Source organism: Callionymus lyra, chromosome 1 (genome assembly GCF_982586985.1).
Source record: "Callionymus lyra chromosome 1, fCalLyr1.hap1.1, whole genome shotgun sequence".
Classification (NCBI taxonomy): Eukaryota; Metazoa; Chordata; class Actinopteri; order Syngnathiformes; family Callionymidae; genus Callionymus; species Callionymus lyra.
In genome coordinates, this window is record NC_141818.1 from 24,670,295 (window position 1) to 24,814,473 (window position 144,179).

A 144,179-nucleotide genomic window follows, 5' to 3' on the forward strand; every position below is an offset into this window, starting at 1 on the left:
AATGAAAATAGCTAAAAGCAACAAATCTTGTTAGAGATTTACGGTGACAATAATTGTTAGCATCAGCTGTCATTAGATAAAGGATGAATATTTTTAGTCCATTAGCATTGGTAACAAGTACTAGATATGAAGAATAAAATAATTTCGATTGGGCATATTTAAGCAATGTCCAAGACATGAGACTGTTTCTCCTGTATGTTTGGACATTGCTGGAATTGGAGTGTGCATTGCTGCTGCTAGCTTTGACCACACTTTCGCTTTCCATCTTAGCCCAATCATCCATCAGCAGGTCTGTAATTTTGCAGTGGTGTGTGTGTGTGTGTGTGTGTGTTTGCTTGTGTGTGTGTCAACCCCCCCAACACACACATGTGCACGCACACACACACACACACACACACACACACACACACACACACAGAGCCCATATGTCGGGGGTTCAGATGACAAATCTCAGTGGGTCGTAGCTGCTGCTGTTTCAGGGGTTCACGCAACAGGATTATACCACAGTATTTGTTGGATTTTTTTTAGTTTCTCTGCTTTGTTTTTCTAGTGTGAGTCTTGTGCGTGGGCTCTTGCAAATAAATGGGGGGACATGAAGTCAAGTACCCAGACTTGCTTTTCAAAGAAACCTTCTTCACCAAACCTAAGTTTCAAGGTCAACTGAAGTGACATAATCTCTCCAACATATAATTTCTCCAGCTCTGGCTTCTTCCAAGATACATGGTCCCCAAATTTATCAACAGAGAGTCATAAACGAAGGATCCCAAAAAGACCAGAATTTTTTTTTATGGTTTGAACCTTTACAGGAATGTAAATATTGGAGAGAGCATAGAGCTTTTTGCTCTATAACAATTACAATTTTTTTTAACGGAACTCAGGGGGGATTGTTATTATTATTTTTTAAAACAGGAGCAAGATGTTGCTCACTCAATTTAAATCAGATACTTTGAGTGTCTTCTGGTTTGATGCTGGGTGAGTTTGGAGAGAACAAGCACATACAATGAAGCCACCAGACACAACACAGGATAAACAAAAAGACTGGAATAAATTATTAAATCATAAAATCACAAAAGAAAGTTGTGAAAAAGAAACTAAGCTACTTCAATATATAAGTGAATTTCAATCAGGAGAGACTTACACGTTGGTTCCAACCTTCTTGAGACCAAAAAGGTCGCAGAGACATTGCAACCACTCACTCTTTCACTCACTGAAACAAAGTGAGTAAGTGAGTGAACTTAAACACTCAAACTCAAGCACTAACTCGCACGCTCACCCACTCACTCACTGAATCCCACACATACTCACTAAGCAATGAACTTACTAATTTATTTGTACACTCATTCACTCACTCACACACTCACTGACTGACACACTCACTTATTTACTCACTCACAAACTCACATACTCACTCACTCACTAACAGATACACTCATTTGCACACTCACTCACTTACACACCCATTCACTCACTAAATCACTCAGTCACTGATTCACTCACTCACTCACAAACTCACTCACTCACTCAAACACTTACACACACACTCACACACACATTCAATCATTCATTCGCTCACTCACTCACACACTCAAACACTCATTCACTGACTTACTCACACACTCACTCAAACACTTACTCACACACTCACTCACTCACTCACTCACTCACTCACTCACTCATTCACACACTCACTCCCTCACACACTCACACACTCACTCCCTCACACACTCACATACTCACTCACTCACAAACTCACTCACTCAAACATTCACACATCAACACACAAGTCTTCCTTCACATCATTGTTAGAAATTCAACATTCAGCTGCAGCTCAGGCCTGACGTCAAACTCGTCAATATTCCATGTGAAAAACAACAGAATACTTCTGTTTAAAACACAAACTGATACGTAAGACAGCCATGTATCAATAACTGTTTTCAAGCTTTTGAGGCTCATCACCTAATATGATGAGATGATGAAGAACCAGAACTCTGTTCATTTTGATTACCTGTGGAAACATCACAAGCTGTGCCAGCTGTATATATATTTATTTATCTTTAATTTGAGAAAACATTCATTGTCTTTTCAACGTTAAAGACAAAAATCCTCTCCTACCAACAAGCACAGAACTTGAGACATAAATGAAATATGCAGCAACCACCAATGTACTATCCATGTTCCCTCATCTTCCATACATATCATGTCAGAGCTGCATGGTGCTACTGCCACCACTTGGCCAAAAGAGGAACAGTTGTGGTAGAAAGGTCTAATTGCTGATGAACATAACAGCATGAGCACTAGATTGTGTGTGACTAGACTTTTGTTTCTCTAATGATTAGGTTTATTGCTTCTCTTGCTCTAACACGTCTTGAGCAGTGGGACATATCAACAACTGCAGCAGTAACAAACAAACGGAGTCAGCAGTAGATACTGGGAGCCCAGTGGATGTCCACCTTCATCTGGGGTAGAAAAGTCACACATGGTGTTTCCCTGTTTTGTTTTATCATCATGGTGATAGTTGTTGCTATCATCCTTTTAAGTGCCTACAGTCGATACATAGGATAGCATCTTTATGAGTAAAATCAAATATTCTTATGTATTCTACTGAATTCTTGGTCTGTCCTCAAATGGTTTTAGGTCCTCTACTGAGCAAAGATCAAGTCGACACATCCATGGTCAGGCCTTCACATCTCTCTCATAATAGTGGTGGTCTTCCTGAGTTTAGGCCCTTGTGGTTCGTTTAACAGCGACTGGATGTGGAGAGCTGGTTGTGTGTGACATCAGCATATTATGTCACTCCTTGGGCTTACATCAGCTGCCAGGAAGTTTCCAGTCGGTCTCAGTTCCCCAGGGCGGCTTTCTGATTTCTATTCAGTTTTTTGCTTAGGATCTCCGTCCAGTGTCCCACACCAGGGTGATTTAAAAATGTCTTCCTCAGTCAAGGCATCAAGGAGGCAGGCTAATGCTTTCTGTAGGTCCATAATTCACTTCTAGTTTGGTTAGACAGGAGGCTGGACACACTTTAGTTGGAACGCACTCAGGTGTGTAAAAGGGAGACTACCATCCCGGTATGCCAGTTCCAAGCCACTCCTGATGTTGTTGCAATGCTGCAGAGCTGGCCACCACACCCGACAAAACACCCCAATCTACACCTTAGGCCAGTCACCAAGGAGCTTTTTCACCGCCGCAATCTCAGCACCAATGATAGGGGAGCCCACATAAGAGTCCCTACTGCCTCCTAGGAGGGTGGGTTGTTGGGAAATAGGTGGTCTTTTAAGTGACCCTTCAACCTGTCAAAAGCAAAAACACACTAAGAGAAGGTCATCAGCACACCATACCCCATACACATTGTATACTGTTCTAAGCCTTTGCTGTAGTACAGAAGTTGTTCTCTATGGCCTCCCAACTCCTCCCAAACCCTGGTTTTAACCTCAATAATCTCCAATGCTGATGATAATAGTAATAATATTAAAAACAACAAAAACAACAAAAACAACAGCAACAACAACTGTTATTATTATTATTTATTCATACATATTCAGTAAGTATGACTGAATCAGTGCGTGAGTGAGGGAGCCAGTGAGTGAGTGAGTGAGTGAGTGAGTGAGTGAGTGAGTGAGTGAGTGAGTGAGTGAGTGATACATTTAGTGAGTGAGTGTGATGTAAATATTTCAATGAAAAGAGAGTTTTGTTCAAACAAACATATACTGGTGAGTACTATAGAGGTCCAAGATCCATTTAGATGGACTCATTAGTTGCCATTTAAGAGCTTGATAGGAAGCTGCCACACTTTGTGCCCACTGTTCATGTTACATCTCCAGGAAGCTCCTCTGCATGTTCTACCAGTCTGTGGTGGCCAGTGTCCTGTTCTATGATGTGGTGTGTTGGGGTGGGAATGTGTCCAAGAGGAGTGTCAACAGGTTGGACAAGTTGATCAGGAGGGCTGGCTCTGTGGTTGGCATGAAGCTGGACTCACTGGTGACAGTTGCTGAGAGGAGATCACTGGACAAACTACTGTCCATCATGATGACAGTCATCCTCTGAACACTGTCATCAGTGAGCAGATGGAGTGCACGAATGCTCCTTCCCAGATGCAAAACTAATAGACTCAGGGACTCATTCATTCCTCGGGCTATTAGACTGTACAATTCTGAGTTCGGGGGCAGGAGTGGAGTGAAAGTATCTTGAAATTCTATTCTATATTAATCTTTGTATCCTTTGTCTTTGTTATTTGTCTTAGATTGTGTAATCTCGTTCTTTGTTTTTATTTCTCTTTGTTCTTGTTCTTATTTTTATATTTATGAATAATCGTCTGTATTGCTGTGTCTAATTGGAAAAAGAATTTCCCGAAGGAGACCTCCTGAGGGATCAACAAAGTTCTACCTAACCTACATCTGACTACATTTTTTTCATTATTCAATTGCACTCTGCTATATGAGGAAAGGGTATGTCTGTTTTGTGTGATCACATAACATACTTAAAAAGTACAATAATAAGTTTTCCCAAGGGAGATCTCCAGAGGGATTGATAAAGTTTATCAATCTATGTGACTTCTTTCCACATTAAGACCGTCTCCATGTGTTCATGGTCTAATATATGGATTTTTGTTTATTTTTCTTTAGTTAGCCATATTTAAGTCTTTAATAACTTTTTTCACTAATTTCCTCATTTTAAAAGTTTGAAGAAATCTGTGTGTGGTTAAGGAGAACATATGTCAATGACTAACATTTCATCATTTAAACGACTGGAGATAGTCGTAATTGCTTCAATAAAATGATTCAATCTTTACTTCATCGCAAGTCTTGTTTATGTGAAAGATGCCGAAACATCACTAAACACAGTATCTGTATTGCTTCCATCTGACGTCTGACAAGACGAATCCCCTGACGTGAAGTACAAAATAGTGAAACGTTTGTTGTCACCCGAAGGCTTGTCAACAGTAAGAAGTAAAGTAAGTCCACAGTGTCCTACAAAAAGTGGAAACTGGCCAGCTGGAGCTTACTGTAGCGCAAAATAGCTGCTGTGAGGGCTGGAGGTTAATTCATTGTCCTCTGATCACTGCGGGCAGCAGCAACTCGACTGGAAGCACAAAAAGAGAAAGGGAAGGAGAAGGAGGGGTCTGGACAACAATGTGGTTTCCTCCCAGTTCGAGCAGGCCACTCTGATCTGAACCGCTAGCCAGTGTCAGAGTGTGTTGATTCTCTCAATGCACGTCACTCACTGCTCCACTAATATAGGAAGACACGGAACTTAATGCACCAACTAGATCTCCGGCCAGCCGCAGTAATGGCCCATAAATCCAACAGCCCTGCAGCAGCGATCTGTCACAACTCAGCAGTGCAGTGTGGGCTCATGTTTTTCATACCCCACTGCCAATCAGAGTGTGTGTGTGCGTGTTCTACGTGTATGTGTGTGTGTGTGTCCATGGGTCCCCTGTGCACGCCCTCCCCCACTCTCACTGCCACCTCAGAGTGAGATGCAGCCAGCCATGCTAAAAGCCATTTTCTTTTTAATTAATCACGCCAATACATGGAGCGGCTTTGGTCATCGCCGGCCCGGGCAGCTTAAGTCCGATCAATGTTGCTGGCTCCAAACTCCGCCAACGTCAATATTTTCCAAAGTGCATCAGAAAGAAGTCCTGGAGGCTCAGGCTGTCCCAAATAGAGTGCCTGGGGATGGAGGCAGCCCTAAAAGCCTGCGACTATAGTGTGTGTGTCCACTGTGATTCTTTTGTTGTTGAAAGCAGAGTGGGTGGATATGAGGGTATGGGGGTGTGTTAGGGGGTCTGTGACCCAAAGCTGGGTCACCACTACCTGTTGCATGTTACATTTAGCTCAGAAGCACACGTCAAAAAACACTTTCACTATCAGTCAAAAGAATACGAGATCAAACAGTAACAGTACATGAAATTTGATTTTATTGAATTTTATCTAATCGTAGTAATATTATATAATATGATATCACATGTTTTTGTATATTGTATTGTATTGTGCTATGTTATTTTATATTAAAATATGTTATATTATATTATATTATATTATATTATATTATATTATATTATCCATTTTCTGCAGCTTTTCCCTTATTGGGTTTGCGGGGGCTGGAGACTAGAGGTTAGTCTGTCGCAGGGAACACAAAGACGTACAACAATTCACACACACACTCATACCTACGGACAATTTATCATATCATATCATATCATATCATATCATATCATATCATATCATATCATCATTCAACTCTTTTTTTGCCTGATTGTAATATAATGTATATCAAATGTATGTCTTGTCTCTCGTCTCTGAATAATCCAAAAAGGTAGCACTAGAATAAACACACAAAAATATTTAAAACATTTTTAGATATCTTACATACCAGACTCTGACATAATGGACAACAAAGGTCTTGAAAAAAGGGATAAAACGACATAATTGAGTGTTTAATGTTTCTATAGGTTGGTCAGTATTTACCATTTATCCCTGATGCACTGCTCGTTCAGCCTCATTCCCCAAATCTCCTGTCCATCACGTGTGCTGGGGCCCGAAAACACACATCGTCCACACTGAGTCTCCAGAGTGCCTTTATCTAATTTAGTGCATTTATCTAAAGCTAATGAGGCAAAGGTGAGCATTGGCATTGAAACAGTGCTTAATCCTGCAGGTCAGTGATGAAGACCTGTGATGATAAAGGAGAGCCACTGATGTGATGCTTGACCTGTGATGACCCACGTTTGTCTTGATGATGTCACTCCAGTGCTAGATGGAGGTTTGTTTGCACAAAGTGTTTAGAACCAGGGTAGAGTCCTGTCTGTGGTTACCAGGTAGATGAATGGTGCGTCCCTCAGGAGCACTGAGATACACCAGAGACTAGCCCTAAGGAAGTATTTGCATTTCACTTCAAATGTGTCATTTTTCTTTTCTTTTACTTCACAGTAATGAAATATTCAGTTTCAGTACAGTTTGCCTGACATCGTCCAAAGGTACAAATCCATGTCTTTAATGAATGTCTTTTATTGTCATTTTTACATTAAGGAGTCGGGTGGAGGTGGTAGGTGTGCCAGAAACGATTTTTTTTTTCCAATGAAAAATGATGTAAATAAAATATTTCCTTTATACACATACATTTTAATTTAAGGTGTGTTATAATGTGATTAAATCATTCATTTAAATTCATTTAAATACGATTCAACTCTAAGGTTTCTCCGTTCGATTGTATGTTGTGCTAATTCTGGAATAAAATAAAGAAATTCAAACAATCTATGTATTTATTTATTTATGTTGTTACAAAAACATATATATATCTATATATATATCTATATATAGATATATATATTTAATAAATAGGATTTACGCTCAAATTGATCTAAATTCTGAAACATTCGATTTTTATTACCAGTTTTGCGGCCATTATAACATCAGCAATGTAATAAAGAAATATTTGAGCAGCAGGGGATAAAATTTCGATGTAATAAGCCGCTGGTTTAAAACAACAGTACTGTCTAAGACAGGTTCTCAGTAGCGTCTAAAATGCAACCCGCAGACACACGCGCGGACACGCGTCACTGAGGCTCCTTCAAGCTGAACTACGGCAGAAACCCACCGGCCACCGTGCTCGTTGTTTAGTATCGAAACAAAAGAGCAAATTAGCAAAGGATTTCTAATGAAATTATTTCCTTTGAAAATGTAGTTTATTACTATTGTATATTACTATTTCGCTTCATGTCATATTATGCAGTTTCTGATTTTTGTTCTTGAAGCAAATATCTAATGTTGCTTTTTAACAAAAATATTGGAAAGAGCTTCTAGTGTTTTTCGGTTGTTTTTTTTAGATTTAGCGTTCACTTTGAAAACACACTCGCACAAGATTAACACGCTGCCAAATGCTGAGCACATATGTTGATGGTCATGTATACACAGCTCGCAGTCAGCATATTGTTTTAGCACATTTTAGAAATACACATATGGAAAAATGCAAATATTACCTTATTTAAATGTTTTTCTAATTAAACTATGTGTGGTTGTCTAGAGCTCAGAGAATGGGGTTATGTGGATCTTTACTGCCATCTGCTGGCAAAGACTTGAATTTCAAATGCATGCTTTATACGTATTTTTTGGAAATAAATATTAGGTTAATTTGGATAATTTTATTTAAGTATCTATTTATTTGTCTTTATTTAAAACTAAATTTTTTTAATGAGATAATTGTGCAGATCTCTGCTGCTTCACGTTCATAGTTGAACTTGATGTGTCTGGGACACGAGCAGCTAAGGCATGATGCCTGAGTGTTCTTCTGCCCTAAAGGAGCACCACACTCCAGGCACAAACAAACTTCCATTCCCTCTCGCCTGATTCGTGGCTGAGGTCAAAAGGAGAAAGTGCCCACTGATTTTCAATGGCTGGGTGAGATACAGTTGCCTTAAGTGTAGTACTTTAATTTTAGAATAAAATAAGTACTCTAATAGCACATTGAGATATACTTGTTTTTGCTAAGGGGACAGTGTACTGAATTGAGTATATTGTGAAAACAGAACTCAGTTTATTCTTTTTTACTTTTTGTCACTTTAATGACATATTCCTAATACCGGTAAGTCCTGAATACAACATGAGCAGATACTCAGATAAGTCAATTAGTGTTTGTTTATTTACATTGTGCACAACTGATCGGAAGAGTTTTCAGACATTTTCTAAACAGATTTGTCGTCACTTAATGTTGGCCGCTGTCAAAACAGTCAATTCACGAACAAGCTCGTAAACAAACTTCTGATACATGTACAGGGCAAACCATGTGTTGTTTATAGTGAAGCAGTGTCTGTTGATTCTTGCTCTGGACTTGTCGTGGAGGAGATCTGTCTGTTGTGTGAATTATGAAGGTCCAGGTCCTCACAATGATGATCTTCTGCTGCATCACATGGAGATGTAGACTGTGATATTTTAAAAACATTGAGACTGATGCCGACATTCTCAGGCTCTGTAGATTCAGGTGGATCCTCTGATACAGAAACAAGCTGGAAAGGGTTCTCATTTGGTTCCGGGGCAGGATCATGTGCAGATTTTGGGGAATGACATTGAGTGTGAGAGTGGTTTGGAGTCGTATGCTGGAAATTAGACTCGGTCAGTTCAGATACGTTGTGAAAGTGGTTTATGTTCTCCTGTTGTGCAGGATCATGGGTGACTATAGATTGTGCATCAGCTATAGTGTGCTGAAGGGGTTGGTTCCTGTGGTGGTCTTCTCCCTGCTCAGACTGAACTGTGGACTCTGATGAATCTGACACTTGATGACAGAAGCTCTCTGTGCCAAGCTGGTTCTGTAGAGGTTCAATTGACCCGGAGTCTAGATCCAGTTGCTTCTGCAGCTCCTCAGCACTGTGGGCCAACATGATGCTGACCTTCCTCTGGTGGGCCAGAGCTTCCTCTTTGTCATTAAGCTGCAGCAAACATCATCATCATCACTTCATTCAATTTTTACTTTAAAATAGAACTGCACAGTAGATTAAAACGTCATTGTTATCTGGATGGTTAACCTGCGCTCACAGAGAGGGGAGGGCTGAGTAAAGTCAAGTGAGAGGAGGGGCTTCACAGAGACGCTACAACTTTGAGCTATGAATTAGTTGCTTAATAATTGATAGAACAGACAATAAAAGATTGTTTTTATCCCGCTGTTTACTGTGGTAAACTGGGAAAGAAAAAATAAGCACCTTCAGGACTGCATGTGATTGGCAGAATGTCAGCATGTCCAGTTTGACGCCATCAATGTATGTAAACCAAACATATGATTGTTTGTTTGTTTTGTTGTTTAAAGGCCAAGATCACATTGTAACAAATAATTCTGTCAATACGGCCGTCATTTGTCCAGTTTTTAAAAAATAAAGTCCCCAAAAATATATAATACTTTAATACTTAAAGGGCAACTAATGTGAAAACCCAACTCTCCTGACTTACTCACATGTTTGAAATGTTGAAGTCTTCCTCTCCAACATGGAGTAAGTCTCTCATCATGATGGTGTTCTGGAATAATTACTCCCCCTATAAAGTTCTCCCCTATTTTAAATCTTGGCGAACAAGAGGTTACAAGAGTGGATTCCATTATGACGTAATAATGACTTCACTCCTCCTGCAGTTAGCTGTAATCACACGCAACTTTGTTTATACAATAAGTCCCTTGGAGGTGGAGACTTCTGGGATTGATGACACATGGTAATGTTAATGTTCAATGTTTCATCAATCCAGAAAAACAAGCGTTTCCAGTGGGGGGGGCCTAAGCACATTTTCTAATGTAAATATTTAAACGAAAAGAGAGTTTTGTACAAACAGACACATACTTATGAGTAGAATAGAGAGATCTAAAAAAATACAAGTAATCAAATATGGAATCAAGTTGTGATCAAATCAACTGATTACTTTTGATTCAGACCAAGCCTATAAAATTCTTATTTAACCCAGGCATCAAATTATACTCAATCCATCAGTGGGATATCGAGAGTGACACATACCAAGTCAATGAGCCTGTAAAGAGCTTCCAGAAGGTCACCAGGGTTCTTCATTTCAAGATTGGGGGGTAGCAAACATTTCAACCTCTGGCTTACACCTACTAAGGGTTTTTTGTTGACACCTGTGAGCAGAAGACAAGCAAAGATGAGTGTATATATGCAAAACATGTGCTCATCAATAGAGATGAACAATAACATCCTCAACATTCATTTCCTGCTAAAATGCACCTTCAGTTTTACAGTTCAGTTTATGTAAGTTGGTCTCTGCCAGCAGCATCAGGCGGTCACTTCGCTTCCTCAACTGTTGCTCAAAGGCAATGCGAAAAGCATCAGCCACCATCAGAGCTTCTTCTCTCCGAGAATGCTGGAAGTCCAACTGGGATCAAAAAAACACAGAAGGTGGAATCACGGACGCAACAATTTTGCTAACTCATGTTTATATTTCAAATAGCTGAACTCTTTTCTCCACAATGAGGAAATAACATATTTATTCATATTTTTGCAACTTGTGATCAAAGAAATGCATCTACACGTGTGTGGAAAATGTTCCTCACTTCATGCTGCAGCTGGAGAAGATGCTTCCTGGTGGCAGCAGCTGTTCGACTACATGGACACGATTCATTGACACTAATGCAGCGACACGCCCCCAGTACTGCTAACTGCAACATATACATGCACACACAGATCATTCATTTAAAAACTGTACAAACTGATTTACAATTATAAATATAAATATGTTTTTGCATTGAACTGAAATGAATAAAAAAAGGATGATTAAATTAAACAAATTGGATTCATGAAAAGATTTTTTGTTTAAAAAAAAATGACAATAATGATTGAAATATTAAAATACAGAGGTATAATAGATCCCTGAGCAACACTGCAAAGAGAAGATATTGTTCTTTTATGTGAGTACAAAAACAGGTTCAGCTATGAGTCTGAAGATCAATATTTAAGGTAAATAACATAAATGTCAATAAATAACATAAATGTCAATCTAAAAACAAACAGACTGTAAACGGGTAAGATTGGAACACACGTGCACATTACGGACACAACAAAACTCCAAACTACGGCACCTTAACCCTAACATTTGATAGCACATCCTTTTTCAACCATGTTCGATACAATCCCTGCCTGTAACCATAAATTAATTAAATATTTTTACTTGAATATTGGATCGACATTATTTTGCAAACTGTTTAAGGTCTTTCAGATCTGAATGACGGCTTTTATTCATCTGCTGATTGATGAACTGGATCACTATATATGGACATTACAATCTGGAAGTTTATATGTTTTATAAGCTTAAAACATGACATACTCAATTAATTGATGAGGAGAGAAGCAGTCATTTATTTTTAAAATTGTATGAACTTATGGCAAAATTATAATAATTTTTTTTAGGCAAATTGCTCATTTGAATTCTTCAGGTATAATAAGGATTTCCACTCCTTGTAAAGAGGAGTGTAGTGTAGCTTGTGTTTGAAACCATTTACAATTTTGAGAAAATGTCACATCAAAAGTACCTAACAAACTCAAGGGAGTCATTTTAAAAAAACACATCTAGTCCTGAGTGGGCTCACCTCCAGAACTGTGGCATCTTTCTCTGGAGTGTATTGAGGTTTGGTTGCTAGGTATGTCCTCTGCTCCTTCACCTTCAGCATAGACAAGAGTTCCAGGTGCTGCTGGTTCAGAGCTAAACAGACAAGCAATAGTTTAGATGATTCTTTTGAACCTGTGTTAACCAGAAGAAGAAGGATTAGGGCATTTACCAGAGTTTTCTCCTCGCAGCTGCTGGAGCTCACTCTCTTGCTTCTCCAGTTTCTCACTACAAGTTCTGCTCTCACTAACAATTCTGCACAAGCATAGGGGAGTCAACAAATGAGAACGTAGTTTAGCTGTAAGGGGGGTACCTGTTGTATCTCTGCTCCCATGATTGTTCAGTCTTCTTCAGTTGAACTTGGCTGAAGCTCAACTCCCATTGCAGACAGTTGACTTCCTGTAGAAATCAGTGAGGTATAAATAGGGATATGACACACATTAGTGATCAGATTTGCAGAATCAAGGAGAGTTACCTTCTCCAGAGTTTTGGCCTTTTCCTCACTTTTCTGCAGCAGACTTTTCGTGTGACATGTAGCTCTGTCAAGGATGGCCTGGATAAAGGAGAGTGCAAAAAAAAGAAATCTTAATTATATATAAATCAACATTTTAATATGGATGGAGAAAAATAGCATCAACTGCTAATAAATGCTCTGACCGTTTATTTATATTACATTTATTTTTTATTAGTTATTTATTATTCAACTTCAGTTTTGAAGACGCAAGTCAACTTTTTCTGTAGCAAATGTTCAATGGTTAACTCTACAAACACTTTTTTGATCGAAGGATCGAAGGACTGATCGAGATAAGATAAGATAAGATAGATAAGATAGATAGATAGATAAGATAGATGGATGGATGGATGGATGGATGGATGGATGGATGGATGGATGGATGGATGGATGGATGGATGGATGGATGGATGGATGGATGGATGGATGGATGGATGGATAGATAGAGAACAAGAACAAAGTTGAATAAATGAACAAAAAGACAACAGGAATCTAAGTATAAAGAACATAGATGAAAGAAAAATAATTAATCTGAAGTGTGAATCTTTAAGTAAGCCAAGAAAGCTTTACCTTCCCCTGTAAGATCCTCAGAGCCTCATATTTGCCCTCTAGGTAGCGCTGTGCCACCTCAAGCTCACAAAACAGGATTTCGATGATCTGTCAGAAGGGAAGTCAAGTTCCCCTCAAGTTTTTGTCAAAAACTCACATGTCTGTCTAAGAAGCCTTTTTTCTCACCTCTCCTGCTTCCTGGAGTCTTGTATTCAGCTCATTTTTTGATATGTCCACTAAAGGAGCTGTTGGGTGATGAGAAGTTGAACATTAAAATGATGATCTTCAAAGTGGTTTGAACAGGTGTCAATCTCACATCATTACATCAGAGTATCAGTAGTTCACCTCCATATAACTATAGGTGCTTTAAGTAAAGTGTGAACCTTTGATTTTTTTATTATGAATAACTGTATTCATTTTTTGTCACTCTTAGTGCAGCAAGAAACAGGCTGATCAGACTATCTCTCTATCAAGACGAAAGCGCTTGCAAACAAAAGTAAATACACCACTTGTTGGTTTGTTTTGGAAGTTGACACAAGGACATACCTTCGGTTTTTTGTTTTGCTAGGTGAACAACATGAGATGCAATACAACCTGGAAGTGTCAAGCCTGTGATGTGGCCCTAAGTCTTGCAGTAGACAGGAATAAATAAAAATACAGTAGCATCTGATTGGGTGGTTTTGTACATTGATACAATTTCCTTCAGCAATAGTGTTTTTTAAATGTTAACACAATACTTTTGGTCTGGTCTGATTAAAAAAAATGAACACATGTATGTTAAATGAAGCATTTTGGTTAAAGAAAATTTCTTCAAAGAAAAAGTTGCTGTTGGATCCAGTGTTATTTTGTAGTATGTCCAATTGAGTCATTAAAAAATCTCAATTTACAGCTGGTGTTGTTTCAAAAAGGCAAAGGAAACTGTTAAATTAGGTATGATACGAAGGTTTGCAGCTCTTAGATGAATGGTTATCAATGGAGAGCTATACCCTGAACACCTGCAGTTTAAGTTACTATATTGCTTACAGCGCTCGTCTCCTCACTGAAGATGAGTACTGATTAAATATCCAGAATCTCATGTATTCAGAATCAAACTTTGTTTTCATCACCTGGTAGCTTCCAGCAGGCTCTTTGCTTCCACCCTGCCATCTTCAGTTTGGGTTTCCAAACTCCCTCTCCAGAATGAGTGTTTCTCCTCAGCAGGCCACCATCAGACAACAGGCTTTCTACCATCCCACTAGGGCTTTGGCTCTTGGTCTTGAAGAAGCTGAATGGTGGCCTGGCACCCATCCCATCCCCAAGGTCTCCATCCAGCATGTCATCGTCCAGAGCACTGACCGCAGTCACCTCCTGCATCTGCAACACAAATAATTGTCACTTTCTTTAACCTTTCACTGTCAGGCTTGACACTTTCTCCTCTCAACGCCATCGGCCTTGCCTCCCGGAGTGTTTCATAAATCATACCTATCAGTCATCTTCATTCATTCTTCCCATCCTGCACTCTCTTCTTCACCTCACCTAATCATTGTCCATTACTCTTTGTTGCTTTTTCAGATGTTTCATTAGATTTGAAGAGAAGATATACCACTCAATGAACATGTTCGCAAGAGCAGTTCATTTAACCCTCCATAATGCTAATAGTCTGCCTGCAAGATGACTGTAAGATAAACATAATAAGTATATGGACTTCCTGAACAGAGGTGCTGTCCAGCATCATACTGAGAAACATTAGCTAGTACAGCGACAAACTAAATTTCAACAAATTTCACTGGTTGAGGCTGGAATTTCTGATCCAACAACTTAAAGAAACAGATTTTAGTCGCTATATCTTTGCTCTTTTCAGGTTTTGTCAAAAATATGAAAATGTTAACATCAGAAATTTGTGTTTTAATAAACAACACTGTGGATCCAACTGCAGGTTTGCAAAAAAGTTCAAACATAGGTTAATAAAACAGTCGCCTTTCCTGAATATACGCAAAAATAATATAAGTCTTGAGGCAAAACACAAGTTTTTCTAGTTTTTATTCAAATAAAACTATGACATTTGAAATTAACATTAGGTCCGGAGTCTTCAGCAAATACAGTATACCATTCAACCATTTCAAGCACATAGCAGGCAACATAAAATGACTTGGCTAAGAAAACATTGTGGAAAAAAACGATGACAAACACAACTATTCATTTCACAGCTGTTAACTGGGGGAATACGTATTTAAAATATTGAAAACATTTATTTCTGCTAAACCGGTTATTAAGTTGAGAATTATCGTTAAAATTAGATCATTATTAATTAATTATCATAATAGAAAAACACGATTTGAAAAGAAAGAATAATTTCTTGTTGTAAAGGCTAAATACAGAACGTATACCACAATATGCTCTACTTTATCACGAGATTCTACGCAAGTTAATAAAAAATGTCGCACTAAACAAATGTGTAGGACGAGAACTATCATTGAAGGTTAGCGCAAAATATGATGCATTTGTTTCGACATTTCAAACAAGAACCCTTGTGAGAGAGCAGATTCTATCAAACCCTTCATCTGTCCAAAGCCTTCGCGACGTTCAAAACTTCATGTCAGGGAAGTTAAACGTTTTCTCACCTGTAAGTGGACGTCTGTGGTCTGGTCGGTTTCTTTCAGCGTCAGTAACACACGAGGCAGTGGCAGCTAGAGAGTTGTGATCTTCATATGACACATGGGTTTGTCTGGTACCGTGAGGACGGAGAGCTCTCTCAGCAAAACAGCTGTCTTCCTCGTCCACCTGTCAATTGTGTCAAACCACTGTACTCGAGCAGCGGGCGGACACACACCCCACTTCCGGTTAGACAAAAAATTAAAACACTAAAAGCTATTTTTTTTAATCACTTTTAGTTTATAAAAAAACGTTTAATCTCATCATAGCAATGAAACATTTCGGTTTTTGGTGAGTATCATTTTTATATACGATTGATGCAATGTAATGTAATATTGTTATTTTCAACGATGTACCTATTATCCAAATTGAATATTTATAGAACAACCTCCAGATATTCTATTTTAATCGTATCTATTTTATTTTATCATTTTATTTACCAAAACTAAAAATGTGTAAAAAAAAAAAAAAACTTTTTTATTATGAAAGTTGCTTTACTATCAAGTATCACATTTATGTTACTTACGTCTACGTTTTTATATATGTTAAAAAAGGTTTTGCTTTAGTATTTAATCATTCCCTTTCACATAGAAGAATTTCAGATTTTTTTAATAAAAAAACAGAAATTATTTACGACATTGGGGTATTTACATAGGTTACAGTCAATATCTTTGACTTGTTGAGAAGTGCACATAAGAGAGTACTTTCTCATGAATCTGAGTGTATAAATGTTGAGTGCAACTTTATTTTTTATTGCATTTTCCTTAGTGACTGGTTTCAAATAATAGACATTTTAACATCTAGTGCCTCCTCTGATAGTTGCTGTCATCTATCTCACAGCCCATTCCATGTCTCCTGGTTTTCCTCCATGCTCTCAACATCAATGCAGAAGTGACAACTATTTGCAAGAAAAGACAGTTTCAAGACAATTGGTTGCCCAAACCTGCAGAACATCCTTTTATAGGGTAGTCATGCCAACTTCCTCTGATTTCCACCAGTTGTAAGTTTGACCATTTCTTTCACTGACTGACAATAAGTGTACTTACTTACGGGTTGCCATCCCAGAAGTGAGACCAATGTGTTGAATGAAGCCTGGTCTAAACACAACATACGAATAAGTGGGTCACTAATCTATGTTAGATCGAGACATTTTTAATTGATATCATTTGTATCCCTGGTAATGTCTGGTCTTTTTTATATACAGTACATCCCAAGTTATAAAAAGGTTTGTATTCAACTGACATGATCTACTGAGTTTCCTCGTTCAATTCTAAAAATGAAATGGATCAAAATCCCACCAAACATGTTGAAAGTGCTGCATGAAACGAGCTTCCTTTGTATTTCCGCAGGTTTAACATGAACACATCGTCAGTGTGTGTTCAGTGGAGCGGTGTCTGTGTCAGCAGCACTGGAGGGAAGAACTGTCGAGTCAATATTGTCAGAGGGTGTGAAGCCGAGATAATGAGCTCATAGATGCACACACTTGCCTTTATTCACATTCAACATTAGACTCTCTAAATAATTTCCTTTTTCTTTCCATTGTCAGTACGGAACAGTCATAATGATGAGGACATGGAAAAAATAAATAGACACAAGATCACTGAAATGGTGCTTATGAAGGCTCTTGTATTCAACGACACAGCCTTTAGCGAAATGTACAAAAACCTTCAGAAAACAATTCCTTTTTAAATCTGTTCTATAGCAAAGAACTACTAGTCTGGCACTGTGAGCCGAGCCTCTATCCCGATAACTTCTAAACATTGTCCATCTAGTGGGCGATCAGCACATCAAGAATAAACTCAGATAAGAGAGACTCGGGGAGAGTAACTATTGTGTGACACAAACACCATCCCACATGATCTCAGACTAAACCAAAAATACAACCAGTAGGTCCAGAACCATGCGAGTCAAGAACAAGCATCAGGCCTGAATATAGTGGTTTCAGTCACTGATGTACTCTTCAATCTTTAAGTCTTCCTCCTCCAGGAGAAACTGGTTGACGGTGGGCTGAGGTTGACTTGTTGGTAAACCCTCTTCCTCAACCAGTGTTTCTTCCTCCTCACTTTCTGAGATCTGCTGACCAGGTTCTTTGTCCGTCAATGTCTCCAGTTTTAACCTGTGGACAAACACAGTGGAAGAGTAAGAAAGGCTGACCACTATGAAACCGTTTTCATGATTATTCAAAGTAACCAGGTAAAGATCACACATCAACTAGAGACTCATAACTATTTCACATTTAAACAACACAATATTTTAATATCAGCTAAATTAATGAGAAAAAATCTCACTCAGGTGTAAAATGAGGAAGCTAGGAAGCTTCAAGATAAATCACTAACATCTAAAATATTCAACCTTTGTATTTTTACAGACTATTGTGATCATACGATTCCTTCATTTCTAGATTTACATAAAGTATTTGCTACAGTTGAACATAACCTCACAATATACAGTATATATACATCCATGCTTTATATATTTCCATTTCCCAATCAAGAGTTAAAAGACATCTGTCCTTACTTTTTTTTTCCCTAATAGTTGAACATCCACATTCCATGAAATTAATCTTTTTCGATTAAGAAAATATCTGATTAATATCTGACGAGCATTGGTTGCTTAAAAAAAATATATATTCTTTTGGATTTGCAGAATAAAAAAATACTGTCTCAAAACTTAAAAGGAAAAAAAACCTTGTCTTCAGACAAGTCCCTGCATAAGACAAGAATCCATATAGATGAAGAGGGCTGACAGTAATGAATAATGTCAACAACATTAACCTTTCTTTAAAGAGGTCAAATGTAAACAGTTTTACAGAATTACATAAAAAAAGGAACACACACTCACATAGAATGTGTGTGTTAAATAACAGCTCCCCTACCTGCCTGGGAACCTCCTCAGTGACATGTTGCCTACATCCTGGATGAAAGCGATCTGAGCTGGAAGACAATGTTTTGTACATTTGGTTATTTTTCAAACAGGCAACCCAGGTGTTCAAAGAGGTCATCAGGACTCACATATGCTACAATTGTGTTAAAAGAGAGGTTTGGTTATTGCTTGTGAGGATTTGGTTATTGCTCGTGTGTTCTTGTTCATGCGGTCATTTGCACTGTTGCAAGTCTGTGTTACCTTGATTCCTCATAGGGTTGGTGAGTTTGGCCAAATACGGCACCAGCTGTGTCTGGAGGGCCACTGGGGTCAGACAGAAGCTCCTGAAGAGAGTCTGAGCCACCTGACTGTTTTCCTTATGCTGACAAAATGGGAGCATTAACATGATGAATTCAACAATCATCCTACGGAGGTCAATTCATCTCCATCAGATTCTGATTCTCACCTTCTTGTTTACGAGAAACCAGCTGGGTTTATGAAGTGGCCTAAAGCCAACAGCAACTTGTTGAGTGTTGGAGTGTAGAAGCCCCCGTGTGGCAACCGAAGACCCATAATCAGCCATTACGCTGCGATTCTGCGGACACAACAGTTTGTACAGTAGTGTTTGGTGAAAGTCCTTCCGCTGGGTTTAGTAAATATCTTTAATTAATATTCAACGCAGCAGAGGGTCAGCAACGCTCTGTTGTGGCACTTGTTAATATTAGTGTTTACAGAAGGTGTTGTAACATCTTATTTTAAAGATCAAGACAGCCCATTGTTCGTTTTCTTCACCTTTCCAGCATGTGGTCTTTTAATCCGTAGCACTTTGTTCTTATCCTCTCTTTGTTTTCAAATGAAAATGTGTTCCTGATAATAACCCACATAAAATCACGTAAAATAAAAATAAAAATCTCAATAAACAGTGATTCAAAACCTTCAGCTATATAAAGTCTCAAATAAAAATTGAACATGGATAAAGTTAGATTGGACCATGCAGTATTTTGAATGATGATGACTATTATAATATTTTCTGCCTAATTCTAGACACATGTCACTCAAGGCTTGATGTCTGAATCAGAAATCGTTTATTGCTAGTGTCGTAAACACAACACAGGAATTTGTAGTGGTGCCATAACAGAATATATAAATGAAATAATATAAATAAAATGAAAAGATTTTTTTTTTTTAATTAAACACTAAAATGTAAATAAAATAAGATACATTAGCATAAAGTGGCATATAAATAAATAATAATAATAAAAAAACATTGGTGGCCTAAATAGATGTAAATGTTTAAGATAAGTAACAAAATAATTATACAAAGACTTTTATTAAGAGTTTAAATATACAAATCTTGGTTAAAAATATGATTTGTGTGTTTGTTTTTAAACCTCTTATTTTACCCAATAAAAATACATTTGTTGTTTTTTATGAAGTATACATTTGAATTAAAGACAAACTTTGTTTGTTTTTCTAATCTGGTTCACACACCCTGTGTTTTAATACAATTAAAAGAAGAATTGTATTTTTTCATTGTGAAACAACATGTTCTTACCACCCAGTCAGCCATCAGAAGGTCTGACTCGGAGAGGTACTCGCTAGCTCGCTCCACATCGTCCACCTCTGAGAAGAAGTCCAGGTAGTTCTGGTGCAGGTACAGGTTGAAGAACTCTCCTGACATGTGTGAGTGCTCAACAACAGCCTGCAGGAAGACATGGGCAAGTTTGACTTGAAACATCCATATGCAGTCATCAGTTTGTAAGTACCTCAGGGTCGACCAGCAGCGTGTCTCTGAGGTGCTTACAGAGGTGAGTGGGAGTTCCAGTGTGGTCCTGTGTGGGATCAGGATTCCCCCCTGAAGACAAGAAAGAATTTTGCATTTATAAATTCACAAGGTTTAGATTCAAGACTTTATTATTAAGACACAGTATGAGAAACATTTGTAATAAGCTACCTAATAAGCTAGAAAGGTTGGCTGGGAAGAGTGGGTGCAGACTTTAACTTCATGCTTGATTTCTCTTCTAGCACTGACTGACGGTCCTTGCCGGTCTCTGAAGCTGGGGCCATGCGCCCAGCAGATGGCACTTGTTAAATAATAAAATAATGGCAGGAAGAAAATAACTATGAACATAATTTGTCTCCATCATAGAGCAATAATCTGTAAATTGCAGAGTAATACTTGTATATAAAAACAGATTATATCACTAAGATAATTAAACGCTTGAAAGAAAACTGTCATTTTTACTGGAGCTCAAAATGAAATGTATGCTGCACACATCTCTATACTATTGTTGCAGTAAATATGAATTAGACACAATAAGAGATTTTTGGAGCATGTTTATGTTAAAAGAAGTGTCATTAAAGAGGAATGCTGATATGAAGCATAGTTGCAGTCTGTTGGATGAATATTGAATAAATATGTTATTTCACTTCTTACAATTGTAGATTAAACTCCAGAGGAGTTAGTACCTTGTCACTCTGTGAATCATGGGTTATTTTTGCATAATTGAAAAAATAACGACAGCAAACCCCTCAAAGGACGGACGGTACCATTTCCAACAAACTTTATCTAAAATATAATTCAACCCCAACTTTTTGACGTCACGTAACGTTTAGGCAGGACCTCACCTAAAGTATGGTGTATCAGGTCGATTTTTAAAATAACAGTCTTACTACATTTGCTAGTCAACACAATGGCTGAGGAGAGGTTCATATTGGAGGTCAAGAATCGCCCAATTGTTTATAACACCAGATACAGGTTTTATTAGGACACCAAAGGTAAGGAAGATGAGTGGGCTGAAATAGCCGAAACAATGGGAGTTGAAGGTGGGAATTACACGTTTGACACACTAATGACGTGTTTTACTTCGTAAAGAGCTACTTTAAAATGTTCTCCTAATACAAATGTTGCCTCTTTAATGACATGTTATGATACAGTTATTATACATACAGTACAATACATCCTGGTGATTTAGGTATAAAGAATTGATGTTGAATTAGTGGGCTATTTATGTTTTATTTCATATAGATAAGTACCGTACCCCAACAAATCCCTGTGTTGTTAAAACACTACACAGCAATGTTTGTTTTGTTTTTTTATATTGTGTGAATTGCCACCCTCATAGATTTCAAAAACAGTGACATCCTTTTTTATTCAAACAACATTTACATGAAAATGAGACATGGTGCTAATAACAACAAAAAAATACTAAACAGACATCAACAAATGTGCAATAGTCCACTCTATGCTCACTCAGCACTATCTTTCAGAATACTTGTTCCCACGTTCCTGGTCAGAAAAAAAAAAACTTGTGTAGGGTTCACGATGATGATACAATTATCACCGGCTCGGCAGGGTTGTTTCCCCGGATGTAACCTCATCAAGTATGTTTTCAGTGGGAAAGTTACATCTCCTACGGTAACATGTGAAAAAAGGGTTGATTAGTGCAAACGATGCATTCATGTGTCCCTGCTTTATTTTAGTTGAAGTATGCAAATCCAAATGGAAGAACATGCAGGACGCACAGAAAACAATAGTGGATCACATGGGGCAGTTTCCAAAAAGTGTAACATATGTGCAGCTTTATTGGAGTTTCTTCGAAAAATAAGGTAACCATTTTTTTTAAACACAAATTTAAAAAATAATAAATACACTTGGTATTGGTATATGCAATGTCTTTTCTTAACTTAATTAATAACCTGTATTGATATTGAACTTTTTTTTACCGTGTTCCAAAAACGAAACAACCCATTCACACTCAAGTGAAGTGGAATCAGAAGAGCGGCCCCGACACACCAATTTTGAATAATTCACCACCATCGGATCCACCTGCAGCACCAGACTCCATTGTGCACTGAAGGCCATCATGTTCCCCGAGATTCTACAACAAGAGGCATGTCAGGGTCCTAGAGAAGAAGTCACAGTGTGGATCCAGACGTTGCTGGGTGGATAATGTCCTCTCTAGAGAAGCTAGTTCCCAAACCACATCTCCTGGATAATCGGTTAGATGAATGCCATCATTTTGCTCTTGTCTTTCTTTAGTATCTATGCTCAATGAGCTAGATGTTGTTGGCGGAGGAGGCAAATATTAAAATCATTAAAATAATCTGTGATGTCCACAGACATGAGGAAAGTGGCTTGTCTGAACTTACACAGCAGCCAACCACAAAAACCCTGGGTCCCCAAAATGGGGGTGAAATAAAATAAAAAATAAAATACAGAAACATTTAGCAATAATTCAAATAATTATGAAACATGGTACCATAAATACCAGACTATAGAGCGCACCCGGTTTAAATCCTGTGCATACTGGCAACAGACAATACCGGTACCGGTATCCATAGCCTTGAGAATGTGAAAATAGTTACTCTTGTTGTGAATGAGGCAGAGCGTAAGGTGTTTGCGTAGCGAGTGGTGAAACAAGAGAAAGAGAGTGCGAGTGAATGTATAAACGAGCGATAGAAAGAGCGTCTATGAGAAGAAGCTGGGTTTACAGTTGTGTGCGACAGTAAATGTACAATATGATTACAGTGTCACATTATATATGAGCCGCATCATAGTCAGCCAGCATTTTATATTACAATACATTTCTAAAAGTAAAATCATAAAAGGCTGCTCTGTTCTTTTGTGTTGACGTTAAGCCTGTGTTTGGATAAGACTAGTGCGTATGGTCTCTGCCTCACATTTTATTTTATTTCTTTCAGTCACATCTAGGGATAGTGAGGGTCGTCAGTCTCTGGCACCGTTATTTTGGGGGTCACGGGTTGAAAAGTTTGGGAACCCGTGACCTATCATACCCAACACACACCACAACCTCCTCATACCAAGCCATCCATGGCACACACTTTCAAGGCCTCAGGTACTTTTTAAATAACCTCAAATCTCCCACTCAATAGTCCTGCGCCGTTCACAAATATACACACCTCCAATGTTTCGGAGGGCTGTTTTACAGACATTACAGACAAACATTTTACGTTACTTAACAAAGGCAACGTTTTGTTTGTCATTGTATGATAACAAGGAAAGTTTATTTGTCTCTGTGTATGGTTTGTAGTTCTTGTTTAATTTATTCTTAACCAATATATTTGTTATTTTTGCATTAAAAGTTTCCATGACAATGTGATTGTTTAGTTTCCATTCATGCAATATTATCTATGCTTACCTCACACCAAAAGGCTGCTCCGTAGTTAGTTGAATTTAAGGCCAGAATTTCATCCATTTGTGCTGAAGTCGTCCTAAAATATTGCGGATCTGCGTCAAGCATGAACTTAGCAACAAGATGGTGACCGATAGGCCTTGTTCTTCTCTCATCCCTCCTCTGCAGGCTTGCAATATAAAGACTAATGCAAGAGTCCTCCTACAGCTGTACATGGGAGCTGTATGCAAGATAAAGATAAGAATATAATCTCATTCTCGTTGTTGAGACAAAGTTGTACTTTAATAATTAACCTTATTAATCAAAATACTAAACTCAAGTATATAAGTTAGTTATAAACTGTGTGTTAATTTGATTAAAAAATGAACATAACGCTAAAACAACGTTAAACAGCATTTTGACTCAAATATGATATAATGTGAAATATTTTAAGCACTTACCCATGATGCTCGCCTTAAAAAGGAGGGACAGCTGCATCCGTGTTGGACTGGTCATGTGACCTTACTAGAAATGCGTCAACAATCTCTGTGTTGCCATTCTTGCGAGATTGATCACCAAACGTGGTGTGGGGTTAACTTGGTGCAAGTCCTCTCAAAAAGGGATGATGAATCATGGAACCATGAAACTTAACATATTAATCTCACTTAGCGGCTCAACCTGTCTGAGTTCCTCAGGTAAATCCAAGAATTCATCTAGTAAACATGCAGATTCCACCAAAAGCCCCATGGCCACCGTTACTGAACCACTAACCTTATGCCCAGGAATAAAGGGCATTCATGTTCAATGCTGGAATGGCCTTTCTACCACATTGAATTTTGTTTACTAATAAGTCAACATTGAGCCAGTCATTTTACTTTATTACAATTTGTTTTTATATATTAAATTATAAATCTATACTACAACTAAAATAGCAAAGCATGGTATTTAAAAAGAAAAAACTAAACACTAAATGAGAAATGTTTCAAAAAGCAGTTGAAGGTATATGATACAATAGCACAATATATAATGCACTGTAACTCTGATAAACTGAATATAGAACATGTTGTCCCTGTACTTACAGATTGAATCTCTACTGCCAGAAGCAAATCAGTGGCTAAAAACATCCACAATATAATTTTTAAATTAAAAACAAGTGGTACTGATTAATGTTCATGATTTATGTGGTTTGCTCAGAATTTATTTTAGGAATATGCAGAAAATAATTCCTTTTTCAATAACATGACATAGACTCTAGAAAGAGTTACTCACGTTTACAGTGCAGGATTTTTCCAAGTGCTCTGAACAGAAAGAGACAGGCATCTTTCGCTCCAATGGCCTGCTCCTCCACCTGCCCCTTGGTCTGCTTGGTCTTCTTCTTCCACTGGCCTGGTCTGCTGACAGAACCAGAACCTTTATCCTTTTGCCACAGCCCTCCATCTGACCTGGAGTCTGGCCCTACAAGAGAATGGCTTTAGTGTCAACACAAACACTTGACCAGGAGCTTAGCCTGTCGGTCAGAGCCTACCGGGAAGGCTGGAAAACTGTAGGTTGTTGATGGCACTGCGGATGTCTCCTGAGCTTCCTGAACACACCCTCTCCAAAACGGTCTGGTCTAGCACATTTATGCTCCCACTGCCCTTCTCACAGTGAAGAAAAAGCACATTTCACAGGTATTGGCAAAGTCTCTTCACTGCATATAATCAAGATTTTCAACTATTACCCCTGCACTTTCTAGAGTAGAGATTCGAGTCAAAACCTTCATCATTGTGGTCGGAGCCACGGGATTGAAACTGAAGAAGAAAGAAATCATGAGAATTACGTAACACAACGATGCAAAGACACACCCAATTCAATATGTAATATATATGATGGGCAAATGAAAAAACTAACAGTTTTATCAACTAAACCAAACAAATAATACTTTCTCACAAACCAGAGATGACATTGCTGCATTTGAAAGGGTAACTGTTGTTGTTGAGCAACACCACTAACCACCATGACACTTTTTTATTCCCTTGCAACTCAACGATAAGGCAACAGTTAAATTGAGAATATGAAAGTTACAATACTTAGAAGATAAATGCTGGCAGGGATAGCGCATTATTTGTATTATCATTTATGGTATTAGCTTAAGTTCTAGCAAAATGTCAAAATTCTTGGTTTAAAATAAATATTTCCTAAATATTTCCAGGGAAATATACAATTTAAACATCAAGGGCAACTGAATAAGATGGTGTTTCAGTCCATCTCAGTGACCTGATGGTGCTGATATTCAATTCATCCAGGACCTCCTTAGGAAATAGAATTCTGGAGCTGATGTCTCCACTCATGCTGTCAGACACAATGAAGACCAGAGGACAGCGGCTGCTCTTTTTGAAGATCCTAGTAGAGACACAAAAATAATGATGGGCAGATTGAAGGATGTATATATAGTAAGTAAAGTAAAGGTTATTTGTAAAGAGCCTTTCTAGACCAGGTTCACAAAGTGCTTTAACAAACAAAAAGAAAATATATATACATCTAAAATACATGCTTTAAAAGGCCAAGACAAATAAGACAAACTCAGGAGTCCCAGAAAATCAGGGAAACGCCTGCACAAATAAAAATGTCTTAAGATGTCAGTAGACTCCATCAAACGCAGAGGGAGAGGAAGATCGTTTCAAATTTTGAAGTAAAGAAATATAGTACAATTATAGAATGACTCACCTCAGAATATCATGCATACAGCTTGGTTGCTTGTAGAACACATTTGGGAAATCCTAAAAAAAATTAAACAGCAGGACATTATGAATATTACATATAAAGTAACATGTAAAATTGTTTTTATGACTTTGCAACTTAAAAAGAATGTATTTCAATTTTCCTTTTTACCTCCTTACACTTTTTATTCTCAAGCTGAGCACCAAGTCATTTGGAGAGAAAAAATAATAATAATTGTGACCATGCTTTCTATTCAAATACTATACTTGCTAATATTTTAAATAAATATGTGTATGTACATACATTAAATACGTTATATTAGCTACGCAACTTTTAATTATTACACAATACTTCAGACTTTTATTATCTGCAATATTTTTCATGTCTTCCTGAAACACTTCTTGATTTTATGGGAGGAAAAATCTTGGTCAGATACCTCCACTAGTATTAGCTTCATTTGTGATGTGTCTTGTTCCCCCAACATCTTAAGACAGCTGTACTTGTTGGCACGCAGTAGGAACTGTTTAAACTGGCTCTGTTGGGAGATACTGAAGGAGCTGCCCATTCTCCACTCTGCAACAAATACAAGACAGAAAGAATTACTAAATATTTTACATTCAAGAGTATATCACATGTATACAACAGAATGTGAAACACCACAGATTCACAAAAAAAGCATGAACAATATTAATAAAATATGTTGAAGAACAGTTTTATGTAAAAACATAATACAAATTTATATTTTATTAAAAAGAGCATACATGTATATACTTTTGAAACTTATTGTAAAATGTTCCCAGGTTAAAATAATGACACAGAAAAAAACAGCAGTTGCCACATAGGTGGCTACAATGTATACTGTTAAGATGGCAAGGTGCATACATTTTCTTTAAAACAGGTTTAAATACAAAAGAGTCATTTTCAAAGGAACTTAATATCCAATTTACCTAGTTACTTAAAAATACATCAACAAGTAGAAATGACAAATGTACAAAGACGTGTGATTAGTTTATCTTAGTTAATCTTCAAAAGTGCTCATTATACATTTGCACTTACAGTGAAGTTTTGTGTAATTATAGTATTTAGAAAGCATTGAATTCATTACACAAAAGATGGTCATGGTTATAGGCACTCAATTTAGAGCTAAAAATCCAGTCATTTTTGACAAAGTTGACAAAATGAGCACGATAGTGAATCTTTTACCTTGACTGATGAAGTTTGACTCCATGCTGGTCATGTTGCTCCACTCCTGGAACCTGATGCCCATTTCCTGACACAGAACCTTAATTGAAGCGGTTTTTCCACATCCTGACGGTCCAGTGAGGAGCAATATTCCCCCCTAAGTATCATGGGGTCAAACAATGGCATATCAGAAACCATATTGTAATCTAAATTAAATCAACACATTAGTTAAACATTCCTACCTTTGGTATCTTTGTATGTGCACTGATCCAGTACTCTACTTCTTCCACCTTCTTCTTGTGGACAGCCAACTCGGCCTGCAAATAATGGTAAGATAGACTGAGAACTAAGGAGCAGACAGTGCTGTCAGACAGGCACTAAAATAATGAGTTTAGGTGGGAATGGCAACACTGAGAAGGAGCCCACCTTGATAGTGGGACAATGTCTGTCCACCCACGACTCATCCTGGTCATTCCTTGCACGTTCTTTCTGGGGGACTGTGCTGCAGTTATCCGTTTTCCTTTTCCTTGGCTTCTTGACCACAGCCTTTCTTCTGGCTGCTGCTGCTGGTGGTGCTGGAGGTGGACATAACTTTTCCCCTGAGAAGTCACTAAATGACGGGTCGACCCAACGATTAGCCTGCTTAGGAATAGAATAAGAGTGATACATTTAATGCCTCGCTTCCCTGTGTGAATGATAATAAGAGGTGAAATACTCACCCTACTTGTCGCCCCTCTCTCTGCGAGCAGATGTCTGTTCATCTTCGTACATTGAAGAGAAGAAACTCATAAACAACTAGAGAATAATGACGTCTTATTTAGCTTTATTTGTATGCTAGAATGTTTGTTGAGATACGACTGCAAAAATATAGTATTATCTATACACGTGTAACTAAACTGGCCATTAAAGGTAAATATTATCATGGCTTAGTCAGTTGAATAATCGAGAGGCAGACACTAAGCTAATAAAAAGTTCGTAAAACAACAAACACCACGCTGTCGCTGTTTCCAGAGTGTTTCATTTCATAAAAACATGAACGCATAATATAAGTATCACGTTTACCATTCTTGTCGGAAAGTTGTGTATCCATTTAAACTGTGTGAGCACTAAGAGTCGTAAACTGTAGCTCAATGACGTAAAACTGTTGCAAATGACAAACTTCATTCGAACGCCAAGTCGTAAAGCGAATATGCCTAAGCAGTAGGCGTTGTTCAAGCCCCATAGCAACGCATTTATTTCGAAAACTATTTGGTTTTAATCTATTTATTGTTTCACTTTCGTTAGGTAGATAGTTTTACAAATGCGTATTTCTGATACGTAAAATAAAATATTTGATTAATTAACAGTTTTCATGGAAAAAACCAAGATTGCTTTATTTATTATTGATAATTTTATCATTGATTGCAATTTCATACTTTTATTTAGTTTCCCTTTTTTGGTATTGTATATTATGTGTTTTTTTTTTTATTGCATTGTATCTTGTCTTGTATTGTAACTGTTTCCTTCAACTGAGAAAAATCTCTAAACTTAGGAAAATGTTGTCGGAACATGATCTGGAGCTTGTAATCCATGCGTTTGTTTCTTCTCGTCTGGACTATTGTAACAGTTTGTTTTCATGTCTTAACAAGAAGGAGCTGTCTCGTCTGCAGTTGATTCAGAACTCTGCAGCGAGAATTCTGACCCACTCAAGTAGAAGAGCTCACATCTCTCCGGTCCTTAAAACTCTTCACTGGCTTCCAGTTTCTTTCAGGATCAACTTTAAAATTCTGGTTCTTACTTTCAGAACTATTCATGGTCAGGCTCCTCCTTACATCACTGATCTGATCCAGCCTTACACCCCAGCTCGGGCTCTGAGGTCTGTGGATCAGAATCTACTTATGGTTCCACGCACACGGCTCAGGACCAGAGGAGAGAAATCTTTTCAGGCTGTTGCTCCTAAGCTTTGGAACGATCTTCCTCTCTCTTTGCGCTTGATGGAGTCTACTGACTCCTTTAAGAAACATCTTAAGATGTTTCTATTTGTTAGAATAGAATAGAATAGGGACAAAACGAATAAAGAGTAACTATTTTATTTTCAAACCCACAATAAGGATTGGTTTTGACAATGGTAGTGTCTACTGGTGAGACTGGAAATACCACGGCCTGTGGCATCTGTTCTGGAACAGACTTTGTCACTTGTGGCGGTGGTGCAGGCTTATCCTCTGATGGCGTCTGAAAGGGTATCAGGTGCACACGGTTGCGTCGCACCACCCCCTGAGGTAAATCCACAAGGTACGGTCATGGAGCGGAGTGTTTGTATATCACAGTTCCAGGTGATCTAGTTTCAGGGACCCAAACACGTTCTCCTGATGTCAAGCCCCTGAGACTTTTTGCTCTGTGACGCCTGTTGTAATTTGGAGCATCTGACATCCTTTTCTCCCTTTCTTTCTGAGCCAGCGTGCTACTGTCAGGCAGTATAGGGTCCAGCTGAGAGTGAAGAGTTGGTACTGTAGTGCGAAGACGTCGGCCAATAAGGTAGCGCATAAGCCTCATCCTGAAGGGTTGTATTCTTGGTGGTAGTAGATCCAGTGCTTGTGCTCTAAGTATAGATAGAAGCAGAAGGCGTTTATGTCCCTAGACAGAAGTGCGTCCCTTAGAAAAAGTCTCTAAACCGCTCACATGCCAACGTTGTTCCATTGGTGAGAGTGACCTGGACGTGTAGCACACCGGCGGCCAGTCATCCTCCCTTCTCTGAAGAAGCACAACTCCCAGCCCATAGGACGATGCATCTGCAGATGCTTTTGTGTCTTTGCGTGGATCATTCATGGCCAGTACAGGAGGAGAGACAAGCATGTCTTTCAACTTTTTTTAATTGCCAACTTCTGGTCCACGTCACATATCCAACAGTTCTTTTTGGAGAGGAGATCCCACACTGCTTTGTCCTTTTCTGCCAGCTGAGTTCACACTTTTACACATTGAGAGTGATGCCTGCCTTACCACTCTTTGTAGAATAGAATGGAGACAGGTGTCATGCTCCTCTTGATCTTGGCCCCACAGAAGCAGGTCGTCAATGTCGCAAACAACACCCTCTAGCCCAGGGATTCCAAACCTTTGGTATTGCAAGTTTTTGTGGGAGGGTGGATTTAATTACAATAAAATAAACATATTTTTGAATGTTAAAAATCGTTAAGTTTAAAGGGATATTATACATTTTCAAATATTCTTTTCATTATATTGTTTTTCCTTCGAGTATTTTACATCTGACAAGGAAATGAGAACGCATTATAATGCCTTCGTATTTATGGTGTCGGAGGTGGGCCGCAGAGGTTTTTGAGAGCCCTGAGTTGGGGACCACTGCTCTAGCCCACTGAGGACTTCTGCCATCATTTGCTGAAATAGATCTGTTGCGGGGAGGAGATTAAAGAGGTACCGTCCAAAGGGTGTTATGAACGTGGTGTATTTTGAGGATCATTTTGTGAATGGAATCTCCCAGAATCCCATGTTAGCATGAAAACTTTTGCTCTGAATCCCAAGACTTTGCTCTACAGACGGCAGAATGTACTTTTCACGGCACACATAGTCGTTTATGCAAGTAAAGTCCACACACAGATGCACTTTTTGGCTGTTTTCCTTGGGTAACACCACCATGCCGGCACACCACTCAGTTGGCCCGTCCACACAACTGATGACACGTAGTTTTGCCTTGGAGCTCCTCCTTAACTTTCACCATCAGAAGCTGGTGGTCTGCTTGGTCCCATATTTAAGATGCAGTCTGGTGAGTCCCACAACAACCAGTGGAATCCTACCTGGGCCTACCTAGGTGTCTCTTGTTTCTGGAGAACTGGTTCCTTTGCACTAAGGAATAGACCCTTTAAATCATCCTGCGACACAGCTGTCACATATACTCCAGTGTCTAGTTTGAATGTGAGCATTTTGTCTTACGGTTTGTTGTCAGCTCTTAGAAACTTAGTCCACAGAACTAAAAGGATCAAAACACGGAGTTGCTTCCGTCGCTGAAACACGACGTCATGTCTTATACTTCGCTTCGTGGAGAAAGATGAAAAATCCAGAGTGTGTAACTGGTCATTTATTCGCCGCTTCAAGTCAAAGAAAATACAAGCTTTCAATTACGATCGGATCGGACCCAAATCTCCCAGCGACTTTACAGGTCGATAGCCCCAAGCAGACTTGTCCCGACCTGTAGAAACATCGCTATATGTAAGTCAAATTTCCCGCCCAGGGAGTCGTCCTTTCCGGCCAAATTGTTCTTTCAAGTTCCCTGTGTCACGATCACCCGCGGAGAGACATCCTAATTTGTCTTCCTGTAATCTAATTATTCAAACATTTTGGGGCCGGGGTTATCTTCTCTTCTGTCTTTCGTTCCCCCTTTCCCGGATGTTTCTTGCTTAGATCTTTGAGCTACAATTTCAGGTGTGATTTGCAGATAAACAGATGTTTGAATTTTCCGGTGTCGTATCTCTAATTCTGGTTCAAGCTTGTCTTGTGTGAATCATTCTGGAGTGAAATGTTGTTTGTAAATGTGTAGTCAAACGTTCCCGCTATTAGATCAAGCGAGTAATTTATACTTTATATTTTGATTATCTTTTGGCATTGTTTAAGTATGGCGTATACGTATATAATAATCTTAATCTAACAGAACATTCGAAAAAGTCGAAGGACTCCGGTGGCTGAATGCTAAACGTAGCACTGGGTGCGCTAGCCGTCATGCTGACTCCTACATGACTCTGCCCGTCCTCGCTGTCACTCTCCATTGTAAGTCCTTTCTTTTTCCCCCTGACTGTGGGAGACCCTTTTTTTTTTTCTCTCCAGCTGCACACTATAATAACATTATAATAGTCTTTGATGCAATGATGACTTTACAAACAACCCAGCCCATCTCTGATCATTTTAATTAATTAATTAATCATTAATATAATATTAATTAAATTAAATGTAAATTTAGTTCTAAGGAAGCTTCAGGGGAGGACGTCTTCAGGCCCTAATGGTAACACCAAGGCCCCTTAAGGAGTAAGTAAGTAAGTAAGTAATATTTATTTATATAGCGCTTTACGAGACCAGGGTCACAAAGCGCTTAAACAATCAAAACAATACTCAAAAAAGTACATACTTTAAAGATCAAGATAATACTGAGAACAACACAGGAGTTCGAGAAATTCAAGGAAAAGCCTGAACAAATAGAAACGTCTTAAGATGTTTCTTAAAGGAGTCAGTAGACTCCAAGCGTAAAGAGAGAGGAAGATCGTTCCAAAGCTTAGGAGCAACAGCCTAAAAAGATTTCTCTCCTCTGGTCCTGAGCCGTGTGCGTGGAACCATAAGTAGATTCTGATCCACAGACCTCAGAGCCCGAGCTGGGGTGTAAGGCTGTATCAGATCAGTGATGTAAGGAGGAGCCTGACCATGAATAGCTCTGAAAGTAAGAACCAGAATTTTAAAGTTGATCCTGAAAGAAACTGGAAGCCAGTGAAGAGTTTTAAGGACCGGAGAGATGTGAGTTCTTGAGTACTTGAGCGGGTCAGAATTCTTGCTGCAGGGTTCTGAATCAACTGCAGACGAGACCAAGTTATGCGTTAGCTGAGCCTCTGTATACACTCTTTACCAAAAGTAGGCGGTCTGGATTTGTCCCTGCCTGCAGGAAAACTGATTTGTACCTGTCCCCAAGGTAGAGAGGCCGGCAGGATGCAAAGACTAAAGACCAGATGCTGTCCTTTACATGCTTCATCATCTGTGTAATTCCTGGATGTGACTGGAGGCCACGTGAGGCTGATGTTGTTTGACTTCACCAGTGCTTGTAACACCACCCAGCCACTCCTGCTGAGGGAGAAACTGGTTAAGATCAAAGTGGATCCTATTTTTACGAACTAGATTCACAGCTAGCTCACTGTACAGCTACAGTATATGACTAGGGAAGAGTGTGCAGTGAACAGTGGTGAGTAGGGTTGCAAAGGGGTGGAAAATTTCCGGTAAATTTCCGGAAACTTTCCGGAAACTTTCCATGGGAAGTTAAGCTGGGGAATTTTGGAAATATTCCAAATTGGAAACTTTCCATGGGAATTATGGGAATTATGGGAATTTATGGGAATTATTGGGAATTTATGGGAATTAACTGGAAATTGGGGGTAATTTAAACAAACTGTATCATATCCAAACATAAATGTAAATATTTATTTTGTCATAAGCAGATATCCATGCAAGATAATACAAAAACATGACATTTCAACAGATTTATTTGAGTAGAACTTTAGTTTTTATTCTTGTATGAACAATTATTTTAATGAACAACAAAAACATGAATGTTGAGTAAATACTAACTCACCCCACTCCCCCACCCAATCAAAAAGTAAAATGACCCCAACCCCCCCCCCAAAAAAAAAAAGTCCCATTCAAAATGTTAAATGAAAGGAGCCCCACTCCCTCCAAAAAAGTCCCATTCAACATGTAAAACAAAAGCCTCTTCCCTCGAGCTTCACAAGCCTAGTTTCTGCATGTTCTGCTTTTTTGCCAAAACCTTTCAGGCAATGGCCTCTTCCTGGGCCTCATCAACATCCTCCATGTTCACCTCCTCAACATCCGGCTCTGACGACTCCTCTTCAATGTCACTGTCCAGCCTGGTTGAGGATGGCTCTGTGTCAGGTTCAAAGAGCATTAGGTTTGCCCGAATGGCCAATGTGTGTGTGTTCCCGAAGAGTGACCAGTTACGCTCAGAGGCGGCTGATGATGGTGGGATTTGGAGGATGATGGAGGCTATAGGTGCAAGGGCCTCAGATCCACAAAGTCCCTTCCACCAGGTGGATGCAGATATGTGCTGGCATGACTGCCAGATTCCATCCCCTTCCCAAAGGCCAGTCTTGGTTCGGTACTTAGCCAAACTGCTCAGAACCTTGCCTTTATCAAGGCCCAGGTGGCCAGACATGGCTGTAATAACAGCATAAGCACCGTTAATCTCTTCTCCAGAGAGTATGCCCCTGTCATATTTTGGGTCCAGCATGTATGCTGCTGCATGCACTGGCTTCGTGCAGAACTCCCGGCTCTTCTCCAATGACTTGACCACAGCAGTTTCCTCTGCTTTGAGTAGTAGGGAAGTGGGCAGGACCGTCTGGATTTCTTCTTTGAGGTCAGCAAAGAGACAGTGGACATCTGATAAGATGGCATCATCACCCTCTATCTTGGCAATTGCTGCTGCAATTGGTTTGAGGATTCTCAGGCTGCTAGTCACTCTTTCCCAGAACACATCATCTAACAGGATTCTTTTGATGTCACTTTCAATGCCTGCAGTCTGGGATATGGCCATCTCTTGCAGAGACTCCTTTCCCTCCAGTAGACTGTCATACATGATGACAACACCAAACCCATCGTGTGATGCTGGGGAGCTTCAGTGTGGTACTCTTGTTTTTTTCCTTTTGCTTTGAGAGATAGGTTGCTGAAGCTGCTTGTTTGCCCTTCACATACTTCACAACTTGCTTAGCTCTCTTGTGTAGTGTGTCCATTGTCTTCAGTGCAATGATGTCTTTCAGGAGATGATTAAGAGTATGGGCAGCACAGCCAATGGCTGTTATATGAGGGTAGGTCTCCTCCACGTGTGCCCAGGCAACCTTCATATTTGGTGCATTGTCAGTGACAAGTGCAAAAACCTTCTCTGGTCCAATGTCATTGATGACCGCTTTCAGCTCATCAGCAATGTAGGGGCCTGTGTGTCTGTTGTCCTTTGTGTCTGTGCTCTTGTAGAATACAGGTTGAGGGGTGGCGACAATGTAGTTGATAATTCCTTGTCCCCGAACATTTGACCACCCATCAGAGATGACTGAAATACAGTCTGCTTTGACAATGGTTTGCTTGACCTTTGTTTGCACTCTGTTGAACTCCTCATCCAGCAAATGAGTAGATAGCGCATGCCTGGTTGGGGGGGTGTATGCTGGCCGGAGAACATTCAAAAATCTCTTCCAGTACACACTGGATGGCAGCATCAGTGGTGAGCCAGTTGCGTAGACTGCACGAGCAAAACACTCATCTGCATTTCTCTGGCTACGTTCATCCATTGAATCAAAGAATGCTCTGATACCAGAGGGACCAGGAGCTGATGAGAGGGTATCTGACTCTGATACAGCAGATTCATTTTCCCCTGGAGTGGAACTCTTGTCTGCTGAATGTTTTGAGCCTTGAGGAACTTTTTGGCACTTGGCAATATGTTGCTTCATTTTTGTAGCATTCTTCACGTATGTCTTTGCACAGTATTTACATACATACAAAGACTTTCCTTCAACATTCGCTTGTGTGAAATGCTTCCACACATCAGATTGCAAACGTGGCATTTTTCTGCAGAATAACATAAAAAAAAAAGCTTGTAAAAACACTAAAGCAATGGCATGAACAGAAATATAGTTGGCTAAACAACTGGAATGGTCTTCAAAATATTTGACAATTGATGTATAAATTCTTGAATGGTTACAGAAAACCGTCTTGCTGGAGTCAGAAAAAACAGCATCAAATTTGAGGTAGCTACCACCATAATAAGCTAGCCTCTTAAATGGTCAATGAAATGAAAAATAGCTTTCATTTAGCACCTAACTTACCAGCTAGCTAGCTACTGTGTTAATACATTTTTATTTAATATTTGCAAGTTAAACATTAATACCATTATAGATCAAATATATTTACCCCATAATATTATCAAAACTTACTTGACTTTATATAGTCTGTGGGCTCAAATGTGTGGCTTCAATAGTCTTGTGCTTTGAGCTCAAATGTGTGGCCTCCAGGCTTCAAGAAATCACCTGTGCATGTGATGGAGGAATGCACAGTGCCTGTAGGGGGCGTGGCCTCAATAGCCCTGCAGTAAGCAATGTGCTGTGTGCATGTGATTAAGGAGTGTACTTGCATTAAATCTGGTTGTTTTAGCCAAGACTATGCTACAATATATTTCCCCCAACTATATTTAAGTTCCCTGTTAAGGGCCAACCTTCAATTCTGTAAATTTCTTATTTATTCCCGTTAATTCCCATATATTCCCGTTAATTCCCATGGAAAGTTTCCAACTTTGAAAATTCCCGGAATTTTGCAACCCTAGTGGTGAGCCAGTGTTTTTCAACCTTTTTCGAGCCAAGGTAAACTTTTTCCATTAAAAAAAATCATGAGGAACACGACCACCCAAAATGTAAAAAAAAATGGTACTATGTAGATCTCTTTTTAAGACTACACATCAACCAATCGGTCCAACAACCATTTAAGTGACATACAGCGCAGCCAACCTCAGCTCTCTTCTCTTTTATTTGCAGATAAATTATGTTTTTTGACCTATTATGTAAAATTTTATATTTTCCCATGGCACACCTGACGATCGCTCAAGGCACACTAGTGTGCCACGGCACAGTTGTTGAAAAACACTGTGGTGAGCAATACTGGTGCACCACAGGGTACCGTTCTGTTACACCAGACTTTGCAACATGCCACTTACAAAAGTACTCTGATGATACAGCTGTTATGGCATGCATTAAGGGAGGGGATGAAGCAGAGTACAGGGACTTGGTGGTCGCTTTCTCGGACTGGAGAGAGAAATTCTCTGATCCTTAACGCGTCCAAGACCAAGGAGATGGTCATTGACCTTCGCAAGAGACATCATTCCCATCATTCGGTAAATGGACAGGCCATTGATGTGGTCCAGTGGTGCAAGTACCTGGGAGTCCACCTGGATCACAGACCGGACTAGTTAGCTAGGGCAAATGCAGTGTTTAGGAAGGGTCATTCTGTCTGTCCATCCGTCCGTCCGTCCAGCTGTTCAAGCCCTTGCAAGATCCATCTACACCCTGGCACAGACTCTGTGGTGACTGTGAGGTCATCCATAAATGCTCTAATTGGTGGTTGGCAGATCGCTGACTGGGTGCTGACCTCTTCTTGGTTCTTTCTTTCTGCCGCCTCCTGTGCCACTCTGCTCTACGCAAAGTCATCAGTCGCTTCCTCAAGATGGCCCACAAGGTGGGTGCTGCTCCTCACTGGCCTCCTTGTACTGCTTCTGGCGGGTCATATGGATCTTTACTGTCCTCTGGTTCATATTGTAGGTTCAGCACCAAACCTCTCATGGGCCAGACTGATGATTATAGTCGTCATTGCCAGATTTTTCTGCATCTCCATGTCACGGTAGTAATTGTTTCTCCGTTGCCTAATGTCGTTGCTAAGTCTGTCCGATTGGGGTTCTCATTCTCCCCCCCTCTCGGAAACCCCTGAGGGTATTTTGCCATGGGTTGATCTCTAGCTTTCGGAAGGGTTTCCTACTGTCGGAGGAAGCAGTTTGGGCTGCCAACCCTCCACGCCCCTGTTGCTGTCTTTCCAAGCCGTCAACTGTCTCTCCAGTCGTCTCCAGCCTGTTCCTGATCGTCAGCCAGTCTCTTGCTGGTGGTCACTGGTTTACCCAGAGTAGATTTCCAGCCCTGCTCTCTACCAATGACCAGATGTTCATATTTGGTCCCCTTTCTCTCATGTGCCTCACCAACTGCAGATTTCACATTTGTTGGAATAAAAAACAAAGGTTAATTTAGTTTACAATGACAGAGATATACAGTAGACAGTCATTTGAGTTTATTTGGACTTCTGCCTAAAACATGTTCCGACATTGATCCAATACGCAACAATAGACAAAACATGTCAAATTCTGCAAATAAATTGTTTTCCTCTTCTATTGAACCAGTAGCAGTTCTGCATAATTATTCACAGAAATGACTGCCTCACTAAGAGATTCCCCTTGTGGGACTAATAAAGAAAATCTAATGACAAACAAGTTTAGGTACATTTATTTCAATCACTCCATCTGATTTTCAAGGGTAGTCACACCAGATACTCAGGATTGATTTTTTTGTACATGCACTACATTTTGCCATCTGGTAAAAAAAAAACATAACGCACTTTAAAGCAGCCCTGGTTAACAGCATGTGTTAATGAACAATAAGATTCCAAATAATGATCTTGTTTATATATTGAAGCAAACCCATAGAAACATATGTTAGCTCTGTGGAGGCTCACATAACTTTTTGTGATGGATGCGTTTGTAAGCAAAAGTCTTTTTCCCTCCAACTGTGATATCCTTTTCATTCTCATAGACCTTGAAAAGCAACCTTTGCCCTAGATGAGTGTCCATTTTTAATCTTAACCACACCATCACTGCCATTCAAAGCTTTTTGCGATTCCGCCTATACTTTAAACCTGACTTCATGATGCGCCTGAGAAAACTGATTAAGGAGAAGGATCCGTCCACACAAAATGCATTGAGTCTCTTAGTTGTTGTCCTTCATCCACGTCTTCATCCACTGAGCAATCTGATCAAGGTTGCGTTCCATATCATCAGGGGTATTGCTAGGTAGCCGACAGACTATCTCTTCTCTGTAAGCCTCCATGGCTTCTTCATAAATGGTTTGAAAGATCTCACACTGTATGTTGTCCTGCAGCTTCTTACCACTGTAGCCCCTGTGGGTCACGAAAAAAGAGATGTGGTTTTAGGCAGTTGATATTGTGTACTTTTACTAAATGTTGTTAGACTCAAATGAAAAAGAACATTACCTGCCCTCTAATCGAGAGTACAGCTGGCCGTTGTCTGTACTAAGAACAAAGACGATATGGAACCAGCGTTCAGGAAAGAGGTCACATCCATGGTAGTCAACGATCACACCCCCTTCGCCCATTTTGTCCTCCAACTCATCAACAACCTGCAGGGTCAACAAATATTAATGTTTCCTATTCACAGTAATGGTAAATGTGGTAAATGGTAATGAACAAATGATAGTTATTGAAAGTGCATTATCACTACACTCATCTCTGACAGTACAAGACACCCAACATATTATAGACGAGAAAAGAACGGGCAACCATTACACCACTCATTAATACATCTTTCTTTGAAAACAATGAGTTGACAAGTTTTTTCTAGGATCAGGCTTCTCACATTTGGAAAACATAATTTTTTTATTTCCCTGCTGAAATTATGTAAAAAGGACTTTAAAAATGAAATAGAATTCCATATAACGTTAACTTTCACTGTTTGCCTTTATGCTATATAAAAATAAACTATCAATAAAACGTTAGTTAGTGATCGTTCACTCAAAATTCTAACTTCACTCATTTTCTACTAACCTTATGTCGACTAAGGGCTGGGATTATTTTCAGAGTAATCTGTTCCTTTTTAGAGAAATAGACAAAATGCTTGTTCATTTTAATGTAGTGACTGGAACTCAGTTATCTTCGTCTTCGTCAAAAAACACAAACTTAAAAACATCCAAATACCTCCATACTGCTCGTCTGTAACATCCTTCTTGTATTGAAGCCTCGACATGAGAAGAATCGATTAGAAAAATACTTATACAAGACTATATTTTAGGCTTGTTTTGAGTGGATGATACCAGCCATTCAGCCTAAATATCTTAAATCAAGGCTTCAATACAAGAGGGAGGTAACAGACGAGCATTATGGAGGTATTTGGATGTTTTTGTGTGTCTTTTTGGACTAAGATGAAGAGTTTAAGCGCTTTGTTACCCTGGTCTGGAAAAGCGCTATATAAATACAAATTACTTACTTACCATTCCAGTCGCTACATTAAAATGAACAAAGAACAGATTACTCTGAAAATAATCCCAACTCACAATATGTGACATTTGAATATTAGGTGAACTATAACTTTAAGCATTGATAATTATCATAATAATGTTTTGTACTGTATATTTACTGCAGTTGTTTAACTGAGTCGTGGTTGTCCATTTTTTTTATGTAAAGAAGTATGTGACTCTGAAGGGTTATACAGTATGTACATCATAATAATTGTACCATCATTACATTATTATTACTATCATTTGAACAATACAGAATATAAAATAAAAGGACATTAAAAACGAAATGAATGAAATCAAACTTAACCTAATTTATAATATACAGGTCTGTAAGAAAAATATAAAATATTTTCTATGTAGGCTGAAAGAAATGATAGTTTACCAGGTCTTGATTTTTTTTTAGGTCTGCACAAATTTGAAATTACATTTTTGCACAAGAAGGTAAAATACTGTACCGTTCGTTGTTTTGCATTTTACTGTTCCTTTAAAACTGAGACAGGTGAATGATGATCGTGAAAAACTGATGACGTTCTTATATCAGCGAACCTAACGTTTTACAGTAAACGTTTTCGTCAAATAAACGGTAAAGTGAAGGAGAGGTTTGCTCATTTTTAATGCATTATTGCATTGAGAAAAAAAATCCCTAGCCAATGGCATAATAATAACTCCTCAATAAAGTTCTATACATCTATCTACTAAAACAAGAGCCACAGCTGAAGTGTGTATTTCACTCGTTCTCATGTATGTATGTTTATTTCTCGGTGGAGGAGGTGGGAGAGAGGAGGACACTTTCCAGACTATCCTCCATCATGGACAACACTCTTCACCCACTGCACCTGACCGTGGAGGAGCTGGCCAGCTCCTTCAGTGGCAGGCTCAGGCACCCCCAGTGTAGGACGGAGCGTTATAGAAGGTCCTTCATCCCAACTTAACTCTTTACTTTAAATATCCTGATGTTAATCCGTAGTGTGTTTTTCATCTCGTGTGTTTTTATTTTATTTTATTCTGTTAATAGTGTTAATTTTTTAAGATTGTAAATAATTTGTATATTTTTAAGATCGTTTTATTTTATTATCACTTTTATTATTTCTTTTTTTCCTTGCACTTTATTCTCATTGTGCTGTTGTAAAAGTGTGTTTCCCCTCTGGGGATGAATAAACGTATTCTATTCTATTCTATTTGGCCAAAAACTTCTCTCCATTTAACCGAGATAATATTTGGTTTAACATTCAGAATGCAATATTATTTTGAATGCAACTGAAAATGATTAACACAGTGAACACAACTGGATGGTAAATTTCCTTTGTTGTTTGGTATAGAACATAATCATAGTCAATTAATGACTAATTTGTATGAATAAGTGCTGAAAATACTCACCCTGTCCTCATCCAGAATGGGGCACTGGTACTCTTCATCATATCCATCATAAAGTTGTCCTAGGAAAGCTCATTCAGTAAGGTTGATCTGACATCCAGTTAGAAGCAGTAACACAAGAGACTTTACCTTCTTTTGCCAGGTCACCTATGTTTACATAAGTCAGACCTGTCAGCTGAGCCAGTTCCTTCCCAAGAGTGGTCTTTCCAACACCTGGAGTTCCTGCAGTACAAAATGCTGTTGATTAACATGCTAATAGGTCTGTTTTTATGTTAAACCACCAGACTTCGTACTGGAACTGGTCACGTTATTATTTATAACAATTGCATTGTGATTATCGATTAGTGTTTTGATTCTTTTTTTGAATAATTGAAGCAGGTAAAGAAAAAAAACAACATCTTAATCGTCCCGCAACCCTTCATTTCACGCAAAAGTCAATATTTTAAAGAAAGGTGGGTTATCCAGCTACTTCTTTACAACTATAAGAAAGATCTTAGAATCGCTCACAGAACCGACTCGTTGAACCCCCAATCAGAAGTCTTTGGATTGACATAGAAAACACGCTACACAAATGCCTTGCAAAGCATCCAAGGTGATTAAAACGTCCATTTAAAGCACTATAATATTACAGGTTATACATTTATCTGCAAGTTCGCCAATTTTTTAAATTGATCGCACACTGATTTTTTGGACCTGCTGCTTTCCTGGTCGAGTCAGCTCAGCCATGTTTACTGAAATGTACCTTCACTTCCAAGACTAACTTCATGAATCTAATCCATAAAACAAGTGCTTTAGATTTCCATTGCTATATATTGAAAAAACGTTTATGTTTTTTTCAATTTGGGCCATTCACTTGCATATTTTTAGCCATTTTTTAAAATGTAAAGTTAATTACCCATCTTACTAACCATTAACATCATTGTTACATATTGAAAACGTTTTTTTCTCTTTCTTTGTTTAGCTTTAGCTTTCCAAAATATTCCAACCGTTTTAAAATGTGGCAAATATTAAGCAATTCTTGAAAGTTGGGTTGAACAAAATGGTCAAACCTAAAATATTGAACACTTTAGGGTTAGGATTGAGGAGGTGGACCAGTAAATTTACTGAAAAAAAGAGATCAAAGATCAGCTGAACTCACACTACATACAACCATTTAGTGCAATATTCTACTGACGCAAGGCTCGCGATTCAAAGCAAAACATAAACAGGATTATTATGTTAAAGGAAATACAAGATAAACAACCGGTCAGCAGGATGTTGGGTAGCTTCTTCATCTTCATGAGCACATGCCACAGTAATGACCGCTGAAACACACCAATGTCGTTATTCCACTTATTCGGTCTCTGCGAAATCTCCAAGATCCTACCAGTTAAGACAAACGATGTTATATCACACTCGCAGAGACGCCACGTTAAAGTTGACGGACGAGAACCACCTGGTTGAGAACGTGTTCCGCTTTATTCTTCTTCTTTATATTTTTCGTAGAATGGAAAAGAACATTTTTGCACATTACCGCCACCATCTGGTATGGACTGAGGCTTACAATCTAATTTTCTTGGACTAACTAACCAAAATGTATAAATAAACTAATAAACAAAAATGGAAAATTGGATTCACAACTATATATTATAATACATCCTTACATTGTATCTCGTCTTAAAATTTTAAACTTCTGATGAAGGAGATAAGAAAAAGATAAAAGTAATCTCTGTGTCATTATTTAAAAAAATAAAAGTATTTTTCAAAACTGTTGGATGTCTTGCTTAATCGGGCCCTTTTAGTAGAGCCTTCTTCAGAATTGAAATTGTGCGAACTTCTGTCCTAATTCATGAATTGAAGTAAATTGATATAGGTCCGATGCAGGAGGTGAAGGATGGCATCTTCCACACCAACTGCTGGCTGGTAGGCAAACTGCAGGGGGTCTTGCGCGTGCTGGACTTGTGGCCTGAGATGTTTGAGGACCAGCCGCTCCAGTGTCTTCATCAGCTGCGAAGTCAGTGCCACCGGTCTGTAATCGTTCAGCTCACTCGGTCGGATCTTTTTAGGGACTGGAACGATACAGGAAGTCTTCCACAGAGTTGGTACTTTCCCCAGCCGTAGACTGAGGTTGAAGACATGCTGGAGCGGCTCAGCTAGTTCAGCAGCGCAGGTCTTTAGCAGTCGAGCAGACACCTTATCAGGACCAGCAGCCTTCCCTGGACGAATCCTCCGAAGTACATCCTGTACCTGGAGTGAGGTGAAGCTGGGAAGTGGTTGTGTGGAGCTGGGGGGGGGGCACAAGAAGGTGGGGCATGTATGGTGTATTAAATGTACATATGCCCATCTTTTAGATAAAAATAGATAGTAAATGAGTTAAGGTGAATATTAACAAATGTCCCCATTTTCTCATACATATACAATGAAAAAAGCAATCAGATACAACTTTTTGGGTGAATTAGAAATATTTTCACTACATTTATATTTGTTTATTAGAAAACAAAAAATTAACATATATTAAAATCATTTTCTCATTCATATACAATAAAAAAGCAATCAGATAAAAACGTTTTGGGTGAATTAGAAATATTTTCACTACATTTATATTTGTTTATTAGAAAACAAAAATTAAACATATATTAAAATCATTTTCTCATTCATATACAATAAAAAGCAATCAGATAAACCTGGTGGTTGACTAAGATGTTCACTAAATTTGCATTTATTTATTAGACAAAAAAATGCAGATAACTTAAAATCTAGTCTTTAAGATACATATAATTAGTGCTTACCTTTGATGGTGTATTTCTTTGCTGCTCTCCTAATTATCCTCCTTCTGTTCTTAGGATTATCACAGTCAAGAGTAAGGTTGTTGTAGTCGTTATTCAGCAAGAAATGGCGAACTTCATCGTGAAAGTTTTCCATTTTTCGTTCGGTATTTGATCACTTACAAGTAATTAAAGGGAAGAATTTTGAATATCGCCGATATTTATATAGACAGTTTCAGCCAATCAACTGCTAGATGTGAGAATGTCGCTGATTGGCCACTTTAATGTTACAATTAAGACCATAAACCCTAATATATTACAACCGTTTTTCAATAATATGACAACAAATCTCAATAGTATGAAAATTAGAAAATGTTTATTGCCAGTAGTGTTAAAAAAAACACGATTTTTTTTGTAGTGCATACATTATACAAATATGACAATTAAAAAAAATGACTCGTTCAATAAAGTGGGCATATGTACATTTAATAATTTATTTAAAAAAAATCGAAACCTAAATAATTACTGAGGTGTTTATGATCCGAACTACAGAAGTTATTGAAAGGGGAATATTCTAACATTTTTTATTTGAAAAGCGAATTATTTCGGAACTCGAATGATTTTTATTTCATTGTACAGTTGTGCTTTATTATTAGTGAAACAGCTTCAGCCAATCAGCGCCTTCGTCACATGTAGCGCGGACCCTTCCGTTGGTCTCAAAGTCACGTGTGTCGTCAGACCAGGAAATGAAAGAACGGAAAGTGATTATGTTGACGAAGATCGTCTTTTTGTCAATATAAATGTTTTATGTGTGGTAAAAAGTATCATGTAAACGTTCTGTTGACGTTTCTTTAACCCATAAAAAATATTTTAAAGAGACGTTCGCATATGCCGTGTGTGACGTCATCACGTAGGAACTGGGGGGACAAAATTTGTAGGGGGTGTAGGTACAATTTCGGTCCCCCCTACAATATCGGTCCCCCCACTTCCTACGTGATGACGTCACTCGCGTCATATGCGAACGTCTCTTTAAAATATTTTTTATGGGTTAAAATAACGTCAACAGAACGTTTACATGATACTTTTTACCACACATGAAACATTTATATTGACAAAAAGACGATCTTCGTCAACATAATCACTTTCCGTTCTTTCATTTCCTGGTCTGACGACACACGTGACTTTGAGACCAACGGAAGGGTCCGCGCTACATGTGACGAAGCCGCTGATTGGCTGAAGCTGTTTTACTAATAATAAAGCACAACTGTACAATGAAATAAAAATCATTCGAGTTCCGAAATAATTCGCTTTTCAAAAAAAAAAAAGTTAGAATATTCCCCTTTCAATAACTTGTCTGTAGTTTGGATCATAAACACCTCAGTAATTATTTAGGTTTCGATTTTTTTAAAATCAATTAAATCAATTATTAAATGTACATATGCCCACTTTATTGAACGTGTTTTTTTAACACTACTGGCAATAAACATTTTCTAATTTTCACACTATTGAGATTTGTTCTCTTCATAATACTGTTGGAATATTATATATATATATATATATATATATATAATATAATATAATAACCTTCCTATATTGCTTTTTGTTCTCAATTGTAAACGGGCTTGTAGAACAATGAAACATGTTTAGGCTGATTATTCCAGTTGCATAATACGTACAATTCTACAGTTAAGTCTGTTTATTTCCACTGCAACACAAACAAATGACAGAAACAATGATAAAATGACAACATTTAATAATTACGGCCTTTCAGTATATTCATGAGCATGAGGCTCCAGCTCTCAACACTCAACACTAATAAACTGTCTGAACACCAATGGTTCATAAAACGATCAAAACACGACACTTCCGTCGCTCCAACACAAAGAGTGTGTAACGGGTCGTTTATTCGCCTCTTCAAGTCAAAGAAATACAAGCTTTCAATTCAATTAAATTTTATTTAAAGTGTCTTATCATTACAACATTATCTCAAGACACTTCACAGTTGAAGTAAGACTATAGTTGATTAAGGAAAAATAGATCCCAGCAATTCAACAAAACACTGTGCAGTGAGCTATGGCGAGGAAAAACTTCCTTTTAGAAGGCAGAAACCTTGAGCAGAACCAGACTCATTGTTGACGGCCTGCCGCTTTGACCGGCTGGGAGGAAGGATGGGGGGGTAGACAGATGGATAAGGAGAGGAGTGAGGGAGGATATAGTGAGAAAAAAAAGAGGACAGTGTAGGAGAGTCCATGGAGGTGCTGATCTATTTTTCCTTAATTAACTGTAGTCTTACTTCAACTGTGAAGTGTCTTGAGATAATGTTGTAATGATAAGACACTTTAAATAAAATTGAATTGAATTGAAAGCTTGTATTTCTTTGACTTGAAGAGGCGAATAAACGACCCGTTACACACTCTTTGTGTTGGAGCGACGGAAGTGTCGTGTTTTGATCGTTTTATGAACCATTGGTGTTCAGACAGTTTATTAGTGTTGAGTGTTGTGACCTGAAGGCCACATGCTCATGAATATACTGAAAGGCCGTAATTATTAAATGTTGTCATTTTATCATTGTTTCTGTCATTTGTTTGTGTTGCAGTGGAAATAAACAGACTTAACTGTAGAATTGTACGTATTATGCAACTGGAATAATCAGCCTAAACATGTTTCATTGTTCTACAAGCCCGTTTACAATTGAGAACAAAAAGCAATATAGGAATGTTATTATATTATATTATATATATATATATATATATATATATATATATATATATATATATATATATATATATATATATATATATATATTATATTCCAACAGTATTATGAAGAGAACAAATCTCAATGGTGTGAAAATTAGAAAATGTTTATTGCCAGTACTGTTAAAAAAAACACGTTCAATAAAGTGGGCATATGTACATTTAATAATTGATTTAATTGATTTAAAAAAAATCGAAACCTAAATAATTACTGAGGTGTTTATGATCCAAACTACAGACAAGTTATTGAAAGGGGAATATTCTAACTTTTTTTTTTTTGAAAAGCGAATTATTTCGGAACTCGAATGATTTTTATTTCATTATACAGTTGTGCTTTATTATTAGTAAAACAGCTTCAGCCAATCAGCGGCTTCGTCACATGTAGCGCGGACCCTTACGTTGGTCTCAAAGTCACGTGTGTCGTCAGACCAGGAAATGAAAGAACGGAAAGTGATTATGTTGACGAAGATCGTCTTTTTGTCAATATAAATGTTTCATGTGTGGTAAAAAGTATCATGTAAACGTTCTGTTGACGTTATTTTAACCCATAAAAAATATTTTAAAGAGACGTTCGGATATGACGCGTGTGACGTCATCACGTAGGAAGTGGGGGGACCGATATTGTAGGGGGGACCGAAATTGTACCTACAGGTGGGACTAAATTTGTACCTACACCGGCGCGTTCAAAACACGTCACTTCCGCCCACGGATGACCCTCGGCCCCGCCCCTCGCAGTGGACTGACTACAGCTTTCCTAACCTCTCGCTGCCCGATCAGCTCGGCAGCCGTCGAACGGATCATGTAGAAAAACATGGGTGAGTTTACCAAGCTTTTTTCCTTGGCTATCGACTTGCTATCGAATCGTTTCTGTGTTGACTGACCAGGAACCGGCAAGTGACGTGTCGTGACGTGGCGTTACGTCCCTTTAGTAACTTACTAGGCTTAGCGTCAAAATAAGCAATACTAACGGAAATTAAATTGTTTTAAATGGACATGGAGAAGAAGCATTTTGGCAATATGACTGGCCGTTAAAAATGAATAAATACATCATTAAATAATTGACCACATACATTATTAAGTAAATACTATATGATTAGAGTTATATATTGTCCTAAATTTGTTGATGGATTATAACAAACATGATTTTAAAAACAACTTATTTATTATGCCCACTATTCGTGATCTTAGTTCCCAACTACTTTAAATTCACCCATCATCTTCAAAGGTGAGAATGGGAGTCATATGGTACGTTGCCATGGGAACCCACTTGTGTTGCGCTGAATTCATGGTAACTACTAGTAGTCACTTCCAGAATAAATGTCAAGACGTAACTGTTGAATACATTTTTTAACTTGACCAATCAAATGCTTGAAGAGAGAGGATGATCTACCAATGGAATGTTAACTCTTTTATGTTGTACTATTGAGGCATTATATGAAACTAAGAATTAGAATTCTTATAATATATAATGTGTGGGTTATTACTACTTTTATTATGAAATGGGGCCATTAAAAATGGTGCCATAGTTTGGACACCCCTGCTATGAATAATACAACTTTAATGTGGCTCTTTTATTCACACATTACAAGAACGCAAACAATAACATTTCAGTGGCCCATTATATCTATATCTGTGCCTCAAGTCACTAAAAATATGAAAACAAAACTATGAGTGGGCTTGACTTCTTTTCATACTGCTTGTATGGTTATCGGCTCCTTCATGGTAATGTTTATCGAAAGCGTATGTGTTGACACCCATGGGTTGCTGTGGTGCCTGACTATCTTGACTAGAGTCAATTGTGGTTAACTGAGGCCCTTGTTCTGCATATTTTCTCATCTGATTTTTCTAAAAAGCGTGTTGAATTTTGCTGTCCACATGGATCCATGATGGATGGATTGTAAAACACTCACAACTAGAGAAGAAGACTGCTTGACACGTGCAGAAAGAAGTGTGAACATTAAAATTAGCATATCAACATGATGGTAGTATATTTTAACTTTTACAATGAGTAGGACTACAAGCCATTGATGTACAGTAAAAAAAGATGAGACACGTGGCTATGACTATAAACGTGACTATAAATAAGTTTAAACTTTAAGCCAAGTTAAGGGTTCAAAGAATTATACACTTCAACTGTGAGAGAGCATTGAACAAATCCAGGAAATTACATTGTATGATCTTAAAATAATTAATTAGTATAACCGTGCAGAAAATGTATTTAGCAAAATAAAATTTTGGAACTCGCAGACATTTTACTTCTTTATTAACTCCTCAACTTTTATATTAACTGCACCATTTTAGACTTGTTATCTCTATAAAAGACACTTTTCCACACCCGTAATGAGTAAATAATTGAATAAATACAAGAATCACTTGCATTTCTCTTGTCATGCACGATCTCACCTTGTGGAGTACAGTACAGAGAGTTAAGTCCGAAAACTAGACAGAAATAAGTGAGTAAGCTGTATTGATCAACGATTTAGGAGCGGGGGCCACAGTATAAAGGTTACCATAGTAACGGGATCAAAATACTGCAATGCTCGAAAAGTCACCCCGCTTAAGCCAGCACATGTACAAGCCTGTCTGAAGTCAGCCAAAAGCCACCTGGTTGATCTAAGGGACAATTGGACAGCTGTCATGAGACCAAAATGTAACTTGTTGGTTTAAATGCCATTTGTGTTTGGAGTTGCATCTCAAGAACAACATAACCTAAGGAGCTGAGGGTGAAACGTAACTGGATCTTCCAGCATGACAATCATCCCAAATAAAGGAGTGGATAAGTATTGCGACAACATGTCCCCGGAAGAGTAAAAACGAACTGTCTGACGATGATCTAATCCTAGCTCACATTCCCTAATATTGGGTGAACAGTCCAGTACCGGTTTTGCTGTACAAGATAGAATAGTCTCCTCGACTGATGTTTAACATCATTTTACATGGACTTTACTACGTATGAACAGTGTGAAATGTTTATTAAGGCATCAATAAAGTTTTACCTTACCTTACCTTACTTAAAGACTTTACATTCCAGTTATGCTTGAGTTTTTTCACCGAAAAATGTTGCCATATATGAGAACACACAACGTCATTTTTGTTTTACATTTTGTGTTCCTGATCATTTAAAATGTAATCATTACATTTTTCATAATAATATGGTTCAATTTATCTGTCACGTCTGTCGTCAACAGCCTGCAGCCAGAATGCCACAGCCCAGATTAAAGCTGGTAGTCACAGGAGATGACTTTGGTTACTGCCCAAGGAGGAACCAGGGGATCGTGGACTGCTTTTTGGCTGGAGGCATCTCGAGTGCCTCCCTGCTGGTCAATGCATATTCTACGAAGGAAGCAGCAGATCTGTCTAACAGGTAATGTACTGTTTTTGATGATGACATGTTAATCAAAGGCAACCACATTGGCTAAGCTAGTTATTACTTTTAATATAACAGCTTCTATTCTGGGACCTGCAAGTATGTATCCAGATTTAGCATGGGTGAGGCCTGCATGGGACCCTCCCTCTTTGTACATAGGATGTAAGTAAGGATATGTGTGTGTATTCTTCCGTCAATCTGACAAGGACCGCTCTACAACATCCATCAGTTGGTTGGGTCGCATGTGTCCTCATGTGGCTGCAGAGTCGAATTTGGGCCTTGAACCTCCGGCCACAGTGTTCACATTGGATCAGGGTCGTGCTCTGTGTGGGGTTGACTTCCCGTTTCTTCCTGGCTCTCCTTCTCTGCAGCAGCTCTCTGGGCTTCTTCACATGTGATGGCGCCATCTTGGACTGCATGTCGCCACAGTAGTCGACCGTTTGCAACTTTGGATACACTATTTAGTTTGTAGATTATCACTGAAGGCGGCATCAACATTTTGTACATAACACACAAAAAATGTTTTAGCGTATTATTGCAGAGCTTTTACTTAATGAGTTCAACACAGCCGACAGCCTTATTGGACAACTGTTAGAATTCATATTATGACAAGAACCAATAGGCTAAATCAAGCGACACAAGTGACTATCAATACTTCAAGAAACGAAGGTCAGCCAGACAGGAAAATTGCATAGACTTTCAATGAGCCTTTTACGTATGTCCAAACTTTTGGCCTGCACCATACACTCAACAAATCCTCACTGGAGATGACCAGCTATGGGTCCATTTTTTCCTTACCCTTGATGGTCACCAAACCCAGCCATAATGAGCCATTCTTACTTTGTGCACTATAGGCTGGACATGAATTAATGAGGCTTTATATCACTGGGGTTTTCTTCTGGTACTCTATCAAATTCAATAAAGGTTTCTGATTCTGATTTTCATAATGACACCAAACACTGTAAATATTATCATTAAGAGTTTTCATAATAAACTAAGATCACATCCATACAAAAGAAAAGATATGGAGACAGTGGACCTGTGCACCATTTCAGTTTTTTTTTTATCGCAAATTATTTCGAAAAACCTAACTACTGACTTACTCGCATGTTTCAAATGTTGAAGTTCTCATCCGTCTGAAATCTGGGCGAACATGGTTACAAGAGCGGAGTCCATAATGATATATAAAAGGGCTTCACTCCTTCTCCAGCCAACTGTACTCACGCATTCTTTATACAACGAGTCCCTTGGAGGCGGAGACTGGGATTGATGACACGAGATGACAAACCTTGATACCAATGACAACAGAGTGGGCGCGGTTATGTAATCTAATTTACCATAACCATTCTCAGCCTTAAGATTATTTTCTAATTTAATTATTTCAATTAAAAGAGAGTTTTTTGCAGACAGACGGATACTGTTGAGTACAATAGTGGTCTAAGATCACTCAAATCAACAATTAGTTAAACGATAATAGCATTCATCTGACACACAGTAGTTGAACAATGGCACCATACGATGCCGATTGTAAGGACGACTCTGTGAGGCAAACAAGACATCATTAAAAATTCTGTGCTGTTTATGTATACTACCATAACCATATAATGTATGGTATTGTTTAATAAAGGGCTCTTGAAGTCTATCCTATGGCTGATTTGTGGTCTGGTGACCTAAGTCCCAAAATATTTTTTACCAAGAGTTCAATACAGTGTTATCATCATCATGAAGCTTGTAGGAGTCGGGAAAAGATAATTTACATAGCTACACAGAGGTACAATAATATATGTTATGTGTTTTGTTGTATTTTTTATTTAACCCACTGCCTGGAAAGAGATTGTGTGCAAAAAAAAAACAGAACTCTTTGGGTTTTGAACCGTAAACTTATTTACTCTTCAAGTATGTTAAAAAGCTTCTCACATGATCTTTGTCAGATTCAGCATCCCCATCGGCCTCCATGCCAATTTGTCTGAAGGAGTCCCTGTGTGTCCCAACCTTCAACATGTCTCCACACTTGTCAACCAGAAAGGCTTCTTTCATGGAAAGACAGGCTTCAGGAAGCAACTGGAGAAACACCAGCTGAGCATGGAACAGGTATTTTTCCTTAACCGTTTACAAGTGATGAATGTAATGAAATAATCTGGATAAGATTGTGTAGTTGTGTCCCTGAGCTTCACCTAACCCCGATTGCTCATGATGGTGAGCTGGAGCTGTTGCAACCTTTTTCCCATCAGTGTGGGAATGTGTGAAAGCACTTTAAGTAAAGAAAATATTGAAATAAGACGCTTATTAAGTTATGAAAATGTAAGCTATTTCAATTGCTTAATTAGACCAACTTCTCAGCTGTAGTGAAGAAGATGGGTTTTTTTCTGCTTATAAGGTGGAGTTGGAATTAAGAGCCCAGGTCCATCGCTTCCGAGAACTGACCGGGCAATTGCCTCAGCACATGGATGGACACCAGCATGTCCATGTCCTACCAGGTAACTCATGGTACAGATCAACGATAATTTACTTTCGTCTACAGATTTGAATTTTATCTCAGCCAGATATTCTTATTGAAATAGTCATGGCAGACTCCTTCCTGACGAAATATCAGGACTCTGTTGGGCAAATAAAAATGTACCTAAAATGACCCATGCTCTTTTCACAACACTAGTCTGATTAGATTATTTTCGGTTTGCCCAAATAGTGTTTATACATGGTAAAACTGTACCAGAGACAAGCTTCTCTCCAGTGCAATTTTTTTTTCTAATAAGTAACTACGGCTGACCTTTTGTCAACTCTGAAGCAACAAAACAAAGACCAAGTCCTTAACATAACCCACAAAAATAACTGATGATAGCAGCAAGATGTTGAGCAGGTTTAGTGTACGTTGTGCCAAACAATAACAGCCGATGGGTATCTGATATGATGTAATCCGGTGGTAGCTGATACAATGACTGGACTGTTACCCCCCGATGATGATGTTGATCTTTTTCTTCTGGCTGGCAGAGGTCCGAGATGTGTTCGCTCAGGTACTGTCAGATCTCAAGATTCCATACACTCGGGTCCCAGTTGAGCCGGGCCTAAACAGCTGCTCCTGGTTGCCAGCACACATGAGAAGGTTCTATACCCAAGTGCAGAAGGATGCACTGGAGTCTGTCCCAGTCTTCACACGCTTTGGAATCAGGTAATTTACCTGCAAGTATTTTCTTATCTGGTTGCTTTTCAAATATATTTTTTAATGATATAAAGGTCTATTTGAAGAAGTGAAAAATATAATTTGAATGTATTATTATATCAAAGTAATTTAATGGTCCTGTAATTAAGTGGTCATGAATGTGATAATTCTTCACTTCTTCTTTGCCTCTGTTGGCTGTATCCTGTGAAGGGTTGTTTGACCCGTCTCAGAATAGCAGCAAGACCCATTTAACCTGGTGATTCTGCTCCAAATCAAGTCACAATCACAAGCGCTTGATTCCTGCTAGACCTGTAGTTGTAGTATTTATTCAAAAAGTTATCCTCAAAAGAGATGGCAGTGTAAGCAGCATCTCACATTGTAGTGATTCTCACACACGCATACACACTCAAAGGGGTTCTCTGCCTGTAGAGTGATGAGGATGCAGACGTCACCAGTTCACTGTCTCACCTCAATCTCACCTGTGCTTGCACTACCTGTGCATTAACTTTGTTTTTTTGTTTATATTCTGTTTATTAGTTTATTATTTAAGTTTGTTGATTATTTATTTTATTTTGTTGGTTATTTTTATTTGTTTTCTTGAATGTCTTAATGTATGCATGTTTTGCATCGTGGGTCAGAGAGGACCACAATTTGATTTATGCTGTATGTCTTAATACAAGCATATTTGACAATAACTTGACTTGACTTGTAAAATCTGACACTTTGGTCCATTTTGCTTTGATTTTGACATTTTATTTTTACAACATAAGTACATATTTATTCAAATTGTCTCTGAAGCAGTGTTTGTGAAGGTTCAACTGGACCAGACCTAACAGAAAATGTTGACCAGTCAGACCAGGAAATCACAAAAGCTTAGAAGATGATCAGATGATCAGATGATCAGAGGTACACTTTTTGTACCTACAAGGAAAGTTCCAGTGTGCCAAAATGCAAGTGTTGTTGGTTCTAATAACCCTTCAATCTCCACAGGTGGCCAGATGTTTACCTGGGATTGACCACAATGGGTCAGAATATGTCTCTCTCAAACCTGCAGAGGGCGCTCAACCACGCTTTAGCTGCAGTGACCTCCACCTCTGATAAGCCAACAGTGACAGCCGAGCTGATGGTCCACCCAGGATACCCCAGTTATCCAACTGAGGGCGGCTGTGGGGAAGGACCGGATGACTTTTCCCAGTCTGAGGAGCGGCAGCACGAGCTAAGAATACTGATGGAGCCCGCCCTGCTCTATCTGTTCAAACAGCACAGAGTCCAGGTCTGTGCCTTCAAGGATCTCCCAGGGACTCTCTGTGTACTGGAAACAAAGCTGTGATTAGAAGAGGTACCTTAAAAGATATTGTAACTCTAACGCACTTTGTGTTTAATAATTACCTCAATAGATGTACTACGTTTGGAAAGACGCAGTTGTTGCCAGTTGCTCTTCAATTCTGATCAACAGAAGGGGTATTGGAGTACATTTACATTTTGAAAATTCAGAAAAAACGGTGCCCTTGGACAAATGAAGATCTCCTGAGTCTGAAGAGACTTTGTCGAAAGACTGAGCGTCTCTGGAAGTCTACTAAACTTGAGGTGCACAGACTTCACCTCAGGGATCTGTTGACTTCTTACAATGAGATGGTAGAAACTGCTAGATCTGATTACATCAGAAAACTGGTAGCAGCAAATAGGAAAAACCCCAAAGTTTTGTTTGACACGATTAATTCTCTCGTGTCTCCTGCTCCTCAAATCATGCCGGTCTTCTGTGAAGCTGACAGCAATGCATTGTTGAGATTTTTCATTGACAAAATTAAATTGATCAAAGAGAAAATCTCTCCCCCTTTGTTGGGAACCCCTACTGTCTCTGAGCCCATCTCCTCCTCTTGGTCATCCTTCACTGCTGTATCTTTGGGTGATATTTCAGCACTAGTGAACAAGATGAAACCCTCCTCTTGCTCAGATGACGTCCTTCCTTGTAGGCTTTTTATCAAAGTATTTGATGTAATTGGCCCCTGGGTTACCAATATCGTGAACCTCTCCCTTTCCACAGGGGTTTTTCCCAATGCATTTAAACATGCCATTGTGGAGCCCCTGCTCAAAAAACCAGGCTTAGACCCAACTGACCTCAGTAATTTCAGGCCTATTTCTAAGCTCCCTTTCTTGTCCAAGATCTTGGAGAAGGTGGTGTCTGAGCAGCTGTCTTTGTTCCTGGATCAGAGCGACATCCATGAGAAGTTTCAGTCTGGCTTCCGTAAACATCACTCTACGGAGACAGCTTTATTGAAAGTGTCCAGTGACATCATGATGTCGGCTGACTCTGGTAAATTCACTGTTCTGGTTCTCTTGGATCTGTCGTCAGCCTTTGACACAGTTGATCACCAGATCCTGCTGAGAAGACTAAGGGATGAAGTGGGACTGTCTGGTTCTGTGTTAGAATGGTTCTCATCTTACCTTTCTGGGCGCAGTTTTAGTGTATCTGCTAATCAAATGAGGTCTGAATCGGCAGATCTGTTGTGTGGAGTCCGTCAAGGTTCTGTTCTGGGTCCTTTATTGTTTTTGCTGTACTTGATTCCCCTTGGTAAAATCATTCAGAGATTTCCAGATGTTTCTTATCACATTTTTGCTGATGACATCCAGCTCTACTGCTCTTTTGACCCAACTGAGCCCCAAAGGCTGAACAGCTTAGTCAATTGTTTGCTAGAAATCAAACAATGGCTGAGTGAAAACACTTTACAGCTTAATGTGGACAAAACTGAAACTCTGGTGATTGCTCCTGATGATAAGATTCCAGGGTTGAGTCAGTACTTGGGTGTCTGTCAAACTGAGCCTGAGAAACCTGGGTGTTGTATTTGATAAAGACATGTCTCTTGTTCAACACTGCAGAAAACTGACCAGAAACTGTTTCCTTCAACTGAGAAAAATCTCTAAACTTAGGAAAATGTTGTCACAACATGATCTGGAGCTTGTAATCCATGCGTTTGTTTCTTCTCGTCTGGACTATTGTAACAGTTTGTTTTCATGTCTTAACAAGAAGGAGCTGTCTCGTCTGCAGTTGATTCAGAACTCTGCAGCGAGAATTCTGACCCACTCAAGTAGAAGAACTCACATTTCTCCGGTCCTTAAAACTCTTCACTGGCTTCCAGTTTCTTTCAGGATCAACTTTAAAATTCTGGTTCTTACTTTCAGAGCTATTCATGGTCAGGCTCCTCCTTACATCACTGATCTGATCCAGCCTTACACCCCAGCTCGGTCTCTGAGGTCTGTGGATCAGAATCTACTTATGGTTCCACGCACACGGCTCAGGACCAGAGGAGAGAAATCTTTTCAGGCTGTTGTTCCTAAGCTTTGGAACAATCTTCCTCTCTCTTTGCGCTTGATGGAGTCTACTGACTCCTTTAAGAAACATCTTAAGACGTTTCTATTTGTTCAGGCTTTTCCTTGAATTTCTCGAACTCCTGTGTTGTTCTCGGTGTTGTCTTGATCTTTGAAGTATGTACTGTTTTGAGTATTGTTTTGATTGTTAAAGCGCTTTGTGACCCTGGTCTCGAAAAGCGCTATATAAATAAATATTACTTACTTACTTACTTATTTAACTTAAAAATTTGATTCATCCCTTTAACCAGTCGAGTTATCATCTGTGTTCCTCTCAACCTGCTGACAAAAACTCAAAAATGATGCCCAGTAATGCTGCAGATCCTAACAGTGGGCAGTGAGACAGTGGACAAGTCTACCACAAGAACACTCGTGGCATGTGTACAAGGTGCCTGTTTTTATAGTTCTATCAGTACTGAGCTGTGTTTAGGGTATTATTTAAAGACGTGTTTGGTCTGTTTATTATCTCAATACAAAACTTGTTTCTGTATAATATTTTCTACTGTATAAATGATCTTAACAATTTAAACTGTTACGGGTCTTGATATAACTGTTATGATTTTTTCAATTTTAATAAAATTGTATTGATCCGAGGTGTTCTGAAATTCTTCATTTTCACTTTGAAGTTCACCTATCTAGTCAAACTTGTCCGATCTTTATCTATAAACTTAAGTGATTTTAATTCGTGTCTGCTTGCGGTCATTGCGACATTCATTGTTCATAACTACGGGGAACTGTTTTACAAAGTTTGTCTAACTCACACAAGCCTCCACATACACAGATGAGAACAACTCCCAACCCCCCACCACACCACCCACGATCACAGCAGCTCAGGTTCATGGAGAGCTGAGGAGGCTGCGCCCTAACAAAGCTGCAGGTCCAGATGGAGTGTCGCCTCGACTACTGGAGGCCTGCGCGCGGGAACTGGGTCACCCCCTTCAGCACATCTTCAACCTGAGCCTGGGACTGCAGTGGAAGACATCGTGCATCATCCCAGTCCCAAAGAAACCCCATCCTGGAGAGATGAACGACTTCAGACCTGTGGCCCTGACGTCGCACGTGATGAAGACCATGGAACGACTGGTGCTTCATCACCTCAGGCCACAGACCTGTCACGCCCTTGACCCCCGACAGTTTGCTTACCGGGAAAAGGTGGGAGTGGAAGATGCCATCATCTTCCTGCAACACCGATCTCTCTCTCACCTGGACAGTGGCAAATGTGCTGTGAGAATCACATTTTTGGACTTCTCCAGCACCTTCAACACCATCCAGTCTCTGCTCCTGAGGGACAAGCTGTCTGGGATGGGAGTGGATTCACACCTAGTTGCCTGGATAAGTTACTACCTGACCGGCCGACCCCAGTATGTGAGAATGGGGGAATGCAGGTCTGACATGGTGGTCAGCAACACGGGGGCGCCACAGGGAACTGTGCTCTCTCCTGTCTTGTTTTCCCTGTACACGTCTGACTTTCAGCACAACTCAGAGCTCTGCCATGTGCAGAGATTTGCGGACGACACAGCCATTGTTGGCTGTATCAGGAGCGGAAAGGAGGACGAGTACAGGGAGCTCATCCAGGACTTTGTCAAATGGTGTGACAACAATCATCTGCCCCTAAACACCACCAAGACCAGGGAGATGGTTGTGGATTTCCGGAGATCCAGGGTGCACCCAGAACCAGTTCTCATCAAGGAGGACTGTGTGGAGGTGGTGCACACCTACAAATACCTGGAAGTACAGCTGGATGACAGGCTGGACTGGACCACAAACACAGATGCTCTGTGCAAGAAAGGACAGAGTCGTTTGTACTTCCTTCGAAGGCTGGCATCCTTCAACGTCTGCAGGAAGCTGCTACAGACCTTCTACCAGTCTGTGGTAGCGAGTGCCCTCCTGTACTCAGTGGTGTGCTGGGGGGGGGGCAGTCTAAAGAAGAAGGACGCTTCACGCCTGCACAAACTAATAAGGAAGGCAGGCTCTGTTGTAGGCACAGAACTGGACAGTCTGACATCCATAGCTGAGCGACGCACACTCAACAGGCTCCTGTCCATCATAGACAATCCACACCATCCACTACACAGCACCATAGACAGACAGAGGAGCAGCTTCAGTGACAGACTGCTGTCAATGTCATGCTCCACAGAAAGACTGAGATCATTCCTCCCCCATGCCATCAGACTCTTCAACCTGCATCATACATGAGAAAGACTCATCTCATTCTTTTAACGTCTTTATATATTTTTTATATATATTTTTTTTCTTTTTTCCTTTTTATACATATGTTTCAGTTTATTTTTAGACTGTCCATAGAGTTGCATGCCTCTTTGTTTCTATTTTCTTTGTAACATATTCTGGAGCTGCTGAACCGTGAATTTCTCTGTGAGATGAATAAAGTATCTATCTAGTTTCTGCATGGTAGTGCCCACTTCCTCCACAGCAGAACGTCCTGACAGGCGGTTGCGCAAGAGTGTTTACCTCTGCCTGGGAAACCATTTTTTAACCCAATAATATTATCTGTGTTGATAGTGTTATTGTTTAATTTAAAATATAAAAAGATAAAGTTAAAATAAGACAGCCAAATCGGTGAGAAGGCGGCGACCCAGCGCCATCTATTGGCTATAACGAACAAACGAAGATAAGTTAATAAAAAAAACCCTCCATGGTGGACACTGGATCTACGGTGTTGGTTCCGAGACGCATTTCCCATTTGTCCCGTTGAGGCACAGCGAGGAGGACGAGCCGTAGGTGTGGAGATCACATTGAAGACGGGAGTGGATGGTGAAGTACGGCGGATTGGTCCACTGGTCACTGGAGTGATGAGGCTCATCCATCCCCACTGACATGGAATTACACCAACAATGCATAACTATAACTAATGAGCTTCTTTTGTTAGTTGTATTCTTGTTAAAATTATTAAACAATGTTGTATCTAATATAGTAAGTAATTTATATTTATAGACCCCTTTTTTGACCAGGGTCACAAAGCACTTCAACAATCAAAAAAAATAAAAAAAATAAAAAAACTAAATAGATCAAGATAACACCGGGAAAAACACAGGTGTCAGAGAAAGGCCTGCACGAATAAGAAAGTCTTATAAATAAAAAAGATGTTTCTTGAAGGAGTTCAGTGATGTAAGGAGGAGCTTGAACATGAATAACTCTGAAAGTAAGAACCAGACTTTTAAAGTTGATCCTCAAAGAAAATGGAAGCCAGTGAAGAGTTTTAAGGATCTATAGCTTACTCTTGTGCAGAGGACTTGAAAAACACAAAGTAACTTTTAAATTTCCTTTCACATCCATGCTTTAATTTTACACGGGGAAAATTAAATTTCAAAATGCAGAGCCATTCTGGATGTAACCTAAACAATAGGTATTATGCCCTTTCCTCCCCTTAAAGTATGTACTTTTTTGAGTATTGTTTTGATTGTTTAAGCGCTTTGTGACCCTGGTCTCGAAAGGCGCTATATAAATAAATATTACTTACTTACTTTCCCGCTAAACATTACGGTAGACAAACCCCCAGTTTCAAAATAAGAGCAGCATATCAGCGGAACTCTGTGGGCCTTTTAATCCTTCATTACGGTCATACTCGGTACTGTAAAATAAACGTTTATTCTTTATCGATTCATACAACTTTTTGTGTTTGTTGTCATCATTTTGTGACAAAAGTTCGGATTGTTTGAAACAAGTTGAGATTTTAGTTGATTTCAAGTTGAGGTTTGAGGGATTATAAATCAATAAATCTCCAGACTTCCAATCAATGACTACTATGGATGTATTATAGATGTATACTACTATAAAGTATCACAATATTTGAAAATAGAAATTTAGAGATATTAAGATTTAAATATTCTTATTTTGTAGCCGTTTCAAATATTCAACATGACAGGGTTGAGGGATTATAAAGCAATACATCTCCAGCGTTCCAATTAATGACTACTATGGATGTATTATAGAGGATGTATACTACTATAAAGTAAAATAAAAAAATAAATAATAATAATAATTATCAAATCCCTCTCTATATATATATATACAGATATATCTATATACAGTATACATTTGATCAAAAGTGTGCATTGCTCTGCCGATTCCTATGGGAACCTGAGGATCAAACAATTCCCCCAGTCCAAGTGCAGTATTTTATATTATAGTAGTATACATCCTCTAAAATACATCCATAGTAGTCATTGATTGGAACTCTGGAGATTTGATTTATAATCCCTCAAACCAGCTACATTTATGCGCTTCATTTTGTATTCATTTGTTTTTCGTCATGAATAGTATCGGCCTTATTTAAAGACTTCCCAGTATTAATTTATCTTCTAAAAGATTTAAGAGAATATACATTAAAAAAACTTTTTTTTTTTTTTTAAGATTAGAGCAATATAAAATAATTAGCATATAGTAGATTCTTATAGCTTTCGCTCCTTTATTTTTGCTTGATGAACCAATACAACCGCCACTGAGTAAAATGTGGTCATCCAAGGAAGTTATATTTCCCACCATCACAAAAAAAGTGACCTTTGCCATTTTATCCTTTAAGGGAAACTAATGTGTTGATTTGAGTGACTCTTACATTGATCTTTGACCTCTATTGTGCTTATCAGTATGTGTCTGTTTGCAAAAAACTTAATTGAAAATTTAAATCTTGTAACCACACCTACTCTGCGGTGATTGGCCAAGCATCAAGGCTTGTCACGCAGCGTCATCAATCCCGAAAGAGACTTGTATGAATAAATGTGATTACAGCTGGCTGGAGGACCTCTTGTAACCCCTCACTGAGATTTCAGACTTTCAGCATTGTCAGGATGATTTGACTAGCTGCATCTTGAAGAGGAAGACTTCAACATTTTAAACATGCGAGTGAGTCAGGGGAGTTGGGTTTTTACATTTTTTACCCTTTAAACTGTTTTGGTGAAGGTATCAAACCATCTGCCGTTTATTACAAAATAAAAACAAAGTAATCCGTTTTTACATTGATATTGATTTGGCATGCTTCCTACGTTTCCTTTTTCGCCCCCCGACAGGTCTCCAGGCTAAGTGTGAATAAAAGAGCGTCACAATGTGATAGAGAAAAACTGAGCTGAACAGATGTTTATTGATGATCACTCCTGATGACAATGTGTGTGTGTGCACTTGGGTTAGAAGGGGAGATGGGGCTGTGAGGGATGATTCAAGAGAACAGTGCAAGTCTAGAAGCAGTGGAGAAAACATGACACACACACACGTGCACACACACTCACACGCTTCCTCTCTGTCAGCAAAATAATGAAATTCTTGTTGAAAATAAAATCTAGGTGAGAGCTAGAACACAAGTATTATATAAGGAGCAGCCAACAGAACACTTGCTGATTCTACCAAACTTCCATTTGAAGTTTAAGAAAAGAGTAGAAAGTTAGTGATGGACTGGAGAGTCATGGCTGAGGAGTAGAGCAAGAGGAGGGGGAAGCCGTCTGATCCACAGAGAGTCCCAGATGGAGAAGGTTTGCCGAGGCTACCTGGCTCAGCTCAGGAGGGCCACTGTGGGAAGGAGGGGGGGGGGGAACCAAGGAGGGAGGAGTAAGGTGTGTTTATGTGTATGTGTGTGTGGTTTTGTGTGGTGTGTATGTCTGAGAAGAAGTTATGGACACTGATTTTGGTCAGGTAGGTGAGGAAGGAAGCAGGAGGAGAAGAGGAGGAGACAGAGAGAGAGCACAATGCTCATCAGCTGATCAGTCTATTGGCCGCTTTTCACCGTGTTTCTTTGTAAATTCCTCTGCATTTTTCAAGAATTTTTTACGGTCCTTTGAGTATTCTTCTGCTAGGTCTGCTCTCAGGGGGTGCTCCGGCTGAGGGTCGTTCACCAGAGCGATCAGAGCCTGAATGACTGCAGGACACAAGATACACAGGTCATCTCGCTCTTCATTTCATTATGCAGTTTGTGCACATTAAATGCATAACAATGTTTATGATATGCATTCACCACCACTGTACAGATATTAATTACATTATAGTCCTCAGCCACTCCGCTGTTCCATTTTTCCAAAAACCTTTTTTGTCTTGTGTCAAATGTATACGACTTAAAACCTTCATTAAGAAAATTACATTGTTGGGCTTGTAATTCATGGCCAAAATGGAATTTTGTGGAGATGGTTCACCAGGTAACTTGTCTCTTGGGAAAGAATAATTCTACCGTCATCCAGTCATGGATGTTGCCGTTTTTAAACGACAGATTACATTTGCATGTCAAGCACTGAAACAACTTTTATTTTTATGGCTCGTTACTTAGAGAAAAAAACCTTGAGTGCCACACTGACGATTTAACTTCCAATCATTTGGTTATAGCTCTATGTGCACACTTACCTTGGTCAGCTTTGGTGGCTGGCTTCCAGTTCTCTGCACTGATGACAGGCAGACACACCTGACCCTTCTCATCAATGTTGGGATGGTAGATCTTTGTCTTAAACGTGATCTTGGGAGGCTTGAAAGGGTATTCCGTAGGGAAAATTATCTCGATCCTGAACGCACCTTTGTCATAGGGAGGGTTGTCCTACAGCATACAACAGAGAGACGTCAGTCCACAAATGTGCACACACAAGAAGCTCGTTTTCCCTCTGCATTAGATTACATCAAATCTTCCCTCTGAGATGGAAGGTTCACACACACAGATTGATACTTACAGGAACGATGAGTCCTTGCCATGACAATACGTTGGATTCGTCAACTTGAATATTTTTGAAGTTCCTCATTTCAGATTTAAGAATCTCTTCAAGTTCCTGTGGATGAAAATGAAATCGTAGTTAAAGTTTGAGAGGGCAGTGTAATATATTTTCACTTATTCATTTCAATTCAATTAAACAGATACAAAAAATGTACTAGACTAACAACTTCAGCCACTACTATGTCACACTAGACTTAAGGCACACTGCCAAACATGTTTTGGTTGAGCCATTTAAATTGTCTGGCTTAAAAGCATGGAGCTTGGAGCATCTGTGCCACGATAGGAGACCAGGCAATAGGTGCTAAAAAACTAAATAAATGTAATCGATAATCCGTAAGAAAACAATAAACACAAATGAGAGATAACTCAAGGTAAGTTTTGCTTTTATTTGACCAAAAACAAAAACAACCCCGGTTGAGGCCTAAACATATTTTCTTCTATTCAAATCAAAATCACTGTCACATTTCCAACCTGCCAACAAAAGAAAAAGCTGGAGCAGGTTTTGTTTTTTAAGTTGTTATTTCAAGCATATTTCATGCCAAAGAAAAAATGTTGGAATTGGTAATGAAGTGGCACAGAGTAAGGCATTATCGTCAGGAGCTGACCTAGCAACCACAACTACCTGTATGTCCCTTACAGCTGTGTGTGAGAGTCAACAACCCTGTGAAAACTCCCACCATGCATGTTTATTTGTTTTCTCCAGCTGGTGTAAGATTACTTCAATGTTTCGTTTTCATTTTATGTTATTGTTTATAAACAGTACGACTGTACTGACGCGCTTGCAAGCACACAATTTCCCTGGTTTCCTAAGGCGGCGCGACAGTGTCGGCGGAAACTGTGCAGTAAGTAACTAAATGAACCTTATGAATCGTCTGTTTGTTCCGATGTATGCTTAATTTGCCTTTATCTAAAAATGGCTTTATAAACTTATCTTAACAATCACAATGAAAAATGTTTTATTGTAACGTGAATAACTTGTATTTGAGAAAAAAAAAAAAGTAAAAATATTTTTAAAAACAACAACAATGTACTCATATTTCATATTGGTTCAATTATTACACCGGTTGAGGAGAGCACACAGACCCAGAAATTAAATGAAATACCACAAAATTGTCTTTTTTTGGTTAGCTTGGATTAAAAAAAATCGATGATTTCGTTTTTTGACGTAATATTGTATTAATACTTTTTTAACCCCTTAATAGAGATACACCAACTTTTTTTTTCCAGGGCCGGTTGACACTCCGGCAGACCTGCGCCTTTTTTAGGATTTGTGTCACAACTTTTCTCCTTCATTTCTCTTCACACTCTCAACTGCTCTTGTTATCTCCGCCACTATCACATCCCTCGAAATGCAGTACAATTATCATTTTTTTAAATTATCGTCATCACCTGGAAATGAAATCGTGATTTTTTAACGATTAATCGTGCAGCCCTACTTAAAGCATATTTTTTATTAAACATCATAGAGGCAAGGGGCACATTTAGAGAAGTAGTGACTGGAGTTAGAGAGGCGCTGCTGAATCAGAATCAAAATAACCGTTTTAAATTGATCTATCATCGGCCATCGGATTATCAAAAAGGCCGATGCCAAAGCCTCAAAATGCCGAATATCGGTCCGGCCTATTATCGGTCTATCCCTATTCCTTAACCACTAGACCAATGAGCACAACATTCATGTCACTTACTTATACACAACATGCACATGATCTTTCTAGAATTACGTTTTTTTTTTTTAAATCAATATGACACTAAATAAATATTTAGTTATATTTCTTTAAGTTATATCTTCTTTCTCTTCGTTAGGCCTCAACTTCATGTCACTCATGGAAGAAAACTTTTATATTTAAAACAGTTTTATATTGTTTTTAAATAAATTGATTCATTTCTACAGACGATTCCTTTATCTGGGTGATGGAAATTCTTCTGTTTTTTTATTTTATTACGGTTTCTATATATGAATAACATTCGCAATATTGTGCAAACATCACACATTTACTTCAAAATGTGCAGCTCTTGTCATTTTCTCTTTAATCTATGTTTGGATAAAAATAACTTAAGTACAGTCCCAAGTACCAAGTAAGATAAACCAAAAATAAGTAAAATTACAAGGTAATGGGGAAGGTTATCGATTCAGCGATATCCATTGATATTTTGTTTCTTCAAAAAAAATGTTTTTTTTTACACATCAATCAAAATCCATCCATCATATTCAGCCTTGCTTTGCTGCAACATTGCTTAGGTTAGCTAAATTAATTACATGTATTATTTTTTTTTTTTAATAAATTATAGAAACATTTTCATTGTATATTTGGAATGGGACCCAAATAAAATGATTACATTTCCATACAACTTTGTCTAAGGTTGCTCATATTCTCCCCCATTGACATTTACGCTGCATTTTATCAACATACCCACCAGTAAAAAATAAAAGGACAGATAAAATTTAATGATAGAAAAAATTCTAGATAAGTTGTTTAAACAACTTAAGAGATAAAAAGAGATATTTCCTCTTCATTTCAAAATGTATTTTCTATACTTAATATGCACAGTATTTATTCTTGCATATCAAAACATAGTGACTAAAGCTGGTTGTACAATATATGGATATTTTGTCACATTGAGTGAGTCCCACTCAAATCAACAGTGTTCAACCTTTGCAGGAAAACCAGTTACATCAGGCAGCCACTAGTCTCGTTGTAGTGTGTTTGCACGTCTTCAATAAATGAAACGGTTGTTTCGATTTGGGGGCGAGGCGATTTTCACTATTTCAGTATGATAAAATGTGAATCATAATGTAACTAACCTTACCAGTTAAATTCGGGTGCGTATTAATTTAGTTTCCGTTACTTTTGAAAAAGACTAATACGCACGTCGGAACAAATATGCAAACACATCCACCACATTTACTCTTGAAGCTGGTTAAACAGAAACTGTTGTTTAGAGCAATTATTGTACATCGTATCACACATAAACGTACTGACGCCGGATTGTATTTAACCGACTGACTGGAATGGTATATCGTTACACTGCCGAAGAGGATTTAAGCGGGCTAGCTGTTGTTGCTAGTCCAAACTACGGGCTAATGGTTTGCCCGATTAGCTTCGTATCGGACCACAACGCAGGTCAAATGTTGTAGCTTGAACCGACCGACACCGTTTGAAACACTAAGTATGCACTCTGTGTGTGTGTGTGTGTGTGTGTGTGTGTGTGTGTGTGTGCGAGTGGTTTTATATTTGACTATAAGCCTGAAGATCTAGAAGCTGGCCTATCCTACCGGTCGTTGCGCTACCTAATATCTTCCGCGCTAGAAGGCTTGCTATTGACCTACTCGTTTAAAGAACGTCCAAAAGAGAGGATTGTTACAGTAGCGAAACGATAGTTCATCGTGCTGTCTTGTTTGATAAACGGAGGCCACCAAGCTGTCGCGAATGTGCCAAAAGTATCATGTAAAATTAATATAACGGTTCTTGGAGACTTACCTTCTTCAGCCGCCTACTCGCCGCCATCTTGAAACTGCTGTGGTCTACCCACAATCCAAAGCGCGGAGGAATATGGGTCTGGAGAAGAGGTGGACCCAACTCGCCAACTGCAATACACGAAGGAAATGCTTTAATAATGGTGATATTACTGGGAATTAAGTCGTAAAGAGAATATGACGCATGGACTTTGACTCTTTGGTTTATGACTGGCTGATGTTTACCTTACCGGATTTAACGAAGGCAGATCCTGCTAAATTTCACTTAGTCATGACTGAGTGGTAGCGACCAAGTCTGGCTAGGGAAGTGTTTAGCTCTTCAAGGTATTCAGTAGTGTCAAATCAAAGTTAACTGTATCAGCCTTATAAAAACACAAACTGAGGTTGAAACCAATTCTCAGCCTTTGATCATAGCAAAACAAAGTTTTTTTTGTATTAACATGTAAGCAGTAATTATTGCCTTTTATTGCTAATAGTGCCACTCTGTACACCTTCCCCCAGGAATGTAATTAGGGGACTTTAATAATAATAATTATAAATAATTTATAAAATAAAGTGTACATTTGTGTAATTCACATTAACACTAGAAAGCACAACAGGAAAAATAATTGAGCAGCCAAAAAACAAACAATTTAGAATAACTGGACATCACCATTTAAGAAAATGTTTTTTGTTTTTTTTTAATGTTAGAGCTAAATTCCTATTGACATGCAACTGCTGGGGTAAAGGAAACACATCTCCTTTACCATAATAAATATCTTAACTTGGGATAATAAGTGTAAGTAAGTAAGTAATATTTGTAAAGTAAGTAAGTAATTTGCAGCCTTTCACAGTCTATTTACGTACACCTGGGTGTCTTCTTCAGCTACCTTAGTAGGTAGCTGTAGCCTAAGGCCGGGAGCAGATGTCATCAGGTGGTGCGCAACCTTCACTGAGTGTTTCGGCCCTCAACCACAACATGCTCCGGTTGGTGGGCTGGCAGTGAGTGGCCAACTCACTGCCTACCTGCCCACCTGCCCCTGGCCTCCAGCCTTCCTCCTCACGCTTACTCCAGATCCAACACGAGGCGTGCTTTCTCCCAATCCTACGGGCCGCTTGCTTCTTGAATCTCATTTACACCCAGAGCTGACATCAAGCGCCATGCCGACTTAGCTGGGAAGCCCCTGCACCCAACCTCCATGGGAAACAATTATGCCTGCCAGCCCTTGTCTCTGCAATCCTGGATAAGGGGCTGGTACTTTAAGGCCTCCCTCTCATTGGCCACTTCGCAGCCTTCCTCCTATGGAACGGTTATTTCAACCAGTATTATCTTCTGGTCTTTGGCTGACCACTGGAGGCTGGAGGGTTGTTTGGACCACCTCCGGGAACTGCAGCCTCCTTCCCGCGTCAACCCTCATCTCCCAGAGCATGCAGATTGAAGGATGTTGGACTTCCTTCTTGCTGTTGGAGTGGGCCTGGCTCCTTCCCTAAGAAAGATGATTGCTCTCCCTATAGATGTACCTGCTGCCCCCTTCTTTACTCTTTCCCACTCAATGGTGTCTGCGAGTGAGAGGAGGACTTTATCGTGTCGCCACTTATAATTGGGTTAATGCATTTTTACACCCAGACAGTATATCAGAGTTTGCAGAGTGGATCCTCTCTCAGTCCCCATGTGTGCAGGTGTGATGGCGAAAGTAGAGTATCGTACGTGGACCTCAAGAGGATGGAGATGCGATAGGGCTCCAGTCCCCACCGTTCTTGCCACGTGACCTTGCTTGGGCAAATTCCATTTTGTCCAAGCTCCTTGGGAACCTTGTTCCACTGCCCTAGCTGTACACATATCCTCTTTCTGCCCAGAAACCTCTGCCTAAACCATGCCTTGTCTGGCACTTTCTCCTCCCCACGATTGAAACTGAACAGAGCTGAGGCCTTGCCAATGGATGCATTGCTTGCAGATGATGTCTTGCAGCTTCAGTGAACTTATTGCCTGATCCAAAGCTTTGTCAACCGCCATTTTGCGCCCAAACCTTATTGTAACCCCTACTTGTTTTACCAGGTCATCATTGGAATCTCTCAGACTGAGTACGACTCTGCACTTTGCCACCTTGCACTCCTCCACAACTGATGACAGGGGGAGTTGCAGCTGCCCAGACCGGATATAGAGGCCCTTCTGTTGCCGTTATCAGAAGGTTCATCACCATGATGAATCAGATGGGGAAAATGGTACAGGGATTCCCTTTTGGAGGTCTAGCCAATTGGTGGTGAAAAGTGCTGATGTAAACCTGTGTTTGAATCCAGCAAGAAGCTGGTGATTATGTCTCGGATTGCCACTGGGATGTAATAGTGGTCGAGACCTTCTTGTACAAGTTCGTAGTGATTGACCTGTAAACATTAGCAAGATCTAACCAGACAACTGTTATGTCCCCTCTCGTTTGCTTTGCCTCTCGAATCAATTGGTTGATCATTGCAGTGTGTTCAAGACATCCAGAAAAGCTTTGAATGCCATGTTTCTGGATGGATGTGTCGATGTAGTGGTTTTGCGTCATATACGAGGTGATCCTTCTTGCAAGCACTGAGAAGAACATTTTGCACTCTACAGTCAGGAGCAAGATTGTCCTGAACTTGGGGATTGTGGAGGAACCCTCCTCTTTCAGGACAAAGCATCCATCTGCCCATTTCAAGCTTGGTGGAATTGTACCCTTGGCCCAGATCTTCCTCATGACCTTCCTCAACCCCCGAAGAAGTTTTGGAAATTTCTTGTACACCAGGTTCACAAAGTGCTTTAAAAAAGAACAATACACAGTTAATATACATACACATTTAAAAACTTCAGATCAAGACAACACAGTGACAAACATTGTAGTCCCAATATAATAAAAAAACAAAAAAAAAAACCTGCACAACGGTCTGAAAGCGTGTGGAACCATCAGCAGATTTTGATCCACAGACCTCGGGTGTAAGGCTTGATCAGATCATGTAAGGTGGAGCCTGACCATGAATAGCTCTGAAAGTAAGAACCAACATTTCTGGAAAAGTTATTCTACTAGAGCAGGTGAGAATTCTAGCTGCAGCGTTTTGTATTAAATGCAGGTGAGAGTTTAGAGATTTTCCTCAGTTGAAGGAAACAGTATTTGGCAGTGTTGTACTAAAGACATGTCTTTGTCAAATACAACACCCAGGTCTTCAGGTTGACTTGCCTAAGTTACCCAAGTACTGAATTAATTGAATTTTATCATCAGAGTTTAGGCTTGATTCAGCTGAAAGTGTTTTCACTTAGCCATTACAAGGGGCAAATATTTTAAGTGAAAGAGATTCGCATTTAATTTACTGAGAGCCCACGGACCGATTGTATACGTATTCTTGTTTTTCAGGCTCTACCCTATGCTCGTGGCCATAATTAAGGGTAAGAATGTAGAACTACTGGTATATCGAGAGCTGTGTCTTTCGACTCTACTCTCTTAATACCTTTTTGGCCTTACCGCCTCCAATGCTATGATCTTTGCCTTAGCAACCACCAAAGCCATTGTCTTCTTCTGCTAGAGTGAATATTCTCTGAAAACCTTTTTAAGTCACAGTCAACCTATAAGTACCAGACTGCATCCATTTTGATGATATCTTAACCATTGGGCCTATTAGTGCTGAAGATGGTGCCGGTGTGTTTGGCTGCTCGTCTGCTGGTTCTGCTTTTGTTTGCGTTTGGGGTAATTCTGATGTTTGGCACTATAAAGATTAAGTCTCTGCTGGTTTATGATCGCCAGTTCCTTTTGGATCTCCAGTTTAGTATTGGAAATCTATCACCATTTATCCATGGTGTACAGAAAACGTTGCCACTGCACCTGGCGAGAATCCCGCCTCACCTATTCCAAACCCCCGGCCATATCCCACTTGCAGAAGCGGCTTTGTCGCCACAGGAAATACAGCGGACGGCGGGTGAGATTGAAAGAATTGTTGTTTCAAAATAAAGTGATACATGCCTTCAACTCAGCTGGATTTCTGTAACACACTTTATTTTGGATTCGGCCAGTCATCCCTGGCACATCTCCATTTAGTCCAGAATGCTGCTGCTTAGCTTGTAACTGGAACACAAGAGATAGCTCATTACTCCTGTCCCCTCCTCCCTCCAATGTCCTTCTGTGCATTTTAGAGTTCATTTGAAGATTTTATTTGTTTTTAGGTATTGAAATGGCCTTGCCCGCCCTAACTATCGGAGATGCTCCACCATTATGCTCCCGGTCTAGTGTTTTTAACAGTTTTTATTTTGTGTGATATTTATGTGCCAACTTCTGTTTTTTTAAAGTGCTCTATAAATAAAATCTTGTTAAGTTAGGTTTACTTCTAGCTGCTTGTTTGCAGTTCTTCGGATTGTAGTAGGCATTGGAGCCACTGCAGGAAACACATGAAAACATGAGTTGGCGTGGAAAGTTCTTCCTTCTTGCTATTTGAACTTTTTCTTCTAGTGTGATCCCCTGCAGTTAGAATAGAACAACATACCAACGTGGAAGAGCGTATTGCATTTGTTCTTCTGTAAGATAGTGGCCTTTAATGGCACAATCTGTCAGCAAAACTGGGTCTTATAAATTGATTTGCAATATAACTAGATACTACCTGGTTGAGTTGGTAACTCTCTTTTGGGGTTAAAAGAATCAGAACACAGTGTTCAAACATTTGAAGTTGAAGAATTTCTCAATTCAAAACTGTGATCACGCCCTTAATCCTATTAATATTTTTCTTATTACCCTAACACAGCATCAAAACAACACACTCAACAACTTGAATACCTCCTCATTAAAGAGGAATTGTCCAAAAAAAGTGTCTGTTTCTAACAGCTAACATGATTCTTCTCAGGTTCTTACAGAAGAAGGGAAACAGTGCTGGACACAAGCAGTCTTGTAGAGTTTTCTGAACAGTAAAACAAATCCTCAAATGTAACTTTCAGGCTGGTATTGCCCTAAACAACGGAAAAATGAGAACTATGTGATTGAAGTGAGTGTGTCTGTAGTCAGCTTAGGTGCAAAGCTGCTGTTCAGGGCATCATGACCTCTGCTGATAAGATTGCGAGTTAAACAAAACAAAATACTTATGCACTACAACTAATGCACTCCATCCAAAATATCCATATTTATTAAAAAAAAATGTATGTGGTGCCCAACAAGGAGGGACATTGGCATTTGCAGAGATACAATAGCTCTAAGGAAAAACAAGATTCTGATAGTTGGCATTCACTGAGTCGGTTGGGTCAGTTCTGAGTCAGAGATCCATAGCCTAATCCCCTTCATGCATCTGTACCATCTTGTTGTTGAACTGGGTCTCGTGGGTGCACTCTGCTCTGCTGATTACTGCAGAGTCTCAGAGCCTGCTCGCTGACAGTAGGGAGTGTGATGACTTTTTAAAAAATGTTTTTCATTTATAATTTGTTGAACAAATCACATGTATAGACATTGTAGTGGATCAAGTGTGAACCAGTAATCATAGTAGAACAGTAGCACGGTAAAGAGAGTGGAAGTGTAGGGCATCATCCACAATATTGAACCCCAGAAAGATGTGGATTATATGCCAAGGAAGAATATAATCAAATGTTTAATAGTACATGTGGATTGTACAGAGAATGTCTAAAAATCTCTGAAATGAGCAAAGTGCTATCTCACTCAGATCTTGACATTAAGTTTCGGAATACAAATTAAAAATTAAAAATCAATCTATTGTTTAGTGGTAAGAAGAAAAGAAAACTCAGAGAAGGACATATTTTTCTTAAAAGTAAAAGGATAATAATGCGTATTATACAATTAGTCCCCCCGCAAAATATTATAAAACAATATAGTGGTAAGATCTTTTTATATATATATATATATATATATATATATATATATATATATATATAATAATCATCATCATTAGTCCTCCAAACAAATATTTTTTTAAGAATCCAATCCCCCCAAATATAAGAAAATCCACCTAAAAATCGTAATGTTGTTCTTTAATTACCTTTTAAACGAGAGGCGTACATTTTAACAAAAAATGGACATTTTGCGCAACAGTTAAATAATGTAGGCAATCTCCCTCACGTATTATCTACCTAATATCAATGTATTCTGGTCATTTTAAAACAATACAGACATGATCAGCAATCTACATATTTTAACAAAGTATTATGTGCAATAATACGAAGTGATCTCAAATGCAATTTTAGCTATTCATATAAAGTCCCATTGTGTATTCAGTATGCTTGTGCTAATTGTATCTATAACTAACGAGGAAGTTTTACTTCCCCTACTATTACGTCACCGGAAGACGATAGCTGGGCGGGATGACTGGAACATCAAAATGGCGGATTATGTGGAGTTTTTGGTAAGTTACATGAGTGACATAGCTTCTTGCTGATTAATGTCAACAGGTTAAGGTTGTATTATCGCTTGTTGCATTGTCCTTCACTTTCTTTTGTTGGTGTCTGGCTTTTCGGCTTCGTAGCATGTTAAGTTATCTCTGCTTGTTTGTGTTGTTAGCTTTAATGCTAACTTCTGGACTGGCTCTTTATATGTGATTGGAACTATTTATTATTATAATAACCATCGTTAATACGGCAGGGTGCAACTATATAGTTCTCTGAAGCGAAATTGTGCTACTTTTGTGGAAAACCAAAAACAAGTAAAACACCTTAAAGTAAAGTATGGACACAAAACAATTAGCATGTTTGTGCGAAGTCGGTAGTGTGTCAATACGTGAGAATAAAAACGAGTTATTTTCCCTCAGCTGTTTAGAATTACGAATGTTGTCATGTCATTATTATAGCCAGTTTGGGTTGTTTTTGTTCACTATAATATGTACTCCCATGTTTGAATAAGGATTCAGAATTGGGCTACAATTTTTTTTATTTCTTAAAATACAATATTCTTAAATAAAGTTAAATAAATCATTAACTACATATGGGCTATAAGACATTTTACATGCACCTAAACATTTTAAGCTAATAGCAATTGTTTTGTTGTATTGTCTATTTATGCTTTTTATTCTATGCTAATAGACATGAACCTGGTTTTCAAGAAGGAACATCGTGCTACAGAAACACAGCCAGCATGAACCTTCAGCAGAGTACCCCCTCAATACCCCCTGTCCATCCGGATGTGCAGATGAAGACATTGCCCTTCTATGATGTCCTTGACGTGCTGATCAAGCCATCAAGTCTTGGTTTGTGCTCTCTGATCTTTTTCTTTTCTGATCACAGTTGCAGTTGTTCTCTGTTGTGTATATGGTTCAATTAGTCAAGTATAGTCATTGACACGATCCTAATAATGTGATAAGAAAATTGGCAAAGCAGTAATGAAGATAATTAAAATGCAATGAGTTAAGCGCTTTCAAAGATTAATCTATAATTATGGTAGACTTGGCGCAGGTGTGCAGCCTACTCCCATCAGTATGTGTGAATGGCTGTCAAAAGCACTACCGAATTTTCCCTCGCGGGACTAATAAGGGATTCTAAATTAAGGTTAGAGTGAAAAGTATTTGTGAGTAATTTAATAACATTTCAGTCTCAATAGGGTTATATTACATGTTACTCTAAGAATAATAATTTATAAGATATTATATTATAGTGTTCCTTGGGGACTCATTCATTCCTCGTGCTATTAGATACAATTCTAGGTTTGGGGTCAGGAGTGATCAAAAGTATCATGACATTCTATTCTATGTTAATCTTTCTATCTTTTGTCTTTGTTATTTGTCTTTGATCTATGTTCTTTATCTTTAGACTTAGATTGTGTCATCTTGTACTTTCTTTTTATAGATATTTTTTGTTAATGTTGTTATTTTTATGAATTATCGTCATGTATTGCTGTGTGCTAATTGGAAAAACAATTCCCGAAAGAGGAACCTCCTGAGGGATCAATAAAATTATATCTATCTATATGTTATAATAATTATAAGTTGGTTTACATGTGAAGAAGTTATGTGCTAGCATTTTGTGGTGTTCCTCGCTCGCTAGTGTCGTGCATATAGTGTCTAGTCTATATACTGTATATAGTGTAAACAATTTCCCGAAGGAGACCTCCTGAGGGATCAATAAAGTTCTATATATCTATATAAAGAAATGTCCATTCTTCACTGCTGCAAGAGGAGCGAAGCCCATTATAATGACATAATGGGCTCCCTTCTTACGAGAAGTTCTAAAAGAACCGCTTGTTCTGCGAGACTTCAGACAGGGGAGAACTCTATAAAGTTATAACTTTAAAACAGAGCATCATCATGACAAGGGACTTGCTGCATCTTCGAGAGAAAGACTTAAAAATTTGAAACATGCGTGTAAGTCAGGAGAGTTGGGTTTTCACAATAGTTGCCCTCTAAAATGTTTATTTATACAAACGTATAACTATATATTTTTTTCTACAAAATCAATCAATTTTTGACGGGATTGTTTTATAGATCTCACTTCCTAAACCCCACAGGTCGTGTTGTATTCTTGAAGATACATTTACCATTTGTGTGAAATGTTGTTTTGGAAGCCCATCAAGCTTATTTCATGGTGTTCGTTAACAACTGGTGTGACAAAATGTTTTTTAATTTTGTAATTGATATAAAACTTATTGGAGGTTCTCTAGTTAGAACATGTTAATTTGCTTAATTGCTAAGTTACTAAACACGATGTATTATTTCCATATTTATACCTAGGAGCTGGCGCTTCACAGAGATACCACCAGGAAAGATATTTCATTTTTGCCCTGACGCCTCAGCAGGTTCGAGAAGTATGCATTTCTAGGTAGGTGTATGCTTATGGCTAGTATGGCTAGTTGGCTATGATAGACAACTGGTCTATGAAATGAAATGCATTTCTGTTCTTATTCCTATGTTCTCTTGTGTAAATCATATAACATAGTATAGAATCTTACTTTTGGAAAATGTGTATGTTTGAAAAAGCTTTCTTTATTCATTGCAGGGACTTTCTACCTGGAGGCAGACGAGATTATATGGTTCAGATTCAACTAAGGTGAGTTCAATGTTGATGGGGGCTGGTCATTATATCATTTTTAAATATTTTTTCCTTTAACTCAATTCCCGGGCCCCACAAATACAAGCCAGATCAATCAGATAAAATCCAATTTATGGAATTAATCTAATTCTTTTCAAGGCAAACAGTCTAAATGTAACTTTAGATTGTACATGTATTGATAAAGAATTTGTAGCAAATATACATTTATGATAAAAATAAACTAAAAGATTTTAATTGATAAAGGAGTAATATGTTTCAAATGTCGACTTTTTCTTCTCCAAGATGCAGTAAGTCGCTCATCATGACGATGTTTTGAAGTTATCATTACAAGATTATCCGAAAAAAAAGAAAGCGTTTTCAGGGGGCTGGGCTAATTTTGTAATGTAAATATTTTAATTTGAGTTTTGTGAAAATGGACACGTACTGATGGGTACAAAAGGGGTCCAAGATCAGTTAAGTGGCACGCAAATCAACACAAGTTGCCCTCTACATACAGTTAAACGGCTCAAGTTTATTAAAGTTCAGATTAGGGTTTAGATACTAAATTGTCTGACGATTTAAATGTATTTCTCAGTGGACCTAATTATATCTGATGCGTCACCAGGACAAAAGCATGGATTTCTCTTAAAAAACAAAAGAAAACACAGCCTTGTGTTATCTCTGGGTCAAGGTGACCCTAATAGGTGTAACCAATGTAGTGCTTGTAAAACCAGGTAGCCTAATTAGAAAAGGATATAAGGATATATATTTTTTCTATTATCTATATTATAATTTGGTTTTCTTTTTCTAATATTCCTTTATGACTATTAAAGGTAAAGATCCGAGAACAGAAGTAGTGTTATAATGACATCAATTACTATCAAAAGTTTATTATCATAAAGTGGAGCATGCAACTTTAGTTAGTGAAAAGGTGATACCTCCCAGTGACCTTGGGAGTAGAATGCAATTTCAAAAAGGTTGGTTATGCCTTTTCATGTTGGATTTGGTCCAACATTTCCTAATAGCAAAATTGAATCTGAAGTACTTTAAGTGCGAAACTCACTTTTTCTTTTGTGTTTGATCAGATTTTGCTTGTCAGAGACCAGTTGCCCTCAGGAGGATACCTACCCCAATAGTCTCTGTGTCAAAGTTAATGGAAAGCTCTTTCCTCTGCCGGTATGTTTTTAAAAAAAAATTTTTTAAAGCCTTAAATATGGCTGCCAAAATGTATCTGAATTAGCCAATTGCGTTTTCTTTTCAGGGCTATGCACCACCTCCCAAAAATGGTGTTGAACAAAAGAGACAAGGACGACCTCTTAATATTACTTCCTTGGTTCGACTCACATCCGCTGTACCGAATCAGATTTCGGTTACATGGGCTCCTGAAATTGGAAAGGTGTGGAAAAAAAATGCTGTTTATCCTGCTCAAAAGTTAAACCTGTTAATCATGACAATATATATTTTTTTGCAGACTTATTCAATATCTGTGTACTTGGTGAGGCAGCTTACGTCCCCTTTGCTTCTGCAAAGACTGCGGATGAAGGGCATCAGAAACCCAGACCACTCCAGAGCTCTCAGTAAATTTGCACTCTCATAAACAAACAACCTGCGATGCTCCTGCTTTGTTGAACTGTAACAAACTCATTTGTTAGTACAGTACTATTAATAATGAATGGATTACTCTTTTCTAGCAATGGTCTTTGATCGATCCTCATCGCAAACATTTAGCCAATATAGTGGACCGGCAACTGCCTTATTAAATAGAAAAAGACTGATAAAGCTCTTACTAGCCACTAGGACTCCATTTTTTGGAGAAATATTTTGTAGACAATGTTATGAATCATTTTCATAGATGTATGCATATCCAAAACGTACAAATTAAAAAATAATAATAATTAATTTCATTTCTAAGGCACCTTTCAGGTCAAACAAGGACACCATACAAACGTATAATAAACGGTTAAAAAGACAACAGTAAAACATATTTTAGGAAAGATTCTTAAAGGGAACTATAAAACAAAGACATTAAAAAGTGTGACAGTGAAAGAACAAGTTTAAAAAGATCAGTTTTAATAACGGTCAGAGTGGTGATGTTGCGATTGTCTGTTGGGAGGTAGTGCCAGAGGTGAGGGGCAGATCGGCTGAAGGCTCTGGACCCCATGGTGGCGATACAAGCAGTTGGGATGGTAACGTTAATGGAATGGGAGGCTCTGAGTGTATGGCTGGGAGTGATTTTGTGGGGGAGATCAGTCAGGTAGGGAGGGGCAAGGATGTTGAGAGCTTTGAAAGTCAGGAGGAGGAATTTGTAGTTAATACAGTAGGTGATGGGGAGCCAGTGAAGTTGTTGAACAGGTGTGATGTGATTGATAGATGGGGTCTTGATGATTATCCAGGCCTCAGCATTTTTTTCCCAGTTAAAGTTTGTGGAACAATTTGAGGGGGTGACCAGACAGGAGTGAATTGCAATAGTCCAGGCGGGATGTGAGCAGGGAGTGGACCAGGATAGCATTGCTGGAGGGAATGACAGAGTCGGTTAATGTTTCGAAGATGGAAGTATGCTTACTGTGTGATGTTGTTGATCTTGGGTTGGAAAGAAAGGGTGCTATGGCCAAGTTTTTCCCCTGAGGGGAGGGGGAGATAATACTTGGTAAAAAATAAGTATTAATAACTTAATAAAAAAAAAATCACAATAAAGATGATTTAAAATTAGAATGAAAACATTTAAATAAATAAAAAAAAGTTTTACTTTAGTAATGTGAATTTGGTGCCCAACCTTGATATGCAGGTATTAAAACAAAATGATGCATGAAAATAAATGTAGTTGGTTGGTATTTAATAAAGTGATATTTCACACCAAAATTCATAATAAATACACGCTCATGTTGACTAAGGGTTAGGATTATTCTTTGATTAGTCTGTTCCTTTTTCTAGTTATAGGCAAATATGTATGTCCATTTTTTTTGTAGTGACTGATGCTCACTTGTCTTCATATTTGTCCAAAAAAGACCTAGGTAAAACATCCATATACCAACATGCTGCTTGTCTGTATAGTCCGTCTTGTATTGAAGCCTTGACATTAGGAATTGTTCCCATAAAATTAAAAGTCTAAAATTGCAGCTTGGTTTTAGCGGATGTTTTCAGGCTGATGGCCTTATTTTAAATTTTGTTTATTATGTCTAGGCTTCATTAGAAGAGGGACATTACTGACAAGCACCATGAAGGTATTAGGAGGTTTTTTAAGTTTGTGTTTTTTAAACACTTTTTTTATTCAACTTTACAAAAAAAACAATCATCAGTATCATTGTAAAAGTGTTCTATTTTCACCCAAGAAACAGAAAAAAGCTTTGAATCAAACAATGACATACAAGAAACGGACTTCCATTTCAAATAATTAATCTTCAAAAGCGATGATGTCTTTAGTGGAGGAAGACAAGGTGAAGATGAGATCCCAAGTAGAGCAGACAATGGGTTAGGTCAGGGGTAGGGAACCTGGTCCAGAAAGAGCCGCAGTGGGTGCAGGTTTTCGTTCCAACCATTCAAGAGGACACATTTTATCCAATCAGGTGTCTTAGGAGTGTAATCAGTTGATTGTCAGTCTGGTGTTGCTTGTTCAGCTGAAACCTCATTGGTTTAACTGTACATGCTTGATCGGTTGGAACAAAAACCTGCACCCACTGCGGCTCTTTCTGGACCAGGTTCCCTACCCCTGGGTTAGGTGATACAATCTATCCAGAAACCTGGGAAAGTGTATATATGATTGACGGTATGAATTTCTGATAAATATTGTGTCTTTTTGTAATAGATGAAGATGACGAGAATTGAGCGGTAGTCACTACATAACAATAATTAGACATTTTTGCTTATAACTCTAAAACAGAACCGAGTACTCTGAAAATAATTCCAACTCTTAGTTGGCATGAGGGTGAGTGGGAAAACTTGAATTTTGGGTTAACTATGAGTTTAAATAAAATAATTGAATGGAAATTCATGTCTTACATATTTTTTCTTTCGTGCTGCATTGTTAACAGTTAAAGAGAAACTTACTGCAGATCCTGACAGTGAAATTGCAACCACAAGTCTTCGAGTCTCATTAATGTGCCCAGTAAGTGACTCGTTGTTGTACTGTTCATTTCCTTGGTGGAAGTTTTTCTCATGATTATTTTTCTAGTTAGGAAAGATGCGTCTGACGGTACCGTGTCGGGCTGTGACCTGCTCTCACCTGCAGTGCTTCGATGCAGCCCTCTACCTCCAGATGAATGAAAAGAAACCCACTTGGATCTGCCCTGTTTGTGACAAGAAGGCTACATATGAGAGTCTCATTATTGACGGGTCAGTTCTCATCTTCCTTCCAAGATCTTTTATATTGCTGGAAATAAACGGTTAAACATCTCTTATCTGCAGTTTATTTCTGGAGATTCTGAATGGTTGCACGGATGCGGATGAAATTAAATTTCAGGAAGATGGCAGCTGGTGTCCAATGAGGCCAAAGAAAGAAGCTGTGAAGGTCCACTCGCAACCTATTGCCAAAATAGAGGGTAAGTTCCACCAGGTCTTAGACACTGACCACTGTTGCATGACCAAAAAAATATATCCTTTGTCTGATACAAATGCAAACTGTATTTTCTGACTATTAATGTAATTAATAGAACAGGCTGGCTGTTGATAATTAAAATTTATTTTAAAGAAAAACTACATTTAAAACTCATAATTAACAATAAACAAGCAAACAAGAACACAAGGTACAATTAAAAAGATGTTAAAAAATGGTTGACGAATGTGCACTTCAACAGAAATATTATGACATTTTGAAACAAACTAGAAAAACAGTAGCCTTTCTATATCAGCATGCTGTCTTTAAAGTTAAATGGTCTTGCTGCAGATGCATTGTGAAGCCACATGAGTCGTTAGAACAGGAAGGGTCTCTTCTGATCAAGATACGTTCCGAGTTGGTGTGTTGTTTACCACTCAGCTCTTTTCTGGATCAGTTAAGACACCCTTGACTTACAGCAATGTAGCATCACCAAGTAAAGCAGCTAATTGACAAGATGACCTCTTATGTATAATATTCGCTTTTTACAGCATATTCCGTCAAACATGAACAACTTTAGTTTCTATCCAAAGGCTGTTTGCCAAGGCGAAATTTCTAGTTGAATTACAAAGCATGATGGGCAAAGCTCAGTTTGAGCTGAGCCCAATGTCGACCTATATGCTGGCTTCAGTCAGGGGTTTCTAGGCAATGCTGGGCAGGCTGTCACAAATATGGGCCAATTCAATAAAAACATTTAATTAGCACTCAGTGGGCCGAACTCATTACTTTCTAGACAAAAAACACTTTTCTTTTAACCCTCTGTAAGGGTCAAGACTATTTGTAGTTGTTATTTCTTTAATCTCCCAGCATAAATAACGTTCAATGAACCTTTAATTGAATATCCAACACAGATGAATTTTAACTATTTTAACTTATTCTGATCTATTCTACCAGCAGCTCCACAGCGACAGTCGGCAGTGATTCTACCTCCTGCTAATCCAGGCTCAACCAAAAAGGCAGACGTCATTGATTTAACTCTGGAGAGCTCATCGTCTGACGATGAAGACCATGACCCCCCACCTAAGAAAAGCTGTGTATATATTTCCAAGACTGAGGATCTGCATTCAAAAGGGTAAGAACTGGAAAGTATTTGGTTACTTTAATCTGTCCTGTGTGTGTATATAAATAATTGTATTCAACAAATGGAAGGTATTTTATTTATTGGTAATAAACCATTACATTTCAGGAAAAAAAAATTAGCTTGGATGTACTGCTGCTGTGTTGAAATTGCTTTAAATGTGAAACCACCTATACTAAGATTACTTCAAAGTTATGAAGTATCAAAAATGAAAAGGGAAAAATTCTGGTTAAGCGCTGCCGTACATGCCTATTTGCTGCTCTGTCCTTGCTCACTTGTCATGTTAAAAAAAAGACATCAGAGACACGTTAATGACCAAGATTCAAACATGCATTAAACAAACATTAAAACACCCACATTCTGGTTTATTTAAACATGATATACATATCGGCCTGGAAAGTAGCTACTTATTAAACTATTATTTTGGTAATCGATAAGTCACCAATATTTTTTTCAATTAGTCTACCAATCGGATCATAATATTTTAGCGTACATTTTCATTTTATAATCTAGCAAGCAGTTACTACCATTGCTAGGTTCTAGTTTTTCATATATGGGCTAGACATTCGATAAAGTTGAATACGAGTAAATAATAAATAAAGATTAAATAAATTTAATTTAATTGATGTACATTCACACTCACAAAACTTAAGTCCCATGTCTCAGAATAGTGTTTAAAAAAACACGCCCTACTGATTGGTCTGTCATTTATTTACATTTTGACAAAGTTGTGAGTGCATTCTGTCCCTTATGTTTATTTCCAAATGCATGTTCTTTAAAAACGCATATACTTATCCTTCATAGACAAACATCTTTAACATATTGTTAAAGATGTTTGTCTATGAAGACCTCGTGACCCTGGTACGTGATTACACATGAAACTAACTTACTTACCTTCACACTGAATAGGTCTTCTCAATATGGTAATGAATCCATTCAGGGATGGGCATGCAACTGTGATTTTTTTTTTCCTTTTCTTTTGTTCTCAGAGTCTTGACTTACCAGCCGTCTACAATGCGTGTCCCAGCTGTCCAAACTCTTGACCCATCATTTTTAACATCAACCTTAGCTGTCCCCTTTCATACGTCTAACCTTGCAGCGATTCCTGCGGATATGCAGAGTAAGTCCCAAATGCCAGTTTAAATACCTATAATTTATATTTCTAATTTTATATTTCTCTTCTTTTACTTTCTATTTAGGTTTGGGTTTTTTACCTTTAATTCATGCGGATACACAGGTATGTGTTGAATGTGTGTATTGAAAGAAAGTTAGTATACTACTTTAAATGGTACTTTTGACCTTTTCATCTCGCAGTAAAAATTGGTTACCTTGGCTTATTTGTATCAAGACAACTTCAGCTATGTTAATGTAAAGTACATTTGTAATTTTGACATGCATAATTATCTATTTGGACCCACAGGCAAACAAAAACACTGTATATGAATAGGAAAAATATTTTCTGTGAAACCATCTTATTTTATAAGTTGGCATAAAAATATGTTTGTTTTTTTTTTTAATTTTATACAAAAATATTATACATACAATGCCTCAGACGATTTTTTGTCTCATTTAAAAAACGTTAGATTCCACAGAGGCCCAAGTCATTTGTGACTGAACACAACTTCCAGTTTGTGTCATATTTTGTTCTGCCCACATGGAGGCAGCATTTGCACTTAAGTCTCCCTTTGGTGGTTTTTTGACAAAATAGGTCATGGCCTGGTGTTCTATTCCTCTCGTTATTTCTCACATCCTCCTTAAGATCGCTGAGGTGGATGATCCAAAATTTGGTTCTGGGTTTACGTTCTGGGGTGGTTGGTCTGGACCTTGAGCTAGCAGAGATCTAGACATATTAATCACTCAAAGTTCTCTCATCTTAGTCGGATTCTCTGTTTTGGGAAAAGACAAAGCACATTCTAATTTTACAAGGTGAATTGCAAGAGAATGGTAGCAGAGTGCATGTCTTAACAGTATCTTGACTCATTAAGAAAAATGTTTTTTTTGGCTAATTATTTTTTACTCTGCCTATTGAAGTACGGTAGTTAAACTATAGAACGCAGATGTATACAAGCAACACCAACAATAAAAAAAAGTAAGTTTATGACTATAGCTTCCGTCCAGGCATATTGAAATTGAATAGTTAAGATGCGGTAAATCTTTTTGCCATCAGTTATTTTTTTCCGAACCAACACTGAAAGGCAAGAAGGGTCTCAATGCTATTGCATTTCTCCACTTTTTTTTTGTTGTATTTTTCTATTCGCTCCTCTAGTATTTGTCTTTCATTCAGCAAAGTGGAAGTGTTATTTGTTTCAGTTTTGTTAAAACTCTGAGTGACAGGACACTGATATATTGACAAAGCAGCTTGGACCCGGAAGTGACGCTGAGTGTTTTACACATACCGGTAATATCTTAAGAACAGAATAATCCACAGTAAAATTGTAAATATTAACACAGATTTCTTTTTTCTTTTTTTTTACATTAAGCTAATCAAAACTATTATAGTGTCGTATTGCAGCAAAAGCTAAGTAGTGGCTGCATCACTACTCAGGTTATTAAACAGTAACAAAGTCAATAAATTGTAACATTCAGTTCTTAAAACTTATTTAAGGGTTAATTTATTCACAAAAGTACTTTTAGCCCCCTTTTCTCTTATCTCATCAAGTTTTAACTGTGAGATGGTGCAAGTAAGTTTAACCCCTGTCACCCTTTATTTCCACGTACACCCAAGTTTATGTTTCTTCAGGTCAAAAAGGACCATGCGGAGTATAGTAGCCCCCACCACTGCATATGTATTTCTGTCGTTCACCTTGACCCAGAGGCAACACAAGGGTTAATGAATAAAATGAAGTAAAATGCCTCCATACGAACATGTCTGTTGAAGAGAACTTACTGAACAATATCTCCTGCTTCCACAGCATTACCGGTCATCAATGTACATGGACAGCCAGACCAACAGCATGCAGACTGGTTCTTCAGCAAGCACCAGCTACGCCTTTGTCTCGTCGTCCAGCAGCCACTATGAATCCAGCTCCAGTTCTATCCATGATAGCCAATCAAAGGCGCGGTCAGGAGGGGGCAATGGAGGAACTGATGGTGATATATCAGATATCATCTCTCTGGATTGAGACTTTTCCTATTTTATTTTCATGGAGGCGTTACTGCAAAAAGACAGAAACTTTGATTCTTGAAGAGGGACGAGGGGAGTTTTATATATGTTTTTACTACAAGAAAGACCCTTGAGAGCACCAGACAAAGTCAGAACCACGGGAGCAGCTGAATGAGATGCCTAAAACAATCTCCATATTCTATTTTGATCATTTTTTTAAGAAGTATTTTGACTGCAAATGGAGAGACCTGAACTTGATGTTTAAAATTCCACCTTGTCATTAATGATATCTAGGTACTACTTGTAGTATTGTTTCCCACAGTGTTTGACCAGTCTTTTCTATGATGTAATCTGGTGCCTGATTATTTAAAACAATTTGTATTATGTTGATGGTGTTTACAGTTTCACTCTTTTGTAGTTTGTGTGAAACCAAAGCTGATGGGCATGTCACACCTGGACTGCCGGTCAGAAGGTCTTGAATCAGAGCTTAAACAATTATGAAATAAGCCACTGCCACATAATATACAGATGTAATCCTGTCCTCTTATATTAAACAAGTAGCTCTTTTATAGATTTTTTTGCAAATGGAGAACAATAAGATAATTCAAGTCAATTTACCAAGAAAGAAAGAATCGTCTTAACATGGCTCAAAATGTATTTTTCTATTTATTGTTTTCCAGTTGAATAGGTTCTGTTTAATAACTTTATATTGAACATCTTCTTTCAGAAGACGGTGAAGGGGTGCTGTAATGCATTGTCTTTTAACAGGAAAACATGACCATACGTGTCCTTCTCAGTGTGATTTCAAGTTCCATGTCAGAACATGTGTTAATAAATGAGTTGTTATACATATTGGGTATCAGAAAATTCGTAGGAGTGACTATTGGTGCTTCAAAGTGTTTTCTGATATCAAATCTTCCAATCTGTATACTGTATGTGTATGACTAAAATATCTTCAAAGAACAACTTAACATAAATTCCTTCTGTTTCTCTTTCCAAAATCAAGAATGTTTGGTTTGTTTAACTATTGGCTAATTTTTTAATCATTTGAGAGACCATGTGTTCCTTTTTTGCCCGTGTCATTGATTTTAGTTTGTGTGTCTTTGGGGTACAACTACGTTTCATCAATGCAATGATAATTCCCACCCTTTTATACTGTAACTGCACATGTGCAGTTGATGTTTGAGTTTTACTTTTTTAACTTGGTTGAATCTTTTTGTATTTCTGCAAGATGGACGATAATACACCTTTGTCATTCAACAAGTCGATTATTCTAATCCTATGATTAGAGAATGTTTTATCTTCATTTAAGATTCTCAATTAATGAATTCATGTGTTGTATAATAGGGGTTTGACATGTTTTAGTTTTTGGTGTTTTCATACAAGAACAGAGACATTTTGAAGTTATCAGGAAGATAAAATGAAAAATCGATAACGAGCCATGTGCTTGGACCAGCCCTACTCCCCCTTCTAACTGCACTGAATGGTTAAGTGCTTCGGTTGGATTGATTTGACAGTTGTCAATCAACCTAATGCCCCCAAAAAGTTATAAAGTTGGGGTTTAAAAAACATTATTAAAAAAAACAAAAAAAAAAACATGTTTGGGGCACGACTGCATAGTGTAAGAATGAATTAGCTAACACTAGCTCTTTGGATTCAATGTGGTCAGCCAGTCTTTCTTCGAGCATTTTAATCATAATTAATCTGCATCCAATCCTAACTTGTGCTATGGTACTGTTAGTTTACAAGAGCGATATTTAGGTAATTTCAATGCAAGCTAGATAACCTCTCAACACTCGGTACAGTCAAATTATCATCTAGAAAAGCATCGGCTCATCTTTAAATTAAAAATATATAATGAACAATAATGTACATTGGTCCACAAATTGAGCCCTATGGCACTCCAGAAAAAACAATATCTATTAAAATAAAGATAGTAAAAAAAAAGATGTTTAAAGATGACACTTTGACTTAGTTAAAGACCCTCTTGAATCACCAAGATCTTGCCATTATCAGTTCTTAGAACAAGGTTTGCCTCAAGCACAACTTTGTAGTGAAATTTAACAGAATCAAACAACCGTAAGCAAATGATCAGAGGCAGTCCCTTAATATTATTTTACCCATACACTCACACAAAGACCTCAGAGCAATGTGTGGTGCAGTCTTGGTAAAGGTGTGTGAAATGTCTGGTATCAGACAGAAGTTAGAACCCAATTATTGGTAAAATGAAGCAACCGGCAGAGTGGAGGCTTGTTAGGTGGTCAGCTGCAGGAATACAGCCCTCTGGGAGAACACACACGCTGGACTTATTGTTGTCCTGCCAGCTTCTGTCCTGTACTGCTCAACCCCTGCGTGCGGAATCGAACCAGAATGAGAGACGGAGATGAAATGAAAAGGAGTGTTCGTGTTTTCACAGTGGCCAAGAGATAATTGCAGATATTGCACTTCAAACTTGAACACAACCTTCTCTTATTGCCATTCATCCATCCCTCATTCTCATCTATTCACCACTTCCCCGCACATCTTTTCACTCGCTCATAGAACCTTTGATTCACTCATTTATTATGTCAAACCGTGATCTCACTGCCTGTTCATCGATCCTGTCCACATCCTTCCATCTGAAGACTCCTAAGGTCTGAGCCCTCTCCCTAGACCTGCAGATAGATTCTATTTTTTGTATTTTGATGGCTTATTATTTTCATTATGTTAAGTTTTAAACATCTGCACCCTCCATGTCTGCCAAGTAAGGGCAAACGATACAACAAATGTAAAGGAAATTTTTTTTTTTTAAATTTTTCCATCTGATTTGTTTGACCAAAAGTAACTCCCTGTCATCCCAGTCATTTGATGTAAACGCGTGTGTTTTGCGGGGACGTGTCAGGTTGTCAGGTCGTGAGGGAGGGATGGAGGTGGGGGCTCAGGGTTGACGTGGAGCTCCAGATGGAGCAGCAGAGCTGATCTCTGCCTCCAGAGGTCATTCTTACTACGACTGGCACTTGTTGCTACACGCAGCAGAGCTCCACTACTGTCACACACACTTAAGTGTTTGCTGCCGGTCGTGGACCCAGTTGGACTAGAGACATCGAGGGTGAAGAAATCCTCTAATCTCGATTTATAATCTGGTTTATCTAACGCAGCAGCATGGTTGACAACAGTTTGGCAACAAATTCTGCTTTGGTAAGATCCCTACTTTGACAGGTTGTTTTTATCTTTAAAATTGTGTTTTGTTTTTAAGAAAAATTTAATTTAACTTATCAAACTGACTTGAAGATGGAATACGTGTATCATTGTTGCATTAGTTTTCTCAAGAGTTTAAATGTTGTGATGCTCCTGCAGCACAGCTTCTCGTCCAGCAGCCTCCAGGCTCCCTCTGCCTCCACACACACCCAGTACCCTGGCGCCGGCGGCGGCATGAAGCTGGAGGCGGTCATGGAGAACCTGCAGCGGCAGCAGGCGGCCCGGCTCGCCCTGGAGGAGAAGCTTCGGCAGTCGGAGAAGGGGAAACACCTCCGCTCCGTGGTGGAGTCCCAGATCAACCAACAAGCCATCGCCTTCAGACACTACCAGGCGGCGGTGCGAGGCGCGCTCGCGGCGGGAGTGGGCGCTTCTGCGCCCGCGATCTCGCTCCCGTTCGTGGATGTTCGGAGAGCAGGCGAGGACACGAACTCCTCCAGGAAGGTCGAGGACTCGAACGAACCGGCAGAGCAGGAGCTTCTGGAGGAAGAAGAGGATGAGGTTGACTTAAGCCACCTCCAGCAACGACAGCCTTCGCTCCAGGACGCGTGTCCGTCTCCAAAGAACCCCCCGGTGCACCTCCTGCCCAGGGTCCCGGGGAGCCTAGTACTGGCCCCTGGCCGGTACACCCAGTCTCCAGCAATACCACCGCAGGCCCAGCACCACGAGTGGACCTATGAGGAGCAGTTCAAGCAGGTACGTTTTTGCATTATATAATAATTATTTCTATAGGTTGTCAATCACGAAAATTAAGTTTTCACCGTACGTTGAAAACACACACACACAAAAATACTCACATCTTCAAGCTTGAATAATTAAAAAAAAGTTGATTTAATACTGATACTGTAAAAAAGTTAATTATTATTTAATTATTCTGCTGATATAGAGAGGATTAAATATAAAATCTGATGATGTTATTGCCTATAGACAGAATTATGATTCGTCTTACCGACGATACTATAAAAACCTATTAAATAGTTGAACTTATTTGTTCTAAACTTGTTTTTATAAATTCTTCACAGACGGACACGTTTACACAATATTTTATTTTTTAAGTAGTCATTCCTAACGAGGATAGGAATTATTCATAGTTGTTTTTTGTTTTAATTTGCCAGTCTTAAGAATGTACACATCAATGTCAGTACTCATTGGATTTGTTTGTGTGTTTGTGTCTGGCTGCAGGCTGATCTATACTTTGAGTAATTGTCATGTGTTATTTATATGTTAGATCAAATGACTTAAATTTGATGTGTACTTAAGCAATGTACAGAATCACGATTGAATGTCAAGAATAGCTATTAAAATAGTGCCTTAAACTAATTTCTTGCTCTGTATAGATTGTTGAGGGACCCGACTTCACATTTAGAACTTGTTTTTATTACGTGATCCTCTAAAATACTCACTAAATAGTACAATCAGGATGGACCACTATCAGTCCATTCTAAACTCATTTTGTTTTATTATACAAGGTATCAGGCTTCAAGGATTCCTCAGCATATGGACGTATTCAGGGTGTCATTTGTATGTTGTCTTTAAGTGTTATGGGGACAATAAAAGGATGCTGATGGTTGCCTGGCAGACAGAGTGGAGCCAGCCAAGTAAGCGTGCTGAAAACTGCACAAGAAAACCACCTTTAATGACAACAAATGCTGTTCAAGATCGTGCTCTGAGCTAAAAATAAAAAACTCCTCAGTTGTAGAAGTTAAAAAAAAAACACATTTCATTGACAAAAGAATAAAACACAAGCAGTGTTTACTGTCTCTCTAAAATTTACTCCAGTGGGTCTCAGAGTAGACATGTTGAGAAAACAGTGAAATCAAATAGATACAAAGGGTTCAGCGCGACGATGCCACGGCTTTAAAGTGTGATATAATAACAGAGTGTCTCTGTTTTTTTAAAATTAAATATTAACAACAACCACTTAATCAATAATCTACACAATATTAGCACGCGTTTATTTTGTACACAAATGATTTATAATGTGACAATAATCATAGAATCAATCACAGAAATATATTTTTTCATAAATTAAAAACCCCCAAAATCAAACGGGTTAAAACACACACACATGGACACGCGCACACATGCGCACACACACCCCCCCCACACACATATACAAATAGGTGGGTGAGTTTGTGTCTGTGTGTGTGTGTTTATATTAAACGTGTTACATAGTTCCTTGAAAGGAGTTGTGGCAGCAAAACATGAGCATTTTCTGTCAGTAGCTCACAGGCAGCATCATCACACCGAGGCATGTAGCTTTGGACACACATCAGGAAATTCTTGGGAAGTGTGACCTACTCACATTCCTGGCCCAGGCTCTAGTCCAAAAATGCTGGGATATCCCTGTGTGTGAGCAATGAGTTAGGAGCTGGACTGTTGCCTAAATGTTAAAGAAAATAATCCAAACCATGAACACACTCGCTCAAACTATTCATGAATAGAGTTAAGGAACCCAAGTTGACTAGTTTCTGAGCTTTTATTACTATAATTGTGTGTTTAATTGTGTTAAAAGGTATATAATATATCAGCAACGAATCATAGTCCTCCACATTCATTATTAATGCTTTCGTTTATTGTCAGCTATTGTAGATTGTGGAGGTGAGAAGTGATTTTTTTCTACAGGGAACTATCCAAGGACTCGCTTCTAAAGGAACTCAAAGGTTCCTGATACTATTGCATTTGGTTTCAGGCTCCTGAAATAGTCCCTTCAGTGCAGCCACCTTTTCCTCTCTTATATTTCCACCAGTTGAACGGCTTGAGGGAGAGTTTTGGCAGTTTTTTTGTTCCTCACGACCTCTTATATGCCCTATCATATATGGTCCTGGAAAGTGCTTCTGGAATATTTGCCTTTCCCTGGTGATCAGCCAGAGCACCAGAGACTTCTTGGATGAGCGTCTAGGGTCATCAGTCTGCCTCACTAACTGCTACATTTATTGACCCACTTACCTTAAAAGGTAAATAAATGACGACAATAAATTACAGGTTAAAGACTTTTTTGTCAGTGTCATGGATCAAAATATTTAATTTGTTCCTGATGACAACACAACATTGATTTTGTATCGTTGTTTCCTCACCATCACCATCAATCAAAAATGAAATATGAAACAAGGGCCCAGAGCTGAGACTATTTTAGAAATAAATACATAATTACCGGTGGTAGTTGTAAACACAATCTGAGGACACACAGTATAAAACATTAACGCAAAAAACACAACAGCGGATGCTTTGGAAAATGTGATTTGAACGTCAAAATTATTTTTATTCACAATCAAATTGTGTAAATGTAAATGTACATTTAGTTGACAATTAGCAGGTTTAAAATCCATTATGTCCATGTTTGTGAATTCCTACATGATAAATGTTCATTAAAGGAAAAAAACAACAACATAAGAATATAGACCTTTGTTGTAATAAAATTTTAAAATAAGAAATGATGTTAACAATCGTCAGGTAACCTCTCTGTCATTTCCTGACAGAGTGGTTACCTTAATAATGTGATTGATGCTTTCGTCAGCAGGTGATATTTTTGACTGTGAGATCACTACTCTTGCGACTGTGAAGTGTTTATTTTGTGCGTTTATTTGTTAGAATGATTTACGGTATCTGTCGCATCCCTGCCCTTTGACTGTCCTGTCAAGGCAGTTGAGAGAGGAAAAAAATAAAATACGTACATTTACCTCCACTACTAACGAAAGGAAATACAATGTTTTTTTTTAACTTCGCTTCACTCAAAATGATTTCCATCTTTAGAAAAGTTGGTTTGTCTCTCTTTGCATGTCTGACAGGTGGACAAGATCATCTTCTCCTACTTATATGCTCATCCATGGGCGGAGATTTGTGCTAACTACTCATTACCGTGAGCTGCTCTCGCTTTTGGGATTCATCCAACACTCGAGAGTTAATGATCAGATCTGAGTGTTCTCTGCTGCTCTGCACATATCTCTGTTCGACAAACTGACTGTTATTTTCTGCCCATAGATCCATAGATGATCAATTTCCACTTTTGCAGCATGCAAGATGAACAAAGCTTACTTTTTGAAGTAACATTCCATTTAATCTTAAATTAACATGATTATTCCCTACAATTCGGAACACAATTTACCAACTAAAAATGTCTATAATCTGATTATTATTAATTTCTAGCTAGTCTATGTGTTAACTTAACCTGGTTTGAGATTACCAGTAACAACTAATGTGAATTCCATCCAATGTGAGAAGCATGTCAGGTGACTACAGGGGATGAGACAGTGATACTTCTCTTTGTCAAGAAATTTTGCAGCATTTTAAATCACTGACAAAAATATTATTTTTCTCATAGTCTGTTTCTTTTGCATTTATTGTTTATTATTTATTTCATTGCTCAGTGTGACCTATACATTAATGTATCTGTTAATGTTGAACAACTTAAAATCAATAGTAACAGAGTTGAGGTTCATTCAAAAAGTTACACAACGTGTTTAACGCAGTGTACTGTAGTATTGTATTGTACTACGATGCAATGCTATTCTACCAGACTTGATAATGATAAATATTTATAGTTACGTTTACTGTCTTAGCTTCAGGGAGAAATTGATATGGATATAATATAGATTTGGTATTAGCCAAAAATATTGATTGAAGAAAGCAAGTTATCATAATATTGAATTGTGTTTTTTATTTTATTAATTTTGTATTTTGAACATCTTCATGAATAGATGAATTGAAAAAAAAATCCTACATTTCAGAACATTTTAATGTTTGGTCTCATAAAAGCCTAGTTTGGATTGTTGGCTTTACCATCAAGTACTAACACTGACATGGACATGCCAAATACTGTCCGTAGATGCAGCACCTCCCTTGTTTTTTTCTTCTCAAGATGTCGGTTTTCATTGATGTGACTGGCTCATAAATGTACTGCCGTGGTACAAGTCATTGTAGGATTACACAAATGATGTTCATTCAAATTTTTAAATTGTGTCATCTAAGATTTTCTTTGCCTTTCTCTTTGGTTGGCTCCGTGTGAAAAGAGAAAGGTGACTATAAGCGGTTCAATTTGAGGAAACAAATGAACCATCAACAAATTTTACAGAACACTCTTCCTGCTCTTTTTTTCTAAACCAAACTTGTTCAAGCATCCTCCTGCGCTCAGTGCGGGTGTTACTTTAATTACCTTGGCCTGGAATTCCTGCAGCTGCTTGCAAAAGCCTCACTCACTGTTTATGAGATCAGATCTGGCAAACATTACATCATCGCTCACTCTTTTGGACACTTTTTCCATCCGGCCATTGTGGGGAGGATCTTGGATACAAGTTATCTTCTAATGTGTAAAGTATACCTTCATTTCAGGCTTCTCACAGCTGATCACATAGTAGAATAAATGATACTTAATAGCAGCTATTAACAATAATTGTAAAAAGTTACAATCATCATTTTATTTTTACTCAATTTAGAACAGTATAACAATTTTACATAATATTGAATTTACTCATTGAAACGTATCAATGTAAATGCTGTTCATGGGTGAAAAAAACAGTGATGGCCTGTGAGAGAAAACTAACAAATTCAATTTGAACACACATGAAAACTAAATGTAATGAGAAATGTGCATACAGGGTTAAAAAACAGTATTTAAAAAATGTCAAAATGTACCTGTACAGTAATGCTAAGCATGCTCAGACATTTAGATTGTGACTATGCTTGTGTCTGGGCTTTTTTATATGGAAATGTTGATACTACTGACCCAACATTGTTCACACTAAAACAAAGCCTGTCTGTGTGAAAGAAACTTTAAATCTAGTTGCCATAACACAGTTTCAAAAAGTGGCTTCGACTAGAGTTAGATACTGAGGATTTCATTGGCTACAGATTAGAACAAAAGTACTTATTGTAACTGTTTTCAATTTTATTAAGTTTTTTCAATCCTTCCTCAGTTTATCTGGCAAATTTGAGTGTGCAAAAAAACCACATGCTTATGAAATGTTATCTCATCTTCATCTTCTCTTACTTTATCTTGGATAGGGTTGCCAGCTTCAGCAGAAATGCCTAGACTTTCCCTTCCCCCAAAAAGTTTAAAAAATAATGATTCATATTAAATTAAAGAATAAGAAGTGTCAATGGGAATGCGGGAGAAACCTAAAAAAAGTAACTTTCCTTATGTTAAAAAAACAGTTAATGATTTCATTATTAAAATACTGACTTTTAACATTTAAATTACATTTTCATGAAAATGTGTGTGTTTATTTGCAACTAGTTTTCATTTGATAATATATGAAGAGAACAGTGTTTTAAATGTGGCTCTTTTTGTTTTCGTGACCATCTCTGCAGTGTCACACAGAGCTGGATATCCATTGATGCATTTCATAACTTATTACCTATTGTTGCATTACCACTGACAGCCCTAGTTCTGGCCCGTTATACTGTTTTATTATTTTTCGCGTGTTCTTTGGGTGCCCAGAACTGATCGATTTTATAGTAAAATACAACCCCTGGTGAGCTACCACTGTATTTAGTAAGAATATATGAATTCTATCCAAAAAATAGAGGACAAATAAACATATATATTGTTACACAGATGTTGAATACCACCTGATTTAACAAATCAGGTGAAATCAAAAGAACAGAAAAATCGAATCTATTATTTGTACTCATATTGGTGAAATGCTATTTTGTGAGGTCTACAGTGGGACTATACAAGGTCCTTCCTTACCTCACCTCCAATTCCGACAGTGCTTTCTGAGTATTCCGACAGTAGTGTCAAATTTAAATTGGGCATCCCATGTTTCATCTTTTTTCACGACTGTATCTGTGAACATATACTGTATGCTGCCTCCTACCTTTGAAACACGATGTTTTCAAACGCCTCAGGTGATTATGCTGCTCATAAGTGAGTGTTAAAGGGGCGGGTGGTTGCTTACACTGTAAGACTTTCATTTCCATTAGAGGATATTATTTCTACTGTCTCAGAATAATTAATGGAATGTTAAGACATCACATTCTTACCCTCTTGTCAAAGGTTAAACCATTTATTGAGATTGAAAAGGACTGTTTAATTAAATAAGGGCTAAATAAGCTTCAATCAGTTATGACAAGGCACTGCATTGGTCCCTTGGTCTTTGTGGACCTGCACCTTTTTGACGATCTATAACACAGACCTGTATTTAGCTGCGTTATCGATCGGATCTGATGCGCTCAGTACGTTAAGGTAGAACCGCCGTCAGTCCAGTCTTTATTCTGTCAGTCCTGAAAAGCAAAAAAAATGAATATAATAAATATTTTAGATTTTACACACAGGACGTTACACTGGGATTGAAAGGAAACTAAGATGCATAAATCTGGGTCTATATCTTGACACAAGGCCAAGTTAAAAACAATTTATATTCAGGAGAAACAATGAGCAACTCTTTATAAAAAAAATATAGTGTTTGTTACATAGCAGTATATGTTCCTTAAGTTTTATTTGGGTTAAAATTGTGTATGTGTTATAGGTGATGCTGTAAGTGCAGGTGTGTGAGGTGATGCCTGTTTTAAGTCAGAGTACCGTAAATTCCGGACTACAGAGCGCACCCGATTAAAAGCCACATTCTCAAATTTTAGAAAGAAAATCAATTTTGTAATTATACAAGCCGCACCGGATTTTAAGCCGCAGGTTTAAACAGCCAAAAAAATGAACTACCGGTAATTCACGTCCATTTCTTACACTTAAATAAATAAAGCACTGTGTTATTCTTCTTAAGCATTGTTCAGATATTTACAGTCCGAGGAACTAGCGACAAAAGCACGAGGCAGGTGGACAAACTGTCCGTGTCCTTCAACCGGGGAATTATTTCTTCATCACGCCGGCAACACGGATGAGTAGTTTGCTTTTTTCCACCTGATCGTAACGCAGTGATTGCGCGGATAAAAGCGACTTCACGGCGGGCCGTCCTGCGTCTCTGCGCCTCACCTAGGATTCACTTAACGCAGCCTTTTTTCTGAACAATAATGGACTTGAACATTGGACACTGATCGCGGGGATTTGACTGTGGGGTGTCGTGGGTGTTCGTTGTTTTGTTCATGTTTGATTGATCCTCCTTTAAGGAGCGCTTTTTGTTAAATGTTATTAAGTAAATATATTTTGATTAACTTCTATAACGGCTTCATGTGTGGTCAGTGTTGTTATAATTAATGCTGTCACTCTGGAGCGTCACCAAGTCCGCACCAGAGCTCCGCCCCATGAAGAATGTGTGTGTGACGATCTCTCGAGGAGTTATGTGAGAAGGTCCGTTACAAAACGTCAGAGGTACTTCATCCATATTTATGATTTCATCTGGCCCGATGGAATTCTCCGCTATCTTTGTTTGAGTGAATGTGCGGAATGAAGTAAGTTTCTCCTCGTAGTCGGGAGGGAGCTGCTGACACAAAGTTACTCATTCATTCTATTGGTCTACTGTTGCTGAGCAAAATGTTTTTCCCGCCACGAAAAAAAATGAATAAGCCGCACCGTAGTATAAACCGCAGTGTTTAAAGTGTAGGAAAAAAGTAGCGGCTTGTAGTCCGGAATTTACGGTATATGTTTCACGTCTAGTGTTATGATACATTTTCACAAGAAAATGTTGCATGATTGAGCGAAGTGCAGGATCCAGCAGCAGCAGACATGCTTTCTAAAAACACTCCTTGTGTCATGGGTCGTAGATCTAGCATTTCCCAAAGGGCACTAACAATCAATAGACCTTGTTGGAGGGAACCTCAGAGGAGACTAATATAATGTGTTAGCAACTCGGACAGAGGGGGAAAAGTTAGCCACAGGTGACCAGGGAAGAATTGTTGGGGGACAGAAACATTTTTCACAGCATCTAAATGCACCAAATCAATTTCAATACCTGATATATAGCGCAGATTTATCTTTTATTCCATTTAGATTTTCTTTCTCGTTTTTATTTCTGGGTGTTTTTATTTCTCTTGCTGCTGTTAAACCGAATTTCCCCTCGCGGGACTAATAAAGGTTTTCTGATTCTGATTCTGATTCTGAAATAATCTTTTGTGCAGTTTTAACAATACAAGGATATCATTTGACCCATTCTGGGCAACCCTCAGTAGTTCATAAATTGTTATGTAAAATCAATCCATCCATCTAAATAGTGGTTTTCGTACTTTCGACTAGATTAGATCAAATAGACCTCTGGAGATCTCCGTCTGGAAATCAGGTTTCCAGTTCACAGCTGACGATAGAAAGTTTCGTAAAAGCAAGAACAAAAAAAAAGTGAAAATACAAGAACAAGAAATGACATGACAGTAAAATTTAACTAAGACATATTAGATTGAATTTTATTGTATATTTGAGTCGACAGAGAAAAGTTTATAACCTGACAAGCCTTAATATGTTTTGTCATCTGAAAAGCCTGCCCTGATAAACAACCATTTCCTTCTAATCTAAGAGTTTTGATGGTCAAATATCTGAAGTAATTTCCATCATCTGCAGATTTTTTAAATGTAACATCTGATATTCATTTCATCCCAAACTCTTCATGGAACCCAATCCCCTCATCATCATGCCTTTATCCAGCTGCATTTAAAAAGATCACCAATTAATTTTCACAATTATTTTTATAATCGCATTCGATAATTTACCACTTACGCTACAAATGTTCACTCATCAATAAAGAGCACACTGTGATCCCTAATTAATATTAATTTCTCTGGGCCAGTGAGAGACAAAGTCACAATTTCCTTATCTTTGCCTTACACTCAAACGGCATAACCCGATCAAATGTCTGGACTATGGCTGAATTTACGGTCCAAGAAAAACATTGTTCACCTGCTGACATCACTGGGCTACCAGAGCTACCGCAAAAGAGGAAACAGCACTTTTCCTCAACCTAGCAGAGAGATAGTAAATCTGCTGGCCGACATATTTTAACTCCTTTGCATGTGACCGGTACTATCTGTCTCTGAACGGGTGAGGATCAGCCCATCATCTAAAATAAATATTGTTGGCTCATTGTTACATGTGTTTGTCAGGGCCAATGATGTTGTGGTTTGGACACATTGAAATGTGACTATAAAATAGCAGAGTTAAATTAACGAATTTGAATTTAGTAGAAGTAGAAGCCAACATGAATATTGTAACTTATTGTTAAAATTATTGAAGTGTATTGGTTTTTACGCTGTTATACAGCTGCCCTCACTTGGGCTCATAAACAAATTTATAATCAATTTCTAGTAAAAATCGGTGGCTACGTCAGAAATAAATGGGTGGAATTAAAGGGTAAAAAACACGCAACACAAAAAAAGATTTTACAGTTACCTTCTGTATAAATTAAACTAATATATACAAGTAATACATGCGACTGACAGTGGAGAATATATAGCCAGCCAAGATATGGGGAAGTCTCAGAAGTTTTGTGTTTAAAATTGGTAGATCAGCATTTCTACAAGTTTTTATTACACTCTTACATTTGTTTGATCGAATTAAAACTTGGATGAGCTCAGAAGTGATAAGGCTTAAGGTACTTAAGGGAAACCAAACCTCTATTTTTCTTAGATAAGTTTATTAAATGGAACACCCTCATTTCAAATGTCCCTGGTATTACAAGATCTAGCCACCTCAGGCAAGCCTTGTCTTTAACTAGTATAACTCCTAAATTGTATAATAGCATTCTGAATATTTACATTTGTATGAGGAGGGGTGCTAAGCAAATATGTTTACGTAACACAATTTTGGTGAATCATCAAGGTCATTAATGTTCATTTGTTCTATTGAATGATTTGTAGGGAACAACACTGCACACATATTTCCATCTCGAGCTGCAGAACAATCTTTTGCTGAGATTCTAATTAGATTTCATTATCTAATTATACCAATAGATGGACGCAAATAAGAGCATAACTCAAATAGCTGAGATAAAAGCAGGAAGTTACAGAGCAATTATTTTTGACTAACTTACATGCCAGACGGACAGTGAAGATCATGCGGGTGGAGAAGGACACAACCCATCTTTCCTATTTATGGAAGTTTGGAGGAGATCCAGGAGGTAAACATGCTAACTGAGTAAGCAAGTTGGGTACAGGAAGCTAAATGAAGAGTAAATGCAGCAGGTAAAAATCCTTGGAATGGCAGTAAAGCCATTGAACAATGCTGCTTTCTTAATTTAAGTAGAAAATTAGGAGCAGAATCTTACCTCAAGTTAGAGAACACAAACGCCAAAACTGTACATGGGTTTGTTGCTTAAAAAAAAAAAATCTCAGCAAGAACCCAGACGTCCTTCTTGAAAGACCTTCTCCGTCTTGGCTTTGACCCTGAATTCAATAATTTTGAGACACTAGATGGAAAATGGAAAATTTACGTTAAGAAACACTGCACGCCTACAAAATTGTTAACTACAATTATAATATCAACCGGAGAAATCATCATTTTCGCTAACCTATCTACCTCGCCAACTGTCCACTTGCTTGTATCTAACATTTGCTGGCGGTGGCATCTCCACTCTAGCTCACCACTGCAGCTTTTAAACAACTAAGTATCTGCATGCAAGTTTTTTTTCATGGCACTAACCTACCTTCAAACACCACGAAGAAAGTGGTGATTCCCAACAGAAAATCCCCACAGAACACCATGTGGAAATTGATGGAGAATAAAGCTCAAAGCTCAATTTAATTGCCACAGAACTTTAGAAGATTGAACTACTGCTGGAATTGACTTTGACGTTTATGGCACACGGGCAATACTAGAAGCAAATAAAAACTGCACCAAACCAACTTACCACTAGGGGACAATAACGCAGCCAAGCAGAGGTAGAACCATGCGCAAAGTAACAAATGTCACCACTGTGTCTGATCTTTTAGCCTGAAATAACTCCGACTTGTGTGATTTATTGCAGTACTTTTCTGCCTGCATTTGAGCGACTTGTCATTCTGAGAGCTGGTAGCCTCACCATTGATTTTGCTGCATTATTACCCACTGTCTATTTGTGCACTTAACATTTTTGCGATCACTTGCTGTCTCTTTACCTTTCGATATTCCCTAGAGCACAGGCTGCCTGCAGTGCAGCTCTCACAATGCACTCCTGAAATCTCCTTCTCCAACTCACACACACACTGTCGCACCGTCTCCGGAACCGTCCTCTTAACGAACCTCAAACCCCCCATGGTTTCCTCCTGAGTGCCGACCTGCGCTGGTCCTTTAATACTGTTGACAGCTAATACACTTCTAAATGATCAGTTATTATCTCAGGGTCCTCGTCCACAGGGCCCCACTGATTGCAAAGGTCATCCCTATGTCTTCCAGTATTGATTAAATTGGCCTGTTAACGTGACTCTGGTCCTCTGTGAAAGTGAATGTTGGCCCTAACATATTTCCATCAAGGGTAGGGGCCCATTTAAAAGCCTCTTTTGACTTGCCTGCTGCCAGGGTGAATGGAGAGTAATAGATTTGCCAATAACCAAAGCTGTCCTACAAAATATATAAAGAGGCACAGATAAGACCAGCATGACTGCATTTAATCCCATGGAAAAACGTTGGTGGCTAAAATAGTAATTAAAAAAACTAACAAACATTAAAACACAAGTGTTCTATAGTTGTGAGGCTTGGTGGTCATGAAATTTACACCAAAATGATGACAGTCCACCACTTTTGTCCAGTGACTTACTGGATTTATATATATATATATATATATATATATATATATATTATATATATATATATATATATTGCCTCTGTCATCTGAAGTGGTGTCAGTTCAAAGACTGACATTAAAGCTACATGCCAGGTAGAGCTTGTAATGTGCATTGTATGCAGCCCATTTCGCTTTTGCACAGTGAGACTTACCAGCATGTACATGTTCCACTGCATATTCAGGGTCCTCATTACATGTTTTGGTGTCAAATGTTTTACAGCCAAAAACCAAAAAATGCACTTATCCACATTATTCTTAACAATTTGAATTAATAAATATTAATTTTTATTTTCAAAAACCTCTGTTAACAGCAGTTTATTTCAAACATATTGTGAAACTTGAGTTTATTTTTGCACTTTTGTTAATTTATCACAAAACAAATCCCAAGATGTTTCTATGATTTTTCTCTAATGCAAATACAAAAATACAGTGTTTCATATGTGTACTTTAACTTGCAATTGTAGAGTCCCTGTGCTTTTTTTTTTCAGACATAAAAGAAAGGGAATTGTTCAAAATCTGTTATTGTGATAATAATATTTTATATTTCAAAACTTACTGTACTTACTCTGTGTCCAATCGGTATGTGAGTCCAAATTGGGATCATTTTGAAAAAAAGTGGTATCAATTCGAAGGTCACTACTAAAATAACTGGACTCGAATGGAAATGGACTACACATAAAAGAGTATCCATATGACTTGAAACATTTTTTTTAGATAGATTCATTTCTGGGAAAAAAAAGAAATTTTTTTTAGATGCTGATCGCTTCAATTTGTGGGAAACAAATCTGAACTAGACTATGGAGATTTCCATTCAATCAAATCTGAGACCAAATGTTTAAAAAAATGTAATTGTTATTCAACTTTTTGTTCTTGACCATGATAAATGTTTTAAGTTTTTCTTCTAAAATAAGATTGTCAGTTGGAAAACAAAGAATATATATGAATTGCTTTTCAATTATTTTCCTGTAAATTCTCCTCTTCTTTTACAGCTCTATGAATTAGACGATGATGAAAAGCGCAAAGAGTTTCTCGATGATCTTTTCAGCTTCATGCAGAAACGTGGTGAGTGACTAGCATGTTTATATGTGTGGCATGTGCACTTATATTTTGGTTCTATATGCGTCTCATTAATATTGGACGTTGTACACAATCGACTTGGCAAAACACTTAAAATTTCAAACAATTATTCAAATCTTTTTAAGTAAAAAGAGGTAAAACAATTGCCAAATGAATCTCAGACTGATACAGTGCAGTTAGATGCAGATTTAGATTAGCATTATACAGGACTCACTTTTAAGATGAATAAAATGCAAAACAAAAAATTAGATTGTTCTAGTTTCTCCATGGATGAGTAAACCACAATTCTTTGAATGGAAAAAAGGCAACACTGCTCAATAAAAGGTTCAGAACTGTAAATTGAACTGTAAATATTACACAAAGGATCATTTTGATAAGCATATTGAAATGGAAAATACTTTTCCTGTGATACTTATAAATGACAAGAGTATCAGTATCACGTATTTGATGATACAGATATTCTTTATTTCTAACCCTAAATACGACAAGTGTATTGTCAGGAATTACTTCACAAGGTGAACAAGATGCGGAAGACAATAAAATGGCACAGGTGACAAAAACACTGTGCAATACAACGAACGTCCACAAATGGTGGCCGTGTAACGTCAGTCCTTTTTCTCAGTCCAGCAACAACAGTTTTAAGTCCCTGCCCTCACAGACTGCCAAGGGAAAGAGAGTGAGCAGGGCAGGAGCAGGAAAAAACATACAAAATAGAAGCCCCTGGAAGAGGGACGTGACATTATCCCCCCCTCAAGGAGCGCCACCCGGCGTCTTGTTGGGGAGTTCTCTGTAGACCTCCCTTAGAAGAGTCGGGTCTAGGATGAGGGAGCGGCAAACCCAGGATCTTTCCTCCGGACTGTAGCCTTCTCAGTCAATAAGGTACTGGAAATCCCGGCGACGGATGTCTTGTTGACTTTGTAGGCTGGAAGGTCGTCAATCAACAGTGTTGGAGGCTGGGGGTCATTCAGCGGGCTGAGCTGACGGGCTTTAGGAGGGAGACATGGAAGGTAGGATGTACCTTGAGGGATGATGGAGATGTTGATGATATGATCAATCTCAAACGGGCCAATGTAGCGGGGAGCCAGTTTTCGAAGTCCACTTGGATGGGAAGGTCTCGGGTGGAAAGCCAGATTGGCTGTCCCGTACGGTAGTTGGGAGCCTGGATGCTATGTTTATATGCCAGTGCCTTGTTGCGCAGAGTGGATAGTCCCAGGGCTTGCCTTGCATGTCTCCAGACAGCTCTGCAACGGCGTATGTGGGCATGAAGTGAGGGGACAGCAGCCTCATGATCCTGGGAAGGTAAAGGGGAGGCTGATACCCATTAGCGACCATGAAGGGAGATGTACCCTTAGTGGAGGAGGTTAGGGAGTTGTGGGCACACTCTACCAAGGGTAGCTGAAGGCTCCAGGATGTGGGATGTTGTGCTGACACACAGCGAAGGGCAGCCTCTAGGTCTTGATTAGCCCTCTCCGACTGACCATTTGACTAAGGGTGGTAACCGGATGTAAGGCTAGAGGTGATACCAATGGCCTTCCAGAAGGGTTGCCATACCTATGAGGTGAACTGCAGCCCAAGATCCGTTAAAATCTCCATTTGGATTTCATGCAGGTGGACGACGTGGTTGACAATGAGGTTGGAAGTCTCTATAGCAGACTATGGTCAGAACTGTGGTCATGCCGTTGGAAGGAGGCAGACCAGCGACAATTCAACGGCGATGTGAAACCTCGGGCAGCAGACCAGACAGAGGGCGATGAGATGCCTTGCTCCGACGCATGTGGTGCAGGCGGCCACTAACTCCTTGACATCCTGGTGCATTTGTGGCCAACCTTCGACTAATGTCCCAACTGTAGGACTTGGGATCAAAGATGTTTGGGTACGATCAGGCAGCCTTCAGGCACAGGACCTTGATAAGTTACTTCCTCCTGCGCCTCCATGACGACCCTCTCGACATCCCACCTGGCGACACCAATGAAGCAGGAGCTGGGGAAGATAGTTTCAGGAATGGGTGTCTCCAGAGGGGGATCATGAAGACGAGAGAGGGCATCAGGCTTAGTGTTCTTGGGTCTGGGTTGATAAGAGAGATGTTAAAACATCCTAGGAACAGTGGCGAGTCTGGTGGGAGTTGAGTCTCTTGGCTGTCTGGAGGTAAAGCAGTTTTTTGTGGTCATTGAGAATCATGAAAGTTACCTCAGATCCCTCCAGCAAATGTCTCCACTCCTGCAGCGCCGACCCCACTTCCACTCCTTGTTCCCCATGTCGTAGTTCCTTTCAGCGTTGGTGAGCTTCCAGGAGAAGAAGGCGCAGGGATGAACCTTGCCATCCTCGGGGTTCCCTGCGGTAATCTATACAGGGCCGAAGACTTGTCTTTTTTATCCACAAAAAAGAAACCCATGAGGAGGAAGGTCTAATTAACCTTGCGGCGAGAGATCCAGAGATATAAGTCTCACGTTCCGGGGCGGGAGACATTGTAGAGGCGACTGGTAGGCAGTGGGGCACTTGGTAGCAGGTTGATAGCGCAGTTGTAAGGATAGTGAGGGGTAAGGAAACTGCATTATCCTTGCTAAATACTTCGCCAAAGTTATAGTACTTAACTTGGTAACTATAATTGTGTCCAATATCCATAATACAGATACAAATTTCATTCTTTTAATTTTATTACATGTACAATTTTATTGACACATCCATGTCTTGAAGGCATTGTGTGTGAAGTTTTAACCTTTTGGATTAGTCCTCTGCTGGATAGAAAATCAATCCATGGGTCGCTTTCTTCGTCATAGGTTCTGCCAAATTATCCCTTTTTTGTGATCAGTACATTAAGTGGGTTGCTGAAAAACAATCTAATGCAGACAAACACACATACATTTTATTGACACATGCCTGTCTTTAAAAGAAAATTACCTAAACTACTAAAAGAGTTTTGTGAACTCCACACTCATAAGTTAGAAACTTTGAATCTTGGTGAGAGTGTCATTGAGGAGCAGATGTGTGTACATGGGTGAGAGTGACAGCAATGTCTTTAGCAACATTGATTGGGATATTCGCAGCAGTCTGCTCTGATCTCACTTGTCAGAGGGCAAGAGTGGAAATAGGCTGATCTGCTCTGCACTGACAACGTCTCTCTACACTAAGTCCAAAATCAATCTCTAATTGAGCGCTCCAACAACAATCTATACTGTCTCCAAACCCAAGTGACCACCCAACTCTATCATTACTTCATTATCGTGCGCTTCCCTGCAGCCGTTTCACCACGACCTCCCTGTTCTGGACATTTGTTTTACCAAACCCACAGCCATATGCGGTACAACACACGTTTCATAACCAAGGCTGTCCAAACTTCAACAAGGAGAATCACAAGGGTTTAAGTCAGGTCTTGTGTATGTTTGTTAAAGTGCACAACTGACTGAATGCAATGTTCAATATAATATGAGGAATTAAGGTGGTCTGTGCAGAAATGAGTCTAAAAAGCTTGTTGTCAAGCGAATATGTGATGCTGAAAAAAGCGATTAGTGGCTGTGAAAGAAGCTGTAGTGATGCTAATAACGGACACATTGCATCTCTCTGACCATATTCACTCATTGATTGAAGCAGTAGAACACATTGAATGTGGTTCCAGCATATCAAAAACCTGTTGTTCATCAATGTCATTTCAACTCAGTGTACAATAACAAAATCATGTCCATAGCAGGGAATTTACAGATATGCGTTTGCTGAATTTTTCATTATGTGTACATCATGCACTTACCTAACCCCATTGTTTTTCAAGCATTTTAAACTGTAATCAACTGAATTACAAACTACAATCAACAAATATTCAACTATTATCAAACAGATCTTATTTCTGCCCCATTTATTTTTTATATGATATTTTTTTCACTTGATCTTACTTTGTGGTTTCTTTCTGTGATGTTACTTAACTTACTTCGATATAACCAATTGTGGAACTAGTGTGAACATTTTTTAACTGACCACTTGGTTCCAGTGTAATCTATGTAATCGCTACTATGCTGGTATTTGGAATTGATATCAGTAAATTGATTAAATGTATTACTCTGTTTTTTCTACTTTTCTGCTTCATTCTTGTTTTCCCCCCTGCGCTAGTTTAAACTGCCACCCTTCTTCTAACCTTTTTTTTTCGGCGTCTCTTCTGGTACGAATATGAGCAACTTTTTTCCTCCATTGTTCTTGAAGCTTTGTCTAAGCTGTATCTGGTTCGTTCTTGTGTTCTGCTCCTAGTTTGGTGACACGTTTAGTCGCCCTCTAAGTCTGTCTGTTGTATTAGTTGTCATTCTAAGATGGTGACATGCAGTAGTGCAGCGACTTCTTCTTGATGTTTTGATTTCTCAAAGCCAAAAACGGTCCAGATAGTTTATGTCGACTGTAGCCAGAAAAAGCCCACTATCTATCTTCTGAAATACAACACAAAATAAAATGATGGAATGTTTCAAGCTATTTTATTAGAAGCGTTATGAATCTTATCTTTTCTTCCTGGTTGTTGTTCTTGTTAGTTTGATGGTCAGAACTTTTTTGTGTGTGTAGCTGAGATATTCAGAAGCTGAGCAAACAAAGGTCAGATGGACACCATTGTTTGATGATAAATACCCAGAGTGATTTACCGCTTGCCCCTGGCTCTTCGTATTAATGCACAATTAGCTCTAGGGACGGCATCAGCACTTTCTCTACTTTTGTCTGCTGTCTAATTAGCTCAATGTGTGATTTAAGAAAAGGCTAATTAAAAAGTTATTTTGCTTGTAATGACACACATTGCCTTACTTTCTAACTCAAGCCGTTGCATCCTTCCTAGTCAGAAGTAAAAAAGCTCAATATTGATTTGTATATAGTTTTTAACAAACAAAAATTGATTCGGGTAATTTATAATGCTTTTGCTTAAATTTATTGAATGTATTTGTATCAAACCTGTTTGTACAACAGGCCACATGATCACCTATGAGCATTTTCTTATATCCAATTGCTATTGCTATTTGTGTGACCACTTTAAGACAGGGTAGATACGTAGTAACGGCAAGTCAGAGCAGAATATACATTTCTTCTATAATCATATCCAAACAAATATTTAAATAATGTTGAAAAATGTAGTATGGTGCAAACAGAATTCTCTCTAGATGACATTACTGGAAACATTCACATGTCTTGTGTGGTACAACTGCCTTTCAGTAAAATAAAAATGAATCTAAAGTTTATGGATACGTCTTAAGATGTATTAATTACTGTTTTCATTTGTTGTCTGTATCGTTACCTTGCTGCGTTGGTCTGGGCAAAAGTATTTTTCGATAGACCCTTTTTTTAACTTTATCTTATTCAGCATGAACTGGCCTGCCTGGAAAATACAAGTGCTGGATCTACCAACATGGCCTACTCCCGAGACTCATGTGGCTTCTCACCGTGTACGAGGTGCTGTCATCTGTTGAAGCATTGGAGAGGAAGTTCAACAAACACATTTGTAGATGGAATACCCCCTATCTTTACAGCTGTGGGGCTCTACATAAGGTCGGGCCAGCTCCAGCTTCCCTTGTCATCTGTGGTAGAAGAGTTCAAAGTTGCCAAGTGCAGACTTTCCCTGACATACAAGGACTCTGAAAACCAACTCACCAGGGAAGCAGGAGTCAGAACAATATCTGGCCGCAAGTGGGCCGCCAGCACAACGATTACCCAGGCAGAATGTTCTCCTAGGATGAAAGACATAATTTACCATTTACCATAGGTTCATCACATTTCAGCAGTGGTTAAAGTCCACCCCTAGGGAGAAGAGAGCCTTGATCCAGGAGGAAGTCTGAAACCTTGAGGAAGAAGGGAGAAGAGCAAAATCCATTGAGCTTGCAACTCAAGGAGCATGGACGAGGTGGAAAATCCCTCACACACACACAAGAGATCCATCACATGGACCGAACTGTCGGGGTTGGAGCCCTTCCTGATATCTTTTCTACTCCGAGCAATGTACAACACCTTACCGACCCTAGTACATTTGCACAGGTGGGGGATGAGGGAGGACTCACTGTGCAGATTGTGTGGTGATAAAGGATCAATGGTGCACATTCTATCTGGGTGCAAGACCACTTTAACCCAGTGTAGATACAGGTGGCGCCATGACAAGGTGTTGGCAGTGCTTGCAGATATCCTGGAGCAAGAGAGGAGGAAGAAGCAACCAACCAAAGCAAGACCACTGCTGGGCACCATCACCTTTGCAGAAAAAGGTCAAAGACCTGTTGTCCACAGCCAAGCCAGGCAGAACCTCCTGCAATCAGCACAGCGATGGGAAATGGAGGTTGACCTCGGCAAGAAACTCAATTTCCCAGAGGCGGTACCTTCCACCACCAAAAGAATATTTGAAAACTACATTTTTGCGTTAAATCAATTATTGTTTGTTTCGCTCAACTACAACTCAAATACTCAATATTATTTTTTTCACAATAATAAGCTTTAGTCCTTTTTGCATAAATCTAACCAACCACAGAAGGCACCACGCAATATAACCAATCAGAAGCAACAAAAGGCGGGTCTATCACAGATGGGACCACGCAATATTAACCAATCAGAAGCAACATAAGACGGGTCTATTCTAGCCTTTCATTACAGCATCACTGATAACAATGTGTGATCGAGTCATGGTAACTTAGCAAAATGTTTGTGAGCTGACTTGCCAAACTCTCAGTAGGAGGAAATAAACGTTTTTAATTATGAGCGTTTAATCAGCTGCGTCTTCCTTGTAATGCTTTATTATCACAGTCAAACACTTTACTGGTTAAAATCGATGCCAATTCTTTTTTAAAAATTATTATCAGTTCATTAATTTTTTCTATATCTATTGATTGTTTAAAACAAATTTAGATTTAGATTACCAGCCAATTGAAAGGTCTCAGATCATTAAATATTGGAGGTAATATTTATTAATATAATATAATATTTCAGCTATGACTCATAAGTCAGTGACAAAGATGACAGGTTTATGAAGCTATATATCAATATTCATCCAGAATCGAATAATGTCAAAGATCTTGAGGATGCAGACTAATATCCCACAAAATATCACAACAATTCAATATAGACTTAGGATAGGAGAAATTATTTATTAAATTATATATTTTTTCAAACCATCTTATTGTCATATGATATTGTCAAAGATCACAGATTTATGTTAAAACTGGCAGGTGAGGTGTAGGCAAGGACATCCATCTGATAAAATCATTTAAATCGTCTTTTTAACATTTTAAACAAGACCATGTGTGTGTGTGTGTGTATGTGTTTGTGTGCGTGAAGAATCCTGTTAAGATATGAAATTAACAGTAGCCAATTAAATAAGCTACCCTTTTGGGTTTATATACCTCACCGCACATCACTGAAATGGATGTACATTTTTGTCTATACCTCTAAAAAGGAACGGATTACCCGGAAACAATTGAGTGAGTAGAAAATGAGTGAAGTTTGAATTTTGGTAAACTATCACTTTAAATTCTTGTTTGATATTAAAACGGATAATTAAACAGAACAAATGCAAATGTAAAAATAAGAGAAATAATAAGGATAATATATATCATGTAAGGGCCTGCGTTAACTTAACCTTGATCTATTTGAACTTTACTTGTAATCTGATAAGTGTGTCGATCAAATGCCTGTGGAGGTGTGTGAGGGTGTTGTGGCCACTGTGGGATGTCAGCTGCCCGAGACACACACCTGTGCACAGTCACCTGCACCAGCAATATTTTTGGCTGATATCCTGGCTGACTGTGTGACAGTCTCAATATTTAAGAAATTGTGTCACATGGATGCAGTGGCACTAGGTCTAGCAGATACGTGGCGTTGGCAATGATTGTTGAATATGAATTAAATATGAAAGATTATCAGTTAATCATGTGATTATTTGAAATGTCTGTTAAATCTAGATGATTGAAACAGTTAAAATGGTCATTTCCTAACACTCCCCCGATCACATCATGTAATAATTATGTGATAACACAAAGACAAGTCTGATTACAAAATAACAATTGCAAATCTGATCACAAGCTGAACATGCTAAACTATCATCCGTATAGTGCCACACAAAGATTACATTGGTAAGAAAGCAACAGGCCCAACACGAAAAATTATTTAATGAAAGTGGAAAGGTTATACATTGTGAGCATTTCTTCTTAATAAAAACAAAGCGAAAAAAAACAAAGAAAATCCAAATCAACTATTAAAACTCAATGAATTGAATAGAAAATCATCAAAACAAACATGTCTATACTAAATAAAATCGAATAAAGCCTACATTAAAGAATAATTCGATTAAGTAAAGATTGTATTAATATATATATTGAAAAATGTAGGGCCAGTATCCACTTCTTTGAAAAACCTCTTTAGCGAGGTAAAAAGGAAGCAGCAGCCCTGTTTTGTGAGGTGTTGTTGATGTACTCCCCCGTCAACATAATCATAATTTAATCATACTTCTTCATGTAGACAAAATTAACCCCTTCCTGTTTACTACCCAAGTCAGAGAGATTGTCATACACAGGATTAGCTGTACCTAATTCACGAGCTATTTTCTACACCAACAATATTAACTAATTGAATGCAATCTGGACAGAGCCCCCTTTACCAGTGTTGTGCGAGAAAACATCAGTTGACTTACGCAGATGTCCTTGTCCTTGACTAGCTGGCACAATCGAGAGATTGTTTTGACTTTCTCAGTGTGAGTGTAAGCTTTACCTGACCTGAAGAATAGCTGAGCACGTGGATTTTAATGCAAGGCAATGATTATTTAATATGAATAAAAGATTATCGTTAATCAATTGATTATTTGAAAAGTTTGTTAAATCTAAAAATGTCTGTCAAATAGGTAGGGCCTGGTATGAGTGAATATATGGAGATACAAGATGTGAGACTGAGTCTGTGATTCTTCCACGATTCTCTCTTTCTGTGTCTTCATTTTTGGAAACGAACAGCAGTAGGTAAACAAATGGCAAATGGCATTAATTGGTCATTTCTGTTTTTCAAAGAGGAAAGTCAACCTGAAGGAGAAGTTCGTATCCCACTATTGGCAGTGTATAGGTGATGAAGCCAAGCATGAAGATGATTGCTGCTGCCTCCGTTGCTGAGTATCATCCCACTTATACCTCACATGCAAGTGGACTTCTTCCACTTGGACCACTTGTGCTTATTGTCAAGTTGATACATTAGCTGATGAGATAGTGGTGCTGACAAAAGCCTTCTTTTATTCCTTATATCTCTTTCAGGGGATCAGTGGGACAAATACATCACCCGCACAATTGGAAACACATAACTCTTCTTTTTAGAGCCTTGTCCCCCTCAGATTGTGTCGACAAAGGCTGTGACTATTATTTATTGTACCAAACCCTTTGGCTGGTAGACTCAACATTTACTCGCTCTGCTGATATTTCATTGTGCAGCACAAGGGGAAACAAAGTCTGAATCCAGAATGAATTACTCTGGACTGTGTGGAGCATCTTTCATGCTCAAGTTGATTGCCTCAGCCCTAGCCATAGAAAAAGACTGTCCATGCGTTTTCTGAGGAATATTATTTGGTTTAACGTTGTTGTATGATCAATGTGATGGAAAATGTTTCCCTTCTTCCCTTAAAATAACCCTTTTGCATGCAGCATTAACATGTAGCCCAATCAATGAGAAATAATAATATTTGGTAGGATCTTGGAAAAGTCTAAATCGTAGAAGTGGATTAGACTTTCTGTCAAAAAAGTTCTAAAATACTGTTAATTACTTACTGTCAAACTATCCTCTATAGAAGAAATATTTTAAACTTGAACTTATTTCTTAAATTCTATACTTGTACGGGTAAAATAAGTATATAATGTACTTTCAACAAAATAATGATGAAATGAAGTAAACTTTTCCCAATAACTTAACTTGGTTGCTGGTTACACATGTCAAGGTTATCAAACCATTACCAAGTTTTCTACGTCAAATTTGGAAAGTCCAGGTCAGTAAGAAAGGTTACAATTAGGTGAAAAATATACTCACAATGTAGATAAGGTTAAGACGTTAAAATTCACATTCAGAGTTTTTTTTGAGAGGGTGATGTTTGCACCTTTGGTTTTAGTGAGTTTCTCCTTAAATGATCATATGTTGACATTGAGTGTCTTTGTCTGCTGGAGCTATGGCCAGATGTCCCACCTTCAGACTTACAGCCATTGTTTTCAGAGGCTTCAGCAACATCAATCTTTACTTTAATAGTGTCTCATTCATTTAAATGCCAGCATGGCAATACGAAGCTGTAATTACTAACCTTAATTGATGTCGTTTTACCACCTCGGACGATATTTCACAGCCCCCCCTCATCCAGAGCTGTATAGGCTCCACTGCTGTTGTTTTCGCTATATTTCTGCAGCTATTGATTCCTATTATGGTAAATCCAATGGGCACAATGGAAGTCTATCAGCAAAATGCAGGTTAATTATCTCAGGGTCAACCACTTTGAAGTTTTCACAAAGAGCAGCTACTTCTCTTCATGGCTCAACATTTAATTGCTCGTTCAAATTATCATCTGAATCACTTAACTTTGCTAATAAGAATCCAAGATGAATTCCCATTCTTTAACAACGCACAATAATTTATGGATTCTATAATCTGGCACCTGGGGACAGATTGATGCTTGACTTTAGATTGTATCGTTTGTTTTTGCTTTTCAAACCATCGCACATTAAGATAATTAAAAAAAACTTCAAGGAGCAGTTCTTTTGGTGTTGGTGTATTCTTATTTGGGTGATAAAATCTTAAATATCAAACCTAACTTATTGACATGACTCCTTTGTCGTGACATGTAAATAAAATTCCTGGGATATAAAATGTATCCAAACTTAATTCATGACGAGGATCTAGATTAAAAAGAAAAACGATGTAGGCCTGTATCTAGACTGCAGGCTTCAAGTGCAAAGTTGTGTAACACAGCAACTGATTTTTGAGTTGAGAAAATCACATTATACTGCTTGACAATGCTAGTTATATGATACAAACAACTTATCATCTTGGAGTAGCAAGTCTTTGATGCTTCTCACAGTCAGCTTGTTATGAGTGAAAAACTGCTGTCCCAGCGCAGTTAGAGACGTTATTACTATCGGCAGGAAAATAATTTCAACAACCACGACTGCACTGCTGCAATTGGCTTTTCATCAGGATTCTGAGCGTTTACAGTGTCCAGAAACGCTTGATTGATAGAGTTCATCTGTTTTTATGATAAAAAGGAAACAGAATGTACGGTATCAAGTCAGAAAAAATCTTTGAAATGTACACAGAATTTTTGCTGCATTGTGAAAGAAAGCATGGACATTACAAAACTTGGTTCACCATAAGGTGAATTCTGTAAATGAGGTCCTGACAAAACGGGGAACAGAGAAACGTCCATTTAAAAGACAGAAACCTTGAGAAGAAACATACTCAAAAAGTCTAAACTGAATCATAAGGATCGACAATGATCTTTTTTTGTGAAAACAAGTGTTTTATGTGTTTAAGAAAGGGTCACTTTATACCCCAGTTGAATCAGTCCTTTATATATAAAATTCCAACTGATGTGAAGTCACCACTATGTGGATGCCAGGACAAGTGCCTTACATCGGATAATATTAGTATAGCAATTCATAGTTGACAGTCGACCAAGTTAAAATGTCCTTTTTATTTTCAAATGCACTTAAAGAAAATACTTTTTGCCATTTTTTGACATCCGAGTACACCTAAGCCGTACAGAGATAATTTATGTACAATCTAGACCCAAACATTTGCATGCTACAGCCAGGTTTTAAAATATATAATAATATGTTTTGCTACTTTAATAATCTTACAATGCGTGTATTTTTACACATGCTGTATGTGTCATATTTTAAAGGATTGCTTTGTTGCCTTCATTGTTTTTTGTTCATTATTTTTACATTATACTATGAGATCATCATCATTGTGAGGTATATTTTTACTTTTATTGTTCGGTAGACATAAATTAATTATCTCTTAAGAGTGTTCATGTAATGTGACAAAACAGGAACAAGAATATAAGTTATTATAAGTAAATTATTTTAAGAAATACTGTCAGTGAAAATACTTTCCTGCTATTCTAGAGCAATCAGACCAGTGAGCACATCCACGTAAATTGCTCTTATAAGAAAAGAGCAGCACCCTATTGATGGACAGGCCGAAGTTAATGGAATTGATTGTGGATATTTTGTTTGCTCTCTGCAGGGACTCCAGTGAATCGGATTCCTATCATGGCCAAGCAGGTGTTGGATCTCTATATGCTCTACAAGCTTGTCACCGAAAAAGGTGGCTTAGTTGAAGTCATCAATAAGAAGATATGGCGTGAGATCACCAAAGGCCTTAACCTCCCTACCTCTATAACAAGTGCAGCTTTCACTCTCCGAACACAGTGAGTATCTGCTCAGAAAAGTGCTATAATTTATACTGTATGTGTGTGTGTATGTATATACTGTAACTGTATATACCTGCAAATTACATGCATCTACCGCTTGACGTGTCGTCTCTGTCTTGTCTATTTTTTCGTCAGAAGAACTGAATCATGGTGTTAATACAGCACTGTGGGGAAATCTAGTAGAGTTAAAGAGCAGATAGTTGCCATCATGTGTAGTAGAGCAAAGTTCATCAGTCTAGCTGTCCTTTTATCTTCTTTCTTCAAGGCGGTATTGATGATTGATCTCCTCCATGTTGTGCTTGATGGCAAGCTATAGATCTTTAGTTTGTCAATTAGGACAGTGAGGTCTGTGTGTTTTTACTGACATTTACACAAAAAATAATAAAATATTTTTTAATCAACTGGTGCCATAAAACATGTTGAGTAGAAGTTTCTCACTGTAAGTATGTTAAATAGGTTTCAGTGTGTGTATTCCAGTCATTTTTAAATGATTATCATGTTTATATTTTAAGTACAATGTGGATACCTTCTTCCCAAGTAACCCCTTATAACTCAATCAAAAACCTACAGGGAGATGGAGATGTCATTTATCTTGGAAAATAGGAGAAAATAAAATAGAGCCAGATTACCTGTATTTAATTATAGTTTGGAAAGGGTTAAAAGGTGCTTACATGTATTTTCTATTATTACTCACAAATCTTTCTGGCCTCTAGGTATATGAAGTACCTCTATCCTTATGAATGTGAAAAGCGAGGACTGAGCTCTCCTGGTGAGCTGCAGGCAGCAATTGACAGCAATCGAAGAGAAGGCAGACGACAGAGTTATGGCTCAGCAATCTTCAGCTACTCTCCAGTGGGCACCCCAACTCTCCTTTCTTCACCAAACATGGAGATATCCTGTTTACAGATGGCCTCCCATAGCAACCACAGTGGCCACATCTCGCAGTTGCCCGTAATTAAGAAAGGTAAGAGTCATAATATTCCTCAACAGAATCCATTTTTCACAAAGTCAACCATTATCGTGCTTCTTTACCGAGTCTCTAAGTTGCTGTGAGTCCAGCATTGAAAGAGTAAAGGATAGGATGATGATATATGCGAGAGCATATATTTCGTTGCAATATCAGTGTGGAAGGGATTTTGATTCATTAAGTCAAACATGAGCTTTAATTATTATTTTAAACCATGGTTCTTTCTTAAATAAATATAAAAAATGTGCCCCTCAACCAAACTGTCACAATATTTTATTTCTAGATCTGTCCACACTTCTGTTGCCTACAAGCTCCTCTTAATGATTATGATATACTCACCTGTGTGTTTTTATATGTTTTTCATTTTCAAACCAAAATCTGAGATAAGTAAGCAAAACAAAATCCCCCCACTTAATAGTTTTCAGAAAAACTGAAAGCTATCAATCCTCCAACTTTATAGATGTGTTAATTGGAGGGTGCATATCTTACTACCTCAAGATACATGTGAGAAAACTTGTAATTCTACCATTTCTTAAAACAGGGTGGAACGGATGGTTTTCATTTGCTCAGAATATCTATCTTCGCTACAACAAAATCAAAATAAAGGAGGACCCAGACGTCTTCTGAACTCTCCGATACCTCGCAAGACTGTGAATAAGATGCACGCTGTATGACTTTGGGAAAAAAACAACTAAATGTAACAAATTTACAGCATGCCCAGAATAAATTCTCAGTGTGCATCGGGAGGAAATGGACAGAAAAATTGTATTAAGCTACTTAAAATCGGCATTCATCTGGTGTTTATACAGCAAAGTTTGATTCTGCAAAATTATTGTTTTTACGTTGAACATTACATTTGCCAAAGTGTTCTTGCTAATGCTGACATACATGCAAATGTTTGATCTTTGCAGAGGAGTCGGTGATGGCGGGCTGCATGCCTCCCCGGTTGACACATCCCATGACCTCCAGTGGTCACCACACAGCAGCAGTGGCTGCACAGGCAACAGCTGTGGTCCAGGCTGCTGCTCTGAAGCAGCTCCGGGAGAAGCTAGAGATAGGAGAGCCACCTGAGAAGAAAGTGATGATGGTGACAGAGGAACAGCAGCGAATGATGCAACACGCCTTGCAGCACAACCTGCTGGCAATGGCAACACAGCTGCCGCTCGATATCAAACTCAACAACAGAGGTGAGGAAGTCAGACATGGAGCGAGAAGATGGTTATAGTTATTCAATTGATTAACGTGTATTCATGTTGTCATGTTGACAATCCTTACGTTGACTTTTTGACGTTTGAGTCATGGTAGACCAGGGATTTTTGGTTGAAAGACTTTGTTTGTTGTCCAAGATGACTTAAGCTTAAGAAGACAGAGCTAAGTCTGAATGCACAATTTATCTGTCACTTACACAATCACGGTCCTCCAATAAATTAAGCATGAAAAAAGAAAATAAATAATTTTGGGTGGGTGGTTGGATGGATGGATGGATGGATGGATGGATGGATGGATGGATGGATGGATGGAAGGATGGATGGATGGATGGATGGATGGATGGATGGATGGATGGATGGATGGATGGATGGATGGATGGATGGATGGATGGATGGATGGATGGATGGATGGATGGATGGATGGATGGATGGATGGATGGATGGATGGATGGATGGATGGATGGATTTTATTGATCTCTCTGGAGTTCTCCTTGGGGAAATTATTTTTCAGCATACAGCAACACAGACGATAGATAAAATAAATGCAATAAAAGAACAAAAAGACAAATGACCACACAAAGAAAAGACAAAGATTAACATAGAATAGAATCATCTTTTCACTCTGCTCATGCCCCCAAAACTCAAAATTATACAATCTAATAGCACAAGGAATGAATGAGTCCCTGACTTTATTAGTGTTGCATCTGTCGAGGGGAATTCATGCACTCCATCTGCTTCTCTGTTCACTGACAGATTTCAGATGATGACTTTCATCAGATTATACGTATATGTTAGTCATTTTAGGAAGACTTATTGTTTTTAAGCGAGTAAAGAAGAGGAAGGTAAACAACCTTGGTTTGTGTTTCCATAGAGTTCATAGAGTTCATACATAGTAAGTAATAGGAGGTGATAAAAAAATATTTAAATAAATAAATTAGTTAAAGTTCATCTTTCGTATTATCTTGACCTATACTTTCTTGAGTGATGCATAGAGGTTCACAATGTATAAGGGAATTAAAACAATACCATTCATTTTGTAAAAGTATTTTCATTGTGAGTGTATAAACCAACACTTGAGCCCAAACACAAACATCTGCAGATTGTCTGAGCTGAGCAGGTTTTCCACATAAAGTGTGATCCAGTCGAGGCTCACATGTGAAGAAATAGTTTGATGAGTATAAATGGAGCTGAGCTTAAGCGGTTGACAAGTCATCAGTCCAGATGAGTTAATGACGACAGCTAAAGGAAGAGTAAGAGCTCTCTCTGTTCAGGTGTGATATAATTTCTGTCTGCATCGTTGCCTCTTTCCAATGAGTCATAATAACAGGCTGTGCACTTAAGTATCCAATGGAAAATGATGGCACGCTATATATCTGGCTGCTGCTGTGGTCCTCTATCATTTTAAGATTACTGACGAACTTTTGTCTCTGTACCCACCCAGCTGCTCTCAGACAAGTGTGTGTTTACTTAAGGTTTGATATCAGCTTGCACTGATCCTTGTCTGAGCACATGTGTCAATTATGACGCTGAATTTATCATTGGTTGGGTTATGAGTCATCTTGGCATGTAGTGGAAATGTCTAACACCGTGTGACAGTCTCCTTTTATAAAATGACAGCCTTCTCTGCTGTCACTCAATGAGCTACAACTGATCTCTGTGTTGCCTCCTTCTGTTCCCTTTCTTAATGCTCATATTGAGTTTTTCTCTTTCTGCTTCTCTTGACAGATGATAGACAAGAGAGCGCATTGAACCTGTCTACCAGCGGCATTAGCAGCATCAACATGTCAATAGAAATAAATGGAGTTGTCTACACAGGTAAATAGAACAGCCGTTTGCTGATGTAATTGCAGGCCAGGAAATTCAATATGTTATACCTGCACCCTGGTGCTTAGTCCTCCATGCAATTTGATGTCTTTGCTATAAAATCCATCGTAATGAAGTGGCAGTCCAATAGAGTTAAAAAAGTTAAATATCTCAAAATTGAGCCTGTGGTTTCCAGGTCGATGAGGCTTATTGTGTGATGTGTGTGTTTGTGTGTGTGTCTGTCCACCGGTCTGCTTCACAGCTGCACTCAAAATGTGTCTGTGGATAAGATATCTTTTTACCTTTTACCCTCATAGCCTTATTTCTCAAATGTAATAACATTGAACAATAATGACGTGAAAGGAGCCATCATTTGTTTATTTTCATAAAGTTTGACGTGCATTTAAAAATATATTTATTCATATGGTCCAATCAATTTAAATTCTTTCTTGTAATCTGTTGTCTTCTGAACAAGCTTTGCTCTGAAATAAACAATATTTTGTGTTGTCAACCTTAAATAAAAAGGTGTAGTGCTTGGTTATTGAAATGATGAAATGCTATTTTTAATTATGTTTTAATAATTTGTATCTAGGTAGGTGCCCAAGCAGATTTGTTGAAAAAATAAACTGTAGCTGTTCAATTTCTTTTGACTATTCTACCCTCAATACTGATTTTTTAGGTTGTTCATACTGAATACAACTTATCAATTTAAGATTTTAACCTATTCTATCGATAATAATAAACATAAGAACGTAATTTATTTTTGACTTACATGCTAGCACTGTTTTCTAGTGATGACAGAGTTACAGTGGAGAACACCTGGATTAACACTTGTCTTTCTCTTCAGGTGTGCTCTTTGCTCGGCAGCTGGCCATAGCGGGAATATCTGGCCATCACGGACCATCTCAGGGAAAAAGCAGTCCCCAACAGTTCCGACCCTCGTGCTCCTCCTCTTCATCTTCATCCTCGACATCCTCTTTGCTTGGACACAAAAACCCCTTCCCCTGAATACCCTGGCCTCATTGCAATCTGGGTGGTAGATATGAGCTACCTAAAATATAAACCCATAATTGTATTCGCTACATGACAAGCTTTTGATCTGTTTTGAATTTGGGACGTTTGCTTGTGGCCCTTCTTCTTTTAGGCGATGCAGTGTGGAAGATTTTTATTACTGGGGTCGACATGTGTGGATAATCTAGGAGATTATTTCAGATTAACTCCACATAGTCAGAGATGATGGGTCTGACAGGAAACTGTTGGTGTTTACCAAAAATGCTGTTTATTTTAGAAAATGACCCATTATAGAAAAAATTGTCATCTGGACAGTGAAACATGTAAAAAAGGGTTAACTTTATACCTGACACCAGCATCATGATCGCACACTGGATTTGAGCTCACAGATACAAACTATAGCAGATATTTGAAGATATTCCACTTATGTGTATGAAGCTTCATTACTTCTTGCCATTCCCCCAAACGACCTCATCCACCATCCTACCTCCATGTCCCTTGCACTTGTATGGCTCCCTTCCTTCCTTTTTTTCATTCATCGACTCATCGAAACTTTAGTTCGCATTTTTACTCAAGGTCATAAAGATCAAATTATGGCTCCAAAGTTAAATAAGCTCCATTTATCATATGTGCCATAGAAAGCTTTAACAAATAACTATATCCAGGTGCAATTATAAAAAGAGTCATTTTTCAGCAACTAGCTATTAAACTGTTGCAAGAAATGGAGCTAGTTTTAGTAATATTCATCCTGCAGGTTCAGTGAGAAGTTTCAAATGAGTGATTAAAGAAATATTTACAGAATTCTAATATAATATTCCCCTCCAGCTTATAAGTAAAGAAGGGCCATCCTTTTATTTGTTTAAATTGCTCTACAAAATGTCTTTTTGATGTATTGTAAATATATGTCATTTGGATTTTGCTTCATGGAAACATTTGTTTGTTTCTTTAAACTTTAGAACAAACCTATTTAACCACACTATTATAAGTTGTTTTTTCCCTCTTTGTTATTATCCTCATTATTAGTAATTAAAGAAAATAAAAATAAAGACAATTATGGATGGATAATTAGCAGCTCTGTTATTGGCTAGTCCTTATTGGATAACTCTTCTATGATGGATGAATATTGTCCCGCTAATCACCCCTGCCATGATCAATGGCAAGTACTGACATTCTGAGTGTGGTTGAGCGTCATTAATCTGAAAAGCTTTGCTTTCCCCATACGGTCTGAAACATGTACTTCAGGAGAGAAGCATGTGTTTATTTTTACCCTGTGACATACAGAGAAGAAGCACAATCCAGGTTTCATGCCATGTCTATTGTCTACCACTTAAACTTCTATCATGTTGTGATGAAGGTGCAAGAGATTGTTTTTCTTTGATTACTAAGAGAATTTAATTTCAAAAAGTGTTTATTGTTTTATCTATTTTATCGTTGTATTTAACATGAACTGAAATACCTCTCAATTGTTAGTATATACCAAATGTAACTCTTGAAGTTCTTTATTTATTGCTGTACAGCCACTCAAACATCATCATTGTTCAGAGATCACTGGATTTGTTTGTCATATTTAGTGTGATTATACCAAAGATTCCAATGCTTTATCGACACACATCTACCTCACTTGTTAGACTGTGCCAAAAATTACATGTGGCTGTTTTTCCATGTACCTTTCTCTATTTGCCGTTTGAGAATCTTGGAAAAAAACGTTAGAAGAAAAAAGAAAAACCAAGCTGGGTGAAGTTTTTTTAAGGTCAGACACACACTTACAACTCTCACTACTGTTTCTTAGATCCAACCTTTGTAACTGAGCGCTGTCCTTTCATGCCATTAGCAGATTATTTATAGCATTCAAATAAGCACAGAGCTATTCTGATTTAATGTAAATGTGCCACAGTTTGAACTGCAACCCATAGAAAACCTGGGTACATGTTATTGTTATTGACAGTTCTCTTCTTAAACCAAAAATACATTTCCACAATTCTTGCTCAGTTTCCAAAGATTGAATATTGTTTGATGTTTATGTTTGTCCTTACTTGATGGTCTTGTCCAGAAGTTGGAGTGAAGCACAACAAATGAAAACTCAGTCACAACATGCATTAAATAAAATAAAGTACCCTTTGTGAACCACATTGCTTTTTTCAAAGAAACATGTTTGTAAATGTTAGAACTGCTCACAGTGATGATGGAAATATAGGCACTTTATCTACATCCATCCAAAAATACTCAACCAGGTTTGTATGAGAAGGTCTTATTTCTTTGTTCGAAGGCAGCAACTGAACTTCAATAATGTGGAGACAGATATAGTAAATGCACATTTGAGTTTTCTAAGTTGTAAAAAAAACTGATGACAGGTTATCAAGGGATGCAAGCGTAATGTAAATATTGCTATATTTCTGCAATAATTCCATCTGACTATATTTATGCTAGTGCAGTTTTTTCTACCGCTCTGAAGAGGGGTGGTCCGAGAAGTTGAACCTTCAGTGATGAAACAAAACATGTTCGTAGATTATGCTACACAATTGATGCGCTACCTCATATGTTATCAGAACATTCAAGAAGTATGATTTGTTCAGTTACAGTGAGTATGCTTAACATTACTTGTAATTATTTTTCAACAGTATGAAATTATTTTCCAAGTTATTTTTGAGGGGGACAAAACCAAAATAATACCGTACCATGAGCTTCATACTGTAACCCTTCTGCAACGTGTGATTTTAACATACATCCCTGCTGTTGTTCGACCTCAATCTATCACTCAACTTAAAAAATGACAATCCTCTCCATGTACGCCCACAGGACACCAAGAGTTTAGCCCACATTTGCAGAAACACATGAAACTGTGTCGTTGTCTAGGTTTCATTTGATTAACTCTGAAAAAATGTAAAAACCGTATTTACATGTAAAATACTCGTTAACATGACGAGCTCACCCTGCATCATAGAGGCTTGGGGAAATTGTCTGTGGAGTGGCAGACATATTTGAAAAGGGTTTGGAACAATGCACCCTCCTGAACCCTGTTAACTATTCTAGAGGGATATTGGGAATATGACAATGCCGTCTAAATGTGCATGTATTTATCAGTCTTTGTGTCAACCCTAATCTGTGGGCATTATCAAGTAAAAGGAAAGCATAGCAGTCAGGATTGAGGTTACATCTCAGTAGAACATTTGGGTGTGACAACACACATCACATGTGACCAATCCAGGAGACCTGACCAGTCTGCTGCTCAGAATTATGATTGGCAACAATACGATCAATCAATAGAGTTTCTTGTATATTGCAAAACTTTCATTTCTGATATTTTTACTGGCTAAGACTGAACCAGTGTTTAAAATTGAACTCGTTACTTACAGAATCTGTTCCCAAACTTCTTGAAAGCTACGGAACAGATTTAGACTAGGATAAAATAAACCATCCCACTAAAAGTCACTGTCACCTTAGTTATGATATACACTTTATTATTTAAGACACTGATGAATACAAATAAAAAAATAAATGAACAAAAGAGTTTTTAAATTCCATTGCCTCATTTTATGAATTGGCTACAACTATGATAAGATTTAGAAAGCTTTTTCGATTTTTTTTTACATAAACAGTTTCACACAAGAATCCAATACGTTTGTGCAGTTTGTATAGGCAAAAACTTGAATGCTGCTGATGTTGGTTACACTTGCCAAATGTTTCTGGTAACATTTGTAGAAATCTTGCCTCACTGCTGAAATTGCATGTGATATGTTTGTAGCATCCAACCTTCATCAGTACTGAAAAATGCACATTGTTACATCTCAGAATGCCATCGGCATTATATTTGAATTGAAGCAACTGTGAATCACAAGTTTTAATGTCACCAAAGACTAAAGCTGACAAAAAAATTTCATGTGTACAAAAATCATTACTTTGTAGTTTAATGTTAGTTTAGACACTACTGGCTTACTACTGTATGATTCTTTATTTATACTTGTATACAGCACACTTGTGTGGGTCTCTGCACACGCACAGGTTTTAAAATGTACCAAACTTAACTGAAATTCAGTAAATTAATTTATTTGTGTTGCTGTTTGACTTGTAGTGTATTAAGAAATAAATCTTACTTTTATCCATTTTCTCTGCCTTTTCTTTGTCAGTCCTGAAAATCTAGAGGATTGAACCTACATGATTAGCTGTGAATGCTCATCAATATGTGTTTCATTAGCAGGCTGTGCATTTGGTCTACTCGTCGTCAAGACACAGACCGAGACACTTCCAAGACCTGGGAGTGTTGAGACAAAACCATGTCAAAGACAGAATGAGGTTAAGGGGCCTATCTAGTGGTTGTAGTGCTAAACCATCTTCTGAGAAAAGAGGTTTGGACAGACAACACAAAATACACTCTTTCAATTTATGTTTTAATGAGATCTATTCGGATCCATCCATCCATCCATCCATCCATCCATCCATCCATCCATCCATCCATCCATCCATCCATCCATCCATCCATCCATCCATCCATCCATCCATCCATCCATCCATCCATCCATCCATCCATCCATCCATCCATCCATCCATCCATCCATCCATCCATCCATCCATCCATCCATCCATCCATCCATCCATCCATCCATCCATCCATCCATCCATCCATCCATCCATCCATCCATCCATCCATCCATCCATCCATCCATCCATCCATCCATCCATCCATCCATCCATCCATCCATCCATCCATCCATCCATCCAAAATGTTATTAACATTAGTTTTTTTCTTCGGGGAAATTGTAATATTTAACTTCGACTTAGAATTAAGACGGATCAGTTCATCGTCTTTCTGTTAAGTGAAGCACAATTGTGTGATAATAAAAGGTTTCCCATAGACATCATTATCATGCAGCGTCCCTCAGCGTCATAAGGTCACTGTATCTCTCTGTAAATGTGCCAAAAAGCTAAGCAAAAAGGCAAGGATCTTTAATTTGCAGTAAATGTAGCTCGACAGAAACATATATAATTTATTCCTATTTCACCTTTGTCCCAGTTGAAATAGACTGAGCTTGTAGGATCAACAAAGTATATCAGCAGTACTGAATGTTTTTTATTTTTGATTAAAGCTTTTCCAGAAAAATTGACTTGAGAATGTACATCAGTGGGACAATCACAGCCAACACTATTGCTGCTGTTGGGCTGAAGCAGCCAGCTGAACTAATGTGCGAAGCTTGTGTGCAGCATTAAGCAGGTAAAATGGGGTAAAGATTGGTTAATTAAGGCAGAGAATCCTGATGTAATTAGAAGCAGCAAAGATTAGTGGATGTCGATGGCGCAACAAGGATTCTGTGGTAATAGTCTTATTATCGTGGCTGGCTGAATGTTACTTTATACTCCTGAATAAACAAAAACAAATTAGGGCCAGTGGTCCAATAATGGGTTATCTTGTCAGGGCCTGACAGAAATCCATGGCCCAATAACAGGGTGTTAATTTTATGCACCACTGACAAACGCAGCGTTGATCAATAAGTGCTCTATAAAAGAAGAGGAGGCATCAATCTGAAGGATGCTGCTAGACAGAAAAGGTAAAGAAACAGATGTCAGCAACCTTTACAGACAGATTTCTTCTGGATCAATACATGATGAAGTGTGTAGACAGCAGGTTACATGCAAAAAAAATCTGACAAAGCACTTGACATTTCCTCTGTGTGTTCAAATCAATTTGAGATCCTAATTGCGATAGCTGAGAAAACAAACAAAATTGTAAATGTGAATATCCAGCTAATTCCACGGACTAACAGGTAAAATGTGACCGGATCCCAGCAGCACCACATTAAGGTGACTGTGAGTATTCGGCAGGAATATGGGGAAATTGTCCTAGGACACTACAACACCTGATGCCCAACTAATCATAAATAGCATCCCGATATTTAGCAAACTAAAAACTTGACAAAAATAGCAAATCTAACAGCTGAGAGGGCACCGTCACTGAAAACAAGATTTGTCTGAAACACATTTGTCAACAGAAGGACATTTATGGACATTTATATTTTATATTTTTCCAGTCAGTCAGTTACAGACCTTTACATTATTATACATTAGGGCAAGTTTGATAGCAAATCATTTCATTTTGAATGTCCTTTTAATTTGTTGAAATGATAATGATACCACTATTATCATGTATATTAATGTATGTATAATATATCACATAGTGCTTTACATAACAAAAACAGTTCAAAACAAACACACATTTTCAAATACATGTATTATATACATGCCTACAATGAAGTATACTCACTTGTCAAAGCTAATAGAAAAGGAACATAACTCAAAGACATTCTCAGAAATGATAAGATACATTTAAATGACATTAAATTTCAATAATCCTTTAGCTGAGGGATTTCTCAAGCTTGAGAAGATGGAGACATCGAGAAAGAGATGCAAAACCACCTGACTTTAGATGAGGCACATGGATGCTCCTCCTCCTAAAACACTGCCGTGGAGACCTGTCTAGCAGGGCTGGTGGTGAGTCGTTCATGAACAGTGGCTGTTATTAACCTTAGCAGCCACTGATCTGCCAAAAAGTCCACTTTACGGTAGACCTTACCTTTCCCTGCCCATTCTTACTGTATACCACATTTGACGGCTGGGGGGAGAGGTGAAGCAGGGCTCTAGCAAATTGATGTGCTAACACAATGAACAGACCCAAACACTGCTAAAGCACGTCTGAGCAACATGTCTGTGAACGAGCAACATAACTGTGAACATGTCTGTCTAGTAATGGATCGTCACGTTGGAATAAGCTGCCTGAGGTTGGCCAGAGACTTCCAAATAATGGCCGAGCCAGTCGTTTTTTCCTGTTCTCACACTGCGTCTTGCTGCTTCTATTCCCAGTCAAATGTCCTGACCGATACAAACCGAACCTTGAAGCAAGGGCGCTGATGTCATTGGTTTCTCGGATCCCTACTCTACATCCTCTAAATTGTCTCCAGTTGAGGACACAATGTCTTCTCTCCTAGGAGGAGTTTCCTGCCCAACGTCAACAGTAGTAGGCGGTCTTTACGCAGTTTCTCACTGAGTGACTGCTGCCCAGACAAACAAGGGACAGTCAAGCATGACTCAAAGGAGAATTTAGGGGTGACTTGTCTTAACTTGACGAGTAACAATAGTCTTTTATCTACTGCTGAGAATGACAAAGTGTGATGGGGAGGCTTTTTTAATGGTGGGCATAGTCTTCTTGGTGGCTAACGCATTGATCTTTTCCCAGCGGTGCCTTGAGGCGTTCACCAATTGTTTGTTGAAGGGCTGAACAGTCATAAATACAATTATTATAGTTAGTCTTGTTCCACAATAAGTTAACAAAATGTTCCAGTTTTCAAAACCGCCTCCAAACTAAATTGAAAAACTTCTTTAAGCATGAAACAGTCACTTCTTCAATTTTTCCATTTTTCTATTTTTTACTTTCTTAAAGATAGTTGGAATAACGTGAAATAATTTGATAACCTTCAGGATGAACAGAAAATGCATATCAGTAAATTCAATAAATTCTAAAGCATAAGCAATCTCTGTACAAGTTTAAGTTATTCAAAATGAACCTAGGTTCTTAAAAGTTATTAAGTTAACATATACTAAACTATTTATTTGAAAAATTTCATCAAAGTTTAACAGCTTAAATCAACGTAACCGAAATTTGAATTTCATTTTCTATATGAATCAAGCAATAATGGGGAACATATCTCCCAGACAAAAGTGCGTCTTTGAATTTATCAGGAGCTCGGCCTTCCCTAGTTCAGGTGAAAATGAAAAATTTGCTACAGCTAATCATTTAATGCCATTCTTCCTCCTTTACCTCTTCTTCATATATTATGGCAGTTGAATTATCTGCATTTCTGCCACAAACTCCTACTGGATGAGAGTTGAGAGTGGAATTTTATTTTGAAAAAATTGACTCAACGACATTTTATGCACAGTTGTATCTTGAAAATCATAATAAACAATATAATATTTTTTGCGACTTAGATTTTATGTGTTAGCATAGCTCAATTAATTTTATTTACTATTAAAATTCAAATAATAATGCTGCATTCACGATGGGGTGTTGGGATTGCAATCACACTTACCGCCACTAGATGGCAGCAGTCATTACAACCTTTAAGCATGTTCCTAATGTTAACTTTTATAATCAATTATAATTTGGAGAAAATAAATATTTTTTTAACATTGTCCACCAAAGGGCATTTATTTTACAAGTCTCTTAAACTGATCACGAAACGCTCTTTGAATAAAGATTGACAAGCCTCCATTCCCAGGTAGTCTTCTCCCGTTTTATCATTTATATTACATAAGATTAGTTATTAGAGTGTTGGACTGCTTTTTTATATTTAAATGTACAATGTACTTTGAGTTATTTTGATGTGGAAAACAGTTTGGCACCGTAAAATATAAATGTTAAGTAAATTTACATTTCGGGGGAAATTACTTTAGCAATATATCATTGAGTTTGTCAAGTACACAAATAAAACACACACACACAACGAAATACATTTTGAATAAAGAAAACTTGTTTAACTGTTTAACTGACAAACTTGACGGTTGTATTGAAATCCTAAATTTGTGCGTTATACACTTTGTCTTTACTTTTGCTTCTGCCTGTCTTGGTAAGGTCTTTCTTTAGAATAGTTTTTGAAATCTCTTTCTCTATTTAAACAGTTTTTACTCTTTTTACTGCCATTCCCTCACATTGTCATTCTATACCCTCGTCTCTTACTTTAACCCCTCCCTTTTCTCCATCCCTCTGTTTGCTCAATGTTTCTGCCTTCTAAAAGACAATTTTCCTTTTGACTCTCACACTCATTGTGTATTCACTGGGACCTGTTTTTCTTTTCTACAATAAAGTCTTACTTAAACAGTGAAGTGAGAAAACTTTTTAATTCTTTGGAAATTTTCAATAAAATTGAATAAGATTGAATTGCAAGAGGTTTTCTCTTAGTGCCATTTTAAATTATTTTTTATTCGTTTTTTTTAAATAAAGCCTCAGTATTATTAATTTATTTTATTTTATTTTACCAGATAACATAATAACGTTCAATTTAGTTCAAGATCTGTCACAAGAGTGTTCTTGTGAAGATAGGCAGCAGCACAGATTACTGAAATAGTGCAACCAGACAAAGCTAAAGTCCAGGAGTTCTGGTCACAGTAAGAATGAAAAACAAACGCACTGTTCATTGGATTACTTTTGTCTGTCTATTAAGATGGAAAGTGGAAAATAAGTAGAAAACTCCCAGTTAAATATAATGACTGATGACGTTATTAGATTCTCTATGGCTTTAACTTATTATGTAGGATAACACCTCTTAGTTAAACAATCAAAAATGTTCTGTTCTAATGAATTATTACTCATTCTTTAGACATGTGTAACGGCTCTCCAGCGTCCTCAGGAGGAAGATCAATTCTACAAGCTTGTTGCTACAACATTTGACCACTAGAGAGCAGTGTCCTACTTTGTCATTTTAAACGTTAACTCAACTCAGTGGTGGTTCATTAAAAGAAGCTCATGGGGCAACTTGCTGGTTTTGGACCCCAGAACGCTTTCCCTAGACTCCAAAAAAAGGGAAGTTTATTTCTTTATTATTTTTTCAAATGTCCATTTAGGAGCTCCACCACTCTTGTGTAATCTCAGGGTCAAGGTGACCTAAAGGCCAGAAAACAATTCTGTTTGCGGTTTCTCTTGTGCACTGGTCTCCAGCACTGCATATGTATTCATGGAAGCCAGGGAGGTCGTTCACCTTGACCCAGAGACAACACAAGGGATAGAAGAAGAACAGTTTGATTGACTGTATGATTCTGTCAGAGAACACGAGAAATGGTCTCTTATGTTTTGAATTCCTTCGAGGTAATAGCTGAGGTAAAGACACGTTTCTCAATGTCTAATCATGTTATTCCTTCAAAAGTGTTTTGCTCATAGTGATGTTGATGTTATTGTCGAGATCCACACCTGCAGCCTTCACTAGGATTTACCAAGAATGCTAAGATTTGTTAATGCGAACTGCAGGATGAAAAGCTCTGGCTTTCTAGTGGTTGACTGTATTTACAAGTATTTGTGAGCAGCAGCCCTTCAGCGTTTTTCAGGGTGCTTTGATGCATCATTCCTTTCCTTATGAGTGTGTAGAGGTAGAAGCACATGCAGGACTTTCACTGGATCTCTCACATCTCACTTCCAAACAGCTGTGCATCTAACATGTGCCTCGTGCTGATGCTGCAGACACACGAGACCTCGCTGTTGTTGTCCTCAGATATTGTACTGTTCTTGTTCACGTGAGTGCCTACAGCTTGATAAGAAATTCCCACGTCTCTGACATCTCCCCTCCAATTATCCTCTAGACAGACATGGGAGGTCCTGGTAGTGTGATCAGTCATCCGCAAAGCTTGCTTTCCCCCGACCGGTTTGAACCAGCCTGAAGCAGAAAGTGCAGCTCGCTGTACCACCGCACTGAGCGCTGAGAAATCCCGGACTCATAGATTTTCTACCAGGAGGTCCTAGTTCCTCTTAATCCTGCCTCTTTTTCACAATCATACCTTTCTCAAGCTTTCTGCCTCAAGTGGCTTCACCATTCCTCTTTTCTGTGGGATACTGTTGAGGAATGTACAGATACAGAAACTACTGACCAAATATCACTTAAATTCACGATTAATCCATTGCGTGGTTACAGAAATAGGGAATATGACCACATGATACAATGCTGTTCTAGTTTAATATTTTATGTTCCTGATAAAATGTAGTATATTATTATTGTTATTAATGATATACAGACATTTCAATAAATGATCAAATGAGTTTTCACCCCTCCAAGTATATATGGTGTTGTTTGTAAAGGAGTAGAAAAAGAATAAACTTTGTTGGTCTGCTAAAGTTTTGTTAATCAGGGAAACTGATCTTCTGCTATTGGATGAACCATATATCAGGATCTGGCAATCCAAGAAACATTTTTGAGGTTAATGGTTCTAAGCTTGGAAAATAAATTCAAGCCGACCTCTCCATAGTTCATCAAACTGATCAGCCAGTTTTTAACCATTTTGTTTACTACCTGGTAGGTCAGTGTCATCGCAAACAAAAGGGACAATGAGTAAGAATGAAGTAAATATTTTCAGACAGAAGAAATGTTGAGCTACACACCCTTCAGCAGGGATTAAACATAATCTAGTATTGCTACAACTAAAAATATTTTCACGCAGAGTAAAATCCAGAGTTTAAGGTCTTTAAAACAGTGTTTAAAATGCCTCAAATTTAAGGACTTTCTAGACAAATGCCAGCAACCAGGAGATAACCACATATGACAGTTATTTCTAGCTGTGTCTTAAGATAAAACATTCATTACAGTCGTCCTTACAAGGAAGCAGGGCTTCCCTTGTAGTCACTGAGTCACTGCCTGTTTGTGCTCACTGTTGTGGTAACCAGGGCAAACTTCAGCCGTCACCAGTCTGCCGTCCCACTGACTCATGTTGTCCTTTTGCTAAGTCAGTAATAGAGACAGCCAACCAGAAGTCAACCTGTAGGGACTGCAGCAGTGGGTCTGTTACTTCACCTGAGGGTGAAGGTCACTGCCCTGGTCATGCAGCCACTGTTAATGATCAGCTCAACACAACATTTGATGTTTTGTTCCCGCTGTTGAATTTTGACTGTTGACCTGCCGTCAAAGTGACAAATCAACTTTTATATAACCAAGACATTTCCCCATGACTACTTACAAACACCTTCAACTTTCAAATAAAACCTTCAAACCTTCATGTATTGTCATAAAAGAAACACAATGTGTACTTTATTTTGTATATTTAAAGGTTTAATTTGGTATTCATTTAATAATTGAATTCGATACTGATACTTTTATCTTTAAAGGCAACTAATGTAAAAATTCACAAAACAAGAGTGAAATCGACCGTTTTGCACAAGTGCATTTACTATAAAACACAACTTTATAATCAATTTGAAGATACATCAAACAATTTCTTTAGACATTATTGTGACAATGAGTGATGTTTTGTTTTCACTGTGTATCAGGGTTGTTGTTGGTCTATATGTGGAGTCTCATTCGATCAGCAATAATGTGTTCAATTATAAAAGATGTGACACTAACTAAACCAACCTTTGAATCATTACAAACAATATGATTGTTTTGACACTACATGTTCCTTCTAGCCATCTAGAATTAGCTAATTTTTCCCTAATATTTTTGACAGGAAGCCTCGATTTTAATTATTTAAATGAACAGAATAAAAAAATTGAACGTAAACCTAAGTAAAAAAATTTACTAAAGGTTTAAATATATGTGTGCAGAACACATATTTATACTTCCATTCATTTCAGTAAATATGAATAAGATACAAGAAGGTGATCTATTCATTTATATGAAATAAATGTTTGTTGTACAAATGTGTTCCTGTGTGTTTGTTTAAGTGTCACTATAAGAGGAATTATAATGTTTTGATTAATAATAAATATAAATAATACAATTAATAAATAAACTTGCACAAAACGGTCGCTGATCACTTTAAAAAAACGTTTACTTCATTTTTTTTTTTTTTCAATAAAGTTATATTTTTGAACATGGTACGCAGGGACGTGCGATCAGCGGAGGCAGGTGAGGCAGTGACTCTCAATGCGCAAACAATCCTAAACTGCATTGATACATAAAATTGTTGCCGTATCTCTGAATGTCACCAATATAATGCTCACAGATTTATTTGCCTTAATTTTCCACAGTCTGACCGATTTCTTTAACTATTAAAGTTTAATGTAATAAGGGTCTTATTTAGTTTTGCTGATCGGAAATATAACCGCAGTGAAAAGGCAAAGCTTGAGGCACATGCTATTGAGCCTCCTCAAACTATGTCACATCTCTATTGAGGCGGAGAGACTTTTAAAACTAAAGGTAATAATATTTGTTTTTCTCACGCTTATATTGACCCATTGAACACTCAATATGTATCTTTATGATAATAGACGTTGGCCCTTTCTGTGTAAATCTAGCCAATCACAGAAGTCACCACACGATATTAACCAATCAGAAGCTACAGAATGCGGGTCTATCACGGAAGGCACCAACCAATCTTAACTAATCAGAGGCAACAAAAGGCTGGTCTATCTTTCATTACAGCAACAACAACGTGTGATCAAGTCATCGTCACTTAAAATTTTAATGCAAATACAGCACTGACATCATAATGCTGTCAAGCTAACCGTCGCTCGGGATTCTTCACTCTTGAGCCAAATTTAATTATGGAGAGTTCTCGCTAAACTTAACAGTAAATTCCACACAGTAGAAGGAAATAAACATGCCGATTTCAAAATAAGAGCGTTTAAACAGCTTCCTTGTAATCCTTTTATTATCATGGTCTTACTTGATACTGTTTAAAATCAGTGTTTACGCATCCTTTTTCAATTGATCGGTTAAAACGGATTTAGATTTTCAGCCAATTGAAAGGCTTCAGATAATTAAGTATGGCAGGTTAAAGATTTTTAATATAGAATTTTAAATAAATTGATAATAGTTCAGCTATGACTCTTATGTCAATGTCAAAGATGACAGGTTTATGAAGCTATAAACCAATATTCACCCACAATCGACTGCCATAGATCTAGAGGATGTAGACTAACATCACACAGAATATCACAACAATTCAATATAGACTTAAAACCATCTTAGTCAGATGTATGCTTTAACTGGCATGGAGGACATCAGTTTAATAAAATCATAGAAATCGTCAATTTTTTCAGGCAAACATTAGAGACGTTGATCCAACTGTCAGTACATGGCAACATTCCTGCTGCAAGCCTCTGATATTAGAAACCATGGTTGAAGGTAAGCTCTAAGGTAAGCTTTTTGAGACCCCATATGTCGAAACAAAGTCCACACATGGTCTGACTATACCTGAATTCACAGGCCAGTGCTTCTACGTCATCATGTGATCATCTGGGTGTTTTGCTGAAAGTTGCTTGGTACTTTATGGTATTGTCTGTTGGCACTCATTTTAAATTAAAGGGCTATAAATTAAATGATAGTGTATTGGAAAAGTAATTTTCTGTTGATTGAAATAAGAATATCAAACTCTAGTGTGAAAAAGTGTTAAAAAAAAACCCAAATAATTTTTGAAATAATTAATTTTTAAGCTATTGCGTTATCTCTGGGTCAAGGTGACCCGATGGCCCAAAAACAAAGGTGTTTGAGGTATCCCTTGGTCATGATAAATGACCTTCGCCACTGCGTATGTATTTTTGGAAGCCAGGAAGGTTGTTCATCTTGACCTTCACCTTAAGCAGTGACGTCTCATCATCACAATAGTGTGTTAACTGTAGTGGGTCAATTTATTATTTCAACAGTTCTGAATAAAAAGAAAACCAAAACTAAATGATTTGTTCTGGAAACCAGGACAGCCACGGTGGTCTCACCCTCAGGCGTTCATCACTCTGACCAACTGTGATGAAGCCTGTTTGAGCCGGTTCAGCGTAACAGTGCCCGGGTGTCCAGGCGAGCACAGACATCTAATCTGCCTGAAAAGGTCAGCCCCTGGTGGGGGGGTCTAAAGTGAGGCAGAGACAGGAGGAAACATTAACTCTGCTTTGCGTGCAAGTAGCTGCTGGTCTATTGTGCGTTTGAAGCTGCTGCCCTCCCTTGCTGGATGTCCCACCACACCTTTACCGGGAAAACACACGGTGATTCCATTGTGTTGCTTCCAAAACGATATGCTGAAAGAGAACTAAGCCAACTAATAGCTTCTTAAGAAACTACTTTGGCTTGATCTTAAGGTCCTCCTAAAAGGGCATCTATGAAACACATGTATCTTTACGCTCTTTCTTAGCCAAACCATTCTTAAGAGCTTTCTTACATCCTCTGGAAGAATCAAATCTGGGAAACCCGGTCAACCTCTCAACCCCACTCATACTTTCTGCTACTGACAGTTTGGTAAATAAATGTTTGGTCTGGTCTGCAACCTTGATTGCTTCAAAACATTTTTTAAGTGTGACACCCCAGAAAAAAATAAAAGGACACTTGGCGCCTGACACAAATTGACTGTTAAAGTATTTGACTTTATGAGATGAGTTCCCCTCTTGGCGCCTCAGCAGAGATTCATCACAGTGCTGTAAGCAAACTCAATTGGCGGAACATTATGCCTCAGTTTGTTAAACTGATGGGTCGATTGCATTTAGATTCTGGATCAGATTAATCTTGACGATAAATGAATCTGTGCTATTTTAAACTGATGTAAAGGAAACTCAGGCACTCAAATGAGGCCTCAACAATATGAAGCCAGATGGGAGTAATGATATGGTAAATTGTAGTAACATTTACTCAAAAAACGAACAAAACTAAATTAAATTGTGTTTTAAAAGTATCACATTAAAAACTACTTTTCTCAAATTATATGACTTCTATGAAACACAATGACTTGTTTCCCTAAAACAACCCTGGGCAGAATCATTCTACCAAAAGTTGTTATCTTTTAGATATTACATAACAAGTATTTAGATTTTGTAGCACTAGTCTGTTGGAGAGCCTGTGGCGACTTGTTACACAACATTCTTTCCATCACATTTGTCAAGCCAATTCAACTATTCTTAATTTACTGGCATGTGGCTTCCTATTATAATGACATGTCTCCTCCTCCAGCACTGTGACTAGAGTGTTCAATCGTGATACTCCAAATCTCTCACTTACTTACAGATGAGCTCCAGGAAGGAGTTTACTAACAGCATCATTCAAATACATGATGTGAACGTTGTGGAGACATTTTGAAAGACTCATTTGTGTGTGATTTTAATTCCATTCTCTAGGAATATAGAGACAAAATGAATTATAATCAAAACCAAACACCCCCAAAAAATTAGGTTGTAGTCTACAGTATATGCAGACTGACAGTGGCTTGTATCTAATATGTTTTTTAATTTCTCTTTCAAGACGGTGTAACTGGGGTAAGTTGTTTGTAAGGGAGGAGATGCAGAATGAAATACAAGCAGCTGGAGGTTGCAAGTAAAATCATGAACATGCAACTATATTTGAAAAAATAAATTATTTGTACATATATAGCCTGCATCTGTTTTGGATTTCTTTTTAGATAAATGAGCAGTGAAGTATTTTTCAAGTTCATTCCATCTGCTTTTTATTATTATTATTATTATTATTATTGTATTTTTTACAGTTGTTTACCTTCTATCTTCTTGGGGAAACCATTATCTTCCTGTGTGCATTATCTGCCCAACTTTTATTTCTCGTTCTTGTGCTCTGGTGGTTCTAACCTATGAAAATGGAGCTACATCATTTTACAAGTTGCAGGTTCAAAGTGTGTAAAAAAGGTAATGTCTTATAGTCCAAAATGTCTATTTTTATTATTATTATTATTATTATTATTATTATATTTAATCATAATTTGTATTATCCTCAAAATGTGTAAAAGATATAGTTTGGAAACATTAAAGAAAGTGTGCATTTTCAATAGCAAAAAATATTCATCTAAATGACAAATTAGAAGAAGAAGAAGTCCTAAATAAGACGATTACAAAAGACAAATAGTTTATTTATTTTGAGAATTGAAGTGGGAATGATGTTGTTATAAAGCAGTTCAAAAATAAATGTGTTCATCAGAAACATTTTGGCCTTGCAAAAATCTTTTTTTCTGTAGATTCTCATTGCTAGAGGCTGTGTACAAACAACCTCAACTGTCCCTGAATGATAAGAAAGACCCCTCACCTCCAGGGTCAAAGTATGAACTGAAGGTGTGAACTTACAGCAGATAAAGTAAATGTCAGGACACAATCAGACTTGTCTTATGTGTTGTCTTGACCTTTTAAGTATTTGTTTTATTGAGTATTGTTTTGATTTTTTAAGCGCTTTGTGACCCTGGTCATGAAAAGCGCTCTATAAATATAATTTACTTACTTACTTACTTACAATCACGGCTCCTCTTACAAACCAATCATTGCTCAGATGTTTAAATCTGTCTCCTCCGCCGTCAGTTCATCTTAAATCTCACAACACCTCCAGTCCTCATGGCTCTACTTCCAGGGACTTATCAAGTTGCCTTGATTGTAGCGCCAGATCCAAGATTGCTTCCTTGAACACTTATCCTCACTATACTGAACTGTGTTGATGAAATGTTCAAAGAAAATTGTAATTTTAACACAATTGAATCCCCAGATTTACAATTGTCCACACAAATGTACCCATAAATAAATCTAGTGACAATCAAGCTTTTTTCTAGCTGCAGTATAGAGCACAACTAAAGAAAGAGGTGTTTGGAGGAGAGAAGAATGGAACAGGACTAGTAAGATAAGCTGGACGTTGACCATCAGAAGATGTTTATTTGTCTCTCTATTGAGTCTTATTTTCTTATCTATTTAAAAGACATTTTGGTTCGTTTTTGTAAGCTTAGTCAAGTTATGTAATCCATCACAATGTAGAGGTATTTAACATCCGTAAGCAGTCTTATCTCTGATGTTACACAACCTGCGGTCACCTCAGTGCAAGAAAGCAATGATACGACCAGTTATAAATGTATTGTCCAAGGGTGAATAACTGCTCAAAGTTAATGTTTCCATTGACCAGCTACAGTCCTATTGTGCTTTTGTCAACTCTCGTGGTAGTAAATATGTCACATCCAGCAGACAAAGTTACATTCCTGGTGGGCAGTCGTAGCGCCTATGCCAGCACAAGACAGTCAGGCCTTCTGCTGCGACTTATTGTTCAAAGAAACCTGGAAAACATGGCAGTCGGCAAGGATCTGGGTATTGTTTCACTTTAACCCGGGCAATGACCAACAGCTTATTGTTCGGCTCTACACAACGTCAAAGCTACTGCAGACTAAGCACGCTTCTCTGGAAACTGGACTTCCTGCTCTTGCTGCTCTCACTGAGTGTCCATATAGGGTCTACAAAACTGTTGGCAGCACCACACTTGGCCTTCTAAACGTACACTTTTCTTATGAAAAATTCTCCATCTGAGTTGTTTATGACAGGGCTTGCAGCTGAGACGGGAACGCCTTTAGGAGTTTATCAGATCAACCGCCCTTCGGGGTCCGTCGGTCAATTTCACTTGTAAACAAAACTCACCGGCTGTGTCTGAAGAAAAAGCAGAGTGAATATTTTTAGCACTGCAAACTGAAATAGAAAGATGCAATCTTGAGTAGCAGTTTTGGGAAAGCAATAAAAACAACCTAATTACCAACTTCCCACAAAAACACTTAACAACATTATATGCAAAAAGCATTTACGGTTTTCAATGTTAATGTATAAATGAATGTGGCATGAATAAAGAAATCACCTTAAAAACAACTGCCTTTCAATAACCTTATTTTTAATTTTTGTTTTAATGTAACGCAAATCATTAGTTAACAAATAGCCATGATATTATTGCTAATGTTTGTATTGTTGGCTATTATATTATTATTATAGGTTACAATGTTCATCTTTAACAATAATTTGACATTAAAATGCTTCTATTTAAGACTATGCAACACATAAATAGACATTTTCCCGTGAAAACATTTCACGTGTCCATTGGTTTCATCAGCATCTGAGTTACTACAGTGCATCTGCTTCACAACGAGTGACGTCACCGCGGGTGTTCCCCCCCTCCCTTCTGCTGCAGGTATAAAAACTCGGATCGACCCTCTTCCACTTCACTCTGCACACAGCTGAGCTCGGAGAGACGCGCTGACCCTCCCCTCCTCCTCAGAGCCCACCGGACGAACAAAGACAAACATGTCCACCTACGCGAGCTCCGAGTGCCGCCGCGTGAGCCCCTGCGTCCACGGCTACAAGTTCGACACGGCGCACCGCAAGAAGGCTGTGGCCAACATCTTCGAGAACGTCAACCAGGACGCGGTGATGAGACTCTTCCAGAAGACGGGCGACATGAAGGCCGAGGAGCGGGTGAGGAGCATCTTCTCCTACACGCACGACCCGGAGGAGACGTCCCGCGCGCTCATGGCACTCAAGCAGAGGAAGAAGGACAAGTTCCTCCAGATCGCAGGGATGCTCCGGCAGCTGCTCCGAGTGCGTTGATGCCGCCGCTGGAGACCTGTGCGTGTCTGAGTCGCGGCCATCGAGCCGCACGTGAAAACACTGGCGTTAGTGCCGCAGAAGCGACGGTCCTGTCCCGGGAGCAGCGCCCAGAAGGAGCTCGCGTGAGGACGACGTGAAGCTGTGACCTCATCTGCCGAGGGGCCCGGAGGAGAGTCCTGCCATGATGGAGAGAGCGAGGAATGATGTGGATACGATGGACGAACACATGTACCTTTGACACTTGAATTCCTTAACCATCCTCGAGGATGTTGGACACACACCTGGTCCTGGTGCACTGGTGTGAAGCTGCACTTCAGCGCCAAAGAACTGAGATGCCTGTCCTGACCACATGCCTTGCCTTTGTTATATGAACACAGTACCAAGTGTTTTTTTGCAAACAATGTTACAGCACAATGATTTGCATTGATGATATTCCTTTGTCTTTTTTTCTATAATAAATTATTGAATTATCTTCAAGAAGTTAAGCATCTGTCATGATTTCACTCCAAATATTACAGATGATGTATTGAGTGTTACTCTTTGAAGGAAATCTGAAGTTGAAATCAATATCAGAATAACATGAACTATTATTATGGTATATATGGCTGAAAGACCGGCACTAGGGCTACAACAAAAGTGAAAGTGGAGAAAAAAAGCTAACATCCATCCTGAAAACAACAAAACAGTGACATTGAAATGATGGAGATTTGAAAATGTCTCTTTGTTTGGTTGACATCACATACAAACCCTCTTTAGGTTGCCACAGCACAGTACCACATCAGACCGGTAAGAACCAGTTTGACTCAGGTTGGGAGGGAGCGCTCTCCACAACGTGTTTGCGTTGGTGTCGCTTTAATCATCCAGCTCACGAGATAAGAGCTGCTCTAAGTAGCATTTAGGATTTAGGAGCGTCAAGGCTTCTTTCCTCGACTCTGCTCTTTGATTTGTCTCAATGAAAAGTGTAATGAATGGCCCCTGAACCATATATTAGGCTGTCTGCCTCTCCACAACAACCTTCTTTGCAGTATTTCATTGGACTTGGGCGTGAATGGCTGGCTGCTGACACAGAGATCGCCTGACTGGTCGTCTGCTAATCTGCTTGCTCTGATAGCCTCCCCACCGGCTTAAACCAGTTCCAGGATTGTTGTGCATGACGACATCGTGTGTTTGTAGCATGTGCTCAGTGATACGAGGTGTTCCAGTGTCACTTGCGCCTGCCAGAAGGTGGGGCGTGACTCTCAGGTGAGTAATCACCTTTGACTCTTAAGGTAGTGCCACAGCTAGACACAAATCCTAGTGAGGACATCAACCTCTTATCTGTAATAAAGTGTAGCAACCAAATACAATGAATTAAGAGCAGTTTATTTATTTTTTTTCATTTTGAAAATTATTCATGTGGATGCATTTAGATATATACAAAGATCTTTCTTTAAAAAAAATATGTACTGTATGTACATATAGTTTTAACACTTTGTCAAGGTCTGTTTTGCAAAACTGCTTTGAAACTTAAATTGAATATTCCACCAAACTGTTTATCATGGATTAAGAGGTTTTAGTTTGTCTTTTAATTCAGTACAGTGTGTTTAGTTTCACAACAATTATTAGTAAATAGATGATATTGAAATGAAACCTGACAATAGCATCGAAAAATGTGCCTCTAAGGTTCAAAAGGGGATATTGTTGTGTGTGTGGATCATAAGCCAGCATTTATATGGAAAACATTGATATAAAAAGTCTAAATATGGTAACATAACTTTATTTTTCTTCAACGAAGGATACTATTGTTACATCACAGCTTATTTAATGATTATTTTTACCCCAATGTTTGACCTCATCCTATCTAAAGTTGCTGACCTCATGGCATTTTTTGTTTATCCACTCTCTATTTTTGCAGTTTTATCTTTGAACTGTCTCATTTGTTTGGCTTGTGCAGGAAGCACTGTATTTATCATGTCCCTTTTCCCCTTTTCTAGGGTGATCCAATTGTTCATAAAGCCAAATGTTCAAGGCAATTGTCTCCAGACTCTTGTCTCTCCACCTCTTCCTGCTTTTCATACCTCTTACGCTCACCGTTTGATGTCAAGAGACACTGCGGCAGACGAGTGTGTGTCTATGTGTGACTGAAACACACCAGTGTGATGATATTATAATGTAATTGAAGATTATATAAAGTATAGTTCCTTTATAAAACAATACAATTCAATGAGAGAGAGCAGTTTATTTATTTTGAAATATACTGAAACTGTGAAAGAGTATTTCACATGCTGAACTGTAACTGAAAATAACCTTTGCCTTGCAAAGAAAAGTCCTTCCAGTTAGAACTGGATTAGACCATGTTCTCATATTCCTTTGTCTAAAATTCCCACCCAGAAAGATGAAGCGTTCACGGGGGAAGCACGATGATTACAGGGCGGGGAGTGGCAGACAGACGAGCTGAGTCCAGCGCAGACCGGTTCAAGCCGAGGTCTGCGATGAGGAACTAAGCGTGAGCTGTACGCAGGATTAGTCAGCACACGGCCTGGGGATCTTCGCATGAAATCAGCAGTCGAAGACAAGCTGTTGTTTGTCAAATGACACACACACACAAAGGAAATATTCGACTGCTTTACTTATTGATTTTATTTCAGAAAACACAGCCAAAGGTCTCACAAGAACATTAACTTTGACACATTACTTCAAATATTCCAGGTGTTTAGTTTTAAATTTGGTAGTCAGCTAATGTTAGACACCTAGAAAGTTAATATTAGTGTTCATACCAAATATACATTTTACCCATTAAATAAAAAAACAAAATTCGTTTTTTTTTAAAAAGAAATTAATGAATGAGCATAAACTTAAAACAACCACCCGGTCGTCAACATTTAATGGATCTTTTTGTCAGCATGATGATTGTCTTGAAACCACGGTCAACTTTATCTTTCAAGGTTTAAGACTTTTGAGTTGATCTGTGCTATTTGAGCAGTTTTTCCTTAATTTTTTCTTAATTATCCTGGGGCTACTATGTTTTTCACTGTGTTGTCTTGACCTTTTAAAGTGTTCATATTTGTAGGTATTTGAACTGTGTATTGTTCTGTTACTTAAGTGCTTTGCGAACCTGGTCTATGAAGTACCTACTTGCTTACTTACTTACCTACCTACCTTTAAGCCAGTTTGTATGTTTATAAGGTCTCCTGGCTGTAGTTCAGTTATTTAGTGTAAGTTAACTTAACTAATGTGAACTTGTTCTTTTAATAGTGTCTCTTATTTATATACCCCTGCTGTCACTGAGCCTGTCTCCACCCTGTGGGCCTTTTTTTTGAACCTGTAACTCTGGCTGATATTTCAGCACTAGTGAGCAAGATGAAACCCTCCTCCCTCCTTGTCTAAAGTCCTTCCTTGTAGGCTCTTTATCAAGTGTTTGATGTAATTGGCCCCTGGGTTACCGGTATGGTGAACCTCTCCCTTTCCACAGGGGTTTTTCCCAATGCATTTAAACATGCCATTGTGGAGCCTTTACTCAAAAAGCCAGGCTTAGACCCAACTGACCTCAATAATTTCAGGCCTTTTTCTAAGTTCCCTTTAGACTATTATAACAGTTCATTTTCATGTCTAAACAAAAAGGAGCTGTCACGCCTGCTGTTAATACAAAACCCTGCAGCGAGAATTCTGACCCGCTCTAGTAGAAGAACTCACATTTCTCCAATCCTTAAAACTCTTCACTGGCTGCCAGTTTCTTTCAGGATAAATTTTAAAATTCTGGTTCTTACTTTCAGAGCTATTCATGGCCAGCCTCCTCCTTACATCAGTGATCTGATCCAGCCTTACAGCTGTTGCTCCTAAGCTTTGGAACGATCCTCTGCGTTTGATGGATCTACTGACTCCTTCAAGAAACATCTTAAGACATTCTTATTTGTGCAGGCTTTTCCCTGATTTTTGGGGACTCATGTGTTTGTCCTTTGTGTCTTGGCCTTTTAAAGTATATGTTTTAACAGTTTATTGTTTTTGATTGTAAAAGCGCTTTGTGACCCTGGTCTAGAAAGCCGCTTTACAAATAACCTTTACTTTACATTACTTTACTTACTTATTTAACTTATATGAAAGGTAAACTATTGACAACTATTTCCGTCTTTAATTCTCAGTTGGTGACATCAGACATTAAATATAATTTGGTTGTTGAAATCTCACACAAACATTTGGCATTGCTGTCATGGCTTATATTTAACAAGCTCAGCATCTGGTAAATCTGGTAAACAGTAATATCCTTTTACTCCCCTGAACTCACCAGAAATGTCAGACACAATTTTAAAAGTATATAACTAGAGGTTAGGCTGCTGTTTAACCTTTTCTGTCACTTTCACGACTAGCAAGAATGTATTTCAGCTTCTAAGGATGATGAAAAAGACTGAAACAGCTGAGTTTGTAATACACGTTAATTTGAAATAAACACTTCCTTTCACTATCCATGATCTTGTTTACAAAATCATGTCAAGGCCAATCTACAGAAAGTCTTTAAAATAGTCTTAAATTCTGTAAAGATAGTTGGAATAGTGAAAACTGTATGAACTGTGCTTTTGATTTCATTTTGCGCATCTGATACTTAATGGCTCTGATGCAAAAACAGAATGGCTGGATGCTGATGTCACCTTCAGAACTTCTGCTGTTCCTTATCTTCTGTCAAAGTCAATGTCGGCAGGGAGGAGTTTCTTTTGTGATTTTTTCCAAACTATAAGTACAATTTTTCCTTCTGTGTGTCACTGCGGGCTGTTTTGAAACATTGGCTGCAGGGGTGAAAAGGTGAATGTGATGTCACTGTCCACACAGGAAATGTATGAATGCCAGAAAACAAGTTGGGCTGAAGAGCTCTTTCCTTGAAGCTCCAGGTGGTCAAAGCCACCTCTTTTCCCATAAGAGTTCGGTACGTGCTCAGCAAAACAATCTGGTTAGCCGAGAGAGGGAACAAAAGATAAAATGACACATGAGAATGGATTCCTGGAATTTGACTTATTGTTGTACCCTGACGTGGAAGCCATTCACTGGGGACCCAAGCTGGAAGGTTCTATTGTGTTTTGTTGACCAGTCAGTGCTCACCACTGTGCATACTTGCCCTTGATCTTCTCTGAGCACATGTTAACACTGGATTTCTGCGTCACTGGTCAGGTGAATATAACTATCTAGCTGATGGCATCTCATCACCTCACTGGAGAACATTTTCAAAGCAACAAGCAATCATTGTTGCTTGTTTTGAACTCTGATAAGTCCTCTTACATCATTCATAGACGATTCAAATCATTTGATGGTTTAGGCGTTGGTAAAACTTAAACATCGTTTAAGTTACTGTCAATGCCATTAATAGAATCACAAGAACAATATTGCACATCCAAGTAGAGTTTATTTGACTGTTCTTTTCACTGTCCATAATTATATTATTTAAACAATCCATGTTACACTTAAGTTTCACCCTGGCAACCCAAAACCAATAATATCAAAATGGTATGATTCATTGTATAAACAAAGCGGGGCAGGATTACAGCTGGATGGAGGAGTAGTGAAGGTCATTATTACGTCATGGGATCTGCTCTTGTAACCTCTTGTTAGCTGAGATTTCATAAGGGGGAGAACGTTACAAAGTAATAACTTCAAAACGTCCTCATGATGAGAGACTTACAGCATCCTGGAGCGGGAGACTTGAAACATGTAATACGTCAGGAAAGTTGCTTACATGAGTTGCCCTTTAAAATGATTTAAGCTCTAATTTCCAGAGTATATATGGTTATGTCTGAAGAAGCTATTTAAAATAAAGGAATTTGAATGAGTGTATCTCCTTAAGGAGTTTTTAAGAGATAATTATATGCTAATTAGAATATGCAGGAGTTTATTTAGGAATCCAATATCAACTGTTTATGTACTATGTTGCAAAAAGGTTTAGCAAACTACAAGACCAGGGTGTCAAACTCAGCCTGACAAAATTGATCAAACCTTTTGTAACAAGACATTTATGTGTGGTAT

General features: G+C 38.3%; 8 protein-coding genes across 12 annotated transcripts; 4 read left to right on the top strand and 4 right to left on the bottom strand.

The window, feature by feature from the left end:
* Positions 1 to 8,661: 8,661 nt before the first annotated feature.
* ccdc125 (coiled-coil domain containing 125) lies at positions 8,662 to 15,895 on the bottom strand. The gene is made up of 12 exons (XM_087810569.1): positions 15,744 to 15,895; positions 14,250 to 14,496; positions 13,330 to 13,388; positions 13,165 to 13,251; positions 12,559 to 12,636; positions 12,397 to 12,482; positions 12,256 to 12,338; positions 12,067 to 12,179; positions 11,035 to 11,139; positions 10,709 to 10,856; positions 10,484 to 10,602; positions 8,662 to 9,418 (listed from the first exon to the last, which is right to left on the bottom strand). The coding sequence occupies exons 2-12, from the start codon at positions 14,494 to 14,496 to the stop codon at positions 8,786 to 8,788; spliced, it is 1,758 nt and encodes a 585-aa protein (XP_087666695.1). The 5' UTR covers positions 15,744 to 15,895; the 3' UTR covers positions 8,662 to 8,785.
* A 1,312-nt stretch (positions 15,896 to 17,207) lies between these two features.
* Positions 17,208 to 28,768, bottom strand: rad17 (RAD17 checkpoint clamp loader component). 4 transcript variants are annotated; one of them, XM_087798336.1, is made up of 17 exons: positions 28,716 to 28,768; positions 28,373 to 28,414; positions 28,080 to 28,292; positions 27,896 to 27,970; positions 27,675 to 27,810; positions 26,908 to 27,044; positions 26,478 to 26,530; positions 26,028 to 26,153; positions 25,492 to 25,561; positions 25,297 to 25,408; positions 25,041 to 25,226; positions 20,403 to 20,491; positions 20,192 to 20,338; positions 19,103 to 19,231; positions 18,898 to 19,018; positions 18,650 to 18,707; positions 17,208 to 17,890 (listed from the first exon to the last, which is right to left on the bottom strand). In XM_087798336.1, the coding sequence occupies exons 1-17, from the start codon at positions 28,716 to 28,718 to the stop codon at positions 17,716 to 17,718; spliced, it is 1,872 nt and encodes a 623-aa protein (XP_087654462.1). In that variant the 5' UTR covers positions 28,719 to 28,768; the 3' UTR covers positions 17,208 to 17,715. The 4 variants fall into 4 exon arrangements, with proteins under 4 accessions (XP_087654462.1, XP_087654461.1, XP_087654464.1 ...); XM_087798335.1 differs by having other exon boundaries at positions 28,080 to 28,295; positions 28,716 to 28,763; XM_087798338.1 differs by lacking the exon at positions 28,716 to 28,768 and having other exon boundaries at positions 28,373 to 28,709.
* Positions 28,769 to 38,204: 9,436 nt separating this feature from the next.
* Positions 38,205 to 43,117, bottom strand: ak6 (adenylate kinase 6). The gene is made up of 6 exons (XM_087810700.1): positions 42,975 to 43,117; positions 42,852 to 42,912; positions 41,738 to 41,830; positions 41,612 to 41,670; positions 39,195 to 39,340; positions 38,205 to 39,101 (listed from the first exon to the last, which is right to left on the bottom strand). The coding sequence occupies exons 2-6, from the start codon at positions 42,886 to 42,888 to the stop codon at positions 38,912 to 38,914; spliced, it is 525 nt and encodes a 174-aa protein (XP_087666826.1). The 5' UTR covers positions 42,889 to 42,912; positions 42,975 to 43,117; the 3' UTR covers positions 38,205 to 38,911.
* Positions 43,118 to 47,764: 4,647 nt separating this feature from the next.
* Positions 47,765 to 57,591, top strand: ydjc (YdjC chitooligosaccharide deacetylase homolog). The gene is made up of 6 exons (XM_087798330.1): positions 47,765 to 47,923; positions 50,297 to 50,472; positions 52,407 to 52,566; positions 52,853 to 52,952; positions 53,464 to 53,641; positions 54,623 to 57,591. Exons 2-6 carry the CDS (start codon positions 50,309 to 50,311, stop codon positions 54,960 to 54,962), a joined length of 942 nt encoding a protein of 313 aa, XP_087654456.1. The 5' UTR covers positions 47,765 to 47,923; positions 50,297 to 50,308; the 3' UTR covers positions 54,963 to 57,591.
* A 4,472-nt stretch (positions 57,592 to 62,063) lies between these two features.
* On the bottom strand, positions 62,064 to 67,279 carry ube2l3b (ubiquitin-conjugating enzyme E2L 3b). The gene is made up of 4 exons (XM_087798331.1): positions 67,175 to 67,279; positions 63,655 to 63,750; positions 63,338 to 63,524; positions 62,064 to 62,861 (listed from the first exon to the last, which is right to left on the bottom strand). The coding sequence occupies exons 1-4, from the start codon at positions 67,199 to 67,201 to the stop codon at positions 62,707 to 62,709; spliced, it is 465 nt and encodes a 154-aa protein (XP_087654457.1). The 5' UTR covers positions 67,202 to 67,279; the 3' UTR covers positions 62,064 to 62,706.
* Positions 67,280 to 73,439: 6,160 nt separating this feature from the next.
* Positions 73,440 to 86,220, top strand: pias2 (protein inhibitor of activated STAT, 2). 2 transcript variants are annotated; one of them, XM_087798332.1, is made up of 14 exons: positions 73,440 to 73,494; positions 74,168 to 74,331; positions 75,808 to 75,895; positions 76,073 to 76,123; positions 77,191 to 77,281; positions 77,367 to 77,501; positions 77,577 to 77,682; positions 80,134 to 80,207; positions 80,274 to 80,434; positions 80,507 to 80,640; positions 81,588 to 81,765; positions 82,761 to 82,891; positions 82,971 to 83,008; positions 84,684 to 86,220. In XM_087798332.1, exons 2-14 carry the CDS (start codon positions 74,220 to 74,222, stop codon positions 84,891 to 84,893), a joined length of 1,509 nt encoding a protein of 502 aa, XP_087654458.1. In that variant the 5' UTR covers positions 73,440 to 73,494; positions 74,168 to 74,219; the 3' UTR covers positions 84,894 to 86,220. The 2 variants fall into 2 exon arrangements, with proteins under 2 accessions (XP_087654458.1, XP_087654460.1); XM_087798334.1 differs by having other exon boundaries at positions 81,591 to 81,765.
* A 2,038-nt stretch (positions 86,221 to 88,258) lies between these two features.
* arid3c (AT rich interactive domain 3C (BRIGHT-like)) lies at positions 88,259 to 119,185 on the top strand. The gene is made up of 7 exons (XM_087810822.1): positions 88,259 to 88,804; positions 101,730 to 101,802; positions 114,013 to 114,196; positions 114,913 to 115,163; positions 116,078 to 116,353; positions 118,100 to 118,189; positions 119,025 to 119,185. The coding sequence occupies exons 1-7, from the start codon at positions 88,286 to 88,288 to the stop codon at positions 119,183 to 119,185; spliced, it is 1,554 nt and encodes a 517-aa protein (XP_087666948.1). The 5' UTR covers positions 88,259 to 88,285.
* Positions 119,186 to 137,825: 18,640 nt separating this feature from the next.
* LOC148088633 (transcriptional and immune response regulator-like) lies at positions 137,826 to 138,674 on the top strand. The gene has a single exon (XM_087810950.1). It carries the CDS (start codon positions 137,892 to 137,894, stop codon positions 138,192 to 138,194), a length of 303 nt encoding a protein of 100 aa, XP_087667076.1. The 5' UTR covers positions 137,826 to 137,891; the 3' UTR covers positions 138,195 to 138,674.
* The last annotated feature ends 5,505 nt before the right edge of the window (positions 138,675 to 144,179 follow it).

Excerpts from the sequence above, each read along its gene's own strand:
- ccdc125 (XM_087810569.1), bottom strand. The coding sequence starts at position 14,496 with ATGCAGGAGGTGACTGCGGTCAGTGCTCTGGACGATGACATGCTGGAT. Across the intron at positions 12,339-12,396 it reads TGGGAGCAGAGATACAACAG|AATTGTTAGTGAGAGCAGAA; the intron begins GTACCCCCCTTA and ends ATGCTTGTGCAG. Across the intron at positions 9,419-10,483 it reads TTTACAGGCTCATTGACTTG|CTTAATGACAAAGAGGAAGC; the intron begins GTATGTGTCACT and ends TGTTTGCTGCAG.
- rad17 (XM_087798335.1), bottom strand. Across the intron at positions 27,811-27,895 it reads CACATACAAAGATACCAAAG|GGGGGAATATTGCTCCTCAC; the intron begins GTAGGAATGTTT and ends CATGATACTTAG. Across the intron at positions 25,562-26,027 it reads TTGAATATCAGCACCATCAG|TTTCAATCCCGTGGCTCCGA; the intron begins GTCACTGAGATG and ends TTTCTTCTTCAG.
- ak6 (XM_087810700.1), bottom strand. The coding sequence starts at position 42,888 with ATGAAGATGAAGAAGCTACCCAACATCCTGCTGACCG. Across the intron at positions 41,831-42,851 it reads ACCCAACATCCTGCTGACCG|GAACTCCAGGTGTTGGAAAG; the intron begins GTTGTTTATCTT and ends TTTGTACTGCAG. Across the intron at positions 39,102-39,194 it reads TACTCTCGATTAGAGGGCAG|GGGCTACAGTGGTAAGAAGC; the intron begins GTAATGTTCTTT and ends CGTGACCCACAG.
- ydjc (XM_087798330.1), top strand. The coding sequence starts at position 50,309 with ATGCCACAGCCCAGATTAAAGCTGGTAGTCACAGGAGATGACTTTGGT. Across the intron at positions 52,567-52,852 it reads ACCAGCTGAGCATGGAACAG|GTGGAGTTGGAATTAAGAGC; the intron begins GTATTTTTCCTT and ends TCTGCTTATAAG. Across the intron at positions 53,642-54,622 it reads TTCACACGCTTTGGAATCAG|GTGGCCAGATGTTTACCTGG; the intron begins GTAATTTACCTG and ends CAATCTCCACAG.
- ube2l3b (XM_087798331.1), bottom strand. The coding sequence starts at position 67,201 with ATGGCGGCGAGTAGGCGGCTGAAGAAG. Across the intron at positions 63,751-67,174 it reads CGAGTAGGCGGCTGAAGAAG|GAACTTGAAGAGATTCTTAA; the intron begins GTAAGTCTCCAA and ends TTTCATCCACAG. Across the intron at positions 63,525-63,654 it reads GGCAAGGACTCATCGTTCCT|GACAACCCTCCCTATGACAA; the intron begins GTAAGTATCAAT and ends TGTATGCTGTAG.
- pias2 (XM_087798332.1), top strand. The coding sequence starts at position 74,220 with ATGAACCTTCAGCAGAGTACCCCCTCAATACCCCCTGTCCATCCGGAT. Across the intron at positions 77,282-77,366 it reads GAAAGCTCTTTCCTCTGCCG|GGCTATGCACCACCTCCCAA; the intron begins GTATGTTTTTAA and ends TTTTCTTTTCAG. Across the intron at positions 83,009-84,683 it reads TAATTCATGCGGATACACAG|CATTACCGGTCATCAATGTA; the intron begins GTATGTGTTGAA and ends CTGCTTCCACAG.
- arid3c (XM_087810822.1), top strand. The coding sequence starts at position 88,286 with ATGAAGCTGGAGGCGGTCATGGAGAACCTGCAGCGGCAGCAGGCGGCC. Across the intron at positions 88,805-101,729 it reads ATGAGGAGCAGTTCAAGCAG|CTCTATGAATTAGACGATGA; the intron begins GTACGTTTTTGC and ends CTTCTTTTACAG. Across the intron at positions 115,164-116,077 it reads GTTGCCCGTAATTAAGAAAG|AGGAGTCGGTGATGGCGGGC; the intron begins GTAAGAGTCATA and ends TGATCTTTGCAG.
- LOC148088633 (XM_087810950.1), top strand. The coding sequence starts at position 137,892 with ATGTCCACCTACGCGAGCTCCGAGTGCCGCCGCGTGAGCCCCTGCGTC.